Source organism: Ovis aries, chromosome 4 (assembly GCF_016772045.2).
Source record: "Ovis aries strain OAR_USU_Benz2616 breed Rambouillet chromosome 4, ARS-UI_Ramb_v3.0, whole genome shotgun sequence".
Classification (NCBI taxonomy): Eukaryota; Metazoa; Chordata; class Mammalia; order Artiodactyla; family Bovidae; genus Ovis; species Ovis aries.
In genome coordinates, this window is record NC_056057.1 from 119,510,525 (window position 1) to 119,654,703 (window position 144,179).

Sequence of the window (144,179 nt, forward strand, 5' to 3'; positions counted from 1 at the left end):
TGTTCTTCAGAATTGGTCATTTCTATTGATCTATTTTCTTTTTTTTTTTTCCTGTTCTTTTTTTTTTTTTTTTTTTTTTGCTACACTGGTCTTTGTTGTGGCAAACGGGCTTCCCTCTGATTTCACAGTACAGGCTTAGCTCCCCTGCAGTATGTGGGATCTGTTTCCCCACCAAGGATGGAACCCACATCCCCCACACGAGAAGGCAGATTCTTAGCCACGGGACCATCAGGGAAGCCCTCTATTGATCTGTTTCAAGTTCACTGATTCTTCCATCATCCGTCTTCATTCTTCTGTGAAGTCAGTTCTGTGACTGCTTCAGTTCTATTTTTGAATATTCAAAGCCAGTAATTCCTACTTACCAGTTCTCTTCCAGAGCGCTCCAGCTATTCATTTACTAGGCATTACTTTCTTCATCTCCCGGCATGCCCGCTATTAAGCTCTTTAAAGCACACCCACGCGCACTGCAGCATCTGGCTCACTTGTGTCGGTTGTTGTTTGCTGTTTCTTTAAGAGCGAGTACATTTTCTTGCTTCTTCACACATCTGTGGGGTGCTTAGTCACTCAGTCGCGTCCGACTCTGACACCACAGACGGTAGCCCTCGAGGAGCCTCTGTCTATGGGGTTTTTCGGGCAAGAATACTGGAATGGGTTGCCATTTACTCTTCCAGGGGATCTTCCCGACCCAGGGATCAACCCTGCGTTCTTGCTTCTGCGTTGGCAGGTAGATTATTCACCACTGCACCAATTACTATGAAACACAAGTCATCATGGATGAAACACTGTAGTTTCTGGATTATTTTATGCTTCTCTGGAGAATAATTTTTATTTCAGCAAGCAGTTATTTTCAGGTCAGTTCAGTTCAGTCGCTCAGTCATGTCCAATTCTTTGTGACCCCACGGACTGCAGCACACCAGGCCTCCCTGTTCTTCACTGTCTCCTGGAGTTTGCTCAAACTCATGTCCATCAAGTCAGTGATGCCATCCAACCCTCTCATCCTCTGTCGTCCCCTTCTCCTCCTGTCTTCAATCTTTCCCGGCTCAGGGTCTTTTCCAATGAGTCGGCTCTTTGCATCAGATGGTCAAAGTATTGGAGTTTCAGCTTCAGCATCAGTCCTCCCAATGAATACTCAGGGTTGCTTTCCTTTAGGATTGACTGGTTGGATCGCCTTGCTGTCCAGGGGACTCTCAAGAGTCTTCTCCAACACCACAGTTCAAAAGCATCAATTCTTCGGCACTCAGCTTTCTTTATAGTACAACTCTCACATCCATACATGACCACTGGAAAAACCATAGCTTTGACTAGATGGACTTTTGTTGGCAAAGTGATGTCTCTGCTTTTTACTATGCAGTTAGTTTGGCAGGGCTCAAACACCATACTCTGCAGTAGACAACAGCTAAATTCTCTGTTTAATTGTACTGGTTTCCAGATGCCACTTTCTCAGCCTTCAACACACAGCACAGCTCAGCAGTCAGCTGGCAGTTGGGTGGGCTGTATATGACAGTCTGGGGCACCTCTCTTTCATCATTTTCTAACTTTCTAGATGGTCAGCCAGCCCCAGGGTCCCTCAGTCTAGAAACTCTGCAGGTGTCTGCCATCCCAGCCACAAACTGGGGATCAGGGAGGGCCTTCAAGCAAAGAGGCATGAACTCAAAAATATTGCCACCTCTGTGGCTTGCATTTTAAGAGTGGGCTCCTCTCCAGCTTCTGCCTATTATCACTTACTCTCCATCGACACTGAAAGGGTTTTTATTATTATTATATTCTGTTCAGCTTTTACAATGATTATCCTTGGGAGAGTTAACCTGATAAGCTACTCTGTCATTACCACAGTCTTGAACGTCCAGATATTGTATTTTGAGTACTGCCTATGATAAACCTAGGCTTCCCAGGTGGCTCAGTGGTAAAGCATCTGTCTGCCAGTGCAGAAGATACAGGTTCAATCCTTGGGTTGGGAAGATCCCCTGGAGTAGGAGATGGTACCCTACTCCAGTGTTCCTGCCTAGAAAATCCCATGGACAGAGGAAGCTGGTGGGCTACAGTCCATGGCGTCACAGCGTCAAACACGACTGAGTGACTAAGCGCGCAGGATAAGCTTGGTAGGTTTTTGGTGCCCAGATCTGACCTGAACTAGCATTAGATGTTTCTCTCCCTTTAATTTTTGCAGTAGGCACTCCTACAGCACTTTGAGGAAGTCCAGTGGATGGGACTGTGTCAGGATCGCCTATGGAGGTTTCCTCTCAGGCTCTAGAAGCCAGCAGAACAGTAAGGTGAAAAGTGCCACCCAAGAATCCATATACATGTGCCATCCCCTCCTCAGACAGTCACCACAGTCACTTCCCACCAACAACGAGCTCTGTAACAAGCTGGCACTCAGATCATTTCCCCTCTCAAAATCCTTTGGGGAAAAAACAACCGATGAACTTCAGAAAATCTGTTTCTATGATGAAATGTTCCTTCCTTGCTGCCTTTTTTCACCTGGATTGGAACCAGCCACTCTCTTACCGTGCTATTGTAGTAAAATCATGGTAACCTGGCATCTTTACGAGAAACCTGGACTTGGGAGACAGCCCCAGAAATAGGGTTTGCTTGAGACCAATTTGGACCCAACCATCTCTCCAAAGGGCTTCCCCAGTAAAGAATCCACCTCCAATGCAGGAAATGTGAGTTGGACCCCTGTGTCAGGAAGATCCTCTGGAGGAGGCCATGGCAACCCACTCCAGCATTCTCGCCTGGAGAATCCCATGGACAGAAGAGCCTGGCAGGCTACAGTCCATGGGGTCGCAAAGAGTTGGGCATGACTGAGAGGCCAAAGTCTGGAATCCAGGCTCCAGGTTGCAAGAACCTCTCCTTTCTGCTGAAGTCCTGGTGGGCACACACTATCTAGGAATAGCCACCCATCACTTTGTAGGAGTCAATCTGGAACCTCCAACTAGACCACAGCTCCCTACTGACAGGACCCCTTCTCCTCCTGTGGTCTCCACAACACCAAGGACCATGAGTGAGGTCCTAAGTCCTAAGCTGTTGCTGGTTTTACCATATCCAGTACAGGGGTCCCAAAGATGACCCAAGCCAGCCACCCAGATGACACGTAAGGATGACTTGTTGGCATCATTTTGGAGGCAGGACAAGCAGTTTCAACCTTAGATCTTCACATGACTTTAATTTCAACTTTGCCTTAAAGTTAAGTGCCTGCTACTGCTGTTGCTAAGTCGCTTCAGTCGTGTCTGACTCTATGCGACCCCATAGACAGCAGCCCACCAGGCTCCACTGTCCCTGGGATTCTCCAGGCAAGAACACTGGAGTGGGTTGCCATTTCCTTCTCCAATGCATGAAAGTGAAAAGCGAAAGTGAGGTCACTGAGTCATGTCCAACTCTCAGCGACCCCATGGGCTGCAGCCCACCAGGCTCCTCCGTCCCTGGGATTCTCCAGGCAAGAGTAGTGGAGTGGGGTGCCACTGCCTTCTCTTAAGTTAAGTGCCTGCTATGTGTCTGATCCCCTGCCGAGGGCCAAGGCATATGAGACAAAGCAAGATCCGTGGTATCAAGAAGTCCAGAGTCCAGTGGGGAAGCAAGACAAAAAACAGCTAATGAGAACACAGGATTGTCAATATCAGAGATGTTAGTGAAGGAAACGGTGAAGAAAGGGTAACAGGTTTGGAGGAAGCAACTTTGCAACAGTGATATTTATCACATTGTGAAGGACAGGGAAGCCTGGCACGCTGTAGCCCGTGGGGTGATAGAGTTAGACATGACTCAGCAGCTGAACAACAACAAAGGCCATCTCTGAGCTCTGAGTTCATCTCCATGGACAGTGACACTGCTTCTGGCAAACATGTGCCTGTAATTCGCAACCAAAGCTGGAGGAAAACACAGGAGCCTCGGTCCCTCTGTCACATGTGAGATTTGCCCCACCCAGGGCCTCTCCAGGCTGGGGGCCCTCTCCAGGCCCCCCAGCCCCCGCCAACCCTCACATGCAGTCTTGGTAACCAGTTCAAGAAACCCGTGTCATTCAGGGTTGCATAAACACACAGGTCAGCCCAGGTAAGAACACCATGAATCTGTGCTTCTGTTGGGCTGAGCGCGCTCCATTAGCACACCCACGAGCCCGCCTCCTCTTCTGAGCTGCGTCCACGCCCAGGAACACAGACCCCACAGTGTGGGGGGCACCTCAGGGCTCTGACAGGGCCCCGTCAGACCCTGAAATTATTCTAAATTCCCTACTAATGTCTCTGGGTATATTCCCAAATCTAGCCCTGAGGCTGGAAAAACGCATCACTCCGGTCTCTTCACACTGCACAAAGGTCTTCATTTCCCAGCTCAATTATAACTAGAAAGTATCTGAACTTGGCCTCGGTGGTCTGGTTTCCCCATTAACATCTGGATCCTTGGAATTAATCTCTCATAAGGACACTCCCCTTTAGACACCTAACTCTGGTTTCTCAATATGCCACATTTGAGGATTTCTGATTTCTACAAATCTCAGACTGTGTGAAAAAGGACGGGTTGGGAGGGGCACGAAAGTCACCACTTCTGTGGGCGTTAACTGATCGCAGCCTTCCTCGTCCTCCTTGAACAAAGCAGGATATTTATTGGGATAAGGCCGAAATATTATCACACTAAACTAACCAGGAAAGCGACCTGCACAGACAGGTGGCTTTCAAAGTGCAGTGAACCACCAGGGATCGATCCCTACTTTCACCCGAGCTCCTGGAAGAAAGACCACACAGGACATGAATGGTGACTCAACTGTGTAGAAGACCCACGTGTGACTATGTCCTCCTGGAGGGACGTGTCCAGTGGGCTGACATGGGGCTCTGGAGGGGGCCCTGACCCGATGAATTTCTGCAGCAACAATTAGAGGAAACCAGCAACAAATGTGTCCATGAAGTGTATACGTATACAATCCCGAGGGGACATGGTACAAGTATTTGTAACCTGACAGGCTTTAAAAAAAAATAGCTGAATGACCAAAACTAACTTCATGTAACAGGTCCTGTACTTCAAAAGCTCAACTGCAGAATTAGGGAAAACTGAGGATACTAATTTGTGTTTTAAAAAAAATAACAGTAATAACTAAGAAGCTTCTTGAATGATAGCACTTCAACACGGTCCATTAGATGACAGACCTTCCTCCACCTTGAAGCTGAGCTTTTTCTGTTTACCATCAGCTCCTCAGCAACTAACACATGTTCAGCACTTAACAAGCATGTGCTGGGATGGGTGATGGACAAAGCAGGGTACAAAGCAGCCACAAGAAGCGGCCGGATGATCTGTGCCGATGCTCTGCTCTGTGCAGCCCAGGACAGGCATGGCCCTGGGGCTGGCGCAGGCCTCCGGAGCCCTGGTTTGGTCCAGCACAGGTCAGAGGAGGTGCTGAGTCAGTGCTGAAAGCTCAAAGCATTCCACTGACTATCCAGAGGGTCTTGAAACAGCGCTGTAAGATCAACACAGGTTTCTAGAGCAGTGAAAATACTCTGAATGATACCACAGTGGTGGACCCACGGAGTTACCTCTTTGTCCAAACCCATAGACTGGTATGTGGGAGACCTGGGTTGGATCCCTGGGTTGGGAAGATCCCCTGGAGAAGGGAACGGCTACCTACTCCAGTATTCTGGCCTGGAGAATTCCATGGACCGTATAGACCATGGGGGTCGCCAGGAGTCGGACATGAATGAGCGACTTTCACTTTCACTTAGACTGGACACACCAAGAGTGCACCCTGATGGAAGCTGCGGGCTCTGAGCGATGACCACACGTCCCCGTGGCTCCACTGAGTGTGACAAGTGGACCATCTGGCGGGGATGTTGAAAGCGGGGAGGCTGGGCTGGGGCGAGAGGTGGGTGGGAACTGCCTGGACGTTCCTTTCAGTTTTGCCAGGAACCTAAAACTGCTCTAAAAATATGATGTCTTTTTAAAAAGATTAAACTGGGAGGAAGCTGTAAATGGCAATAGTGTGAAAAAGCAAAAGCAAGCGCAAACCACGGCGGGCATGATGGCCAAGTTCTCGACCTTGGAGGGCCGCGCCCACCAAGGAGGCCAAGGGGGAAGCCCGTCTGCTGATCTTCAGTCGCCCAGGGGACCCCCGGGGAGCCGCAGCCAGCACCCCTGGACGGCGGGGGCAGGCCCGCCCAGCGAGGCCCCCAGCCTCCACACACATTCCACCCACTGGCATACCGGGGTTCCTCCCGAACACCCACCATCTCGTGGACAAGCCCACCCCCGGAACATTCAGGACCGTTCAGTCGTGTGATCCCCATGCTGAAGAGCCTGACGGGAGCAAAAGGGGCAAACCGCGTGCCTCGCAAAGCGGGAGGCCTGCCACTGGGCCCGCACGGGCCACCAGGGGCCGGCACACGCTGTACACAAGGTCTTCCCCAACGCGCCCGGTGGGGAAGAAAGCCACACAGGGCGGCTGGCCGGGCACAGCTCACAGGCGAACATCCAAGCCAAGGGGCTGCCTCAGACAAAAGGGCTTGCAGGCGTCAGCACCGCAGGCACCAGGGAGCTAAGCGTGCCCAGCAGATGCGCTAGGGATGAGAACTCGTCCTCCTGAGTCAGGACGAGTGTTACGAGGTTGCCTTTTCTGGGAGGGCTGCAAGGTAGGCGCTTCACCATGTGCTTCCCAAATGCATGTGACCTCAGATCCTTTGCCCCCCGCAGAGCTAACCCCTCCCCCGGGAAGGCCCTCAGCATGCACACAGCAAGTGGGATGCCCCTTCCTGCCAGGCTGTGGTCCAGGAAACCGCAGTCTGGACATGAATGAACAGGTCAGATGGCATTTGGTGGGGACAAGTAGCCACCTTGACTCAGAACCGACAGGACACACACAGGTCCCCACCCCAGGAGTTCCTGTAGGCACAGCTCAAACAGCACCCTGCTCCCTACAGAGGTCTCAGACGCAACCCCAAGGAAGACTTGAGGCTGAGTCTGAAGCGGGGCAGGGACTCCTGTTACGCGGCAGCCACTGTCCTTGCCAGATGCGGTGCTCGGGCAGCTCGGGCAGTGGGCACACCTCTGTCCACTGACATCGAGCTAGACTGATACAAAAAGTCAGGCAGACGGCCATACCTGCCACCCAGAGCTTCACTTGAGGGACTGAAATGGTTTTTACGAGCTTGAATTTAAATTGCCAGACTCACAAGATAGTCTTCCTCAGACGTTTACCAAAACATTACAATTTTCAGTATTCATGCAAAATTAGGAGGTACTGTTAGTCCCAGCTAGTAAGGTTATGCTTCAAGTCTTCCAAGCTAAGCTTCAGCATTCCACGAACTGAGAACTTCCAGACATTCAAGCTGAGTTTAGAAAAGACAGAGGAACCAGAGATCAAATTGCCACCATCTGTGGGATCATAGCGAAAGCAAGGGAAGTCCAGGAAATATCTACCTCTGCTTCATTGAATACGCTAAAGCCTTTGACTGTGTGGATCATAATAAATTGTGGGAAACTCTTAAAGAGATGAGAATACCAGACCATTTTACCTGTCTCTTAAGAAACCTGTATGCAGGTCAAGAAGCAACACTTAGAACCCTGTATGGAACAACTGAATGGTTTAGGATTGAGAAAGGAGTATGACAAGGCTGTTCACTGTCACCTCGTTTATTTAACTTTTGCGAAGAGCACACTGTTCGAAATGCCAGGCTGGATGAGTTACAAGCTGGAATCAAGACTGCCAGGAGAAATATCAGCAACCTCAGATACGCAGATGTTTCCACTCTAACGGCAGAGAGCAAGGAGGAACTAAGCCCTTTGATGAGAGCGAAGGAGAGTGAAAATCAACATTCAAAAACCAAGATCGTGGCATCTGGTCCCGTCGCTTCACGGCAAATACATGGGAAGAAGGTGGAAACAATGGCAGACTCTCCTCTTCCTTGGCTCTCAGATCACTGCGGATGGCGACTGCAGCCATGAAGTTATAAGACGACTGCCTCCTGGCAGGAAAGCTAAGACAGACCCAGGCAGGGCGTTAAAAAGCAAACATGCCACTTGGCCGACACATGTCCGTCTAGTCAGAGCTACGGTCTCTCCATCAGTCATGAACGGGTGTGAGAGCTGGTCAATAATGAAGGCTGAGCAATGAAGCATAGGTGCTTTCCAACTATGGTTTTGGAGAAAACTCTTAAGAGTCCCTTGGACTGCAAGGTAATCAACCAGTCAATCTTAAAGGAAATCAACCCTGAGTATTCACTGGGAGGACCGATGCTGAAGCTGAAACTCCAATACTTTGACCACTGGATGCAAAGAACCGACTCATTGGAAAAGACCCTGAGCTGGGAAAGGTTGAAAGCAGGAGGAGAAGGGGACGACAGAGAATGAGATGGTTGGATGGCATCACCGACTCGATGGACGTGGGTTTGGGTAAGCTCTGGGAGTTGGTGATGGACAGGGAGGCCTGGCGTGCTGCAGTCCTTGGCGTCGTGAAGAATCAGACGCAGCTTGGTGACTAAATAACAACAAGTTTATCCCAGGCGTCAGCAGCCATGTGGCACCAGTTTCCAGGGACCACAGGCAGGGCTTGAGTGAGCTACCTCTTGACCGGTCCCTTTGGTTCCACCCTGACACTTCTGGCTTCGCACTGATGATAGGCACAGGCCCTTGACAACTCTCCTCTCAAACATCCCGCTGCCATTTCCTCTCTGTCACAGATCTCGCCACGAATTTTTCAGCAGGCGTTGATCGAGCTCGGCTCTGCGTGCCGAGGAGAAGGCTGAACAGTTGACCCTGCCCTCCTGAGGCGTGCTTCCTAGAGGGGTTATACCCTGACCACAGACCTCGGACATTACTTTTAGCAGAATTTTCTCTCTCCTTCAAAAGTAGAAAAAGACAGTAAGCGAATACCAGGGAAATACACTCCCAATCTCATGCCAGTGAAGACATTCCCTGGAATTCCAGATTCTAGAATCTTGCAAGGAATTCCTGGGATCAGTAGGCCACGGCGGGAAGGGAAGGCCATGGTTTCGGGTTCTCTCCACAGCTTTAGGAAGTGGGACAAGATCTGCCATATTTTTATCTCGTTTCATAAAACCCAAGAAGTACATAGTTTTAGGAAAAGCTGTAAGACAGTTTTCGTATCTTGGTGTGTGTGTCACAGCGTGGTGGATACACAAGCGACCGCGGACAATCTTGAGCACTTTATCGTCTCTTTCGCCTGTGAGTCCCAGGTCACCCCGCGGGGTCAGGGTGGGTGGTCGGGGTTTTCCATCCCAGCCCTCGGCCCGGAGGATGGGGCGTCTGGGCCTCGTCCCTGGGAGTTCCGCAGCTCAGCCCCCGAGCAGCGTGTTCTTCTGAGGGTCACTACGAGAAGCTGCTTTATGAACCCTGTCACTCTGAATCCTTCACCGAGACGCAGGGGCATAAATAATTAAGAAACGCCTGCGGCATTCGTGGTTGAGGACGCTGCGCACCAACCCTCGGGGCCTGATGTGAAAAGTCCAAGGTGAATATTTTTTGCATTCAGTTCTTGGAAAAGGCTTGCTCTTTCCCAAGAATGAAAATGTCTCTTTCTTTCGGAGGAAGAGAATTCTGATTCTCGCCCTGTCTTCATACTCACTGACCTCACCAGAGCGAAGGAAGGTGGAGAAGAAAGGAAAGCAAGGCCAGAGAAGGGGGAACAGGATACGCTGAGCTGGCAGAGGGCAGGGGACAGCTCGCCGAGCGCAGACAATTCTCGGGCCCTGGACTGTGTTGTAAACACCATGGAAAGGCCTAAAGTCTTTTATGAAGAAGAAACGTGAGCTCCTAGCACAGGAAACTCCACTCCATACTCTCTGCTAAAAGAATCTAAAACAGATTGAACAGACGTGTGCGTGTAACTGAGTCGCTCTGCTGTGCAGCAGAGACTAACGCACTGCGAATCGACTAAACTCCAACAAAAATGTTTAAATGAATTACAGAAAGAAACTCAGGGTCTTCAGCAGCCTCTCGGGAACGCCTCGCACCCCGGGGCCGCCTGTCCCACCCACCGGGGGCCCGTCCCACTGCAACCACCACCCTCCAAGGAGCCCGGGTCACAGAGCGGTGACGAGGAAGCCCCGTCGGGAGGGGGACCCGGGCACCACCTGGAGCAAATGCGTTTCTGGCCCGGGCCACCTGCACAGCCGGGAGTCGGACACAGCGTGCCACGCCGCATTTCAGACACACCCACGAGAAATTAACCTGAAATGCAACCATGGCGACTGCTGGGATCCTCCCACCCACCCGTGATGGAGTTCACAGACCTTCTGTCAGGCCGGACCAAATCTGCCCCAAGCTGCATCTCCCAGGAAAGGGAGGCCAGCACCTGCGAGGACAGCTCATTAGTGGGGCAGACGCAGGATGCAGGACGGCCTCCACAGCGTGTCCTCAAGAGCACTGGGCCCAGGGGACCAGAGACGAGAGGTGGGTCCTCAGGCTCTGGGCGTCCAGGCCTCACCCCAACTCTCCCAGGTGGGGTGGTCTTATCTGTTTTCTCATGGAGGCCCTAAGTGAGACTTAATGTTAAAAGGGGATTCTGCTGTCCCCAAATACTGAGATGGCAGAATGAGGTGACCCAGGGGACACGTGATCCAATGATCTGTTGCCTGTCACTCAGCCTACCTGCCTTCCTCACGGCTCGGGTCATGACCCCCAGTGACCCCGTCTGCAGACTCCTCATGACTCGGGTCATGACCCCCAGTGACCCCGTCTGCAGACTCCTCACGGCTCAGGTCATGACCCCCAGTGACCCCGTCTGTGGGCTCAGTGACACTGTCCCATCTTTATCCTGACACAGCGACCCGCTCCCTCCATACGGGACTCTCTCTCCTCACCTACACTGAGCCCTCTGAGCTTCCCCACCCTGAGCTGCTCTGATGCAAGCCCTGCCCTCCTTGGCACCCCAGGCAGCAGCCGATGGCAACCCCACTGGGCGTCCACTGCCAAAGACACTCGGCGTGAGCACAGCTGGACTCCGGACATGCCCCAGAGCCTGGTTTCCTCCTGTTCCCCTGTCTCCTGCCGTCACGGGTAAGACCCCTGGTGCTGAAAGTCTTCCGTGTTGTGGGTTCAGAAGCATTCTGTGTGCACACGTGTGCAGGCAGGCACATGCCTGCTTTTGTGTATGTGTGTGGGGGTGTGCTCAGACATGTTCAACTCTTTGCTACCCAATGGACTGTACCCGCCAGGCTCCTCTGTCCATGGGCTTCCCAGGCAAGAATGCTGGAGTGAGTTGCCATTTCCTCCTCCAGGGGATCTTCCCGATCCAGGGATTGAACCCGCATCTCCTACACTAGCAGGCAGATTCTTTACCTCTGAGCCACCTGGAAAGCCCTGTGTTGAAACACTAACCCTCAGAGTGACAGTATTGGGAGGTGGGGCCTTGAGCAGGTGATCAGGCCACAAGGGTGGGGCCCTCGTGGTGGAATCAGTGCCCTTGGGAGAAGAGTCTCTTGACCCTGTAGATCAACCATACTTCAATAAAATAAATTACAAAAAGAGGAGAGTCTCTCTGCCATGTGAGGACACAGTGAGAATACAGCTGGCTACAAATAGGCCATGGGCTCCCACCAGACTCCAAACCGGCTGGTGCCGTGATCGTGGACTGCCAACCCACAGAACTGTGACGGACGTGTTTTTTGCTTAAGCTGGCCAGTCCCTGACATTTTAGTTACAGCTGCTAGTCTCGAGACAAGAGAAGGTGAGTGTCTAACCCAGCGGACTGTCCATGTCTCCAGATGTCACAGACGGACAACTGTCTGCACCGCGTCTCTCTGATGAAACATATATAAATATCCACGTATAAATATCCACATCCTTAAGAACTACTTCAGCAACTTCCCAGCACCCTGCCGATTTGGAAGCGTCTGTCCAGTGGGTGTCATGGGTGAAAAGCACTGATGAGGTAGAATCCACCATGAAAGGGTCATCAGAAAGGGTGCAATGCTAGAAACTGGCCAGGAACCTCTGAGCCAAAACCGGAGGAGGGCGGCTTGGAGCGGCAACACCAGCTGTCCTGAACCCCTGCAGGGCTACACGGGGGAGGGAAACACCTCCAGGTCCCCTGGGGCCACGGATGCAGCTGCTGGACTCTGGGTGTGAGCCCTGACTCTGGACATCAGTGGCCATGTGACCTCGAGCTTCCTGGTCTGAGATTTGGGGAAGCCTCACCTTGTGTGGAGCAGCTTCATGGCACAGTTCATGAAAATAGTGCTCACAGTTATTGGCATCTAGGAAGAGCCTCAGAACAGAATAGTTACTGGTATCATTTTGATGCCTAGACTCACCAGCTCTAACAGAGCAGGAGTATGAAGCTATGACCCGCAATGAGATTATGGGCTGAAATCAGAGGTAACCCTGGTTTGTAGATCATGGAGAAATCTGAGGTCTGCTATGAGGTCATCTTGACAAATAATATAGTTCACAGCTGTCTGCCACGGCACATCTTCCATACGACCTGAACTTTCCAAAATTAAAGCGCTCTTGGGTTAGCTGGGATTCCCAGGTGGTTCCGCTGGTAAAGAATCCACCTGGCAATGTAGGAGACACAGGTTCGACCTCTGGGTCAGGAAGATTCCTTGGATAAGGAAATGGCAACCCACTCCAGTATTCCTGCCTGGGAACACCCATGGCGAGAGGAGCCTGGCGGGTTCCATGGCGTTGCAAGAGTCGCACACAGCTGTGTCTGAGCACAGCACACTGGGTTAGAAAACGAAAACTTCCCAAAGGCCCCTAATGACGAGGCCTTTCCACCACCCACACACCATTCAGATCTGAGAATGCCCGCCTTGCCCTGGGCTGGGGTCAGCAGGTGGTTGCAAATACTCGACACCCCCGATGGGGAGGTGGGCTCAGGGTGGCTTCCACCAACAGAGGACAGCAGAAAAGACTGCCGCAGGCAAGGTCTGAGCAGGAGAGAAGAGCTCCAGTCACTTCAACAGGGAAAGCGCAGCGCAGAGAAACGGGGACTGGGGTGACGGGGGACCCCAGTGAGGAGCAGGGAGAACCCTGAGTGCAGGAAAGCAGGAGACACAGAGCGCCCCACCCTGGGGCCGGGGTCCAGACGTGCGGGCAGGGTCAGCCCGTGGCTCTCACGACCCACCTGCCTCAAGCCAGCCTTGAAACGGGGTTCTCTTCTCCCTCCCCCACTTCTCAAGGCCTTGCCCGGCTCCTTCCCATGAGACCTTCACATCCTGCGTGCACAGCAAGCCCAGCGTCACCCTGGGCAGGACCAGCCATCACCCATGGAGACGGGCTCACGACTGATGGCCTCTCCTGGGTCCAGGCCAGCAGCCCATCCTCCCGATGACCAGAGCAAGTCTTGTACCCATCCCTGTGGCTCCCACGAGCTGAGCACCCAGAGCCACACAGAGATTCTCCTGCAGGCTCAGCCACTGCTCAGAAGGCATCTGGGCCAGGACCCATCGCTTGTCGGGAACAGGGCACGTTCATTCAGCGTACAGCGGTAAACACAATGCTCTGAGCCACCGCAGAGGTGGGTGGCAGCCCGGGCAGCTGGGATGCCCGGATCCCTCAGACGCCCCCTCCCAGAGTCCGCAGGGTCCCATCTCTCCAGAGACCCTCCCTGGTCATCACCCCGATGCTGTCCCTGGGCCGTGAATTGATCCCAAGTTGCCCTTTGCTGCAAACTGGTCCCTCTCTCCTCTCTTTGAGAAAAGGCTCAAATCACTGAGGTATGGCTAGTGAACTAATCATACCCCAGGTTAACTGCCAAGAAGGGGCGGGAGGTTGCCTGCTTCAGCTTTGCGGAATACCTGTCTGCTAACGGGGTGCGGCCAGGAGACTCCGAGCAGCAGAAATGACTGCCACAGGCAAGGTCTGAGCAGGAGAGAAAAGCTCCAGTCACTTCAACAGGGAAAGCGCAGCACAGAGAGCTCCTGGGGACTGGGGTGACGGCACTAGTGTGCCAGCAGCAGGCGGGACGCACCAGGGCGGAGGAGGTCATCCTCCAGCCCCGCAAGGCCACCCCACGGCCTCCTGCTCACGGTGGGAGGTGAGCGCGGATGGAAACCGAGGAGGAGCCAAGCAAATGGTCCACACGTGACATAAAAGATGATCTAACAAAGGAGAGGGTAAGACGGCTCGAAAACAGCTCAGTGAGAAAAGTAACAGGAACACGCGCCAGATTTAAAATTCCGTTATGGGCAATGCTCACCACGCAGAGATGAGCAAGACCATCACTTCCCTCTGGCCGGTCGCCCTCCTAGAGGAGCAGCAAGGAGTGGGCGGCTGCCTCTGGGAGCGGAAAGGCCACGCGGGACGTGGTCAGAAAGTGGACGGCCTGGCCACGGGGCTGCAGGCGCAGCCCTGGGTGGCCCCCCAAGATGGGGACACCCAGAAGAGCAGACACAGCCAGCTGGGGTGGGCCGGGGGGACGGTCACTCCCGGCAGAGGAAACAGTCTGCAAAGCCGAAGGGCAATCAGGGCGATGACCAAGCATCCGGCAGAGACCGGGACCCAACAGCAGAGGCCACACGGCAGCGTGTTGGCGAGGGCTGGGCACCGCACCGCTGCTTGGAGCCAAGAGGAAGCTAAAGCAACCCTAGGCTGGAGTCTGTTGCCTGGCGAGAACGGTGGCGCGCAGATACAAGGGTGGAGCCGTGTGGGTTCTGAAGAGGACAGCGTTTGGCTGGTTGACAACCTCACATCATCTGTTGGAATTACAGTCTGGGATCCGGAACGTGTCTCTGAGGAAGTGATGTCCGAATGAGACCCAAAATATGGAGAGTTAATGATGTGAAGTTCAGGGTGGGGGAGCAAGGTCGACAGAGACACAAGGCATTTGAGGGCCGAATCAGGGAAGCGGGGATGGATGATGGATAGATGGAATGGTGGGTGATGGATGGATGGAAACAGGGTGGTTTCAGCTTTTACAATCATTTAGAATCAGCCAAATGGACACACTTAAACACATGTATCAACACACACACACACATCATATGGATACCATGTGCCTACGATTCTTTCCTGGCTTAATATTAGACAAGTGACAGCAGCAGTAGCCTCCCATACCTCGGCCCAACCTTAAGATGACATTCAGGAGGAAAAATAATATCTCAGAGAAAAACCCAGCTGAAGATGAACAACCAAGTATTTCACTAGAGAGAAGAGTTACGTTAGATGCTACTCAGCACTTTACTCCTAACTCCAAGTGGGAGCAAAATGTGACGCGTATCTGCCAACAGGAGACTGCCTTCAAAATTCCTTCATCTTCATTAAAATATTTAAGATAGAAGTTAATTAAGAGACTGCTCCCCTTTTAGGTTATTGTTACAACAATAAAAACTAAAAATGACCACGTCTCCCAAGTCAAAAGAAATAAAAGCAAAAATAAATAAATGGGACCTAATCAAACTTAAAAGCATTTGCACAGTAAAGAAACTCCATCAACAAAATGAAAAGACAACTTATGGGACTGGGAGAAAATATTAGCAAATGATGCAACCAAGGGCTTAATTCCCAAAATATACAAACAGCTCATGCAGCTCAATATCCCCCCAAAAGCAAACAATCCAGTCAAAAAATGAGCAGAAGACCTGAACAGACATTCCTCCCAAGAAGACACACAGATGGCCAGCAGGCACAGGAAAAGATACTCAGCATCATTAATTATTAGGGAAATGTAAATCAAAACTCCAGTGAGTCAGAATCACCAATCACACAACAGTCAGAATTACCATTGTTCAAAAATCTACAAACAGTGAATGCTGAAGAAGGTGTGGAGAAAAGGGAACCCTCCTAGACCGGTGGGAAGGTAAATGGTGCAGTTACTGTGGAGAACACAACGGAGGGTCCTTAAAAACTAAAGATAGAGCTGCCATCCGATCCCGCAATCCCACTCCTGGGCATCTTTCTGGAAAAGGCAAAAACTCGAATTTGAAAAGATCCATGCACCCCAGTGCTCACAGCAGCCGGGCACGGAGGCAGCCTCAGCGTCCACCGGGAGGCGAGTGGGCAAACAAGCTGCGCCACATACGCGACGGCCACCGCTCAGCCACGAAAGAGAGTGGGACGGCGCCATCCGCAGCTGCAGGCAGGGACCCAGAGACGGCCACGCTAGCCGAAGCAAGCCAGACAAAGACGGGGATCACGCGAGACCACTTACACGTGGGCTCTTAAAAAACGGCACGAAAGGACTTAATTACAGCGCAGAAATCGACTCAAAGACACAGAGAACAACCTTGCAGTCACGGGGGGGGGGGGGGGGGGAGGGGGCGGGGCATCAATCAGGAGTCTGGGACCAACAGACACACACCAGGATACACACCACAGACAACCACCCAAGACCTGCTGCATAGCACAGTTTTGAAAACACTCAAGATTTTTTAATAACTTCTAGTCAAAAAGACTCTTGGAAAGCATTAACGTGTGCGTGTGTGTGTGTGTGTGTGTGTGTGTGTGTAACTGAATCACTTCGCTGGACGCCTGAAACTAACACAGCGGTGTAAATACTTCAGTTTAAAAACAAGCTAAGGGGCTACATTCAAGGCTTCGGATAGTCGCTCCCCTGCTCAGCCTCCCAGCCGCCTGGAAGCGAGTGATAACGTCAAGGAAGCAGCCTCGGAAGGGTGTCTGGTGTGCTCAGGCTTACAAGGCTGTGAGTAACTGAAAGATTCGCGCCAACACCTATTAAAATGTCATTTTTGAAACAAGGGGAAAAAAATACCCACATTCAATCCTCCAGGTCCCTCCTCGGCCCTCTCTGTGTTGCTGTGTCTTGTTTTTCTTGAGTGAGCAGAAGAACCCTTTCACGGGTCACAGGCTGTCACCCAGGCTGGGCCCTCTCAGCACCCCAGAGAAGCTCGCCGTCCCAGGATGCCCGCTCCTTCTGCTCAAGGTCCCTGCAGACCGGGCGCGCGGGACCCGGCCCTTCTCCCGTGAGCCTGGAGGGGACGCGGGCTGCCTGCCCGGACCCCGCGATGGGAGAGCGTGCAGCTCGAAGGCTGGCGGGAGAAAGGGCCCCTTGGGGCTCACGCGGGGGCTGCAGAGGGCCTGGGGCGGACGCAGCCCAGACGGGCTCACCTGCCACCATGTCAGCTCCAACAGTCCCGCTCACCCAGAAAGGGAGACAGGGGGACGACGGGGAGGGGGTCTCGGCAGAGTCTGCTCCCCCTGGAGCCCCGAGTCAGTCGAGAGAGGCCACAGCGCTGCGTCCCCCAGGAGCAGGACACTCGGAGCCCTCTCCTGATTTGGCATCGAGGCCTCCGAGCCTACCGTCGCCCCAGCTCCCTCCTGCCTCCGTTCGGTGAGAGCCCAGTTAAGCTCGACACTGATATCAGTGCTCCTGCCTTGGAGATAAAAATAACTGGCGGAGCTGAACGGAGTTCTGTCCCAGTTTATTTAAGGCATAATCTCAAGCATCCCTTTGTCCTAATTACGGCGCCGCTCCCCAAAGGCGGGAGCGCAGAGAAAGCCTGAGAGCGGGCCACGTTGTCTTTCCGATCTTCATTGTGACTCTCTCAAATATTTACAAACATCCCCAGAGCTGGTGGCGCTGCGGTAAAAAGCCCGCCCGCCAGTGCAGGAGACGTAAGAGATGCGGGTTCCATCCCCGGCTCAGGAAGATCCCCTGGTGGAGGGCATGGCAACCCACTGCAGTGTTCTTGCCCGGAGAGGCCTATGGACAGAGGAGCCTGGCGGGTACAGTCCACAGGGTCGCAGAGCCTGACACGCCTGAGTGACCACACACACACAGTGGAGGGGTAAGGAGGCTCACATACTCACACACACAGTGAAGGGGTAAGAAGGCTCACACACACACACACACAGTGGAGGGGTAAGAAGGCTCACACACACACACAGCGGAGGGGTAAGAAGGCTCACACACACACACACACAGTTCAGGGCTAAGAAGGCTCACACACTCACACAGTGGAGGGCAAAGTGGGGAGAAGATGAAGCCAGGCCTTCCTGAGGAACTCAGGCTCAGTTCTTCCAAGTTCAGGAGACGGTTACACTCTTTAACCGCGGTGACAGCCCCTCAGTATGTGTCGCCATGGTGCCACCTTCATCCTTCGTGAGGACCGTTCACACACCGGGGGGCTCAGAGCGCTATGGGCAACGCCCAGCGCCAGCCACGGCCGTTGGAACCTGCCGCCCGGACATTGGTTAACTTCTGAACGTCTCATCTCACAGCAAATTTCATGGAAATCCATTTTTTAATTTATAAGTATGTATATATGTATGTATACATTAGAGGTCTACTCTAGCTCTAATCTGCCTGCAATGCAGGAGACGTGGGTTCAGTTCCTGGGTGGGGAAGATCCTTTGGAGAAGGAAATGGCAACCCATTCCCGTACTCTTGCCTAGAAAATCCTATGGACAGAGGAGCCTGGCCAGCTACAGTCCCTGGGGTCATAAAAAGTCGGACAGGGCTTAGCAACTAAACAATAATATATAATTTATGGAAAAGTGCTTAGGCAGATGCTCTGTTTCTGGATGCTCTGCAAATCCATCTGAAGGTATAGCTTGAGGCCCTGAGTAAGGTAACTTATTCCATTAAAAGTAGAAAAACCCTTCAAACAGGACTGGGAAGAAGCGAGTGCGGCATTCCAGCAGCCTGAGTCACTTCCTGCCAGCCAGCCCCGCCCTCCCGCGCTTCAGGCCCCGCCCGCCACTTCAGAGGCCTCCCGGGTCCAGGTCAGAGGCTGAAAGGAGCGATACCATCTAGGAGTCCTCCCCTCAAGCCTCCCCACTGAAAACTCTCCTGAAGAAGCTGAACCTTCATAAAATAGCTGCTCTATCCTGATGCAGGTGGCGGGTGAGCGTGAGTTCACTGATTCTCTGAGAGTGTTTCTCAAGCCTTCACTATGTGAAAGGCAGCCCACGCAGGGTCCTGGGGTCTGGGCTTGCTGCTGCACTATTGAATGTGATAACAATTAAACTCCTCTGTATCCAGAATGGTTTATAACTTGATCAAAGTGCTCCACGCAGAGGGTCCCTTCAGTGTGCAGTGTGCCAGCTGCAAAGAATTTCATCACTTACTGTAAATCACACTCATAAACAAATAAGAACATTATTTAAATGAGAGGCCCTTCACTTCGAGAAACCATATCACAGTTACTTCAAGATCCAGTTAGATGTAAAGCTTCGTTTGGGAAACAGAACATGAAGATGAACTCTTCTCCTCAGGCCGTCTGGGTCAGGGTCAACAGTGTGTCTCATCTGACTTCATCGAGCAGCAAGTCTGCCCAGGTAACAGCTGAGCCGAAGGGCTCTGCCCAGGACCGCGGCACCAGGGAAGGAAGGAGGGTGAGCCATGCTCACCATGCTCACGGTGACTTCTCTTTAACCGCTGTTTAGGAAAAGAACAGTCTACTTGGGGCTTCCCTAGTGGCTCAGATGGTAAAGAATCTGCCTGCAATGCAGGAGACCCAGGTTCAATCCCTGGGTTGGGAAGTTCCCCTGGAGAAGGAAATGGCCACCCACTCCAGTATTCTCACCTGGAGAATCCCATGGACGGAGGAGACCAGCGGGCCACAGTCCCTGGGGTCACAGAGTCAGCCATGACTGGTGATTCCCAGTACATTTGAGATGAAGAAATCAAGGGGTTAGACTACAGTTCCTGAAACAGAACACCCTGACATGTAAACACACAGATGTCACACTGAGGAGTCAGCGCTGAGTTTTCGGAAAGTTAAAATAAGCCTTAAAGTCACACAGTGAGCCCCCTGACCTTGGCAGGATCTGTGAGCCCCTGAGCGTGTGACGAGCAACTCAGGTATCTGCAGACGACCTCCTAAGGCTTGCCTGCTTCAAAAGCACACGGCTTTGCCGTAAGCCCGTTGTATCAGCTCTCATTACTGCTTGAAAATAATGACAATGTTAACTGTCCTCTGCTTTGATTTAAAATATATATAATATCAAGGTGTATTCGCTCAGTCATGTCCAACTTTGCGACCCCATGGACCATACAGTCCGTGGAATTCTCCAGGCCAGAGTACTGGAGTAGGTAGCCTTTCCCTTCTCCAGCGGATCTTCCCAACCCAGGGATCGAACCCAGGTCTCCCGCATTGCAGGTGGATTCTTCCCCAGCTGAGCCACCAGAGAAGCTGATATATAATATTACGTGTAACAGTACATAAGTATATGATATCAACATAACATATTCATAAAACAGGTCATATGAAGAAGGGAAAGGCCAAACAGCAAGGATCATCCATCCAAGAAAAGATTCTTTACATTAAAGGAGTTGCTGGAAAGTGTTTTTGAACTTGAAGCTTCCAGAAGCATTGAAGCGTTGGTCTATAAAGCAGGTGCTTCTTGCAAACCCCAGAGAAGACGGCTAAGGCCGAGGGCAACAGGACCCCAAGCAGGGCCCCTAGAGAGGACCCTGGGGCAGGAGGGAGCATCTGCAGGCTCTGGGGAGACGGAGTTCCTGGGGCCTGGCCCGGTGCGGAGAGCGGGAGTGGGTCACAGGGCTCCTGGCAGGTCCCAGCCACACCTGCCCGCCACTGCAGCCAGACGGCCCTGGCCCGCAGGTGTGGGTGCCTGAGACGGCGCAGGCACCCTGCATGGACCTGAGGGCCGGGAGCGGCAGCGTGGTGTGGAGCCGCTGAGGCTCCCCGCTTCCCTGGCCCTCCCAGCGGGCGCATTCCCGCCTCCCCACCTCTGGGCTCAGCCCTGCAGCCAGGTCAGGGCTGTCCTGCTCTGCTTGTGTGAAAGCCTGCGCCAGGCTCCAAGCTGAGGCCCCAACAGCAGGCCACGGGAATCCCCCCGCCAGAGCATCCTTCCCCCAGGCTCTCTGCCCGAGCCCGGCCCCCTGGTACAGACAGGCCGTGGGCACTGGACCCAGCACACCTTCCGCGGGGCTGGAGCCGGACAGGCCTGCTGACCGGCTCAACACAAAGGCAGGGCTGCGAAGGCTGGCCCTGGGCGGCTGGCTGTGGTGACCGCGGGGGCCAAGGCGCGGTGCCGTCAGCCACCAGCCCTGCGCAGGTCCTCACAAAGCAGGCACGGAGACGGCAACGGGGGTGCCGGCACACGGAGACCCTGGAGGAAGGTGTGCCCCTCAGCGAGCGGTGCATCCCTCCAGCCGAGGGAAAATGTGCTCCTTCCCCAGGTACGCCCGGCGTCGTTTGGGGGAAAAAAACAACAAAAACGTGCTGGTTAAGATGTCCAGCTCTCTGAACACAGTCTGCAGTTACCAGACCACCGTCGTCCAGTTACACTAGCTCTGAATGTTAAATAACCGGGGACGTCGAGCTGGCCCGTGAGCCTCTCCCCAGGACGGGGAGGAGGAACTGGACCCCCAGCGGCACGGTGCCCACAGCAGGGAGCTGCCTGCCCGGGGCAAGGCGGCCTTCCCAGACCCGGGGACACACGCTTTCTCCTTTCCTGACCTCCCTGACAGTCCGTGCCGGCCAGGTGATGTCTTATGGGGTTGCATTTCTGCCTGATGGTTTCATGTTCGAAAATCGCCATGAACCAAAACACGGTAAGACCCCCAGACCACAGCTGCCGTGCGCATAGCGCCCAGCTCAGCAAAACTGCACACGACTTCAGGGTCGGAGTCGACGGCGGGGGCACTGGAAGACTCTGGAAATAAGTGACAATTTCCTCTCCCGTTGGCCTCCCCCGAGAACCCCTGCCTCACCCGGCGGCAGGGGCCATGCCCCAGGGCTCCTTCTGGGCGCCCCCCTCTAGAGCTCCTCAAATTCACTTTCAGGCTGCTCCCAAAGGCCTGCCGGGTTTCCAATAAAGGGGCCGCTGTCATGTACTTCCTGACAGCCCGTCTCGCCAGCTGAACCCGAGACCCCGCACACACGCCCACGCCCACCCCCACCCAGCGGCCTCAGTGATCTTACGACCACAATCTGAGCTGGTCACCGTGTGCCCCAAACCTCCAAGGTCTTTCCAAGACCCCCTAGATCAACCCCACACCTGCCCCTGCCCCCGCATGAGCCTCCGCCAAGCCCACACCCCGTGTCTCTGACCCTCCTCCCACCCCAGGGCCTTTACACAGGCTGCTCCTCCCACAGACTCGTCCGCTCTGGGCTCTGCTCCATTGAACCCTGCACACCCACAAAGCTCTGCCAGCCCCTCTGTACGCCCTCACACGCTCTGCTTCTCCAGGCAGGTGACACTCACGTTCTAGTGGAATTAACCAACGTCCACGCTCTGGCAAGAGTGCCTTCTGATACTTGCATGTCCTCTCTGCCCAGCACAGCTCCACTTCCTGCTGAAGTTTCCAGTGGGTGAATAAACAAACCAGTGAAAACAATCCCAAGTGAGCTCCAGCGGGGAAGTACATTTCCCTCCAGGGTCGTGTGCTTACTAAGACGACCACCGCACGTCAGGGCTTAGTCCTAGGACGATGCACAACCGCCTGGGTGAGGCGGTCTGTGGTGTCAGCACAGACGCAGTGGGGAGAAGAGCCCACTGTGGACAGAGCAGCTGAGCACGCGTGCGATCAGGCCCTGCGGGCTCGCGGCCCCAGGGGCCCTGACCGTGGAGGTGAAGCGCCCCCGGAGTCACCCCACACGGGCCGCCTGGCTGCCAGCATCGGGGGCCAGGGAGACCCACTTCCGAAGACCACTGGTCCTGGGAGGAGGACGGACCCCAGCAGTCCCAACCGGGCAGGGAGGGGGCCGGTCTGCCGCGGGCCCCTTGCTGCTCCAGGGGAAGTCAGGGCCCACAGAGGGTGGCCCCCACGTCCAGCACAGAGAGCCCGGGAGTGGCCCGGAAGGCTCGAGAGAGCCGCCAGCGCCCCTGTCATCCCTGCGGTCCTGCTTCCAAGGGCCGAGGGTCACCCTTCTGACCCCTGCGGCTTCCTCGTCCCGTGGGTCCTCGCGGGCACTCGGCGTGAGCCTTGCGCGTGCGGGCCTCATGCCCAGTGCTGGTGGTGGGCACCCCAGGGCGTCCCCTGGCTGGCACACTCCCCCACTCCACGGTCAGCACGACCCCTGATGACGGGCTGACATCCTAACCGCTCAGGGGCTCGTGTCTCTTCCCCTTTTCCCTCTTAGGAGGTCAGCAAGGAAACTGCAGGCATTTGAGAGCAACTCACGCGCCTCCACACTCCCAGGACACGCTGCCAAGCCGGAGTTCTGAGCGAATCAGGTGAACCGACATGACGGCATGCTGGGTGAGTTGAGGGCTCGCCTCCAGTGCATTAAGACGTTTTAGAGCTCACTGGCAAGCCCCAACCTCAAAACCCTGATTATTTATTTATGCCCTTTTTTGTCTAAGAAGTTAAATCCCCAAAGCATCTCAATTTAGATCAAAAGCAATTTACCAAACTTCACCTGGCACACCTGTGCCTTGTGACTTGTTAATTACCCGCTTAGCATTTCCAGGGCTGCATGGAGAAGCAGCCTTACCGGCTACAGGGGGAGCCTCTGATACCCGCTCCTGGGACGGAGCCTTCCAGAACGCCCGAGGTGTTCACCTGAGGAGGCGCCCCACAGCCACGTGCATTTCTGCAAATTGCTTTTATTTTCCAGGGCGAGGAACTCAGAGCACCCAGCAAACAGACACATAAATGCAAGTGAGCTTGCTGACATGCTTCTTAGCTACCTGATCAAATTATATAATGGCACTAATATATCTTATCATCCGTGATCTATCGCACACAGGATCATTAAGTCCTAGCACCCCATTTATTTCTCCAGAGCCCTTGGTTTACAATTTGGCATTAGGATATTAGGAATAACAATAATTACTTGCTTTTTACATCGCTTCAAACGAAAGAAATCGTTAAATTGCACACATGAAAAGATGATCTCATTTCTAAGATGTCTCTCTCAGCTTGCCTGCCCTTTGGTTTTCCTTTCCTCCTTTCTTCTTTTTTCTTTTTCTTTCTCTTCTTTCTCTCCCTTCCGTCCCCCTCTCACACACTCTAAGCAATCATCAAAGTATCTTCTTCTGGAGCATAAGCAGTAGTTACAAATGCCAAGCAATTAAGAAGGAAAGGAGTTTATGACAGCAACCCAATGCAGAAAAATTTTGTCTTTTCGGTGTGACAAGACGGAAAGCATGACCTTTACCGAGCTCCAGAGTGCCATGCAGTACGCCGTGTCCCAGGCAAGAAGCTCCTCCATCTTAATTTGCTCCCTGCTTTTTAAGTTCAACTCTGAGAGAGCTGAATAGGCTGCCTGCTTTGAGAACATCTAGGAAAATAAGATTACAAAATGTATTGGCTTCTGGAAGTCAGTAGCAAAGCCACAGCTCAATGCCTCGCAACAGTGGCTTTGTGATCCTCCCCAAAGAAGAAATCACTCCCCCTTAAGCCCCCACAGTTATTTTTATCCCTCCCACAAAACTTGCTGCGTTTTAACTTGTATCGTAATTGTAATTATGTCCCAGCTCATTCATTATGCCGTAAGCCCCTTTAAAGCCAGATTCTATCGCTGACTCTTCTCTGTATACTTCCCCGCCCCAAACCGCCTCCGTCCCCCGCCTGGGGAGGAAGCAGTTGGTCCGGCTGCGGCGGGGCCACTAGGGTCTCATCCCGCGGTCTTTACTCCCCTCCAGAACTGGAGGCATCTTCCCTACCTGCATGTATTTCCAATGGTGCTTCCTGTTCTAAAGCTTAACTGGAGTGTCTTCACAATAATTGGGATAATAATATCCCACCCCACCCCGCGAGATCCTGATGTGTTAGACTGGGGATAAAAGGTACACAGAGAGGAAAAGAAAGTGACCCTGACCATCACAATCAAGAGAAGCTTATCGCCGTTGTTGTCGCTCAGTCGTGTCCGACTCTGAGTGACCCCATGGTCTGCAGTACACCAGGCCTCCCTGTCCATCACCAATGGACAAAGCTCCCAGAGCTTGCCCAAACTCATGTCCATCAAGTCGGTGATGCCATCCAACCATCTCATCCTCTGTCGCCCCCTTCTCCTCCTGCCTTCAATCTTTCCCAGCATCAGGGTCTTTTTCAAAGAGTCAGTTCTTCTCATCAGGTGGCCAAAGTACTGGAGCTTCAGCTTCAGCATCAGTCCTTCCAGTGAATATTCAGGGTTGATTTCCTTTAGGATGGACTAGTTTGATCTCCTTGCAGTCCAAGGGCCTCTCAAGAGTCTTCTCCAACACCACAGTTCAAATGCATCCATTCTTCAGCACTCAGAGAACAGAAAAATGAATAATCTCAAAAACCATCAGTGCAGTTCAGTTCAGTCACTCAGTGGTGTCCGTCTCTTTGCATCCCCATGGCCTGCAGCACGCCAGGCTTCCCTGTCCATCACCAGCTCCTGAAGCCTGGTCACACTGATGTCCATCGAGTTGGTGACGCCATCCAACCATCTCATTCTCTGTCATCCCCTTCTCCTGCCTTTAAACCAACTCCCTTACGATTATACAGTGGAAGTGACAAATAGATTCGAGAGGCTAGATCTGATAGACAGTGTGCCTGAAGAACTATGGACGGAGGTTCGTGACATCATACAGGAGCAGTGATCAAGACCATCCCCAAGAAAAAGAAATGCAAAACGGCAAAATGGTTGTCTGAGGAGGCCGTACAAACAGCCGAGAAAAGAAGAGAAGCAAAAGGCAAAGGAGAAAAGGAAAGATACACCCATTTGAATGCAGAGTTCCTTCCAAAGAACAGCAAGGAGAGACAAGAAAGCCTTCCTCAGTGATCAAAATCCACAATGAACAATAAAGCCAGAGGCTGAAGGAAGGACCTGCCTGGAGCGTGTCCCCGCACTCGTTCACAGATACACTTTGCCTGGATGTGGAACTAACAAAATGCGATGTCCGTGGAACGTCCTCGAACCCGTGGGTGTCTGCGCACCAGACAGTCCTCATCGTGATCTAGGCTGTTTGAGCAGAAAAGACGTGTCCATGTTCACTCTGTTCCACAGGGTAACGGATATCACAACCACGCGTGGTCGCCGTGCTGAGCCGCAGCGATTGAAACTCTGGCGTCAAAACCAGCATCAAGCCCCCTTGCACGTGGAGACCCTGGGCATTCCATGCCACGTCCACAGCCTTGGTGCCTTCCTCTTACTCCATCGATGGACGGGGCTGGAGTCAGAGCTCTTCAGATGGATTGTAACCGTCCAGGGAGAGCTTTATCCTAATAGACACCCCAGGGCCTCCAACGGGTCACGTGAACACCACGGGCACTGGCAGGTGGAGTCTGCTCCCTTCTTCCATCTCAGAGACGCTCCAGGATCCAGCCAGAGGTGGGAACAGTCATTCGAGTTAGAGCCGCTCGACACACCAAGGGCCCAATCACCCGGAACTGGTGAGGGAGGCGGTGCCAGCACCGCAGCTTCTGGGGGACACATGCCCCCTGCTCCCAGCCAGCAGACTTTACACAAAGTCGGGTTCCCCGCGCGGCCTGCCCAGAGCTCTTCCCTCTCCACTCCTGCCTAGAAGTAAACTTCTCGTGGCTGAGACACAGCTGAATAGACCAGGCAGCGGCCACTGAGCTGGGGTGAGCCAGGGCGCCTCCAGGGGCGGGGCCGTGTCCTGGGGCGGGGCCCGTGTCCTCGGCCAGCTGCGGCCACTGAGCTGGGGTGAGCGAGGGTGCCTCCAGGGGGCAGGCCCGTGTCCTTTGCCGGCCGGCCGTCAGGGAGCTGCATGGCATTAGCATACAAGGGCCGCGAGAGGAAAGCACTGCGGATGAATGCTCACAGCCACGGCGTCTGCTCCCCCAAGTCTGGGGCACTGGGCTCTGCAATCCAGGTGTTGGCAGGGTTGTTCCTTCTGGAGAACCTCCTCCAGGCCCTCCTGCTTCCTGAGGCCGCCAGCAAGTCCAGGCACTCCCAGGCTGTACCCTCTGCCCTTGGCATCACGGGCTTCCACGTGCGCCTCTGCATCTGTGCCCTCGAGTTTAAAGCCCACTGGTTAATCCAGGCTGGCTGCGTCTTGAGATCCTGACCTGAGTGACATCTGCCATGACCCTGTTTTTCAAATAAGGTCGCGTTCCCGGGTCCCGGGTGACGGGAGCCCCACAGAGCCCACGCGCACTCTTTCTCCCGATCCCTGCTCCCTCCTGGCTGTGCCTGTGCTGGGCTTTCCTTGCTGGGCTGGCTCTCCCCAGCTGCAGTGAGCGGGCTGCTCCCGGCAGCGGCTTCTGCTGCAGCACCAGAGCACGGGCTCAGCGGCTGTGGCGCGCGGGCTCGGCGGCTGCGGCGCGCGGGCTCGGGCGTTCCCGGGCCGTGTCTCCTGCATTGACGGCCGATTCTTCCCCGCTGAGCCCCCAGGGAAGCCGTCAGGACCCTCAAAAGCCCTGGAGCCTTTACCCTATGTCTCTGGTTCTTCTCGGGAGCCTAACAACGTGGCGACCTCCTTGAGGACGTCCGATCTCAGCCACTGCCAGGTGACACCACTGCTGACCGGCTGTTCCCGCAAAGCAGGCTGGACTTGCTCATCCAAACTCCTGGAGAGCAAGAACAAGGGGTGTTTCCCTACAGAATGGGCATACATTAGGACCTGAGTGTTGAAAAGTTTTCTTGTGATAGTTTGAAGCGGTTGTTGTTCAGTCGTGTCCAACTCTTTGCAACCGCATGCACTGCAGCACACCAGGCCTCCCTGTCCATCACCAACTCCCGGAGCTTGCTCAAACTCGTGTCCATCGGGTCAGTGATGCCATCCAACCATCTCGTCCTCTGTCGTCCCCTTCTCCTCCTGCCCTCAGTCTTTCCCAGCATCTGGGTCTTTTCCAGCGTGTCTGTTAGCAGCATTGTTTCCCCAAGATGGGATGTTGTGAATGTGTGGAGAAGAGAGGAGACAGGAGACGAGGAATCATCTCTCCAAACAGTCACTCCACCCGGAGCTGGGCACTCACCCTGCACACACCCTGCACAGAAGAGAGGAGGGCGGAAGCCAGTCGGGTCCTCGAGCTTGTGACCTGACTGGGGGCTCACCCCGGCCCAGCAGAATCGGGGCATCTCTCACGGCCACCACGGGACCCCACGTGTGGCTGTGACCGGCACAGAAGGGCAGAGTCCCTCCACAGATAGGACAGGGGGAGACGTCCGGGAGGAAGCGGGCTGCTGAGGGAGAGGACACTTACTGCCAACGACCAGTCTCTGAAAAGGTTCAGGTAGATAAAGCTTGGGAGATCCTGCAGGTTTGTGTTGGGACAGAAAGTGGGAGAAGACGAAGCTTAAAGGGCAAACCGCAGCTGGTCTGGAAGCCGCCTTGAGCCTTTATCCTGCAGGCAAAGGAGCCTGTAAAGCTCCTCCACCTCCTGGGCCTGGGGAGGAGCTCTGCCGGCCCCCCAGCGTCTCTGCTCACAAAGGGCAGGCTGTGCGCTGGCAGCTCCGGGGCCTGCCGTGCCCGTGGCAGTCTTGGGGACCAGCACCCCAGGCCTGTGCACTCTTCACCCACGCAGTCACCCCACCTTTACTTTCACTTTCCAATCAGCAGCCTTTTGTACGCAAGGCCAATTTTGGCAGTAGCAAGCCCCAGTCACACATTAGAAGTAATTAGAATAAAGCAGGTCGTAAAACCTCGCTTGGTAACTCACGCTGTATTTATAACATGTAAATAAGTCATGGGTACTCCAGCTGTGCAGAAAGGCTGCAATGACAGGGTGAATAATAAGACGATGAAAGGTTGTCAAACTGCAGTGTGTCTACCGCAGGGAAGGTTTTAAGGTTTCATTTAGGAAGAGAGCATGACACCAGATTTACCAAAGGGGAGGAGGCCCCAGCCGGCCGCTAGAGCAGACAACGCTGTGAGATGCACAGTAGGACAGGACAGCGGGTGACCGGAAGCAGCCCACTGACCCTCCTTCTAGAAGGGCCTCAGGTTACCACGCCTCTCGCAGGAGACACTCAGACCTTCGTGCAGAGGAACTGGAGGCATCTTGCATGAAAACTCTCGGAAAATACAAAGGGCTAGATTCATGTCAAACAGTTCTTGTCGGGGAAGGAGAAAGGAGCCTCCAGGCGCTGGAAAGACTGTGAAGGAAGAACCCTTTGGGTTCCTGCACTTCTTTCTCCTCCTGATTTGAATGTCAGTCTCTGGGTGTCAGGAAGGTGTTTGGAAAGCAACAATCCCCCATTAAAAAAACAGGGCTGACAGAGAGCAGAGGTCACGGGGCAGCGGAGGAGGCTTGGGCCAGAGCCTGGCGGGCTGGGGGGCACGTCGGAGAGTCTGCACTTAGAGCAACACTGCTTCCGGCTCCCCCGGCCCAGCAGCTCGATGCAAAAAAGACGACTTGGACGAGGTTCAGAGCGGAGCAGAGCAACAACAATATTAAGAGGCTGGCTTCAAGGATTGATTTAGGAGGAAAAGATTAAGGCCGCCAAGTGTGTACAGCGCTCCTAATCGTGGACTAAGCGAAGACAAGATAAACATCATCAGATATTTAAAGGGTAGAAGCAGTGAGGATAGAAGGGGATTATTTAGATGAGATTCTCCATTTATGCAACAGGTTGTAAACTGTCATAAAGAGCTATCAGATGAAGACTTGGCTCCCTCAGAGGACTCGGGAGGGAACTTCAGCTGAAACTCCAGAGCCTGCGCCCGCCGCCCTCCCGAGAAGTAAGCAGGCCCCGGAGGGCGGCCCGCTCCGCCGCAGCGTGAGCGATGCGCTCACACTAGGACACGCGGGAGTGACCTGGAGTCGCGGCTCCGCTCACCGTGGTCTCCGGTTCTTTCCCGGGGCCTGGGTGGGAAAGGGGGGCTGCCGAGCTGCCCCGCCCACTGGGGAGGCCACGCCCCTGCCCCCGGCACACAGACGGCAACCTCGCGAGCCTCGGTCTCCCCCACCCACCCAGGGACCGCCGTTTCTCACCATCAGTGGGACCTCCCGGCCCTTGCCAGCTCTGGTCGCCTTCACGGTTCCTCTTGGGCTGGGCTTGGTTCTGCCCTGCGTCTGCTCCGGCCCTTTAGTGGCCCTCGATACGTGGCAGGGGCTCTCTCTTCTGGATGGTCATGTTCATCAGCCCGCACATGGAACCAAGATATCCTCCGACTAATTAAAATCCCCTTTTGTGCTCCATAAAAGCCTATTTAAATTTTCTTCTGAAGGTCTTTACGCATTCTCTGTCAGGCTAAGTTCTGGATGCTGAAGAGCTGGGTGGCTATTCCAAATGGTGCCTTATTTATACCAGATAATCCAGCTGTTTGCCATTGATGAGGAGAAACACTACTGAGAACTGTAGGTTAATTTTATTAATAATCCAGGTCCTTTGCTAGGCCCTGTTTGGTTTCAGTAATTCATTCATTAACTCTGCTGGGTTTTCTCTATAGATAATCATATGAAAATGACAGGTTCGCCTACCTTGTCACATTTTTATACCATACATCCTTGTATTTATTTGACACGTACTATTTCTCTGTTCAGGAGAGATGTTGAAAATTAACACAGATAACAGTCATCTATGTCTTAATCCTGGGCTTCCCAGTGACTCAGAGGTAAAGAAACCACCTGTAAAGCAGGAAACAGGAAACATGGGTTTGATCCCTGGCTAGGGAAGATCCCCCGGAGGAGGGCGTGGCAACCCACTCCAGGATTCTTGCCTGGAGAACCCCATGGACAGAGGAGCCTGGTGGGCTGCAGTCCCTGGGGTCGCAGAGAGTCAGGCACAACTGAGTGACTGAGCATGAAAGCACATGTCTTGATCCTAATCCCAAAGAAATAATCTAAGATTTTTCCACAAGCCACACTGCTCACTGTTTATTTCCGTTTATGCAGTTGAGGGGGCTTTTCCACGTCCCTTCTTTGTTTCTGAGAAGTGTCTTCACAAGGAAAGGTCAAGTCTCTTCAAATGTGGTGTTCCTGAACCAACTGCAGTATCAAACGCGTCTTCTCCTTTAGTCAACCGTGCAGAGAGCAATGAGGAGGAATCCTGCTTTCCGGGGAGAAGGCGTGCTTAGCCAGGACGCATTCTGGCTTCACTGCTGGAGGAAGCAAGCCACGAGGCACACACAGGCGTGTGTGCGTGGTCTCGGGCCTCGGGCCTCCGAGACTCCCGCAGAGGCTCCTGCACTTGGTCCCTCTTGTGGAAGGTCCCACCCTGGTCTCACTGGCGTGGCTCCCAGAGGACCCTGGCTACAACTCACAGGCTCCCGGCCCCCCAGACCTCCCCCAGGCACCCCCCACCATGGCCCACGCCGCCAAGCGCTCACGGATCTCCTTCCCACCGATGCTGGGTTCTCCCGACAGAAGAAGGCACCCTGGGAGCAGCCCTTCTCTGCCCCGCTGACCGCAACACCCTGGAACCCGACAATCGACAGATATTGGCATTGACAAGTGGCAGGTGGCCGCGGGAACTCCACGTGCAGGCCTTTTAAGTGGGTTAAAGCACGAAAGACGGCAGAGGACAAGGAGTTTCTGATGACCTAAAGCTCTCTTAAAAGGCTAAATGACACTCGGGGGTGCATGAGGAAGACAGGCAGACAGACCCCAGGCCCACGCACAGCTCCCTGGAGACGTGTGTTTACAGCGGACATCACTGCAGAGGTCTGAGGGGACCCCTCTGGAAGCCACCTCTGGCACAAGTGCTAGAGCCCTCGCTGCCCACCCAGTGAACGCCGCAGGAGACGCACGGCCCGGGTCCCCCGACCTCCCGGAGCTGGAGCTACAGCAGGGGGAGCGCGGCCAGCTGACAGCCCCGTGGCAGAGCGAGGATCCCACGGGGAGGAGGCGTGAGGCGCAGGGTGTCCCAGACGCACCCAGAGCGGCTCCCGGTGGGGGAGCAGGCAACGTGGCTCACAGAGAGGCCTGGAAGGCCCCAGGGCCAACCGAGACGGCTCCCTGGAGGCCGCGGGCAGCCCCGACTCTGCAGCGGGGCATCCCGGAGCCTGGCAGGGACTGTCCGGACACCCCCGAGTGGAAGAGGGGCCGGGGGGGCGCAGGGCACCCTGAGCTGGCTCTCCTGAGGCCCCGACCTCCCTCCGGGCTGGCCTCCGTTGCCGCAGCAGCACATTGTCAGGGTCTGAGATGTCTGTGTTTGGAACACTTGCCCTGCACTGTCCGGGCACCTCCCTGGGGACACTGCAGCCCTGCCAATGAGGGGAGTGCAGGGACCCTCCTCCTGGCGGGAGAGCCTCACCAGGACACCAAGCGGAGAGGACGAGGTCTTCACTCGACATGGGCCTGTGTGCTCAGGTGAGCTCCAATGTGGCTGAAAAAGCCTTGCGCTCCATCATTCCTGACGTGGGCCTTCTTCCAGAGACACAAAAGGGCGTACTAAGTCACTCAACCACGTCTGACTCGTTGCGACCCCATGGACCCTGGCCCACTGGGCTCCTCTGTCCATGGCATTTCCCAGGCAAGAATACTGGAGTGGGTTGCCACTGCCTCTTCCAGGGGATCTTCCCAGCCAGGAATTGAACCCAAGTCTCTCGTGTCTCCTTCGTAGACAGGCAGATTATTTCCCACTGGGCAAAAGGGACCGGCTACCAAGGAGCCACTGTGACTGACGCGGTCCTCACTCAGAGCAGGGAGCAGAAGCCACGGACAAGACCGGCGGGGAGGCGGCTTCGGCTTGCAGTCGCCAAAATGAACAAGCGGTTGTTAGCTGTTCATTATCGACTTGGCCAACTAAAAACTGAATCCCTCGCACCACTGGGAAAACCTCTCACTTCTCCATATTTTGTATGCTTCCCACAGACTTTGCTAAAATGCTGACGGCCTTCACACCATCTGATCAAGGACGGCTTCTCCCCCATTACCCAACATGCTGTGTCCGTCCTTAACGGCTTGGATCATGTTATCTATTTATTTAGCAACAGATGGTGTGGTTTTTTTGAAGGCAAGGATGAACTCAGACGCAGGCTAGTATGTTTTTTTAGTTCTACGACTTCTTGTGATTCTAGAAACCGTATCCTCAATCTGCACTGAGTGAAATCGCCACCATCCCTGTTCTCAGCGCGTGTCCTCGGTTCACCTCGTCAGGTGTGTGTGATGTCTCCTCCCTGGCACTGAAGGCCGAGAGGCTGGTCCCCCGAGAGCAGAGGGGGCCAGCCCGTGGGGTTCCCTCCTGCACTGCGCCCTCTGTCCTCTGCTTATGCATCTGGGACACGTGTTAACACCCTTCTGCACTCTGCCCCCTTCCGCCGTCCTCAGGGTGAGAAGGCCCAACAGTCACGTCCACTATCACGTCCATACCCTCCTTTCCTCTGTGCTGCACACGTGGAGACGGCGCCACTTGAGTAGATTTCTGAGGACGCTGTGAAGTCAAGACCACACGAAGACCTGCAGGGGCCAAGAGTTTCCCAAAGGATTGTTGTTCCCCTGTATTTAATTCAATCAAAACACTCATTCTGCAGAATAAAGAAGCTCAGCAAGATCTTGGGGTCTCCTGACAGTCCAAAGCTTTAAAAGAATCAGTTCTCCCCGAGACTGCCTTTTCTCTCTGGACTGTGGAGCCTCGGTTTGGGGGGACCTAGAAAAGACCCTGATGCTGGTAAAGACTGAGGGCAGGAGGAGAAGGAGGCAACAGAGGGCGAGATGGTTGGATGGCATCACTGATTCAATGGGCAAGAGTTTGAGCAAGCTTCGGGAGATGGTGAAAGACAGGGAGGCCTGGTGTGCTGCAGTCCCTGGGGTTGCAGAGAGTCGGACACGACTGAGCAACGCCCAAATGGCCTTGGGCTGGAGGGAGGGCTCCTCCTCCGTGTGAGCTGAGGCCCTCCGCGGCCCCTTCTCCAGCAGAGGAAGACTCAGGCTGGGCCTGGGTGTCAGGGTCTCTTCACTGGGACTCGGCTCTCACTGGACCCAAGATCGTTCCAGAAACCCTCACATGAGTCCACAGTGCCTGGAACCCGGGCATCTGGGAACACACCTTCAGAGGCACCGAGCTCAAACATCGATGAACAAAGAAGGTGAAAGAGTGACGGCTGCAGTCACGGGCAAGCCCCCCGTGTCTGCAACGGGGAGGCAGGTGAGCAGCCTGGCTGCAGTGTCTGCGGGGAGCCTGTTGTGCAGGGGAAGGACAGCCTGGGCCAGGCTCAGCAGGGCACCCACCCTACCACAGGCGCATGGACGCAGAGACCCCCACCCACTGGCCCACCCTCACGGGGAGCACCCTTCCCAAAGCCATCACGCACTCTAGCTTCCTGAGCTCTGAGTCCTTGGGCGGGTCCCACTGCCCCATCTCACAGGCAAGGAGACTGAGGCTCAGCACAGCAAAGAGCCCTCCCATTCCAAGGGCCAGTGCCAGCTGACAACCAGGCTGGGAATCCGTGTCCCTGGCCTCTTCCAGAGGTCAGTCCTCAGCGTAGGGCCTCCTTCCCGCCCGCACAGCGTTCACACCACGCCCAGCAGCAGGCTGCCCACCGCCAACAGCACGTGAGGCTAAGACTGGGCCCCTGCATGCAGGCTCAGGGGCCGAAAACAAACCTGCCTCCTAATGGGCATAGCGATCAAATAAACATGAGGGAGAAAGCCTCGTGCGCTGATGTCCTGACTTCGGGTCACGTTAAAGTGCTGTGTCACTGACCACGCTGCTGCAAGGCCCCCGCTTGACCTGAGGATGCAGCTGAGGACTGCTGATCTGTTTGGACCCACCAGGGAGGAGGGGGCCACCGCCACTGATCTGCACCCAGGACATGAAAGGACCCAGGTACCTACTGCTCGTAAAACTGGGCCACCCCTTCATGCATGTGAAAGGGTAGCTGACGTGAGGAGACGGAGACCAGGGCAGAGCTTTCTGGACGTGACTGCGAGCGTTGGGGGGTCTCTGCATGTGTGTGTTGGGAGGGTGACATTTAAATACGTGTGAAGCACTTCAGATGTGATGAGAACATTGGGAATAGTGCAGGAGGGAATAGTGAGCCTCCAGAATTCTTGCTGGGAGAATCCATGAATGGTGTGAAAGGGCGAAAAGGTATGACACTGGAGGATGAGCCCTCCAGGTCAGCAGGCGTCCAAGATTAAATTACTGGGGAAGAGCAGGGAAACAGCTCCAGAAAGAAGGAAGAGGCTGGGCCAAAGCTGAAACGACGCACAGTTGTAGACGTGTCTGGTGGTGAAAGTAAAGACCGATGCTGTGAAGAACAATATTGCACAGGAACCTGGATGTTAGGTCCATGAATCAAGGTAAATTGGACATTGTCAAGCAGGAAGTGGCAAGAGTGAACAGTGAAACTTTAGGAACCAGTGAATTAAAACGGATGGGAATGGGCCAATTTAATTCACATGACCATTATATCTACTACTGTAGGCAAGAATCCCTTAGAAGAAATGGAATAGCCTTCAGAGTGAGCAAAAGAGTCCGAAATGCAGTACTTGGGTGCAATCTCAAAATTGACAGAATAATCTCTGTTCATTCCCAAGGCAAACCATTCATTACCACAGTAATTCAAGTCTATGCCCCAAGCACTAATGCCAAAGACGCTGAAGTTGAATGGTTCTATGACAACCTGTAAGAGCTTCTGGAACTAACACCTTAAAAAAAAAAAGATGTCCTTTTCATCATAGGGGACTAGAATACAAAAGTAGAAAGTCATTTGGCATTGGAGTACAAAATGAAGCAGGGCAAAGGCTAACAGAGTTTTGTCAAGAGAACACATTGGTCATAGGAAACACCCTCTTCCATCAACACAAGAGATGACTCTACACAAGGACATCACCAGGTCAATACCTGGTCAATACCTAAATCAGACTGATTATATTCTATGCTGTTGAAGATGGAAAAGCTCTATACATTCAGCAAAAACAAGACTGGGAGCTGACTGTGGCTCAGATCATGAACTCCTTACTGCAAAATTCAGGCTTAAATTGAAGAAAGTAGGGAAAACCACTAGACCATTTAGGTATCACCTAAATCAAATCCCTTATGATTATACAGTTCAGTTCAGTTCAGTTCAGTCATTCAGTCGTATCCGACTCTGTGACCCCATGGACCGCAGCACTCCAGGCTTCCCTGTCCATCACCAACTCCTGGAGCCTACTCAAACTCATGTCCATTGAATCAGTGATGCCATCCAACCCTCTCATCCTCTGTCGTCTCCTCCTCCTGCCTTCAATCTTTCCCAACAACAGGGTCTTTTCCAATGAGTCAGTTCTTTGCATCAGGTGCCCAGGAGTTTCAGCTTCAGCATCAGTCCTTCCAATGAATATTCAGGACTGATTTCCTTTAGGATGGACTGGTTGAATCCTTGCTGTCCAAGGGACTCTCAAGAGTCTTCTCCAACACCACAGTTCAAAAGCATCAATTCTTCGGCACTCAGCTTTCTTTATAGTCCAACTCTCATATCCGTACATGACCACTGGAAAAACCATAGCTTTGACTAGACGGACCTTTGTTGGTAAAGTAATGTCTCTGCTTTTTAACAGTGGAGGTGACAGATAGATTCAAGGGATTAGATCTGATAGACAGACTGCCTGAAGAACTATGGACAGGCGTTCTTAACATCGTACAGAAGGTGTTGATTAAGACCATCCCCAAGAAAAAGAAATGCAAAAAGGCAAAGTGGTTGTCTGAGGAGGCCTTACAAACAGCTGAAGGAAAACGAAGTGGAAGACAAGGGAGAAAGGGAAGGACACACCCATCTGAGCGCAGGGTTCAGAATTCTAGGCTTATAACCATGAACGTCTTCCCCAATCTTCATCTAGCAGAAGGGAAAAGTGCAAATCAAAAGACATCTCTTCTCAGAACACACACAATTTTATAGCAAATATTTCAGGCTAAAGGCATCATTGGCTCAAAGGACATGAGTTTGAGCAAACTCCGGGAGACAGTGAAGGACAGGGAAGCCTGGGGTGCTGCGGTCCATGGGGTCGCAAAGAGTCGGACACGACAACAACAGCACCAGTGCGATCCAGAGGCTAAACTGGAAACCCCGTGAGACCATGGAAAGGGGCTGTCCACCCCTGTGCGTGTCATCTGCAGCTGAGAGAAGGCACTCCCCAAACCGGAGAGGTGGGGTTAACCTGCAGTCCCCGCAGACGAGCATGACCGCAGGCTCATGACTGCCCCACAGCACTGCGTGCGGACGGCAGGGAGAGTCGAGTCACCCCACTGACCGCATCCGAGGCTGGTGCTGGGGATCCACTCGTCCTCCAGGCTCTGGGAGGAGAAGCAGCTCAGAGAGCCAGGATGTAGGCTCCACCTCCCGCCCCGCTGGAGTCAGCACAGTCACAGCACCCTGCCCTGGGCCGCACGTGCCAGTCAGGACGACACCGTAACACACAGCACACAGCAGGCAAGACACTAGCACAGGGGTGCGCGCCGGTCAAGAACGCTCCCTTCAATGCACCAACAGCCAACGTGGAGGCTTGCAGTCTGGGCTCCTACACGCTCCCGCTTTACACCCCAGTTCATGACAAGACACCTTCACCAGCTCCTGGGTGGGCTGTGGACACACACGTGGGATGTACAACCGATGGCGTTATGCTCTTGGTTCTGTTTTCAAAGGATATGTGTTTCCATGTCACAAAACCACACCACTAAAGGCAGTGAGGGCTGAGCCAGCAGGAGTAGACACTTAGTCAGGAGGCTGAGGAGTGACGAGGAGACAGAGGGGCACAGAACTGCCCCAGAGCCCAGCGGCGTGGGAGGACAAGGCTGAAGGAGACTGGACTGGGCGTGAAGGGCTGTAAGAACAAGGCCACGAGATTCAGGACTCAGGAAGAGATGTGCAAGCGTGCTTAGCTGCTCAGTCATGCCCGACTCTGTGACCCCATGAACTGCATCCCGCCAGGCTCCTCTGTCCATGAGATTCTCCAGGCAAGAATACTGGAGGGGGTAGCCGCTCCCTCCTCCAGGGGATCTTTCCAACCCAGGAGGCAAACCCAGGGAAGCCCACCAGGGCTTCTCCCACCAGGGGAGCCCAAGAATACTGGAATGGGTAGCCTATTCCTCCTCCAGGGGATCTTCCCGACCCCGGGTTTCCCTGGGGGCTCAGCTGGTAAAGAATCCATGTGCAGTGCAGGAGACCCGGGTTCAGTTCCTGGGTTGGAATGAAACCCATCACCAAATAAGCATGAGTGGAGATCTCGGACAAGACGCTGGTCCTCCCGAGGCCCCAGTCTACTCAGCAGAAGCGAGAGGAGCCCTGGGACGTGAGACCAGGAGCAGTGCGAGGCGGCGCCCCCTCCCAGGCAGTGGGCCCGCAGAGCCACTAGCCTCCCAGAGGATCTGGAGTGCTGATCTGGAAACACAGAGGACACGCCTCAGGTAACGTGGTGCTGCTGGAAGAGTCTGATCTGAGGACCTGTGTCTTTTAAGAAAGAGAGTTGCTAAAAGCGTGAGGACTGAATTACAAGACTGGGAGACAGAAGGCTCAGAAAACTATCCCAGGGTGACCTGGCTGGCCCACCACCCCGGGTCCCAGGGGCTCATGGCCCAGACCACTGAACTCCCTCCGGGTCCCCAGCCTGGCCACGGTGAAATGCGTGTCCTGCTCCCACAGGCCCCGAGACACCCATCCTGGCCCTTCCTCGTGATGCTGCCCTTTGTCTGCACTGTCCAACCATTCACCAAAGCCCGCCGGCGCTGAGATGTCTGCCAGTCCCCAGCATCGTAATCAGTGCCTTCTGGGAACGGAGTGAGTCCCCTGCCCGAATCCTGGCCTCGGCTGCCATGACCCTTTCCTCGGGCCAAGCGCCTGCCCCCCGGGGGGAGTGTCTGCTTTGTGGGCCAATGACTCACAGCACCCTCCTTGAAGCCAGACCCAACGGCCTGCAACACAAAGCTTGTTGAAATCTCCATTTACAGGACCGATCACTGAGCTGGCATAAAAGACACTCTTCTGGATGCTCCTAATACGGTTAGAAAACTATGTTTCAACACCACCACACAGAGACTGTACAGGGATTCAGTGGAAAGGGAGGAGCATTTCAGGAAGATTTCATGCAAGGAAATGTCAGGGACTTCCCTGGTGGTCCAGGGGTTAAGAATCCACCTTCCAACGCAGGGGATGAGGGTCCAACCCCTGGTGGGGGAAACTGAGATCCCACGCAGCACAGCTGGAGAAGCCCGACCGTCACACGGACCAGCCTCTGTGTCTCAACAAGGACGCAGTGCCACCAAAACAAAACAAATCAAATCAAGAGGAAGTCTGAGCGGGAACCTCAAGAAGGGGATCGGTTTTAGAGAGCTGGGTAAAAAGTAAGGATTTTTAGCAAAAAAAAATCCTGTTGAAAGCTGTGGAGTCAGAAAGCTCGAGGTGTGGTCGAGAAGCCAGGCGGTCACCCGACACAGACCGGGGAGCCAAGGGGAGCAGGCGTGCCCGGGGGCCCAGTACCTCAGTGGACAGGACAAGGCCCCTGCCCTGGGGCAGATCACGTCCTCGTGACCAGGCACCTGGAGGAAAAGGTTCACAGAGGCGGCAATGGGATGGGGGCAGTGAGAGGAGGGTAGCACAAAGAGGAGCGCCCACCCTCGGGGGCCCCAGGCCTGCGTGCCCACGAGAGCAGGGGTCACAGCCAGAATCCCCCGGGGCCTGGCGCTGGGCCTGGGCATTTACCATCTTCATCTGTACCATGAATACATCTCACGCAAGAACTCTGTGACCACAGCTACATCCCAGTGTCCAGGTAAAATCTGTGGGATTCACAGGAGAATATAGACAGCTGTTCATCATGGTTTCTGCACAAGTGGCAACCACGTGTATTTTTCAGGTGGGGTGAACGGAACCTCTGGACACATATGCCTCTCCCAGAGGGAGCACAGGTGAGCCCTGCACGCCCACAGTCTGAAAAGGACTGCAGGTCCCCAAAACCACTTCCCGTCTCCTGGAATCTGTGACTAGAGCAGGGTGAAGTTCCAGCCCTGAGGGCACACCTGAGATTTAGGAAGCATTTTGGTTAGGAAACCTGGAGGTTGGTCAGGAAAAGGGGCCAAAAGGCGCGGACAAGCACGGCGGCTCCAGGGACAGGGGTTGCTCGTCCCCTAGGGGTGGGTGCAGGGGGGACCAGGATCCCGGGACAGCCCCAGGAACGCCACCGCTCCCCGGCTCCATCTTTTCCTGCTTCCGCCCTGGCAGGACAGCTCCAACCTCAAGACTCTAAGAGGCAGTGAAGACGCACAGGGTGTTAGGAAGTGACCTCAGCACATCAGAGACCCCAGGTCTCGGTGCAGGTGATGAGGAGAGGTGAGGCTCAAGCTGGGGGTGGCGGCTGGGCCCCGGCAGGTGAGGGCCTGGAATGTGTGAGGCCCTCCAACAGGTACCGAGGAGCAGTTGTAAAGAGATAATTCAGGCAGCGAGGAATTGCAGTTCAAAGCCAGTGACACAGAGAGAAACCTGAGATCCCAAGTTCAAAGTCGCAGCAGCAAGAACAAATTGCCGCGCGTCTCAGCGCAAGTATGGCTGGGTGCGAGCTCCGCCGGCTCCCGGGGTTTGGGTGGGGCCAGGCTGGAGGTGCGGCTCGGCTTTGAAGTCCCCAGAAGGCTGGGGGCCTACATCCCGGCGGGGTGGGGCCCAGGAGGACCGAGCATCAAAGACGCCTCCCTCCACGTTTGCTCAGGGCCGGGCTCTCTCCAGTTACAGCTGCCGTAACCCATTGTGTAACCCACTGTTTGCTTAGGTTTAACGCAGAGTTAGAATTCTGGTTTTGTTTCTCACTTAGGAAAGAAAATCACTTTGTAGAGGGAGGTTACTAAATAAAACTTGGAGAACTGTATTCAGCCTCAGAAGATGACTTTTGGCTTGAATTTGATCCCTGGTGGGTGACTGAGGATGTATAGAATTTCCAGGAGACTAGAAGACATTTGAAAAAAATTCCTCTTGAGTAGTAACCTGCCGTGGTAACTAGAGAAGACATTTCTGCCTGCCCAGCTCCAGGCGGAGAGTTCTTGGGGGCCCCACACCATGGCATTCCTTCACTGGTTCAGGAAACACGAAGGTGCCTGTTGTCAACTCAGCTCTGGGCTGGGTCCTATGGATCCAAGGGTACAGAAAACACACTGCCACCTTCAAGGACTTAAAAGGTAATAAAACAAGCATTTTGAGTGTTTCCAGCAGTTAGTTCAGTTCAGTCGCTCAGTCATGTCTGATTCTTTGCGACACCATGGACTGCAGCACTCCAGGCCTCCCTGTCTATCACCAACTCCTGGAGTTTACTCAGACTCATGTCCATTGAGTCAGTGATGCCATCCAGCCATCTCATCCTCTGTCGTCCGCTTCTCCTGCCTTCAATCTTTCCCAGCATCAGTCTTTTCAAATGAGTCAGTTCTTTGCATCAGGTGGCCAAAGTTTTGGAGTTCTAGTAGACTGAAGCCCAAGATAGTGAAGTGAATGTCGCTGAGTCGTATCCAACTCTTTGCAGCCCCATGGACTATACAGCCCACGGGATTCTCCAGGCCAGAATACTGGAGTGGGTAGCCATTACCTTCTCCAGGGGATCTTCCCAACCCAGGGATTGAACCCAGGTCTCCTGAATTGCAGGTGGATTCTTTACCAGCTGAGCCATAAGGGAAGCCCAAGGATGCTGGAGTGGGTAGCCTACCCCTTCTCCAGCGGATCTTCCCCACCCAGGAATCAAACCTGGGTGCAGGGCTCTCCTGCATTGCAGGTGGATAGCAGCTGAGCTCTCAGGGAAGCCCTCAGAACAATTAAGAAAAGTCAACCCCCGAAAACTAGACTTTTGAGAATAAATATAGTAGAACAGGGGTGAGCTCCAGGAGGGGACACCATGACACCCACAGGGGATCTCGAGAGCACTTCCCACAAAGAGACGGTTGGACGGTGCTGTCTGCAGTGGGAGAGACTTCCACATAGAAACATCTGAAACATCTGGTGTCATCGTGGACACAGAGGACTCACAGTGCACACGTGTTCAAGCTGCCTGGGACGATGCCTTCATATGTATATTCTGTCTACTGAGAGTTTAGGCCTCGCTGAGGTCTAGTCCACAGCTAGACTTCCGCTGGAGCACGTGACCAAGTCAGAGCCTCCTGGCGTGAGTTCTGTCTCCAGATCAAGACGCTCGAGCTGACGTCAGCCTGGCTGTCGCCCAACATCACCTGCAGAGACAGGGCCACCATCGCCCAGCATAAAGGGCCTGCCTATTCCTTGTATCACTTGTCTTACGATGACCCATATGTTTACAGGAAAGAAAGTCTGAGGCCCCAGGAGTGCGACATGTGGGAAGGATTCCCTTTCCCCTCAAGTGTTCACTGAGCACATCCTAATCTGCCTTCCACTGAGCTGCAAGATGACAGGGAGACAAGACAATCCAAGAGACCGCTCCTGTCCCCAGACGCCCTGACCTTGCAGCTGAGATGCAAAATGTGCCTTCACAGAAGTGCCAAATGGCTTGCAACTGGCAAAAATAAAACTGCAGTGAGATTTCGAAAAATGAGGAAATTAATACAGGCTGCGGTGGCCAGATAAGACCTTCCAGAAGGGTAGGAACTGGAAAGGCCCTGAGAACTGCAGAGCTCCACAGATGCAGGGGGGAGAGTGTTCAGAACTGGGTGTCGTCACGGTGTCATCTAAACCAGAAGAGACTGGAGCGTGGATGGGGAGTGGGAGGGTGGGGGCGGGAAATGGCTCAACAACCGGAGGACACCTGCCTCTGGACAGGTTCCTGCATCCTTCACTGGACCCCACGGTTCCCAGGACATTGATGGCTTACACTCTGGAACCAGAGATAAACTTCGGGTCGGAAAGAGCAACAGCATAACATGCATTGCATCCTTGGCCTAAGAGCTGGAACAGTTAAGCATCAGTGGCCACTGCGGAAAGCTGAAATCATACACAGAAATCACCACGCAGATGGGTGGGAAACCACGATGACCAGAGGGAAAGCAGAGGTGCCCCCAAGGGAGATCCTGGCCCCAGGGAGGGATGGACCGTCCTCAGGGACAGGGACTAGGGGGGCAGACGGGAGAAGGGACAGGCTCGAGGGGACCAGGGTGGTGAAAAGCTGAGCCTCTTCTGAACCACCGCCAGGCGACAGGTCCAGCACTCCCACGTTGTGCTGGGCGCCTGCTCTCGGGACACCAGTGTTTCACGTGATGGCTCAGGATTGGATCAGAAACACACCAGTTACACCACAGCTTTTCCTAGTCTTGTAGGCACACGAAGATGACTTACAATACACCCAAATTCTGTCTCCATCTCAGCAAAGGGAAATGCCCTTCCTGTCGGCCGCTCTGCCAAATCACCAGGCTCCTCCAGGACATTTCTTCTCCCACACCCAACATCCATCAGCAACACACAAGATGGTGCCTGCAGCGCACACCTGGGTACAACAGCCGGTGCGGCCCCACCTGAGCCGCCACGGTCACTGCTCCCCTGGGTTCGGGCGTACTTCCGCCCTGGCCCTCCGACCTGTCCTCAGAGGCGCCCCATCACCAAAACGGAACGTAACAAGTGGTGAGCACATGGAGGAGCTAGAGCCCTGGGGTCTTCTGGTGGGAACAGCCGGTCAGAGACTAAATACAGAATTACTGTGTGACCCAGCCACGCCCCTCTGAATGAACTACCGCCGTGACGCCACTCACCCCCTCTGAAACCCACCTACCACTGAGACCCACTCACCCCCGCAAGAGACCCACTTACTACTGAGGCCACACCCACCACTGAGACCACACCCACAACAGCGACCACACCCACCACTGAGACCACACCCACAACAGCGACCACACCCACCTGCGACCACACCCACCACTGAGACCACACCCACCACAGTGACCCCACTCACTGCTGTGACCTCACCCACCACGGAGACCCTACCCATTGCCATGGCTCCGCCCACCACTGAGGCCCACCCACCCCTGTGACTCCATCCACCACAGACCAAACCAACTGCTGTGATTCCACCTACCCAACCGGCACACACACCGCCTTTATTTTCTCCGCTTAACCACTTTGACATATTTTATTTGCTTATTTATTATCTGTCTCCTCAAATAAGAATTTAGGTCCTATTAAGGCACAGATTTGGTCTCCTTTTTTGTCCCAAACACCCCGGACAGTGCCTGGAACACACCTGCCTCTTATAGCTGTTGGGTGAATAAATGGATGAGTGGGTTCAACTTGACTATATAAAAAAGAGAAGAAATCTTTCCTTAATAGCATTTTCTAAAACTCCGAGTCTGGTTATACTGATTGTTTCCTCCATATGAAGGTGATGCTTTTTTCCAAAATCTATATGGTCTATATGTGTATAAAGCACAGAAGAAAATAACTAGACAGAAATCGGCTCTATAAGGGCCAATCTCTATTCCCCATCTTTATTGTAAATCTCTATCACAATGACTTTATCACAAACGTATGGAGCATGGCACGTGTGCGTGTGCACGTACATATGAGGCTTTACCAAGCTTTGCAATAAGAAGCTGTGGGAAGAACACTCAGCATTTTCCCTGTGGGTTATTTTTGTGATACAATGTCCAGCTCTGGTTGCCGCGCTAGGTTTCACAGGCTTCAAAAAACTGAGCTCAAGGACTCCATATTTGAAGTCTGCACACATTCGAAAACCCCTCTTGAAAAGTCGATAATATTGGAACAATGGCTGATGTTTGGAAGAGAAGAGCATTCTTTACTCTGCAGAATTTTCTGCTAAAACCTCAGCTGTCAACACCGGCTGAGATCCTGCCTATCAGATGCCCTGGTCGCCTGACTCCCCTCGCCCACCAGCCACTTAAAATACTTTGTTTCCTTTTAATCAGAATAAGCTCTGATTATCTCCCTTCAGAGCCAGGCCGCTGTTCTATCACGTTGACAGTCTGGGGAGGGCTGCTGCGTTTTCGCACGTGATGCAGGACAGACACAGGTAGACACCCAGGAGACAGACAGAGCTTCACACAGACAATGGGGGAATATCTCGTAGCTTCCGGGAGCACAGCATGCTCCAAGAGAGCACAAAGGAGTGGTGCCTTTTTGCCCAGAAGCAACGCGTTTCTGGATGTTTGTTTTCGAGGCGGTAAGGGAGGCAGGCGAGCCAGAATTTGGCTTCCCCAGCTCCCCTCTAAGTTGGTGGGGATTTAAACGGCAGCTCGCTCGCTCTGAGGAGCAGAGGCAACTATCAATCTGGAGACAGATGGCACCAGGCAAGCTCCCTAACATGCGGCTCTTGATCACTGGAGACCCAAGGGGTGAAGAAGTGGTTTCCGTGCCGTAAACAAAAAGCAACAGGACAACACTGGCTTCCAGTCCGCTACAAAAAACACTGCTCTCACATTATTTTCAGAAGAAGCAAAGCTCTATTACCTGCACAGTCTGATTATCTGAGAACAGAAGAACAGTGGTTCTTGGCCCGGTACTGGTATCTGCGGGAGACAGTGAAGGAGGAGACGGGGACGTGGTTCCCCCCACCCCAAGTTCAGCCCCAAGGACCAAAACAGACACCTCCCAGACCAGCTCCCAGAATGGTCCACGGCTGTGATGACGAAGGCTGGCACCACTTCCTCCAAGAAGGCTTTCTCTCTGTTAAACGGAGTGGTTCCTCATCCATAAATTGCCCGAAATCTGTTTATTTGGGGGAGATAATAGCCAGAATAGGGCTTCCCAGGTGGCGCGGTAGTAGAGAATCCACCAGCAAGTGCAGGAGATGCAGGAGGCGTGGGTTCAATCCCTGGGTCTGGAAGATCCCCTAGAGGAAGGAACAGCGATCACTCCAACATCCCTGCCTGGAGAATCCCATGGACAGGGGAGCCTGGCAGGCTGCAGTCCATGGGGTCACAAAGAGCCGTGCGTGACGGCGCGACCGAGCGCAAGCACGGGGAGCCAGCCCACCAGTGAAGAGCACCAGGGTTTCCAGGGCAAAGTGCCACCTGCCGGGGTGCAGCCTTCCTCAGCACCACCTTCCGGCCGTCCACAGCCCCACAGCCTTGCCCACTCCTTCCCTACAGGGCCCCGTGATATCCCAGTGGCAGAAGCAACAGCGAGCCCTAAAGGAAACCTCTCCTAGTTCACTAGCACAACCAAACTAGGAAAATCAAGTTCTCACCTAATTAGGGAACCCGCTAACTGTGGAATATGCTATCGCGATAACGTTCTAGCTGAAGCGACTGAGATTAACGGAGTGGTGGCTTTTTGCATTTTTTTATCGTCGCAACTAATACCTTCAGGCATAATATATTCCCCAAGGCTTTGTCTTGGCAGCTAACCTGTTAGTACAAAGCCTTGACGATAGTTTCCCATTGATATGGGTGTTTTTCAAGATTTCTGTCATAGCACTGATAACTTCTTTCAAAGACCACACGTCTCTACTTCAAACAAGCCACTCAGCCACGCAGCCAGCAGCCTATTACCCTTAATTCTGAACAATCTTCGGCAGTTCAGCAGAGGTGGGAGCGCTTACAGACGGCACTGCTGCCTTTACTGACAAAGCGCTTCACTTGCTTCTCTGTTGCGCAGTGTCTCGGGCAGATCCGACTCTTTGCAACCCCACGGACTGCAGCACGCCAGGCTTCTCTTTACGGATCACAGCCTTGTCATGGCACAGGGGCTTGCATAGCTCAAGGGAGCTCTGAGGCATGCCATGCAGGGCCACCCAGGATGGACAGGTCAAGGTGGAGAGTCCTGACAAAACATGGTCCCCTGGAGGAGGGAATGGCACCCCACTCCCGCATTCTCGCCTGGAGACTGCCATGGACAGAGGAGCCTGGTGGGCTACAGTCCATGGGGTTGCAGAGCCGGACACGACTGAGCGACTCACACACTCTATGTATGTTGCTAATTATCTCTCCATGGCTGCACAAGCAGGCATATAAGAGTCTGTGTCTTTAAACTTATTTCATAAAAATGCGTGTAGATACGTGTATGCACAGAGGCACATGCTTTCTCGTACATTATCTGCCTGCAAAACAGAGTGATTATCTCAGCCATCCTGAACAAGAGACTACCCTGCTACATCAAGACACTGATTTCACATCCAAAGGTCAAACTGGTTATTTCACCTAAATTTATAAACACTAAAGATAATTGAACAGTTAACTGATCCGTTCTGCAAGGCTGTCCCCGCACTGCATAGCTCAGGGCACCTGGAAGGCATCCACTCTTCCCACGTTCCAACCTGGAGCCATCGGATTCTCTCAGGGTGGTGAGAGGCAAGGGACCGCCAGGCATCACTGAGGGCGGACCTCAGCAGAGGCAAGTTCTGACACCCTTTCAAGTCTGCTTCGGTGTTAGACAGTGGGAACCATCCCACCGTCAGCAGTCACTGGGCACTTCTTACGTACATAGTACTTGATCAGGTCATCAGATTTTTGAACTCAGAAAAGTTGGCCCAGTCTTTACATCATGAAGCAAACCAGTCATGTCTGACTCATTGCAACCCTATGGACTGTAGCCCACCAAGTTCCTTTGTCCGTGGGATTCTCCAGGCAAGAATACTGGAGTAGGTAGCCATTCCCTTCCCTAGGGGATCTTTCTGACCCAGGGATCAAACCCAGGTCTCTTGCACTGCAGATTTTTTACCATCTGAGCCATCAGGGACGCCCCAATCAGTCGACCTACAAACATCAATTAGAAAATGATAAAAAGAAAAAAAAAAAAAATCTTGAACTCACAGTGTTCAGGAGGAACACTGGTGGCCCATCCAATAAGTGGAGCAAAAACCACGAAAAAGAGACAGAACTCAAAAACTAATAATGATAAAAGAAAGCAGAAGCTGAAATAAACAGGCTGAGGCCCATGTGCGACTTCCTCTTGCTTAATCCAGGCTATCTTATCTCAAAAGCCCATTGGGAGCCTTTGATTTTCTTAGCCTGCTTTCCGTATTCTAGTTCCTGGGTTGTTATAAATGTTACATAAAGTATTTAGTCTCAGATGAAAAAAGTGCCACTGAAGATACGCTTTTAGTTTTCTCAAATGTTGGTTTGGCTTCTATTTGGCTTGACATTTTGGGAAAGAATCTGAATGAGATCATTTTTAAAACAACATTGGTTGAAATCTAAGTTTGACTCAGTTAGATGTTTGTTCCTGAACGTGAGTGATCTTTGTGTTCATTTTCCTGGATCATCCTCGCCTGGTCCGGGGTGGTGGCGGGGGGGCAGGGGAGCGACAGTGAGGGAAAGAGCGGGTGGCCACCCTGAAAACCAAATTGTGCTTATTTCAAGGACAGTAAAGTCAGAGTTGTCCCCATTGTCTAGAAATTATTTCAGTGTTTTTTAAAAAAAAAAATTACTGGAAGTACAGAAAGCTCATCTTTATAAAAATTATTATACCTTTAGTTTGCTTCCTGCAGAAAGGTCAGAGGGCCTACATTCAATTAATGGTGAGAATCTACTTCAGTCCAGGACATAATTCAGTGGTGACTACACTTACTATTCTGACCGTCTCTGAGACAAAAGCCTCAGCCGTGTATGTCATCCAGCCCCATTCACAACGAGCCTCGTTACAGGAACTAAACGCCCATACATGAAACAAACAAGCAGAGATTCTACAGTTTCTCCTGCTGTGAAATTTTGTTATGACAAGTAAGCTGCAGCTGTCTGCTCGATAAGCCCACAGACCGAACAGAGAGGCCCCTAGGTTCCTACCGTCGATGAGTCCTTAAAATCACACACTCACACCCGGAGGAGGAAAAGAAGGATGTCACGCAAACACCTCCCTTTCTCTGCGTTCGGACGGCAGCTTTGTGTGTGTCTTTGTTGCTTGTAGCTTAGGAGTTGAAGTGGGTTTTCCTGCCTGGAATGGTTGGAATTCTTGCAGTGGTGAGAGGCGGGGCAGAGCCCGGCGTCAGCGGTGCTCGGACACAAGCACCGCGGGACTCGGCAACCACCGGCCGCTCTCCCGGCCCCTCCAGCGCACAGAGCAACCAGAGAGGAAGGCTCGCTCTCAGAGGCGAGTCCTCTGATGGGGCCGAACCAGGCCGGCCGGCCTTCATCCCAGACAGACCGCTCACTGGGAAGAGGGACACCATAATCGCAGATCCCAGGGCACCACCGCACGGGCAGACCCCGCAGGAGCGCACGGAGCCCGTCTCCATCCGCCCTGACCACGGCCCAGCACCACGGGCACCCCGCCAGCGCCAGAACATCGGCGCGCTGAGCAGGAGCGGCCGTGCTGACCAAGCGCCCGGGGTCCTCGGGCAGCCCCCCAGCTCGGGGACGCCTCTGACAGGCACTGCCTGCGTGACCCTGTGCGAAAGCCATCTCATAAACCGAGGACTCGCGGCACACGCACTGTGCGCCCTGCTGGGTCACCAGCGCACCCAGGGCCTGCCCCCGAGTCCCGGAAGTCCTGCCCACAGCCCGCAGCTCTGTCCTGCTCTCGGCTCTGCGAAGGGAGGGCAAGCGTCTGCCCAGGAGACGCATGTCCTCACAGACTCTGTCCTCTGTGGTTTGGGTCGGAACTGGAAGCAAACAACCCCCCAGCATCCCCTACTCTGGGATCAAAGTCCAGAATCTTGGGGCTTCCCTGGCGCTTCAGTGGTGAAGACCTCGTGCCACCGATGCGGAGGGCGTGGGTTCAATCCCTGGTCGGGGCACTAAGATCCCTCATGGCACAGGGCACAGCCTATGTAACTAAGGTCCAGGCTCTTTGTCATCATGGGGCCACAGGGCCACCCGCCGGGAGGCAGCCAGAGACACCCATCTCAGAGATTCGTTCAAACACCGGGATGAGGAGAGGGCACGGGGCAGGGGCACACAGGAACCACTGGCACGCGCGCCCCGGGCTCGCTCGCTCTCTCCTGCAGAGTGGAGGAAGCACCAGCCCAGGACACCATAAACACCGCACTGCCGCTTCCTCCTGCAGTGCGGGCCGCCTCTGCCTTCTTGGCCCCTTCACCTCCGCCCCTCACCGAGACAAGGCCAGCCCTCCCTGGCCATCGCTCATCACTCCCCGGGCTGGGCTGGCTCTCAGTGTCGGAAGCTTTACAAACCAACACCCGTGTCCTCAAAGCCGGGAAGCAGAAAAGATGCTGAGACCCCACATGGGATTCCCAGGGCAGGAGCCTTTCTCACCTGACAGGTAGGAGTGGAGTGCGGGCCTGGGTTGCTGGCGTTGGTCTTGCATCCCTGGACCTGGCCTGTGACCTGCTTATGAATGAAGGGAACTAGGAGGGGTCAAGCTCCTACTATGCGCCCAGAGCCACTCAAGGGCCTCACGTAGCCCAGCTCTACGGATGGAGGCAGGGTCTCCGCGCCAGCAGGCAGCACAGGCCACCAGATCCTTTAGGGTCGGGTGGTGTCACAGAGACCCAGCCCAGCGCAGACAGGGCCACCATCAATACTCGCTGGATGGCTGAGTCAGTAGACATCCCGTACTCTAGCAAAAGACTGATTTCCCTTCCCACACCGTGAAAAATGCAGGCCTTTATTCCACTGTAATCGGGAGAAGAGGCACCAGGAATCAGTGCTTTCGGGTTTTGCCATGTTACAGACACGGTGTCTATATGAACATTAGTTCACATACGAGTTCCTTTAATAATACTCCCATCAAGGAAACCCATCAGTATTTGAGTCCACCATCGGATATAACTCCAGGGGCTGCCTGCAATTTTAAAATTTATTACTAGTAACCCCACCAGTAACTAACTTTGGGGTGTGGTGTGGGTGCAAGGCATCAGCAAAACACCTGTGTCCAAGGGTGGCGAGAGGTGAGGTGGGCAGAAACAGAATCAGAAGAGCTCCGCCCAGGTACGTGTGACCCACGCTTGTCTCAGGGCTGCAGACCCCAGGGAAGAAGGGAACTGTGAGGACTCCCTGCCTTCTGTCCCCAAAGACCTTCATACTCTGGGTGTCCTCGGACCTTCCACACCCCAAGAATGGACTCCCCTCTCCTATCACTGGCCACTATACCCCAATGCCCAGGGCATCCTCGGACCTTCCACACCCCACGAATGGACTCCTCTCCTCCCGTCGCTGGCTGCTGTGCCCCATTGCTGGGCACAGAGCAGGTGTTCACTGGACGGCCTCTGCAGGAACAGACGGAGGGAGGGAGGTGCCTGCTGGCCCTCATGCCCCCCACCCCATCCTCCACACACCACAGGGTTGTCTTTCTAAAGCACGCGTCTGATTTCAGAACTGAGGGGTGAGAAGCATTCCTCTCGGAGACAGAAAAGGTACTTCTTAATCTCAAAATATATGTTCAGCAAGAGGAATATTTTTATAAAAATAAAGGATAACCTGTAAGAACATACTCTAGACTGTGTAACTTCAGCAATGGAATCTACCCCATCGTTTGAAGCATCAGCAGTACATATTATATCTGCATTAGTGACAATGATAAATAGTGTTTTAGGATTTAAACGCATCAATTATAGCGTTCCTGGATATTCAGATGTCTTTTCCTGTTTCATTTTTACACAGTTCCTCTCTGAATTCAAATCAACGCTCTGAAGACATTTTTTTCATTCATTGTAAATTCACGGGGGGCATTCTTAGTTATAGCACTCTTGTGAAAACAAGGAAAACCCAATCTGCCTTGAGCAAAGTATCTTTATCACAGCAAATGACATGGTTTTATTCTGAACCCAGATAAAGAGGACACCGGTGAGATTAGGGTGAAAGAAAGTGTCAGTCTTGAATGAAGAAAAGCTTCTGCACTAGCTGGTCACCGAGAGCTCTGTTCCATCAGCAATTCAACTCTTCCCTTCAAGTGGCATTCTTCCTTCGCACCCATTCCCCTAGTGAAATAAGCCACTAACCTTGTACTGTAAGCTACTCTTAGTAACTCACTCTCCTGCGGGCAGAAGGGAAGAACAGAACAGAAAAAGAGAGAAGCTGTGAGGCAAAGCCACGGAAATTCCACCCCGGACACCCCGTGAAAATCCAGAATTTCTTGGAAAGAGTCTTTCTTCCACAACAACAGATGAGAATGGAGATCGGAAAAAAAAAAAAAAACCAGCAACAACAACATTAAATTCGGTTTTTGACTCTTGATCCACTATTTGAAACACTGAACAAACTCTATTGAAACTAGGGTGACAGCAGCTCTGATTCCCAAATTCATTTTTCAAATGAAATCGTGTTCTAAGGACCTGCACCATGGCGCCATCTGGTGCTGACACAGAGAAAGATGCTTCCATCAGACAAGCAGGACGCAATCCCTTTGTTAGCCTAACAGTGAAAATTTTAAAGCACACGACAGCTGTCTTTCATCACATTAATCCTAAAGCACGACTAAAAACAAAGACAGTCTGAAAATAAACTCTGAAACTATTCTGCCTACAATGATCTTATTTTGAGCAGGGATACTTTAAGATCAGTTGACATCAACACTGAGTTCTTACAACCTACTAACTTTTGCTTGCTGGAGAAGACTCTTGAGAGTCCCTTGGATTGCAAGGAGATCAAACCAGTCCATCCTAAAGGAAATCAACCCCGAATATTCACTGATGCTGAAGCAGAACCTCCAATACTTCGGCCACCTGATGCCAAGAGCTGACTCATTGGAAACAACCCTGATGCTGGGAAAGATTGAAGGTGGGAGGAGAAGGGGACGACCGAGGAGGAGATGGTTGGATGGCATCATCGATTCAATGGACATCAGTTTGATCAAACTTCGAGAGAAAATGAAAGACAGGGAAGCCTGGCGTGCTACAGTCCATGGGGTTACAAAGAGTCAGACACGACTGAGTGACTGAACAGCTCTCTCCATGTTCATCTATTTTTAAGTAATAAAAGCACTTCTCTGGTGAGATGCTTTGTTGTGAAACCCAGAACACAAATTGGTACTTTCTCAATCAGACTCTGCTGTGGAGGGGGACAGGGTACTCCTCCCCCTCCTTCAGTTCAGTTCAGTTACTCAGTCGTGTCTGACTCTTTGCAACCCCATGAATCGCAGCACGCCAGGCCTCCCTGTCCATCACCATCTCCCGGAGTTCACTCAGACTCACGTCCATCGAGTCCGTGATGCCATCCAGCCATCTCATCCTCGGTCGTCCCCTTCTCCTCCTGCCCCCAATCCCTCCCAGCATCAGAGTCTTTTCCAACGAGTCAACTCTTTGCATGAGGTTGAGCTATTTCAAATCCTGAAAGATGATGCTGTGAAAGTGCTGCACTCAATATGCCAGCAAATTTGGAAAACTCAGCAGTGGCCACAGGACTGGAAAAGGTCAGTTTTCATTCCAATCCCGAAGAAAGGCAATGCCAAAGAATGCTCAAACTACTGCACAACTGCACTCATCTCACACGCTAGTAAAGTAATGCTCAAAATTCTCCAAGCAAGGCTTCACCAATACGTGAACTGTGAACTCCCAGGTGTTCAAGCTGGTTTTAGAAAAGGCAGAGGAAGCAGAGATCAAATTGCCAACATCCGCTGGATCATCAAAAAAGCAAGAGAGTTCCCCCTCCTAGGAGGTAAATTTAAAGTCAAGGCTCTACAATGGACTTGGAGGGTCAGACTGATTGGCAAAGAAAATGGCAAAGACCTCCGAGTCGAGCTGACTTCTGCTTCTCAGAGCAGACACGTCCTTCCCTAGAAACGCTCGTGACCACTGAGCGGTCCCCCAACGCAGCAGGCTCCACCATCCCGGCTCTCGGGCCCTGGGAGACAGACAGCGCTGAGACCACCCCGCGAGCCACGCCAGTCCCGCTCACAGTGATGGGTCACCACCAAGGCAGCGCTGTGGTCCAACAACGGCGTCAGAGATGGGGACGGAGCAAGCAAAGGAGGCCCCTGTGCCTCCCAGGGAGGTGCAGTATCTCCGCACCACGGTTGGCGGGAAACAAGCGGCAGCCAGGGCCCCCAGCAGGCGCGCCCCCTCCCACCCGCCGCCTTCCCAGCTCCGCCCTCTCCTGGGACCCCCTTAGGGGAGACTCAGACCTGACTCCTCAGGGCGTGGACTGGCCGGCCCTGTTGTGCACATCTATTCGGGGATGCCAGCCTCCTGATTCCACGGGGTTGTCGGCAGCCTCACCCGGGCTGAGAGGGCCCTTCCCCTGGCGGGGGGTGGGGGGGGGGTGGGGGTGGGGAGCGCAGCCCTGCCCGAAGCCCCTCCTCCACCTCCACCGCAGGGCAGCTCCGCTGCTGGGTCTCTACCTGGGCAAAGGCAGGCCTAGGGCGCTGCCAACAGTGACCAACAGGGCAAGAGAGAGACGAGGAGGCAGCGACCACTAGGAGAGATGGGGACCAGGAGCGGGACCAGGAGGGCGCAGGGCGGGCAGGGGGTGCCCACCCCGACCACAGGCGCGGCCCGCTGGCCTCCAGGGCCGTCACCACTCCCCTTGAGACGGGAGAGTCCCCACCCGTTTGCTTCCTCTCCACCGCGGCCCAGCCTGCTGCCCCCGCGCACTGCCCTGGTTTGCTGGACGAGCTGGATGAAGAGAGGGAGACAGGCTTGACCCCCAGGCTCATCTGGCCCCGGGAAGCCCAGGCCAAGTCTGCTTCCCCAGTGGGCCCTCTGCCTCCTCCGACACCCCACCTCCCACGAGGGAGCCGTGGGCTACACGGGACTCTCACTAAAGGCCATTTCCCCGTCTCCTCCCCGCTCCCGACCTGCAGAGCCGTGACCCAGCAGGAAACAGCTGCAGATGAGAAGAGGGGTCACCAGCATCACGCCAAGGATAACCGCCTGACCCAGCCGTGGGACAACCTCACCTTTAACTTTTTTGATGATGTCCCTCAGGCTTCCCTACCACTCTGAAGCTTCATCCAGTGGTGGCCAGCGGGCACGCTGCCTCTCCGAGGTTTTGAAGCACGGAGAGGGCACCAGGGGGTCCCAAGCCCCAGAAATCCCACCCTGTGGCCTGAGCAGCTTGCCCCACCATTTTTTAAAAAACTTTTAAAACTTTATTCCAAGTTATCCTCCTCAGTGTTTGTAAGGTGTACAGTTAATGCTCTGTGCCAGTATCTAGGCCTGCCCACTGCCAGCAATGGGCTCTGAGAAAACCCATTTCCTGACACCCAAAACTTAAACCACTCTTTTCAAAACATACCAAACTCCCAATACTTGGAAAAGTATTAACAAGCATCATTTCCCCCCATCAATCTTTAAATCTGAACTTATGTTATTAATCCACATTGGTGGATGTTAAAATGAAGTCATTTTAACAACTCATGACTGTACAAATCAAATCATCACTAGTTAATATTAGAGTATTTTACAAATACTACATTACATATTACCTTGCAATCTGAAACATTATATTTCATATTTGTGTAAGTTTATTTCAGATAACCGAAGCCTCAGAGAAGTCAATGGCAAAGTTTAGAGGATTGAGTTCTGTACGTTGGTTCTAACTATCTCTATTTTACACTCCGAGGCTCATGCCATTGTTCAGCAGTAGACGCCTGCTCTGTGAATGTAATACACCCTCACTTTTGAGGAACAACCAAATCCACAGACAGATGGGTGGTCACTGACTGCATTTAATCTTAATATCAGGAAACTGATCTTTTGATCTCATTTTATCCCACTCAAAACTCTGGCTAAAGTTGTTTTCTGTGAAGCAAGAGTTGAGATGACTGCAGGAACTTTCTCTGAGAACAGAAATGCAGATAAAAGAGAGGATGAGAATGCCTCATATTCGGCCACCACCCTTTCAATGACAACTTCGTAGGTTTCAGAATATGGACAAAGACATTAAGGCTTACTCAGATCTTGGTGGCTCGTCCACAGATCCCCCCAGGCCAGCTCTCAGGCCGGCAGCCCGTGGTCCTCCCGACTGGGAGCCTGACCACAGCCCAGCCTTGGATGCAGGTGACTGTAAGCGGAACGGAGAAGTGAACCCTTACGTGCTGCTGGTGGAGATGCAGAAGCAGCAACTCTGGAAAATCCGAGGGGCCCTCAAAGAGCTAGACATGGACTCACCACGCGACTCACCAATCCCACCTGTAGGTACGCACCCAAAGCAGTGAAAACAGAGGCTCAAACACATGTTCACACAGATGTGCTCACAGCAGCATTATCCACAGCAAAGAGTCTGGGAAAGAACCCCAACTGTCCATGAACAACTGACATCACACAGATCTGGTCTAGCCACACAGTGCAATACCATTTGGCCATAAAAAAGGGCTGGGGGACTCCTGCCAAAGCATTGTGGGGGGAGGATCTTCAAAACATTCTCCAGGTGAAAGAAGCCATCCACAAGGCCTCACAGAGTATGGATCAATTTACGTGAAGTGTCCAGAACAGGTCATGCCTACAGACAGAAGGCAGGGTTTTCCAGGGTCTGGAGGAGACAGGGAGGGAGTAAGTGCCTGTGGTGGGGGGTTTCCTCTGGGGATGAGAAAATTATTTTGGCACTAGACAGAGGTGATGGTTGTGCAATGATGTACTAAATGTCCCTGAATTATGCCCTTTGAAACAGTCAATGTTACATCATGTGAATACATAGAAAAGGAAAAACCAGATTAGGTTGAAATTGATTAGGGCTAAACATAACCCTTTTCCTTACAACTTCTGCTTGGGAGTTCAGTAATTTCATCAACTCAGGGTGCCAGAAACTGATGGGATCCTTAATGCCTCCTCTAGGCAGGGCCATCAGGAGGGGAGGCAGCCCTCCTGCTACAGGGAATGAGTGCCGTCAGCCCTCAATTCTCAACAGGCGTGTGAGAAACGAATCATCGCACACGCTATATGATACAAGTCACACAACCGGTACAGACACAGCATGGATTACAAGCACAAAACCTCCGCGGCCTGGTTATCCCCAGGCAGTGGGACGTGGGTCCAGGCCGCCCTTAGGGGGCAGTCGCTTCGGATGTGGCTCAGAGCCAGGCCTGCAGAAGCCGAGGTCTCTCTCCTCTGCGGGAGAGTCCTGGGCGGGGGTGCCCCCAGCAGCAGGGCGCAGGTCTGCGCCGCCCACTTCTGCCGCTGGCACCAATAGAGCCCGGTGCGCGCTGAGCTGCCAGGCAGGAAGCCCGCTTGGGTCTCTTGGCACCAGCGGGGCCGCGTCTCCCGGAAGGTGCCTCCGCGTGGGTCGGCCCGGCCGCGCTGGGCCGCTTCTGACCGCCGTCAGCCACACCTCCCTGCGGCTCTGGACGTGCGCACGTTCACCCCTGGGCTGCGTCCTCCCCAGCCCGGGACCGTGCGAGCGATGAGCCTGACGGCGGTCAGCGAGGGGTCAGAACACGGACACGGACACAAATCCCTGCAGCCGCCCCTCCCAGACCAGGAGCAGGGCCCAGAGAACAGGGCGCCCCTCACGACAGCCAGAAAGCAGGGTGCCCCTCACGACACCCGCACCCCAGGACAGCCAGAAAGCAGGGCGCCCCCCACGACACCCACAGACAGGGCGCCCTTCATGATACTCACCCAGACAAGAGGCGGACTTGTCTTCAGGGCTGGTACCAGTGCTCTACTCAACAGTTATGAAAAGAGGGAAAGAAATGGTCTTATAAATTAAATCAATTATCATCAATATTTAAAGGAACACTGTAGTCAATTACTTTATAATTCACCCCATAATTTATTGATCTATAATTATTTTTAAGAGAGGCAGGCCTGCACCATTAGCAGTATACCATCAGTTAACATTTTCCTTGGAGCAAAAGATTTAGCAACATTGCCCGGGATTAAGTAATACTGTGCAGGTGTCTCTGACACTGTTTTAAATGAGACTGTCCTGGGCAAGTAGAGACATAAAGGCAGGTCCACTCAAAGAGAAAAAGAGAAGGCGCGGCAGAGACAGGAGGAGAGACAGCGAAAGGAGGGGGACAGGAGGGGGCGGGGGAGGCGCACCGCTTCCCGAAGCACGTGCAGAGCCGCTGCAGGTGCGACCAGACGCTGAGCGCGGCCAGCAGCACACTACAGTGTGTGTGTGTGAGTGTGAGCGTGTGTGAGCGTGTGCAGTATGGACAGTGTACGAGCGTGTGTTTGCATGTGCAGTGGGTGTGGTGTGTGTCAGTGTGTGTTTGACAGTGTGTGTCAGTGTGTGTAGCATGTGTGTGCAGTGTGTGTAGCACGTGTGTGTGGTCTGCGTGAGTGTGCAGTGTAAGTGTATAGTGTATGTGTGCGAGTGTGTAATGTGTGTAGTGTAGATGTGACTAGTGTGTGAGTTTGTGAGTGTGTGAGTGTGTGTGAGGGTGTAAGACAGGAGTGTGTGAAAGTGTATGGGAATGTGTGAGTAGAATGTATGAGAATGTGTGGGCAGCAGTGTGTGAATGTATATAAGTATGTGGTGTGTAAGGGCATGTGGGTGTGTATAAGAGTATGTGAGAGTGCACGGTTTATAAGAGTCTGTATATGTAAGAGTCTGTGTGTGTAGTGTGTAAGACTGTGTGTGTGAAGTATGTGATTTATGAGTGTGTGTACATGAGTGTGCAGTGTTTGTGTGTGTGTGTACGTGTAACAGTGTGTGAGTGTGTGCGCATCAACAGGATGCTACTGCTGAAGTTGCCAGGCTCACGTGCAGAACGGCTCACGCGGGAACCCCAGCCCAGGGCAGTGGCGACACCCTACCCCGGGACGCCTGAGCTCCCAAGAAGGCAAGGAGGAGTCCCGCTCCTGTCGCCTAGCCTGCTCGCTGGGAAAGCGTCCTCCCAGTGGTCACATGAAGCAGAGGAGACCCTCTGGGGAAAGGGACCACAAGGTGCCAGGAACCGGCACAACCCCTGGGAGCTGCTCCTAGAGGACAGAGGACGCCAGGCGCGTCCCCCGGGAATTCCAAATTCTTCTGACTTAGGGAATGACACGGTGATAGGAGGCCTTTTGCCTGCCACACCACAGTCCTTCCTGGGAACACCCTGGGAGCTGCGCACCTGAAAGCCAGGGAGGCGCTTGGTCAGCCAGCTCTGCTGCTCGAATTCAGCTCTCATGGGTGGTCACAGCCCATGCAGCTGAGAGTTACAGTGCATCACAGCCACCAGAATTGGTGAGGAAGAAGCAAAGCCATTGCCAACCGCAGAAGACACACCAAGAAAATCCAGTAAACACATGGAAAGACGTTTGCTCTCACTAGTCATCAGCTTAGGGCAAACTAAGAACAGTGAGCACCAGTCTCTGCCCACTGAATTAATTAAAGCTAAGACAACGTGAGAACTCAGGGAGCATACGGACCAACAGACTGCAGAGACCAACTGACACACCTCTTTGAAAAGAAATCTGCTATCATTTTGTGAAGTCAAGCATCTGGACGCACTGTGACCCCACAGTTCCCCTCCCAGGTAGATACAACCCAGAGAAACCCCTGGGCACGTGCCTGAAATAAAATACACAAGCCTGGTAATAGCAGAACAGTTCACGGCAGCAAGACCAGAAACAATCAAGCATCCTCACTTGGGGAATGAATAAACCGGGACAAACTCACACAAAGGAACGCCACGCAGCCGTGAAAAGGAGCAGGCAGCCGTGTGCCACAGCAACTGTGTCTCCTTCCCGCTCCAAAAGCCACCGGAAGGGTGGCCGTGGGCCCAGCAGCTGGGAAACAAGAGATGCCAAAACCTGAGACGAAGGCAATGCCCAGCGGCCGACAGACTTGTGGGTCTTTGGGAGAGAAATGCAAAGGACCTGGTAACACCTCAGCTACGGGGAGAGTCAGGGAGGAGTCCTGAGCTCAGGCTCGTGCAGGGGGCCAGGTGACGCCATCCTCAGAGATGCGGACACAGAGGGTGGAAGACATGGGCACGAAGTGAGTCTAGATACAGGGGCGAGAGGGGCGCTCTGTAAAGAGGAGGCGCAGTTTTGAGGACACAAGCGAGGGGCCGCACGCGTGACAGGGTGACGACGCACACATGGAAAGGAGATGGTAAGTGCAAAGGCCCTCAGGCAGGCCTACCCTTGGCCCCAAAACCTCTGGGAGCCTGTGTGAGGCTGGGCAGACATGAGATGACGGAGGCGGCTGAGATGGGACAGAGCCTGCAAACAGCAAGCACTCAGCACATCCTAGCTACCGTCCTCCTCAGGATTCACCAAGTGACCCGGCATACGAGGTGCCTGGTCTAGGAGCCACAGGGAGACCACCCTTCCAGCCAACAGTTACTTCACAACATGGATAATCGCATCCCTAAAGGAAGCCAGTCCTGAATATCCATCGGAAGGATTGACGCTGAAGCTGAAACTCCAATACTCTGGCCACCTGACGTGAAGAGTGACTCATTGGAAAAGACCCTGATGCTGGGAAAGATTGAAGGCAAGAGGAGAAGGGGATGACAGAGGATGAGATGGTTGGAAGGCATCACCAACTCAATGGACATGACTTTGAGCAAGCTCTGGGAGATGGTGAAGGACAGGGGAACCTGGCGTGTTGCATTCCACGGGGTCACAAAGAGTCAGACACGACTGAGCAACTGAATGACTTAGCGACTGAACAACAACCACCACCACCTCCAAACTTGTTCTGCATTACTGATTTTTCCCCTCGGGTGATTCAAGTTGCTATTTGTCAATCGCTATTCTGTCTCATTCAAGTTCCTCCTTTCGAGCCTAAAAGTTCCAATTTATCAAATTTCTTCTCCAAATAGAGGTTTAAAATTAGAGCAAAAATGCAATAATAATAAGCTGGAAATAGCACGTTGCTATAGTGATACCAAAGTCTAAAATTAGATTTTGATCTATAAAAAACACAAAATTCATTACTCTGCTACCCATTTTTGCCATTTTTCTCTGGGCCAAACCCATTTCAAAAAGAACCTTTATTATATGGAATCACAGAATACCTGTCCCACAGTGAGAAAGAGATGGATCCGGTAATTGAAGTCCACAGGTAATCCAGAAACCTCATTCCAGTTCAATTTCAAAACGTTCTGCCATCAATACTTTGTTACATCCACTCCCAAGTCACAAAACTGGCTGATTTATGAAGTTGGACAAGTCTCTTGGCCTCTCCAGACCTCGGTGTCCTCAGTGATTGTGCGCAGAGGCCACACAAATGACCCCAGCGACTGCTCCAGGGCCACGGACCCCAGCAATTCCCATCACCCTTCCTCCACCCACAGGCAGGAGGGCTGGGGAAGGGACACCAAAGATCAACTGCCAATTGATTGATAACCAAGGCACTGATCCACAATTCCAAATGATCCCATGGAATCTTAGGGCCAGGATTTATGTTTCCAGGCTACAGCAAATCATGCCTCAGAGTAAGACAGTCCTAACCAGTGAGGCAGGATATTGTGACCTTATTCCATGGAAGAAGAGAGTAAAAAGGAGGGAGGCCACATATTTCAGTGCCTGTCAGGAAATATTTAACTAACAGATGACTCTGTGGTTGAGAAATTCAAGAAGTGGATGAGAATAGACAGACCCAGTTCTGGGAGATGCATCTAAGGTCTCAAAGTGCAGCAAACATATTGAGAACATCACCAAGCTAATTCCTTCATTTACCAAAGACTGTCACCTCAGTTTAGTGAGTAATCCACTCCAGTACTCTTGCCTGGAGAATCCCATGGACGGAGGAGCCTGGTGGGCTACAGTCCATGGGGTCGCAAAGAGTCAGACACGACTGAGCGACTTCACTTCACTTCACTTAGAAAAGGCAGAGGAACCAGAGATCAAATTGTCAACATTCATTGGATCATAGAGAAAGCAAGGGAATTCCAGAAAAACATCTACTTCTGCTTCATTGACTGCAAGAAAGCCTCTGACTATGTAGATCACAACAAACTGTGAAAAATTCTTAGAGATGGGAATACCAGACCACCTCATCTGCCTCCTGAGAAACCTGTATGAAGGTAAAGAAGCAACAGTTAGAACCGGACATGGGACAACTGACTGGTTCAAAATTAGGAAAGGAGTACATCAAGGCTGTATATTGTCACCCTGCTTCTTTAACATATACGCAGAGTACATCATGTGAAATGCCAGGCTGGATGAAGCACACGCTGGAATCAAGACTGCTGGGAAAAATAACAACTTCAGATATGCAGATGATGCCACTCTAATGGCAGAAAGCGAAGAGGAACTAAAGAGCCTCTTGATGAGGGTGAAAGAGGAGAATGAAAAAACTGGCTTAAAACGCAACATTCAAAAAACTCAGGAAACTCAAGCAGGGGTTCTGTATCAATGTAGAGGAGTGGGATGGGGCGGGAGATGGGAGGGGGGTTCAAAAGGGAGGGGACATATGTATGACTATGGCTGATTCTGGAGAAGGAAATGGCAGCCCACTCCAGTATTCTTGTCTGGAGAATCCCAGGGACAGAGGAGCCTGGTGGGCTGCCCAGAGTCAGACACGACTGAAGTGACTTAGCAGCAGCAGCAGCAGGGCTGATTCATGTTGAGGTTTGACAGAAAACAATAAAATTCTGTAAAGCAATTATCCTTCAATAAAAAAAATAAGTTAAAAAAAAGATCAGGGCATCTGGTCCCATCATTTCATGACAAAGAGAAGGCAGAAAAGTGGAAGCCAATGGGTTTTATTTTCTTGGGCTCCAAAATCACTGGGGATGGTGACCACAGCCAGACAATTAGAAGACACTTGTTCCTTGAAAGAAAAGCTATGACAAACCTAGACAGCATATTAAAAAGCAAAGACATCATTTTACCAACAAAGGTCTGTGTAGTCAAAGCTGTGATTTTTTTCAGTGCTCATGTACAGACATGAGAGTTGGACCACAAAGAAGACTAACCACAAAAGAATTAACGCTTTCAAGTTGTGCTGCTTGAGAAGACTTTTGAGAGTCTCTTGGACTGCAAGGAGATCGATCCAGTTAATCCTAAAGGAAACCAACCCTGAATATTCATGGGAAGGACTGAAACTGAAGCTGAAGCTCCAATCCTTTGGCTACCTGATGGAAAGGGTCAACTCACTGGAAAAGACCCTGATGCTGAGAAAGACTGAAGGCAACAGGAGAAGGAGGTGACAGAGGAAGAGACGGTGAGATAGCATTGCCAAGTCAATGGACAGAAATCTGAGCAAGCTGCAGGAGATGGTGAAGAACAGGGGAACCTGGCGTGCTACAGCCCACAGGGTCGTGAAGAGTCAGCCCTGACTTAGCAACTGACAACACCAATAGGTGAGAAACCGCAGCCTAGAAGGTTATTTAGATTTTTATTACACCTACATGTTAGAGTGTTCATCTCTTGGACATCCTGGAAGCTCAGCGGATGAGGATCCGCCTGCCAAAGCAGGGGACACGGGATCGATCCCTGATCCGGGAAGATTCCACACACCGCAGCAGAGCTACTTAGCCCTCGAGCCAAAGCTACTGAGTGCACTCGCTGCAGCAACTGAATCCATGGAGCGAGAGCCCATGCTCCGCAGCCAGAGAGTAGCTCCCACTCTCCCCAGCGAGAGAACCCCCGCACAGCAACAAAGACTCGGAGCAGCTAAAAAGAAATAAATCATTGTTTTGAAAAAGCATTCATCTCTTGATAATGGAGTTGTGGGTAGATTTTATTTTCTCCTATTTGTTTGCATTTTCTGCGAAGAACATGTGCTACATTAGTACCATTGGGTTTTTTGTTTGTTTTTTCAAATGATGAGAGTTTTTCTTAAGTATTTAAGGAGTATTTTAGGGCTCTGTTTCTAGATCTTTACTCCAATTTAAAAAATAAATAACTGTCTGCTTGAAGAGAAATGCTAACAGGTAACACAAGCAGGGAAAGCCTGCAGGGCTGGTCAGGCGACCGGGATGCTACAGCAGGGCTCTCGGGAGACGGGACAGTCTCCCAAGGAGGGGTCATGTGGATAGGGCTGGGAGGAGGGCCTTCCCAGCCAGAGGACAGCCACACCCACCAAGAAAGGAAGCCCAGCCAGGAACACCGCCCCTCCCGGCACAGACCCCGCACGAACGCCACCCAGGCCTGGGCCTCCTACAGCACCAGCGCTTCTGTCTCCACAGTCAAGTGGATGGATGAAGCCTTCTCTTAACGACATGGCTTCAGGAGCAGGAGGCAAGAGCTGCCTATGCTGTGTTTGCAGCTGTGTCCCCACGGACTATGTGTTAGGCACACAGTACAGGCTCAGCAAACATCGGCTGATAAAGACAAAGGATGTACCTGTCAATTCTTTACTAGTCAGAGTGGTAAGGCTGCAGCGAGAGTCAAGTTTCACACAGTAACAGGCTCACAAAGGTTAACAGCAGGGACTCTGGGATTTCATTTAGAAACTCTCTCATCAGGCAGCTCAGTTTTGACTAGTCATATTTCAGTTCAGTTCAGTTCAGTCGCTCAGTCGTGTCTGACTCTTTGCAGCCCCATGAATCGCAGCACGCCAGGTTTCCCCGTCTATCACCAACTCCCAGAGTTCACTCAGATTCGCGTCCATTGAGTCAGTGATGCCATCCAGCCATCTCATCCCCTGTCGTCCCCTCTCCTCCTGCCCCCAATCCCTCCCAGCATCAGAGTCTTTTCCAGTGAGTCAACTCTTCGCATGAGGTGGCCAAAGTACTGAAGCTTCAGCTTTAGCGTCATTCCTTCCAAAGAAATCCCAGGGCTGATCTCCTTCAGAATGGACTGGTTGGATCTCCTTGCAGTCCAAGGGACTCTCAAGAGTCTTCTCCAACACCACAGTTCAAAAGCATCAATTCTTCAGCGCTCAGCCTTCTTCACAGTCCAACTCTCACATCCATAAATGACTACTGAAATAATCATAGCCTTGACTAGTCGGACCTTAGTCGGCAAAGTAATGTCTCTGCTTCATATTTAGTAAGCTAAAATCATGCATGGCACATGAATACACACGACTGGCCTTACTTATAGTAGGTTGTCTACACAAAGCAAGGCAGGATTCCTGCCCCTACACCCCACCACTTACCATCAGGGCTTGAAATTCCCAACACTGCTAATTCATTTGAATTTAACACATAAATTTTGGCTTATAGCAAAATTCAAATACACTTTCATGGAGCGTATTAGCATATTACACCATTATCAACCTTAAACACTCAGCACCAATAGGTTCTCTTTCATTTTTTACTATCTTCAAATAGGATTTCAGATGGTTTACAACAGTACAGATATAATAGACCAAAGTTAACCATGAATGAGAAAAAGATGTGAGTCGAGTAGTAAGAACTGGCAGCAGGCACAAGCGGGCACTATCTCTCTATCTGCCCACATGGATGGAGGGGGGAGGGGTGGGTGGATGGGTGGATAGGTGGATGGGTGGATAGGTGGGTGGATGGATGGACAGAGAGACTTCCTGTCCATCAAGCCAGAGCTGAGTTAACATCATCCTTCTTTAAAGTCAACACTGGTGGAAATAGAGCTCTTCCTGGACCTGAGCAACGTGATTCTAAACCATGTCGTCAATGAAAGTGTTCCTTGAAAAGCAAACTTAGGCTCCATGTGGCTGTGTCCTTACTGGCCCTGTGGGCACAGTGCGGATGCACAATTACGCGCATTTCCTTCTCCAAGGAATCCAAACTGGAAAAGAAGAAGTAAAACTCTCACTGTTTGCAGATGACATGATCCTCTACCTAGAAAACCCTAAAGACTCCACCAGAAAATTACTAGAGCTAATCAATGAATGTAGTAAAGTTGCAGGATATAAAATCAACACACAGAAATCACTTGCATTCCTATACACTAATAATGAGAAAGCAGAAAAAGAAATTAAGGAAACAATTCCATTCACCATTGCAACGAAAAGAATAAAATACTTAGGAATATGTCTACCTAAAGAAACTAAAGACCTATATATAGAAAACTATAAAACACTGATGAAAGAAATCAAAACGGACACTAATAGATGGAGAGATATACCATGTTCATGGATTGGAAGAATCAATATAGTGAAAACGAGTATACTACCCAAAGCAATCTATAGATTCAATGCAATCCCTATCAAGCTATCAGCGGTATTTTTCACAGAGCTAGAACAAATAACTTCACAATTTGTATGGAAATACAAAAAACCTCGAATAGCCAAAGCAATCTTGAGAAAGAAGAATGGAACTGGAGGAATCAACTTGCCTGACTTCAGGCTCTACTACAAAGCCACAGTCATCAAGACAGCATGGTACTGGCACAAAGGCAGAAATATAGATCAATGGAACAAAACAGAAAGCCCAGAGATAAATCCACACACCTATGGACACCTTATATTTGACAAAGGAGGCAAGAATATACAATGGAGTAAAGACAATCTCTTTAACAAGTGGTGCTGGGAAAACTGGTCAACCACTTGTAAAAAAATGAAACTAGAACACTTCCTAACACCATTCACAAAAATAAACTCAAAATGGATTAAAGATCTAAATGTAAGACCAGAAACTATAAAACTCCTAGAGGAGAACATAGGCAAAACACTCTCCGACAAAAATCACAGCAGAATCCTCTATGATCCACCTCCCAGAATTCTGGAAATAAAAGCAAAAATAAACAAATGGGATCTAATTAAAATTAAAAACTTCTGCACAACAAAGGAAACTATAAGCAAGGTAAAAAGACAGCCTTTGGAATGGGAGAAAATAATAGCAAATGAAGCAACTGACAAACAACTAATCTCAAAAATATACAAGCAACTTACACAGCTCAGTTCCAGAAAAATAAATGACCCAATCAAAAAATGGGCCAAAGAACTAAATAGACATTTCCCCAAAGAAGACATACAGATGGCTAACAAACAGATGAAAAGATGCTCAACATCACTCATTATCAGAGAAATGCAAATCAAAACCACAATGAGGTACCATTTCACACCAGTCAGAATGGCTGCAATCCAAAAGTCTACAACCAATAAATGCTGGAGAGGGTGTGGAGAAAAGGGAACCCTCTTACACTATTGGTGGGAATGCAAACTAGTACAGCCACTATGGAGAACAGTGTGGAGATTCCTTAAAAAACTGGAAATAGAACTACCTTATGACCCAGCAATCCCACTGCTGGGCATACACACCGAGGAAACCAGAATTGAAAGAGACACGTGTACCCCAATGTTCATCGCAGCACTGTTTATAATAGCCAGGACATGGAAGCAACCTAGATGTCCATCAGCAGACAAATGGATAAGAAAGCTGTGGTACATATACACAATGGAGTATTACTCAGCCATTAAAAAGAATACATTTGCATCAGTTCTAATGAGGTGGATGAAACTGGAGCTGATTATACAGAGTGAAGTAAGCCAGAAAGAAAAACACCAATACAGTATACTAACACATATGTATGGCATTTAGAAAGATGGTAATGATAACCCTGTATGCGAGACAGCAAAAGAGACACAGATGTAAAGAACAGACTTTTGGACTCTGTGGGAGAGGGAGAGGGTGGGATGATTTGGGAGAATGGCATTGAAACATGTATACTATCATGTAAGAAATGAATTGCTAGTCTAGGTTCGATATAGGATACAGGATGCTTGGGGCTGGTGCACTGGGATGACCCAGAGAGATGATATGGGGAGAGAGGTGGGAGGGGGGTTCAGGGTTGGGAACTCATGTACACCTGTGGTGGATTCATGTCAATGTATGGCAAAACCAATATAGTATTGTAAAGTAAAAAAATAAAAATTAAAAATTAAAAAAAAAGAACGCTCAAACTACAAAAATAAATAAATAAATAAACATCATCAATGAAAGTGTTCCTTAAAAAGCAAACGCAGGCTCCATGTGGCTGTGTCCTTACTGGCCCTGTGGGCACAATGTGGATGAGCAATTACGTGCATTTCCTTCTCTAAGTGTCCAGATACCGGGGTTCGGGCCACACTGCCTTATCTGTTTTTAAAGATGGAGATAACAGTGGGGGCAGATAACAAGTACCACCTTGACACACACTGTACACACCTAGTCTCAGCAGAGCCTTCCCTGAGGTTAGGGGGACGGCTATGACACAGAGCTTTCGGCCAGGCAGATAGCAAAGATGTTTCTTGAAACAGCGAAGGATCTATCTGCCCATCCGACATACTGCAGGGAGATGAGAGGCACAAGGAACCCCAGCAGACTCAGCCTTTGTCTCTGTGTGAGTGTCTTCCTGAAACCATGGAGCTCCACCCCCAAGCAAGCCAAGATCTGGGTTGTCTCACATGGTATTACCAAATTCTCACATATTCCACTTTATATAGGTATCAATATATTACATTAAAAATGAACCACTGAGTAAGTCACATTTGTTTCTGGAGCTAGTGGTAAGGAATCTGCCTGCCAATGCAGGAGACACAAGAGACACGGGTTTGATCCCTGCATTGGGAAGATCTCTTGGAGGAGGAAATGGCAACTCACTGCAGTATTCTTGCCTGGGAAATTCCAGGGACAGAGGAGCCTGGAAGGCTACAGTCCATGGGGTTGCAAAGAGCTGGGCACAACTGAACATCCATGCACACACACACAGTTCTTAACGGAAGTATTTTATATCATCCATGTAAATGCCAGAAAGACATCTCAGTCCAGTTCAGTCGCTTAGTTGTGTCCTGCTCTTTGTGACCCCATGGACTGCAACACGCCAGGCTTCCCCGTCCATCACCAACTCCAGGAGCTCAAACTCAAGTCCATTGCGTCAGTGATGCCATCCAATCATCTCATCCTCTGTCATCTTCTTATCCTCCTGCCTTCAATCTTTTCCAGCATCAGGGTCTTTTCAAATGAGTCAGTTCTTTGTATCAAGTGGCCAAAGTATTGGAGCTTCAGCATCAATCCTTCCAATGAATATTCAGGACTGATCTCCTTTAAGATTGACTGGTTGGATCTCCTTGCAGTCCAAGGGACTCTCAAGAGTCTTCTCCAACACCACAGTTCAAAAGCATCAACACTTCAGCGTTCAGCTTTCTTTATGGTCCAGCTCTCACATCCATACATGACTACTGGAAAAACCAAAGCTTTGACTAGAAGGAGCTTGGTAGGTAAAATAATGTCTCTACTTTTTAATATGTTGTCTAGGTTTGTCATAGCTTTTTTTCCAAGGAGCAAGTGTCTTTTAATTTCATGGCTAAAAAAATCATCTGCTTCACTGACTATAAGAAAGCCTTTGACTATGTGGATCACAACAAACTGGAAAATTCTGAAAGTGATGGGAACACCAGACCACCTGACCTGCCTCTTGAGAAATCTGTGTGCAGGTCAAGAAGCAACAGTTAGAACCGGACATGGAACAACAGACTGGTTCCAAATAGGAAAAGGATTACGTCAAGGCTGTATATTGTCACCCTGCTTATTTAACTTATATGCAGAGTACATCATGTGAAATGCTGGGCTGGATGAAGCACAAGCTGGAATCAAGATTGCTGGGAGAAACATCAATAACCTCAGATATACAGATGACACCACCCTTAGGGGAGAAAGCAAAGAGGAACTAAAGGGCTTCTTGAAGGTGAAAGAGGAGAATGAAAAAGTTGGCTTAAAACTCAACATTCAAAAAATGAAGATCATGGCATCCAATTCCATCATTTCATGGCAAATAGATGGGGAAGCAATGGAAACAGTTTCAGACTTTATTTTCTTTATTTTCTTATCTGCTTCAAAATCACTGCAGATGGCAGCTGCAGGCATGAAATTAAAAGATGTTTTACTCCTTGGAAGGAAAGTTATGACCAGCCTAGACAGTGTGTTAAAAGGCAGAGACATTACTTTGCTGACAAAGGTCCGTATAGTCAAAGCTATGGCTTTCCAGTAGTCACGTATGGATGTGAGAGTAAGACCATAAAGAAGGCTGAGTACTAAAGAATGGATGGTTTTGAACCATGGTGCTGGAGAAGACTCTTGAGAGTGACTTGCTGCTACTGCTGCCAAGTCACTTCCATCGTGTCTGACTCTGTGTGACCCCATAGATGGCAGCCCACCAGGCTCCCCCATCCCTGGGATTCTCCAGGCAAGAACACTGGAGTAGGGTGCCATTTCCTTCTCCAATGCATGAAAGGGAAAGTGAAAGTGAAGTTGCTCAGTCGTGTCCTACTCTTAGCGACCCCATAGACTGCAGCCTACCAGCTCCTCCATCCATGGGATTTTCCAGGCAAAAGTACTGGAGTGAGGTGCCATTGCCTTCTCCAGAGAGTGCCTTGAACAGCAAGGAAATCAAACCAGTCACTCTTAAAGGAAATCAGTCCTGACTATTCATTGGAAGGATTGATGCTGAAGTTGAAGTTCCAATACTTTCACCACCTGATACAAAGAACTGACTCATTTGAAAAGACCCTGATGCTGAGAAAGATTAAGGGCAAGAGGAGAAGGGGACGACGGAGGATGAGATGGTTGGATGGCATCACCGACTCGATGCACATGGGTGTGAGCAAGCTCTGGGAGATGGTGAAGGACAGGGAAGCCTGGCGTGCTGCAGCCCAGGGGTCACAAAGAGTTGGACACGACTGAGCTGAACAAGAACAATGTAAATGCCAAAAGAAAACCACCAAAAATGACCCACTTTGGGCAAAATTACAATTCAGATGATGCTCTTGACCATAATTTGCTAAATCAAAGGTTCCTAGACATCACTCCAGAAACATGAATCCAGGTCTCTGATCATCCACTCAGAGCAAAGTCTACAGTGTCTAAAAGCAAAAATGCTGAAGTGCAAGTTAACTATCAAAGGTCTCAACATCGGTTTACACCATTTAATACAGAGGTTTGATAAATTAGAAAATCATTTTGCCCTCCTGCTTCTCATGATGGCATTAGGATAAAACATCTTTAAAAAAACAGATATAAAAGCTTAAATCAATATTAAAATCATTCAACTTGCCCAATTAACAATTTCTGTCTATCGAGTCAAAGGTTGATGGTGAATACATAAATTCTACAAAAGGTTTTAAAAGATTTTTGACAGCTTTTTTTCCTATCAGTTGAAGCAATTGGTGTTAGAACTACGAATAAGAAGGGAACAGTGATCTGAGAGAGAGAAATGACCTAAGACAGGCTTTAAGGGACAGATGAGCCTCGTGGCCAACACGATTTGGGACTCTGGGCCATGATGGTGCCACCTGCAGGAGGCACAAGTCAAGATGTCCGGGCGAGTCTTGGCTGCTCTGTGTGAGCTCGGAAGACACCCCACCCCACATCTCCCTGCTCCCCAAAGGCGGCAGCAGCAGTCTCACCAATCTCCTCCCAAGGCAGAAAGTGTGCAGAAAAGAAGGAGACGCAAACCAGCATCCATAATTTCTTCTTGTGTCCAGCCTGGTCGGCCAGCCCTTGCTTTAGGTCACGGGGCGGGGTATCATCTATTTTTCTTAGTCCTGTTTTAGCATTTTCACCAAATTTAAGCAGCTTGCTGGGGAAATCTGACTCTGGCCAAGATTAATAAGAAGAGTATCTAATTTTCAGATTGTAATGTATTTCCATGTGCAGAATTACTTCCCTCCAAAATATGCCATTTAATTATTAAGGCCACTAAATAGTTGTAAATTTACATCAAAGTAAAGCTAGTGTGCGTTCCGAGGGAAGGGATGTGGGTGATATTTTAGAACAACTTTGAGTGTGTAACTTTCCCATCAGCTGCACAAAGACAAACAGAAGAGCCTATGCTTCAGACACAGTCGCCTCCAGGGAAATAGAGAAAATTTCCCCCAGCCTTTAGAAATCAGAAACCTTTGAATGCTGCTCTAGTATAGAATTTGGACCTAAGATAGCAGAAAATATTCTTGCCCCAAAAGCAAACTTTCCATTGTTTCAGAACTGTACTTCCATCACTTATTTGGAGAATCATCAATGACGGTCCTATTCAGGCTTATTAAGCCCACAGATTCATCAGTCCTGGTGGAAATTCCATCAAGAGCAGCAGCATCAGCCATGTCTCCCCCACTTCTTCCCACCCAACCCCCCGCTTCAGGCCCCCCTCAGTACTCCCATAGGAGTTGCACCACCATCCTCCAGGAGCTTGAAGTCAAAACACCAAGCACATCCTCAGCCCCTCTCTCTCCTTCCACACTGCAGGACACGCCGCCCGCATCCTGAACTCCGGACGTGCCCGTGCTGTCTCCCCCTGCTCCAGGGCTGCCCCAGCCCGGAGCTCTGCGTGGCCTGCTCCTTCCCACCACTCGGGCCCAGCTCAGGCGCTGTCCCTTCTGTGGGGCCTCTCGCACTCTCCCATCCGCACCAGCCCTGACCCTGTCTCCCTGGCCCGCACCGCGCTCCTCCGCAGCGTGCTCACTGCCCTCAGCGGCCGATCGGTTGCTCACTGGCTCGTCGTCTGTCCCCCGGACTGGGACACACGCTCTCTGACTGCAGGGGCTGTCCTGTCCTGTCCATCCCAGAATCCCCGCCGCCCACCTAGAGCTGTTCCAGTCAGCACCACCCGGCGCCCGGGGGATCAGGAGCAGGAACCAAGAGACCAGGAAAAGCATGTGCTCAGAAGCGAGCACACAGAGGCCTCGGGGGCCTGGCTTACAAACTCTGTGGCCCTGCCCCCTTGCTGTTACCCGGAAGCTGAGCCTTTCTGAGACGGAGGGGGTGGGCATGGTGTAATCTTCCCGACGGGATGATGGTGAGGATGAGGACTTGACCCGCTGCCCCGTGGTCACGGTCCAGGCCTGTTGCGCTCGCTCAGACTTCCCTCCACGGCTTTTCTCACTAACCTGCAGTCATCCACACGCCTCCATCGCCACCACGGTCTCCCCCATGGCATCCGGCTAAAGGCAGGGCCCCTCAGGCGCACTCTCCAGCGGCACCCACGGGGTGCCCCCAGCGCTGCACTGGCCACACGAGCGTGCAGCCTGAAGCCTGGTCCCGGGGAAAGGGACTGCGGGCACGTCCCCAGTGAGAGGGCCTCTCTACGCACCAACAGAGACCAGCACACACAACAGGGGCCCTGGCGCCCAGCCACCATCTGCCCACAATGCTGAACACCACAGAGCGTCTTCCTGCATTCACTGATCAGTCCAAGAACCCCTCCACCTCAGGGCCCTTCTGGAATGTTCTCTACATATGATAGCTGCTCAACACACAGAAACATACCCACACACGCAGACGACACCTGCTTCACCAGGCTGGGCGGTCCACACGCACGTCCTTTGCTTTACTGAAGATTTACCCCAGGTCTCCTCTAAACCTGAACACGTGAGGCGCTCTGAGCTCATTCCAATCGCCAGATACATTCTCTTCAGAGCACATTACTCGTATTATGCAAGTGCGACTTTAATAAAAGCGACAGCCAGCTCAGAACTCACTTCCAAACCCTGCACCGTGTCGCCGTGCATCATGAGGGAGCCGTGACGGCCCATCTGATTCCACGCACCCACACAGACTCAGAGGACACAGCCTTTATCGTGCGGGCATTCCCCAGGAAGAGAGCGCTCTAGCCAACATCCAGGAGTGGGCCATTTCCTGGGACCATGTTCAATTATTAATCTGAGCTTGATGAGGCTGCAAAACATCTTACTGGAAAGGCAGCTGACAAAGGAGGGCTGAGATCGCTGGATCTGTTTCTCGCCCTTGGAAAATGTTCCGTATCAACTAAACTTCCATCACTTTTCAGCTAATATTAATATTTTAATGACTGAGTCCATTAACTCTAACACGCATCTGTCGAGGACTTGTTATGAGCTAAACACGATGAAGGTACAAGGTACGTCTGAGACGTGGTTTCGGCTCTCAGATAGTTATAAACCTGGCTGGGAAAGCAATCTGTTTATACCTGAAAACTTCGAGTAAATTTAAAATGTGTTTTTATACGTTTTTTACACACAGTGGGCTTCCCTGGTGGCCCAGTGGTAAACAATCTGCCTGCCAACGCAGGAGATGTGGGTTCGAGCCCTGGGTCAGGAAGATCCCCTGGAGAAGCAAATGGCAACCCAGTCTAGTATTCTTGCCTGGAGAATTCTGTAGCGAGAGGAGCCTGGTGAGCCACAGTCCCCGAGGTCGCAAAGAGCTGGACACGGCTGAGCAACTGGGCATGCACACACAGTCAACGCAGCTGAGAGAACAAGAGACGCTGCCTGAAAACATCAAGCACATTCTGACTCCAAGGTCTTTGCACCCGCTGCTCCTTCCAGATTCCAGAATGTTCTTTGCCTTCGGGGCTGGCTCCCTCGCTGCACTCAGGTTTCTGCCGAGTGCCCTGCATCAGTGGGCCTTCTCTGACCCTCCACCCACCTGCTCCGTTTCCTTGCTGGACAAGCATCTCTTCCCGTCGGCTGTCCATCCTGACCAACAGGGCTTCTTCCTGTGTAACCCTCTTCTGCCTTCCCCTCCCAGGAAAGAAGGTAGGAACTCGGTCTGTCCCCTCTCTGCTCTGTCCCCGACATCCTAACCAGCATTCAACCAGCATCTCCTTAACTACTGTTGAAGGAACAAGTCACATAACACAGCTTACTTCACAGCATGACGTCATGTGGATCGCGACGTTTTTCAGGAAAGTCACGACTACCACGTGAAACTACAGACTTCCTAAGAAACGCGCCTTCCCTCCCAGTGTCAGTCCTGCAAAGTGAGCGGACAGGCTGCATTTCGCCTTGCTGATCGCACTGGTGTCCCTCACTATGCTGGACTTGAATACACAGTACAGACACATGGAGATGGATTTATATGTGACCACTTAGATAAAGCCAACCCCAATTCACCATATTCTAAACTCTGAACATTCAAACCAAGGGTGGTGTTAATTTTGGACATTCACACAGTTTGAAACCAACAAACTCCATATAGATCTGAGCCATAGTTTCTAAACACAGACCCCTTGTCAGCGTAGGTTATAAAAGAGAGAGACAAAAGACACTGTCCCGCTGTCTCATTTGCCTCAAGTGAATCAACTGCTACCCGAGTAGAAACTGCCTCCTACTACACTGGGTTTTCCATTTGTTGTATATGTTTGTTTGCTCACTTGTTTTGTTTTAGTCCAGACAGTTTATTCTGTTCTCAGATTGAAGCTGAAACAGCTCACATGTGTAGTTTTACCCCAAAGAAATAAAAAGTGTTCACGCAGGCTTCCAAAAAGTCCTCCGATTGAAGACGATGCATGAGAGGCGTGGAGGGTCAGAGACGGGGAGGGTCAGACAGGTGGAGGGTCAGACACGGGGAGGAGCCCACCCCGTGTCAGGAAGGCCACCCCTCCCCCAGGAGACCCGACGCTCAGGTGAACTAAGGCCACCAGGGGCCCATCTCTCTAAGGACATGGAAGACTCATCAGCAAAATACCCACAAAGGAGAACTCTTGTCACTGAGCAAACTCTAAAATAACTGCTATAACATGAAGACTTTCCTGCCAAAACAAACAAAAATGGTTTAAATAGCGTTCTTTTCGTGATGGAGGAAAGACCATGAACTAAAGGGACTCCGAGAACTGACCTCCAGAGTGAAATACTTTGGGGCGTTAGAGGGCTCCTTGGAGATGGCTTCAACTTGACGCTGGCCTTGGAAGTAATGTCTAGGGAAGACCTGAGACTCGGGCAGCACAGAGACCTGGATTAAAAAAAACAAATGGGGCGGGGGAGGGGGGGAAACTCCAGCCAAACCAACCTGAGGAACAGAGCAAACGCACGGGGAACGAAGAAAGTCCTCTTCATTTTCACGTATCTGCCTCCCTGCAGCCCTGCCCACACTCACAGCAAGCCATCTGGTCGGCAAACATCACACCCACCCACTGGACAGCAGGCAGATCCCCGTGTCCACTTCACTGTCAGCTTAAGTGGAAACGCTGAGGGTAGGGAGGCCATCTGGTGGTAAAGACCACGCTGCTCTCCATCTTGCTGATGGAGACCACACTCTGCACACAGCTAAGGTACAACTCCTGTCTCCTTATTCTGCACTACGTATGTGTGTGTATATATATATTATACGTATATACGGGCTTCCCTGGAAGTTCAGATGATAAAGAATCTGCCTGCAACGCAGGAGACCCAGTTCAGCCCCTAGGTTGGGAAGATTCCCCCAGAAAAGGAAAGGACAACCCGCTCCAGTATTCTTATTCTCGTCTGGAGAATCCCATGGACAGAGGAGCCTGGTGGGCGACAGTCCATGGTGTCACAAAGAGTCAGACACGACTGAGTGACTAACACTTTCTCTTTCTCACACACACACACACACACACACGCACATACGCATATATATAATCATTCCTGCAAAGCTTTAAGATAGGGAAGGGAAATTCAGCCATGAAATGCTTTACATGACATAAAAATCCCCACCCCCAGTCCTTATCCCAGCCCCTCAGTACAAAGCAAGTTTTATTAACACAAGGCAAGTGCTCAATTTAAAGAAAACTGTGGGCATTAAAGCAGGTTGTTTTATGTCTCTGACATGAATACTCCGGGTGCATGAACTATTGAGGCCTGGGTTTAAGTGTGATTAATGCCTCATACTTGGAAAGCATCCAAACTTATTAAATCTGATGGAGTAAAACAGCGTAACTTTCTCATATTATTTCCAAGAGATACGATTAGGCCGAATCGCACCAGTGAATGAAACCAGAAGTAAGCCATGGGGCGGGGGCGAGGAACTCAGTTGTGTTTACAAAGAATTAAGAGGAGCCGAGCATTTCAGCAAGCACAGGCAAAGTTCAATCACCTCACCCCAAGGAGAACAGTGAGGCCTGAAACCCACGCCAACGGCCCCTCCCCGTGTCGCCTGTGACCTCCCCACACACCGCCGAGCGTGGCGCCCTGCTGGAATCAAAGGCAAGGCCGTTCGGGCCCTGTTCTCTCCTCCCACCCCACAGTGGACGTGTCATTCATACACACATCACTTCACACACACACATCACACACGCCGCATCACACACATACGTGACATGTCACACAGACACACACGTGTTATCTTGTATTCAGCCACGCCAGGGCTGAGTGATGTCTAACAGCATCCTGTAAGTGACCCCCTCTCCACACAGAACGCAGGGCCTACGCACCCTCTGCTTACGACAGTACGCTTACCACCCAGACAAGCTGGTCCAAAAGCTCCCAGATTTACCAGTTCAGGTGTTACGCATACCTGGCCTTTCTGGCCTGGGGTGCTTTGCAAAGGCAAGCGGCCCTAAGGGCACACCAGACATTCAGCCAATTCTTTCACTTGTTCTCTGAACGGAAATGAAACTCCGAAGAAACAAACAGAAGGAGACCACGGTCTGCAGCGCGTGACCCCGTGTCCAGCAGAGAGTGGCTCCGGCACATCCCAGGCGCCCCAAGGGTCACTCGAGGAGGTCAGCACAGGTTTAAGCATGGTCTGCAATGCATGACCCCCGTGTCCAGCAGAGAGTGGCTCTGGCACATCCCAGGCACCCCAAGGGTCACTCAAGGAGGTCAGCACAGGTGTGACTATGGTCTGCAACGCATGACACCCCATGTCCAGCAGAAAGTGGCCCCAGCACATCCCAGGCACCCAAGGGTCAGTCGAGGAGGTCAGCACAGGTGTGCCTGGCCCCTCACTTCAGAGCAGAGAGACGCAGGAAAGGACAGTGGGCCACTGGGCCTGGCTCAGACTCTGCAGTGATTCTAAACACTACATAGCCAGCCTCTCGGATACCTGAATTCAGGGTGATTATTTGAGAAGGAGAAACATATGAAAATATTTGTAATATCAAAGCCCATCCGAGTCAATTACAAATCTCAGGGCAGATCTGAGACATGGAGAGAAATGCTACACCCCCCAGCAGCCTCTGAACTGATAAAAGAATAACAAATTTTTTAAAATCTGCCAAACAACAAAGCTTCAATTTATTATACATGCTCGTCAATTTAACCTAGTAGGGAAAAAAAAAAAAACCCTTAAAAGCCTGAGGGTGGCACAGTGCCTTTAATACACAGACCCTGAGCACGCCACAGATCAAGGCCCCAGCCCCAGCCTGCTTTGTCTGCCAAAGATGAAAGCCGGGTGCAAACAGGTGAAGGCTCTGCTTGCATCGTCACCTGCAGTTAAGCAAAGGGAAACCAAGAGAAGAGGCTCGCTGAACTCGCTCGGGAAAATGCGCCCCGGACGGAGCAGGTGGATGCTCGCTGCCCCATCGGCTGGCTCTCTCCCCCCGGATGGCAGGCACTCAGTGAGTTCCTGCCTGGAAGGACACACACACACACACACACACACACCCCAGCGCTTGCCCCTCTCTCATATTTCTCTGCATGTATCTTTCAGTGCTTGCCACTCTTTTGGAAACAGCAACCCAACAGCACAGGTCTGCGTGAGATCTCACGACATCTGAACCAAAGGCCTCCGGACACTACGATGAACAACACTGAGTTGTACGTTTGAGAGTTGCAGGACCTCCCTGGCAGTCCAGGGGTTAAGACTCCATGCTGCCAATGCAGGAGGTACAGGCTCCATCCCTGGTTGGGGAGCTAGATCCCACATGCTGTGCAGCAGGCCAAGAAACTCTTAGAAATTAAGTAAAATAGATAAGCAACGAGGATTTATTGTGTGGTACAGGGAACCGTATACATAATATTTAAAAAAGAAAAGAAAAAAAGTTGCTAAGAGAGTAAATCTTAAAAGTTCTCATCAGAAGAAAGAAAAACTCTGTAGCTGAAGGGTGATGAGTGTTAACTCACTGAAAGGTGGCGAGTGCTAACTTACCGGGCTGATCATTCCCATATACACACACGTATCAAATCCCCAAATCTGCTAATCAAGCATAAAGGCCTCCACTTGACTTCCTTCTCCACCAAAATTCCAATCACGATGATTTCTCTGTGCGTGCTCAGTCGTGGGCAATTCTTTGCAACCCCCTAGATTGTACTTGCGAGGCTCCTCTGTCCATGAGATTCACCAGGCAAGAATCCTAGAGTGGGTTTTCATGCCCTCTCCCAGGGGATTTTCCCAACGTGGGATCCAACCTGGGTCTCCTGCTTGGCAGGCGGATTCTTTACCATCTGAACCACCAGAGAAGTAAACCAGAGCATGTTTACCCAAAACTTCCAGACCGAGCCCTCTTCCCATTAACAGTATTTCCACAGTGAAGCTCTCTTCACTCCAAAAGAGCACAGTGGTTTTAATGAAAAGGGGCCACAGCACCAGCTCACAGCACTGTTGGTCAAGTTCAACTTCTTTTAGAAAAGCCACACGGTCTGAAAGCGCCCGGTGTCGCCCCCGTGGGTGAGCATCGTCTGCCGTGACTCACGGGCCACGCGGGAGACGGAGGAGCTCAGAGCAGGCAGGCGCCCTCTCCCCGCCGTCACACGTGGTCAGTGCATGCTGGACCGACCTGCCCCCTGCTCCAGACACCCAACTCCGAAAAGGAGCTTGACCCTCAGTAACGCAGGCTCCCCACCCGTGTGCTGCCCACAGAACATCCCAATGACAGTCTCAGATCCACTTGGACTTCAGAAAGAAACCCCAACTGTATCAAAATGAATAAATATGAACCTCATAAGGCTGACTCCTCTTACGACAGAAAGCATCATCTTTCCCTAAAGATCCTTTAGGAAGAAGACAGAAAGGACATAACCCCTCCGTGCATCAGAACTGTCTGGAAGCCTCGAGAGCCACTGCTGCCTTCTGCCTGCCTTCGTTTCTGTGAATCACTCACAACCCACGTGCGCTCGCTTTCTGTCTCTTGGAGGCTAACGGTGATGACAACGCATGAGGCCAAACAAGAGAGCGACTGCCCCTTGGCCCCGAGACAGCACCTTCTCCAAGGAGACGATTTGCTCTTAATCTCAGAATTAAGGAAGAGTGGGGAATCGTGTCTTCTGGATAAACCTGGGCCTCGAGCTGGTCCGCAGGCCAGAGTCAAGCCCTCTGTAAACAGTGACGTCTCAGCATCTCCCTGGAGCCCTCCGCCTGCTTCCTCTCTGTTACTGCTGGCCCCTGGTTTATGCTCCGTGCCAGGCACCCAACTGTGAGGTCCCTGAGCAACAGGGACCCTTCCCAAGTCAAAGCCAATGGGTCCAGTAAACAGAACCGGATCTTCCTGCCAGACCTGCATCTGCGGTTCAGATCCTGCTCACAGGCTCCCAACCTTCTGGGCTAAATGAGCAAGCGATCCAGAGAAACGGCACTTCCAGAACCTTGGTCTTTTGTGAAGGAAATGAACGTGCAGACAGCAGCGTGTTGGACAAAACATGCTTCCTTTCTTCAAACAGGCAACAACATACCTAAAATAACACAGCCTCAGGGGTGGGGACGGGCTGGGATGAGCGGATGCAAACTACGACATATAGAATGGAGAGACACCAAGGCCCGACTGCACAGCACAGAGGCCTGCACTCAGCGTGCTGGGATGAACCGTACTGGAAGGAATACGGAAAAAAAGAACGTGGATGTATGTGTATGACTGAGTCACTTTGCTGTACAGCAGAAACTAACACACTGTAGATCAAGTATACGTCCACTTTCAGGATAAACGTGCACTCTGAATTTTATAGCTTTCCCCTCAGTTCGCCCTAGCCCTTTCCCCAGACACCGCCCCATGAGCCGCGGTCCCCCACGCCAGCAGAGACGAGCAGAGGGCACCCCCATATTCTCAGCTACAGCGTTAAAAGAGGAAAAGACAAGAATGAAGCAAAGTCCAAGTGGACGGGTTTTCTGGGTGAGACCTTAGGGCTCTCAGCGCAGACGTGCCGGTTTGGGGTCGTGCAGATAAGAAAGAGATGCTCCTCTGCCAACGGGAACCTGCAGACCTGGTCAGCTCGTCTGCTCCAAAGGCGGGAGCAGAGGACGAGGCTGCCTCCCTGAGGACACGGTCACCCGGCCTGCCCACAGCGGGTGAGCCGCACAGGACGAGTCCGGCAGAGCTCCTCCCAGAGCCGGGAACACACAGCTGCTCTGGAACGTGGAGGACAGATGTTGGCCTTCCCATCAGCAGACACGCCTGAGCAAACGCAGACCTGAGCTGGGACCAGGCGCCCCTCCCTCCCAGGCCTTGCCCACCTGGAGAGTCTAGGAAACCAACGGCGTTTACAGGGGCTCCATGTAGCTGTCACTTAGCCAGGATTTCAGGAAGTGGGAAGGTCAGGGCCCAGTTTCTCTCTTCACCTTTGGCTGACTTGGTGACCCCCAGGAGCTATCATTCCTGTGGCCTCTGTCGCCCGGAGCAACACTGACACTTCAAGTCACAGCACAGGCCACATCCTTTCAAAACTCCACTGCTACCCTGACTCTCTCCTCTTGCCCACGCTGCTTTGAACCTTTCTGAAACAATGGATTTTCACTACAGGTATTTTCACAAACGCAGCCGCCAACCTCCAAGAAAGCAAGGCTCTGGCTGTGCCCACAAAGCCCCCGATCTCCACTTGCACTAGAGACAGTCACGACCCCCTGCCCCGCCCAGCACCTCTGGGGACTCCCCTCCTAGTCGGAGAGGGGGCAGAGAGCAAGATCCCAGGACCCCACCCTCCCTGGCACAGCTACTGAAGCATCACTGGTGCAAAGATACTTCCCACACCAAGTCGAGCTGAGTCAGTGAGAGTTTCTCTCAGAAATCTGAGGCAAGCGATACTGAGGGATTCAGGCAGTGCGTGAAGGGCACAGGGGCTGGGGTGCCACGCAGTGGCCAGAGTCGACCCTGTTTAAGTCGAGGAAGCCAGTGCGTGACGCGAGAGGGACGAGACCAGGACGTGAGCAGCAGCACCGGCTCACTGTTGTTCGGTCGCTAAGTCTTGTCCGACTCTTTGCGACCCCATGGACGTTAGCCAGGCTGGCTCCTCTGTCCATGGGACTCTCAGGCAAGGAGCCTGGAGAAGGTGGCCATTTCCTTCTCCAGGGGATCTTCCCAACCCCAGGGATCAAACCTGCGTCTCTTGTGTCTCTGGCAGGGGGACTCCTTACCCCTGAGCCACCTTGGGAAGGATTATCTGTCTGCACTCCCAGCTGACCTGAGACCCCACTGATCGTCACATCCCATCTTCAGCTTCTCCAGCTCCTGAACATAAACACCTCTCCCAATTTAACCACAGTTTGCTTGAATGGGCTTCTGGTTGTTGCAGCGAAAAGAGCTCTGACTGCAAGGAGAAGGCTAGGCCAGTGCGTGTACTCAGGGCGGAGGGGAAGGAAGGGTCCCGGGACGCGAGGGGACCGGTCCTAAGACCTCGGCAGTTACTGCGATGGACAGTTGCCCTGCTGCGCCTGCTCCCCCAACCTGCGCCGCTGATCACAGTCGCCCCCAGGAAGGGTGAGAAGGTGTGACAGGAACAAAAACCCGGTCTGCTGCCAGGGGTGCCGCTCATGATCGTTTCCAGGAAGGATTCGGAATTCAAAAATGAATCTTGGAAGTGCCCCTCCATAACCCTGGGGAAGCAGTTCCCAAGGTGGACTTGCAGGCACCAGAGCGCCCAGGGGTGGAAGAGAACTTCAAGCAGGTGAGCCTTTCAAGCCCTCCCCGCCAGTGACGCAGACACTGCCAGGGAAGCGTGGTGCGGCTGCCCCACAGTAGGACGGCAATGCCCGTCTTTAGGGGCAGGAAGTGAGCCTAAGAAGACGGCATCTTGAACATCGCCAAGAGGGTTTGCTTAAATCTCCAGCTTTGATCACAAATGTAACAAAAATATGTGAGACTGAAACAGCCTCTCCTTTGCGCATACATCAAAGAAGCTATTAGTACAAGAATCTAGAAGTTTGTTCAAATAAATATTCCCAACCAGATCGCTGGGATCATTAGAGTACGAGGCCTTTAGACATTCCCAGTCCAGTCTCAGGGCGACGAGGAAACTGCTGGGCTGAGATCAGCGTGACCCCCCAGCGGTCACGTGGCTGGTGGTCACTCCCTCCCTCGTGTACTGCCTCGCAGACTCGCCCACCCGCACACGGGGTGTGTCATCACGCACACCCCCCTCATAACCGTTCACTTTCTACAGCTCGACAGTGTCGGACAGCTTCCTGCTCAGCTCCACAGTTCCAGTGTGGCCAACCACATTCTTCCCTGTCCACTGTCTACACAGCTACATCCAGAGACTTAGAAAACAAGGCAGGCCCAGTCTCCCCTCCTCCCTCTCAAGAATACGTGAGCCCTCGGGGGGCAGGGGTGAGCAGTGCCCAGGGGGTCACCATACACCGCAAGGTGCCCCCTCTCCACACCAGGCAGCAAGCTGTGCGCCTGTCCGGGCAGCGCTGGACGAGCCCGGCTGTAGTCAGCGTCCACTGGAGCGGAGGCGGCTGGGCTTCCGGTGTAGTATCCAGAAAGCCTAGGCACAACTCAAGAGGGGCCCCGCGCTGACTCTCCTGTCTGCCTGCGACACTGCACGGCTCTCCAGCCCCGCCGACTCGCGAACTGCCCCCTTCCCTCCGCAGCTACCATTACTGCTCCCCTGGACACGCCTTTCCCTTCCAGCAATGCAGTTGCGAGTTTCTGTGGGTTCCGACACGTGTCCCGTGAGCCCAGCCACAGATATCTCCTCGCACCTGTCCTCTGCTCTGCGCTGCCCTCTGGCCCACGCTGCCCGCTTCCAGCACTGGGCGCTGAAAACAGCCCAGGCCGGGGGACAACTTGAGAGCCATTCACTGGGAGAAAACCCCCCTGCAGCAGGTAAGGGGGGTGAGTCTGGGGCCTGCCCACCTGGGGGCATTCCCACCCTCCCCCCGCCCAGAGCAGGTGGGGAGGGCCTGCAGCTTTGCGGTCAGAGGGATGGACTTGGTCTAGGTGCTGGCAGAGCAGCTAGACCAGCAAGGGGCACGGGTGGGGTCAGGGTGGCACTAGACCAGCAAGGGGCACGGGTGGGGTCGGGGTGGCACTAGACAAGCAAGGGTCACGGGTGGGGTCGGGGTGGCACTAGACAAGCAAGGGTCACGGGTGGGGTCGGGGTGGCACTAGACAAGCAAGGGTCACGGGTGGGGTCGGGGTGGCACTAGACCAGCAAGGGTCACGGGTGGGGTCGGGGTGGCACTAGACAAGCAAGGGTCACGGGTGGGGTCGGGGTGGCACTAGACCAGCAAGGGTCATGGGTGGGGTCGGGGTGGCACTAGACCAGCAAGGGTCACGGGTGGGGTCGGGGTGGCACTAGACCAGCAAGGGGCATGGGTGGGGTCAGGGTGGCACCGTGGAAGCCAGCAAGCCAGGGGAACCCTGAGATGCACAAACTGATCACTGAGCTACACGTGTAGGGGAGACCCTGGGGGAGGGATGCAGCAGGATTTGGGGTTAGCAGACGTAAGCTTTTATAGAGAGAATGGGTAAACAAGGTCCTACTGTAGCACAGACAACCACATTCAATATCTTATTACAAACCATCAGTTCAGTTCAGATCAGTCACTCAGTAGGGTCCAACTCTTAGGGACTCCATGGACTGCAGCACACCAGGCCTCCCTGTCTATCACCAACTCCTGGAGTTTACTCAAATTCATGTCCATCGAGTCGGTGATGCCATCCAATCATCTCATCCTCTGTCATCTCCTTCTCCTCCTGCCTTCAATCTTTGCCACCATCCGGGTCTTTTCAAATGAGTGAGTTCTTCACATCAGGTGGCCCAAGTATTGGAGTTTCAGCTTCAGCATCAGCTTAAATCATTATAAACCATAGTGGAAAAGAATATTGAAAAAGAATATATAAACATAGGTGTAACTGAATCACTTTGCTGCATAACAAAAATCAACAACATAAATTAACTATACTTCAATGAAAATGAAAAAAATAAAGTCTGTCCTCCTTTCACAGAGCCTTGGGGAAAAAATAAAAATAATAAATTAAATCAAACAAGCTCCCTGTGCAGGTAGCAGGTCCCAGGGAGGTCTGTAACAGTCACAAGCATGGGACCTCTGTGAGTTGCTGTGCCTTTGAATGCAGTCTGCACACAGCCTGAGTGGCAGAAAGGAACCCTCAGTGCCCTAAATGCGAGAAAGTAACCTCCACTCAGATCGTCAGCTGACTGCTAAGCTACACAGGCATGGGGAGCCCTCTAGGGCCAGGCAAAAGAGAACAAAAAAATGACTTGAGATGTTCACGGCTGTGCGTTACAAGGAGACATTTTACACCACGAGTCCAGGCAGGTTACTTGCCGACACTCTCAGAGGAACAAACCAGGATTACAGGATATGCAGAAAAATAGAAAGTGCATACATAACCCATACTCAGGAGAGAAAAAGAGCAATCAACAGAAAGTGATGTCACGTGGGCCAGAAGTTGAATTAAAGATCTTCTAAAAAGCTATAAATATATTTCAAAGAATTAAAGGAAAATGGGTTCAAAAAACTGAAAGAAAATGTGCTAAGCATGAGTGAGTAGAGATGGAATTGGGGGAAGGTTGGAAACTATAAACCAGAGCCAAACAGAAATGCTAGAGCTGAAAATTACAGTAACTAAAGTTAAAACTTCACCAAATGGACTCAACCGCAGATATGAGGGGGCAGAAGAAAATATTCAATAAACGTGAAGACAGATCAATAGAAAGCACTCCATCCAAAGAACAGATAGAAAAAAAAAGATCTGAGAAAAAGGAATGAATAACACGTGTCTGCGGAACAATATGCTGGAGAAGGAAACGGCACCGCACTCGTGTTCTTGCCTGGAGAATCCCAGGGACGGGGGAGCCTGGTGGGCTGCCGTCTATGGGGTCACACAGAGTCGGACACGACTGAAGCAACTCAGCAGCAGCAGCGGAACAATGCTATGTGGACCAACATGTATGCAACTGGGGTCCCAGAAGTAGAGACAGGAAATGGAGCGAGACATTGTCCAAAAACTTCCCAAACTGAGTGCAAACATTACCTTAGAGAGCCAAGAAGCTCACCAAACCCAAGCAGAATAAACAATAAGAAAACCAATTTGAGGTTTTTTGTATTTCCATACAAATCTTGAAATTATTTGTTCTAGTTCTGTGAAAAATATGGCTGGTAGCTTGATAGGGATTGCATTGAATTTGTAAATTGCTTTGGGTAGTATACTCATTTTCACTATATTGATTCTTCCAATCCATGAACATGGTATATTTCTCCATCTATTAGTGTCCTCTTTGATTTCTTTCATCAGTGTTTTATAGTTTTCTATATATAGGTCTTTAGTTTCTTTAGGTATATATATTCCTAAGTATTTTATTCTTTTCTTTGCAATGGTGAATGGAATTGTTTCCTTAATTTCTTTTTCTACTTTCTCATTATTAGTGTATAGGAATGCAAGGGATTTCTGTGTGTTGATTTTATATCCTGCAACTTTACTATATTCATTGATTAGCTCTAGTAATTTTCTGGTGGAGTCTTTAAAACCTCGAATTGCCAAAGCAATCTTGAGAAATAAGAATGGAACTGGAGGAATCAACTTGCCTGACTTCAGGCTCTACTACAAAGCCACAGTCATCAAGACAGTATGGTACTGGCACAAAGGCAGAAATATAGATCAATGGAACAAAACAGAAAGCCCAGAGATAAATCCACACACCTATGGACACCTTATTTTTGACAAAGGAGGCAAGAATATACAATGGAGTAAAGACAATCTCTTTAACAAGTGGTGCTGGGAAAACTGGTTAACCACTTGTAAAAGAATGAAACTAGATCACTTTCTAACACTGCACACAAAAATAAACTCAAAATGGATTAAAGATCTAAATGTAAGACCAGAAACTATAAAACTCCTAGAGGAGAACATAGGCAAAACACTCTCTGACATAAATCACAGCAGGATCCTCTATGATCCACCTCCCAGAATTCTGGAAATAAAAGCAAAAATAAACAAATGGGATCTATTTAAAATTAAAAGCTTCTGCACAACAAAGGAAAATATAAGCAAGGTGAAAAGACAGCCTTCTGAATGGGAGAAAATAATAGCAAATGAAGCAACTGACACACAACTAATCTCAAAAATATACAAGCAACTTATGCAGCTCAATTCCAGTAAAATCAACAACCCAATCAAAAAATGGGCCAAAGAACTAAATAGACATTTCTCCAAAGAAGACACACGGATGGCTAACAAACACATGAAAAGATGTTCAACATCACTCATTATTAGAGAAATGCAAATCAAAACCACAATGAGGTACCACTTCACACCAGTCAGAATGGCTGCGATCCAAAAATCTGCAAGCAATAAATGCTGGAGAGGATGTGGAGAAAAGGGAACCCTCCTACACTGTTGGTGGGAATGCAAACTAGTACAGCCACTATGGAGAACAGTGTGGAGATTCCTTAAAAAATTGCAAATAGAACTACCTTATGACCCAGCAATCCCACTGCTGGGCATACACACTGAGGAAACCAGAATTGAAAGAGACACATGTACCCCAATGTTCATCACAGCACTGTGTATAATAGCCAGGACATGGAAACAACCTAGATGTCCATCAGCAGATGAATGGATAAGAAAGCTGTGGTACATATACACAATGGAGTATTACTCAGCCGTTAAAAAGAATTCATTTGAATCAGTTCTGATGAGATGGATGAAACTGGAGCCAATTATACGGAGTGAAGTAAGCCAGAAAGAAAAACACCAATACAGTATACTAACACATATATATGGAATTTAGGAAGATGGCAATGACGACCCTGTATGCAAGACAGGAAAAAAGACACTGATGTGTATAATGGACTTTTGGACTCAGAGGGAGAGGGAGAGGGTGGGATGATTTGGGAGAATGGCATTCTAACATGTATACTATCATGTAAGAATCGAATTGCCAGTCTATGTCTGACGCAGGATACAGCATGCTTGGGGCTGGTGCATGGGGATGACCCAGAGAGATGTTATGGGGAGGGAGGTGGGAGGGGGGTTCATGTTTGGGAACGCATATAAGAATTAAAGATTTTAAAATTTAAAAAAATAAATTAATTTAAAAAAAAAAAAAGAAAATCATACCTAGGCACACAATAGTCAAGCTGCTGAAAGTCAAAGATAAAAGTAAAATCTTGACAGCAACAAAAGAAGAACAGCACGTCACATGCAGGGAAGTGAAGATACAATTTAAAGCCAACTTCGCATCACAAACAATGGAGGCAAAAAGACACAGGGATGGCATGAAAATAGGGTAAAACTCCCAACTGAGAATTCTATTCCCAGTTAAACTACCTTCCATAAAGGGCAGTGGAATAAAGATGTTTCCAGATATACAAAACCAGTAACATGTATTATCAAAACTGCACTACAAGCAATGATAAAGCAGTTCTTTAGGAGAAAAGAAAATGACGCCAGATAGTAACTCAGATTCCTGGGAAAGAATGAGGCACACCAGAAATAGTATGTGGATAAATATTCAAAAAATCTTTCTTCCATCTATTGACTTTTAAAGAATGTTTAAAGCAAATCATGCTGATGGACTTTAACAAAGAGAATGCGCATGTAGGTTTATCTGTATGTATATAATTCTACATGTTACACTGGGCTTCCCTGGTGGCTCAGCAGTAAAGAACCCACCTGCAGTGAAGGAGATGCGGGTTCCATCCCTGGGTTGGGAAGATCCCCTAGAGGAGGCAATGGCAGCCCACTCCAGTATTCTTGCCTGGAAACCCCATGAACAGAGGACCTTTGTGGGCTATGGACCACAGGGTGGTGAAGAGCTGGACACAACTCAGCAACTGAGCAGGCACACACATATCTTACGCCCGTGCAAAGCACCCATACTTTTCCAGAAGAAATAACTATGCAACCTCTTGAGCAACCACAAGATAATAAAACAGAAAGAAAAGCACACAAAGAAATATAGGTAAGAAATCAATAAGGATATTAAAGTGCTCTATTTAAATATTTAACACAAAAGAAGAACAGGAGAGTGAATGGCAGACATGAATCCAATCATAACAATAATTACATTAAATATAAATATACTGATAGGTCCAATAAAAAAGCAAGGATGTTCAGGCTGGATCCAAAAGCAAAATCTAACTATATGCTGTCTACATGAGTCACACTTTAAATTCAAAACTACAAACATGGGCTTCCCTAAAGGCTCAGATGGTAAGCATGTGCCTGCAATGTGGGAAACCAGGTTTGACCGCTGGGTCAGGAAGATTGCCTACAGAAGGGCATGGCTCCCCACTCCAGTATTCTAGCCTGGAGAGCTCCATGGACAGAGGAGACTGGCAGAGGACAGTCTATGAGATCGCAGAGTTAACACGACTGAGTGACTAACACTTTCACTTTCACAAAGATGGCAACAGTGAAACAACACGCAAACTTTACACCTGAGAGAGCTGGAGTGACTGTGTTCATCAGATAGTTATCAACCAAAGGACGTTACTCAAGACAAAGAGGGGCATTTCATGATGATCAGGTAGATGTTCAATTCAGCAGAAATACACGATGATTTAGGTGTACACGCATCTGGTAAGAGAGCCCCCAGGCACACGAAGCCCAAACGGAGAGTGCTGAAAGGAGAGACGGGTCACAGCTGAAGATCTGACTATTCTCTCTCCATACTTCATAGATCAAGCAGACAGAAGACCAGTAAGGACACAGAAGACTTAAACAACACTGTCAGACAACTGAGGTCTATAAAGCACTCCTACCCAACAACAGCAAAAGACGCACTTGTTTCAAACGCTCATGGAACATTCACCAGGATAGACCATATGCTGAACCGTAGAGCAGGTCTCAATAAATTTTAAAGGACTGAAATCAGAAAGAGTGCTTTCTGACTACAATGAAATGACATTTTAAATTGATGACAGAAGAATACTCTGGTAAATCCCCAAACATGTGGAAAGTATATAAGATACTCATAAATAACCAACAGGTTAAAGAAGAAATTGTGAGCAAATATATAGCTTTAAAAGGATGAAAATGAAAACACATCAGAGTTTGTAAAATGCAGGTAAGGTGGTGCTTAGAGGGAAATTCATCACTGAAAGTTTATGTTAGAAAAGAAGAAAGTCTATAATTAGGGACATAAAATTCCACATTGAAAAGCTAGGAAGATAATAAAATAAGAAGGAAAGAGATACTGAAATCATGCAGAAATCAACATAACGGAAAATGATCAAGTGACGAATAAAAACGAAACCAAGACATGATTCTTTAAAACTGTCAATAAAATTTATAAACCTTTAGCTAACATGGCGGTAGGTGAACAAATACCATGTTCATCTCGTCACCTGCTCCGTCTTCGAAAGCTCTCACGAGCTGGTTGTGAAAGAAGAGAGTGAAGTCTCTCAGTCGTGTCTGGCTCTTTGCAACCCCGTGGACTGTAGCCCGCCAGGCTCCTCCATCCATGGGATTCTCCAGGCCAGGACGCTGGAGTGGGGTGCCATTTCCTCCTCCAGGGGATCTTCCCCACCCAGGGATCAAACCCAGGTCTCCCACACTGCAGACAAACTGTTTTACCGAATGAGCCACATCTGCAGTTGGTAGTGGACGACCTCCTAATGCTAAAGTTCAGGATCTCCGCTCAGTACCATTACCCTTGACCAGCACGACTCTGAAGGCCACCTTCATTCCTGAGCCACGTCCAGCCTGTTCAAAATTCCTTACTTCCACTCCTGGCCCACTTTCTCCTCCTAGCCCAGAGCTGGGACCGTCCAACATGCAGCCCCTCAGCCTGCCCTCCTGTGCATTTTCCATCAAAGAACTCACCCGTTCACGGCTTCACAGCACCTGCCCTCCAGCCGTCCACCTCCTTCCACTTCCTCGTGCCCATCACAGCGGGAATCAGAACGATTGAGCCTCGACAGGGCATCCCCCTACCCCGGGACAAGGCAGCTGCGTTAACTGCCTCCTTCCCCACTTCTACCAGTGGACCCCCTCAGCTAAAACACACCCTTCTTGTGTATTTATCTTACCCCAGTGACGCGGCTCCAAAGGCACAGGAGGTCGCGCTTATTCATTTTTTCCTGGGTCAACATTAGGAAGATAGCTCTCCACCCATCGAACACAAGCAGCCGCTGTTTCTGGGTGAAAATGCTTCAGCCGCGTATCTGCGGCTTGTGGCCGTGCTGGGTCTCTTCTGCCTGCCGCCTCCTCTCCCCGACCCCCGCCGCGGCCCTCCGGTGTGTCTCACACGTAAATTACAGCTGCAGGCTAGCACGCACGTGCTGGTCTCTGTGCTTAGCAGCTTGTCTCTCACGCAAACCATTAACGCTAGAGCCAGCCTTCCTATCTGTCTTCTGAGCCTGGAAACGCAGGCCGTGTCCCCGCTCGGGGCTTTCTTCTGGTATCCTCAGCGCCCCGCCCCTCACTCGTCTCCTTTCCCGGACCATCCGTCTGCCAGCTCGCTTACCCTCCAAACCATTCCCAGCCCGCAAGGTGCAGATCAATACTGGCCTCCATTAGAAAGCTCTCCCACCCTCCCACAGCCCAGACAGTCATTGTCTCTACTATTCTCACACACAGTGTTTCAGACGCAAGATTTTTCTACTTGTGTGTGCGCACGTGTGCTCCATTGTGTCCGACTCTCTGCAACCCCGTGGACTGAACCCCGCCAGGCTCCTCTGCCCATGGGATTTCCCAGGCAAGAATAGAGGAATGGGTTGCCGCTTCCTTCTCCAAGGGATCTTCCCGACCCAGAGACGGAACCTGCATCTCCTGCGTGCCAGGTGGACGCTTTCCCGCTGAGCCACCAGGGAAGCCCCTGGCACATGGCACCTGCTCAGCAAACGCCTGCTCATAATGCGGCTATTATCACCTGTGCTCCCGTTAACAGCAGCTGCTGAGGCCCCCTTGGCAGGCTCCCTTGCTCCCACCCAGGCCTTTGCTGCCTCCGCCGAGCTCTGTGTCGCCCCCCTCCGGCCTTGTCACTGACCTGGCACTGTCACAAGCAGCTGTCTGAAACAGATGCGTCCTGAGGACAATTCCCCAGATAAACATTTTAACAAATCTTTTTTCTCAGCATCGATGTACTAAGCATAACACTAGCCCATTCTGATCAGAACCACCAAACTCTGAATCCTCGTTTTTGTCTGTCATTTAATTTTTCATCACTAACACCTTTGGTACGTAACTCTGTTCAACACTGCCTTAGGGTAGACCACCACTAACACTGACCTTTCCAAGAGGTCTCAGTTACATGATCCTTTTTTAAAAACCATCGCTACTTGCTAAATTGCTTTTTCTCACAAATCTGCACCCACTGATAGGATTTTAAAATTTTAAAAGACCCGTAAGTATCCTCTCCATCTGACCAAGTGTGAATCTTTGTGAAAGGAAGGCGGTCATTTAAGTGAAAGGGAACTGATCTGAGTCCATTTCATAAATCAAGACTGTTACTTCTCTCCAAGGGGAGATGTCAAAAGCTCAGATGGTCTAATCCTTGCTGAAGTGTGGCATATTGCAAGAAAACTGTAAAATCCATGCAGCGAACAGTCATTTTCCCTGTCCAGCATCCTGCCCTGCTCTGTTCACCCTGCTCCTCTGACACCTGGGGGAGCATTTAGACAGGAGGGCTGGCCCCCTTCCCCACCCAGTTCCGGCAGAGCTCCCTGCTGGCCGGCCAGAGCGAGGTCTTTCGGGGGGGTGGGGTCTGCATATGGAGAAGGCGCCAGCCATGGCCCGGCCCTGCATCTTGCCGCTGGGGCGGGCCTGCGCGGGGACCACTCTGCGGCTCCTCTGCTCAGACCCTCTGCGCCCCGGGCCTCTGTCCGTTCCAACTCTGCTCTTCACCCTTCAGTCTAACTTAGGAGCCCACGTCTTTCCTGGAAATCCTCCTTTCTCGTCTCGACTGGTCATAATTTCTACCATCGTCAACTACGAACCCTGGCTAATACAATGGATGCAGGGACCATGGGACCCCATGTCTGCTCACCCCCTGGGCCACACTGACCCTCCCCAGGAGGGAGGTGCGATTGCCACACGCATGGTGTGTGTGTTACCAACACCCCCCCAGGTGGCTAAAAGGTGGAAACGACCCAAATGTTCCCTGACTGATGAACGTACAGACAAAGCGTGGCACGTCCATACAGTGGAATATCCCTCAGCCAGCACCAACACGCGCCACCACAGGGACGGATCTGGAGAAGCCGTACGCTGCCTGAGAGCGGCCAGCCACAAAAGCCCAAATGTTGCCTGATTCCCTTTATGTGCAATACACGGAATGGGTGCACCCATCCACACAGAAAGCAGGTTGGCAAGTGCCAGGGGCTGGGAGACAGGGGGCAGGGAGTGACTCCTGAATGGATACGGAGTTTTCTTCTGCAGTGATGAAAATATTCTGGAACTAGAGGTGGTAGTCGTGCAACCACGTGCATGTACTCAACGTCACTGAATTGTATGCTTCGTTTTTTTTAACTGTGCACTTTAAAATGGGCACTTCTATGCCATGTGAATTTCACCTCAAAAAAGAAAATACAAGAAGCAGTCTAAGTGTTCATCAACAGACAGACGGATAAAGCAGATGTGATACACCCGCAAACGCACACACAGAGGAATATTCCTCAGCCATAAAAGAAGAATAAACTTTTGTCACATGCAACAACACGGATGGCCTTGGAAGGCATCTTGCTGCGTAAAACAAGTCAAAGAGGGGAAGATCAGTGCTGTGCATCATCACTTATATGTGGAGTTTTTTAAATAAAATGAGTGACTATGACAAAGCAGAGACTGAGTCTCAGATACAGTGAACAAACTAGGGAAGACGCAGGAGGGGGAGCGGGGAGGGAGTGGGGAGGGGCAGGGGATTAAGAAGGGCAGACTACTGCACACAGGGTGAACACACTGCAAGGGCCTGCGGCACAGCGCGGGATGTAGAGGCGGCATCCTGTAACGACTTCATTTTCCCTTTATTTACTGCTGGTCACACTGGGCTTTCTCTAGCTGCGGCACGAGGGGGCTGCTCTCCGTTTTGATGCTCGGGCTTCTCACTGTGGCGGCTTCTCTCGTTTACCGAGCACAAGCTTCAGGGCTGCAGGCTTCAGGAGTTGCGGCTCAGGGGCCCTCAAGCACGGCTCAGGTGCTTGGGCTTAGTTGCTCCGCAGCACCTGGGATCTTCCTGGACCGGGGACTGAACCTGTGTCCCCTGCATTGGCAGGCAGATTGTTATGTGCTGCTCCACCAGGGAAGTCCCATAATAACTTTAAATGTAATATAATCTCTAAACTCTGATTCACTGTCGTACACCTGAAACTAAAATAGCTCTGTAAATCAACTATATCTCACTTAATCAATTAATTCAATTGAGCCAAGGCTTGGAGCAGAAGGAAGGAAGGAGAGAATTAGGAAGGGGGGAAGGACAGGGAGAGAGAGCAGCAGCAGCAGAGGAAGTACAGCCCAGGGAAGCAATATTCCCGTCTTACAGACGAGGAAGGGAGACCGAGAGCAGGCCCATGCCCAGGTCCAGACCCAGGGACTCCTCCTAGACACTCACTCACAGCCTCCCAAGCCCTCAGACTGAAGAGGTCAGGGTGAGCGGAGGGACAGGCGGGCTTTCCCACAACAAAGAGTGTGTGCGTGCGTGTGTGTGAGAGAGAGACAGACAGAATCCATCTGGATCCAGAAAACATTAGCAGACAGCAGTTGGCCTCTACCGATGAGCTCTGATGAAAATCACCCTCGGTCTGGGGCTGAGGTCCCTGGTGGCTCAGACGGTCAAGAGCCCGCCTGCAGTGCAGGAGACGCAGGTCCAGCCCCTCCATCGGGAAGATCGCCTGGCGAGGGGGTGGCTGCCCACTCCAGTGTTCCTGCCTGGAGGTTCCATGGACAGAGGAGCCTGATGGGCTACAGTCCATGGGGTCACAAAGGACGGGACACAACCGAGGGACTAACAGTAATACTTGTTAAGTACCTAACTATTAACGAATGGTAAAGAAACACGTTTCCATGTCTCCTGTTTACATTAACTTCCACTGACACACAGCCCAGCGTCACCACAAAGACAAGTTAGGGTCCTCCCACGTTTCTTATTCAACTTCTATCATGATTTGCCTCCTTTCTGCTTCCTCCCCTTCTCACCTGTGCCTTCAATTACTAGAAGTTACTCCATCATGTTAATGCTTTTTTAATCTTATGCCTTCATAGCCCTATTAGTTTTCCAGTACTGAATAGTATTTTTACCCTCCTAATGCTATTAATTTAGTTATTTTCAATTTGATGATCTGTACCTGACAGTTTTTGACCTTCTATTCAAAATCAAAGTCCTCATTACGTTCACCTTAAAAAAAAATCATAGCAGAGTTTTCTTGGATTATTGGCCAGATGGCATCACTTAAAAAAAAAAAAAATCCAGAAGTCTGACACAAAGCTACAAGTACCAAATAGCTTATATTGGAGGAAAATGCAAAGATATGACAGCTAATACAATAAAACTCATTCTTTTCCATCCTATTTAAAAACAAAATGTCAATCTAAGAGCAGAAATATATCAGCAGTGTTTATAATCTGCCAAGTAATAGGGTTATAAATAAAGTAATTCTGAGCGCTTGTAAAGAGTCTTGACACCAGTAAACCATTCCACTAGGAAGCAGCATTCCATCCCCTGTGCTGTTAACTGTCCACCCCTTCAACACAGCTTGTCAGGAAGAGGGGCCAAGACTATTCAAACAAAGCCTGCTGGATCCTTGCAGGAGGATCTCCTTACCTCCCCAGCCCAACACCCAACAACATGCCTTAACCTCTGAACAACACCAACTTTCCAAGAGCTCAACAACCGTGAAGCCCTTCTGAGTATTTTTTTTTTTAACCTCAAGAAATAAAGGTGGAAAGAAGTTCACTGACAAACCCATTACTTTAGGAGAAATTCTCAAATAAAAATTATTTCCAAGAGAAATAAATACTGCAAAGGGCAAGAAACTGTGAGTTGGGAGAAATTAATAAATATGCAAAGCATGTATTTTAGTGAAGAAAACTACATCAGATCTCTCAAGAATGTATTAAACACTGACGTGGTTTGAATAATGATGACTACTTACTACAATTGTATTTGTGAACACAGGCAGTGGGCAGCGATGCCAGCAAAAAGAGGGAAGAGAAGGCTGAGCCTGAGCTCTGTGGGGCTGCGGCCAGGTGGGAGCAGAGTGAACCAGAGGATGGATGGATGGGCGGATGGATGGGTGAATGGATGGATGGATGGATGGACAGATGGATGGATGGATAGATGGATGGATGGGCTGATGGATGGATGGATGGATGGATGGGAGGATGGACAGACAGACAGATGGATGAATGGGTGGATGGATGGATAGGCGGATGGGTGGATGGATGGATGAATGGACAGATGGACGGGTGAATGGACGGATGGATGGCAGATGGATGGATGGATGGATGGACGGGTGAATGGACGGATGGATGGATGGATGGATGGATGGGCGGATGGATGGGTGGACGGATGGGCAGATGGATGGATGACAGATGGATGGATGGATGGATGGACAGACAGATGGATGGATGGATGGTTGGACAGACAGATGGATAGGCAGATAGATGGTTGAATGGACAGATGGATGGATGCATGGATAGATGAATGGATGGATGGACGGATGGACAGATGGATGGATGGACAGATGGATGGATGGACAGATGGATGGATGGGTGGCTGGATGGATGGATGGTGGGTGGATGGATGGATGGATGGATGGACAGATGGATGGGCAGATGGATGGATGGATGGATGGATGGATGGATGGATGGGCAGATGGATAGATGGATGGACAGATGGATGGATGAATGGACAGATGGATGGATGGATGGGCAGATGGATGGATGGATGGGCAGATGGATGGATGGATAGATGAATGGACAGATGGATAGACAGATGGATGGATGGATGGGGCAGCACTCTGAAGAGAAGCTTCACAGAGAAAAGTGGCCCTTGCATGGAGACCCAGGTTGAACATCTCTTGGGTTTGTGAAGAAGCAGAGGGAGGGCAGCTCTGCAGAAGAAACACCAAGACAAAACCCCAAGGGTGAAAAATGACTCAGCAAGCACCCAGGAAAACAAGGAAAGAAAGTCCCACCATGAGCTTCAGAAACCAAAATTCCAGGTGAAAATCCAGCAGACTTTAGCTAAGTGTATCAGTTTGCAAGGGCTTCATCACAAACTGCCACAAACTTTGTAAGTCAAACAACAGACTGATTGTCGGCAGGTCCTGGAGGCCAGGTGCCAGGGGCTTGGCTCCCCACTGAGGCTGAGGGGACCATCTTCTTCAGGGCCTCTCCCTGCTGGAAGGGGAGCATCCTTTTCATTATGTGGCATCCTCCCTGCAGAGCTGCCTCTGTCTGTCCAATTGTTTCCTTTTTGTAAGGACACCAGTCACGTTGGATTGGGGTCACCCTGATGACACCCAGGCTCTGGTTACATCTGCAATGACTCTATTTTCAACTAAGGTCATGGTGCAGGGACTTCAACATTTCAATTTGGGGAGCACAAAATCCTACCAATGACAGTGAGCCATTTTCCAACTTGCACAGACCCACATGCCCTAGAAGATGGTTAACAGGGAAGACTCCTGCAGGATCTTCACAGAAAGTTCATCAAATGCTCCTTGGGTCATAATCCTTGTTTAAATTTTGGTGTTCTTTTTTGTTCATTTTTATTAAGGCTGAGATGTCACTCATTTTTTCTAAAGGAGAAGAGCAGAATTGAGTTACACAAACACCTCAATTAAATGCTATTTGGATGGCTTCTATTTTTATTAAAAAGAGGCAATATTCTGCTCAGCAAAGTTGTTATACACTGCATTTTTTTATTTTTTGCCTATCTGTAACATATCAAGTTTCTACAGTGAACACGTACTACCATTTTCTTTTTTCTTTTTACCTTTTGACCCCCTTTACCCATTTCTCCTGCTCACTACCCCTGCCTCTGGCAACCACCAATATGTTCCCTGTGTCTATGAGCTTGTTTTTTTGTTTGTTGTTTTTTTTTAGATTCCACATGTAAGAGAGATCATACAGTATTTGTCTTCTCTTGTCTGACTTATTTCATTTAGCATAACACCCTCGAGGTCCACCCATGTTGTCAAAAGTGGCAAAATTTCCTTATTTTTATGGCTGAATAACATTCCATTGTATGTATAAATGTTTACACATTTACTTTATGCATTTATCTATCAATGGACACTTCAGTTGCTTCCATATCTTGGCTTTTATAAATAATGCTACAGTGAATACAGAGGTGCATGTATTTGGGGGGGAGGGGGTTAGTGTTTCTGTTTTCTTCAGATAAATACCTAGAAGTGAAATCACTGAAAATATGGTAGTTCTATTTTTAATTTTTCAAGGAACCTCCAGGCTGTTCTCCATAGTGACTGCATCAATTTACATTTCCACCAACGGTGTAGAAGCGTTCCCTTTTCTCCACATCCTCACCAACATTTGTTACTCATGGTCTTTTTAATGACTCCCATTTGGACAGGTGTGAGGTGGTATCTCAGTGTGGCTCTGATTTGTATTTCCCTGATGATCAATGATTTGGAGCATCTTTTCATGCTGGCCATCTGTATATCATCTTCGGAAAAAATGTCTCTTTGGATCTTCTGCCCATTTCTTAATCAGACTGTGTGCTTTCTGCTGTTGAGTTGTATGAGTTCTTCATACATTTTGGGTGTGAACCCCTTGTCAGATATATGCTTTGCAAACATTTTTCCATTCAATAGACTGCCTCTATATCGTGTTGCTTGTTTTCTCTGTGTTCAGTTCTTCAGTTTGATGTCACCTCATTTGTTTATTTTTGCTTGTGTTGCCTTTGCTTTTGGTGACATATTCAAAAAGGCATCACAAGACCAGTGTCAAGGAGCTGACCACCTATGCTTTCTCCTAGGACTTTCACAGTTTCAGGTCTTAAAGTCAAGACTTTAAAGCATCTTGAGCTAACCGTTATATATAGTGTGAGACAGTGGTCCAGTCTCATTGTCTTGGCTGCCAAGTTTTTCCAACACTGTTTAATGGAGAGACTCTCCCTTCCCCCACCCCCACCATACACTGCTGACTTCTTTGTCCTAAATTAACTGACCGTATGAGTTCATCTCTGGGCTCTTTATTCTGTTCCATTGATCTATCATCTGTCTTTATGCCAGTACCATACTGTTTTAATTACTATGGCTTTGTAATATTGTTTTATTTTTTTTTTAATTTATTTTTTATTTTTTTAATTTTAGTTTTTTATTTTTTAAATTTTAAAATCTTTAATTCTTACATGCATTCCCAAACATGAACCCCCCTCCCACCTCCCTCCCCATAACAACTTTCTGGGTCATCCCCATGCACCAGCCCCAAGCATGCTGCATCCTGCGTCAGACATAGACTGGCGATTCAGTTCACATGATAGTATACATGTTAGAATGTCATTCTCCCAAATCATCCCACCCTCTCTCTCTCCCTCTGAGTCCAAAAGTCCGCTATACACATCTGTGTCTCTTTCCCTGTCTTGCATACAGGGTCGTCATTGCCATCTTCCTAAATTCCATATATATGTGTTAGTATACTGTATTGGTGTTTTTCTTTCTGGCTTACTTCACTCTGTATAATCGGCTCCAGTTTCATCCATCTCATCAGAACTGATTCAAATGAATTCTTTTTAACGGCTGAGTAATACTCCATTGTGTATATGTACCACAGCTTTCTTAGCCATTCATCTGCTGATGGACATCTAGGTTGTTTCCATGTCCTGGCTATTATAAACAGTGCTGCGATGAACATTGGGGTACATGTGTCTCTTTCAGTTCTGGTTTCCTCGGTGTGTATGCCCAGAAGTGGGATTGCTGGGTCATAAGGTAGTTCTATTTGCAATTTTTTAAGGAATCTCCACACCGTTCTCCATAGTGGCTGTACTAGTTTGCATTCCCACCAACAGTGTAGGAGGGTTCCCTTTTCTCCACACCCTCTCCAGCATTTATTGCTTGCAGATTTTTGGATCGCAGCCATTCTGACTGGTGTGAAGTGGTACCTCATTGTGGTTTTGATTTGCATTTCTCTAATAATGAGTGATGTTGAGCATCTTTTCATGTGTTTGTTAGCCATCCGTATGTCTTCTTTGGAGAAATGTCTATTTAGTTCTTTGGCCCATTTTTTGATTGGGTCGTTTATTTTTCTGGAATTGAGCTGCAGAAGTTGCTTGCATATTTTTGAGATGAGTTGTTTGTCAGTTGCTTCATTTGCTATTATTTTCTCCCATTCAGAAGGCTGTCTTTTCACCTTGCTTATAGTTTCCTTTGTTGTGCAGAAGCTTTTAATTTTAATTAGATCCCATTTGTTTATTTTTGCTTTTATTTCCAGAATTCTGGGAGGTGGATCATAGAGGATCCTGCTGTGATTTATGTCTGAGAGGGTTTTGCCTATGTTCTCCTCTAGGAGTTTTATAGTTTCTGATCTTACATTTAGATCTTTAATCCATTTTGAGTTTATTTTTGTGTGCGGTGTTAGAAAGTGATCTAGTTTTATTCTTTTACAAGTGGTTGACCAGTTTTCCCAGCACCACTTGTTAAAGAGACTGTCTTTACTCCATTGTATATTCTTGCCTCCTTTGTCAAAGATAAGGTGTCCATATGTGTGTGGATTTATCTCTGGGCTTTCTATTTTGTTCCATTGATCTATATGTCTGTCTTTGTGCCAGTACCATACTGTCTTGATGACTGTGGCTTTGTAGTAGAGCCTGAAGTCAGGCAAGTTGATTCCTCCAGTTCCATTCTTCTTTCTCAAGATTGCTTTGGCTATTCGAGGTTTTTTGTATTTCCATACAAATCTTGAAATGATTTGTTCTAGTTCTGTGAAAAATGTGGCTGGTAGCTTGATAGGGATTGCATTGAATTTGTAAATTGCTTTGGGTAGTATACTCATTTTCACTATATTGATTCTTCCAATCCATGAACATGGTATATTTCTCCATCTATTAGTGTCCTCTTTGATTTCTTTCATCAGTGTTTTATAGTTTTCTATATATAGGTCTTTAGTTTCTTTAGGTAGATATATTCCTAAGTATTTTATTCTTTTCGTTGCAATGGTGAATGGAATTGTTTCCTTAATTTCTTTTTCTACTTTCTCATTATTCGTGTATAGGAATGCAAGGGATTTCTGTGTGTTGATTTTATATCCTGCAACTTTACTATATTCATTGATGATCTCTAGTAATTTTCTGGTGGAGTCTTTAGGGTTTTCCATGTAGAGGATCATGTCATCTGCAAACAGTGAGAGTTTTACTTCTTCTTTTCCAATTTGGATTCCTTTTATTGAGTTAGTAGAAGGAAAGAAATCTTAAAAATTAGGGCAGAAATAAATGCAAAAGAAACAAAAGAGACCATAGCAAAAATCAACAAAGCCAAAAGCTGGTTCTTTGAAAGGATAAATAAAATTGACAAACCATTAGCCAGACTCATCAAGAAGCAAAGAGAGAAAAATCAAATCAATAAAATTAGAAATGAAAATGGAGAGATCACAACAGACAACACAGAAATACAAAGGATCATAAGAGACTACTATCAGCAGTTGTATGCCAATAAAATGGACAACGTGGAAGAAATGGACAAATTCTTAGAAAAGTACAATTTTCCAAAACTGAACCAGGAAGAAATAGAAAATCTTAACAGACCCATCACAAGCACGGAAATTGATACTGTAATCAGAAATCTTCCAGCAAACAAAAGCCCAGGTCCAGATGGCTTCACAGCTGAATTCTACCAAAAATTTCGAGAAGAGCTAACACCTATCCTCCTCAAACTCTTCCAGAAAATTGCAGAGGAAGGTAAACTTCCAAACTCATTCTATGAGGCCACCATCACCCTAATACCAAAACCTGACAAAGATGTCACAAAAAAAGAAAACTACAGGCCAATATCTCTGATGAACATAGATTCAAAAATCCTCAACAAAATACTAGCAATCAGAATCCAACAACACATTAAAAAGATCATACACCATGACCAAGTGGGCTTTATCCCAGGGATGCAAGGATTCTTCAATATCCGCAAATCAATCAATGTAATTCACCACATTAACAAATTGAAAAATAAAAACCATATGATTATCTCAATAGATGCAGAGAAGGCCTTTGACAAAATTCAACATCCATTTATGATAAAAACTCTCCAGAAAGCAGGAATAGAAGGAACATACCTCAACATAATAAAAGCTATATATGACAAACCCACAGCAAACATTATCCTCAATGGTGAAAAATTGAAAGCATTTCCCCTAAAGTCAGGAACAAGACAAGGGTGTCCACTTTCACCGCTACTATTCAACATAGTTCTGGAAGTTTTGGCCACAGCAATCAGAGCAGAAAAAGAAATAAAAGGAATCCAAATTGGAAAAGAAGATGTAATATTGTTTTAAATCAGGCAATGTGATGCCTCCAGCTTTGTTCTTCTTTCTTACGACTGCTTTGGCTATTCAGAATTCTTTGTGGTTTCATACAAATACTAGGGTCATCTATTCTATTTCTGTGAAGAATGCCACTGGAATTCTGATAGAGATTGCACTGAATCTATAGATACCCTTGAGAGGAGTGGATATCATAATATCTGAGTCCACAATAAGCAGAACTAACATTTACAAAGTTCCATGTGCCAAACACGAGGTAAGACCTCTACCTGCCTGCCCCAGGGAGCCTCCCAGGAACGCTATTGAGGGGCCCTTTTATTCTCTCCATCTTCTATTCAGGCAAACAGTGCTTGGCTCACTCATCCACTTAGTGGCCGAATGAGGACTCTGTCCCCACGGCCAGGGTGTCCAGCCTCTATGGCAACCTCACGTACAAAATGAAATTTGCTTTCAGAATCATGACCCAGACAAACTACAAGACTCTTAGTCACACAGAAAGATTAAATCTTCCCCACTGGCTATTGATTCCTTTAACAAAAATAACAGCAGAGTTCATACGTCTAACAAGGACTTTCATGACTGAGGAAGAAAAAAAAGGGCCCAGTCAATGCTTGAGTTCCCAGCAAATGGGGAGAGGGGACACTCTGTGTTCTAGATAAATAAGGTTTTATGGCAATACTGGGACTCCATGGTTAATCTTGCTTATTCCAGCTCCTCTCTCTTTACATTTTGTGAATACGTGAATACTTTTCATCTCAAATAGTCTCTGGAGGCCCATGAATTTTTCAAGATGATTAATTGAGTTTGCTAGCTAAATCTTAAGATTAAAAACTGTCTCTCCAAACAAAGGAAGTTATTACTAACTAGATTTGTTGCTCTCTCCCCCTTGAAATTCAGCCTTAAAACCAAAACAAGCGTTGCTGTCACTATCACCCACTGTCGCTCTAAATGGCCATGTATCAGGCTTTACAAGTGGATTTTCAATTTACAGGCTGCTTACTGGGGCTTTTGGTGTCCCAATATCATCTCCTTCACAGAACATTAATAATTCCACTGATCTATCATGAGATCTTCAAAATTCTATTATACGAAGTTTTACTCAGAGGGCCTGACAGTGCACACGCTTTTGTAAAACCCAAACAGTAGACTGAAGGGTGGTATAACTCCTCTTTCGAGAAACAGCCTAACCTGAGGTTACAGAGAAGGAGTAACACTGAGAAGGATATTTAAGGATGAGAAAGTCAGAAAGAGAACTATCCTAGGTATGGAGTAAACATCAACCTTGTGTTGTACCTAAAAATGAACTTTTCAGAGGCACTTGGAGGATCATCTCGTACAACATTTTCTAAGAATTTGTCTGAAACATTAGGTTTACACAATGTTAAAGGACATCATAAAAAGTAAAAATGAGGGGGTGGTTGCCACACAAATCAGTACAGGAAATTTTGAACTTAACTGAATTAAACAGTAATTTAGAGCATTTAAAGACACTGTGATTCTCCAAGCAGGAGATTAAATGTTCTTTGTTTCCCAAACTTATTTGACACGGGATTCCTCTTTGCTGGAGCATCTCACAGGCTTGATGCTTTGAAGGACAGAGCTGGGAGCCGCTGAACAAATGGATCCATCTACACAGAGATGGGATGGGGTCCAGGTGGCGGCCCCAGGCCTGGAAGGCAGGCCCCCTGCCCCCCTCCGTCTGGTCCTCCCAAACGGCGAGCCTTGCAGCCTCCACTGGGCCACGTGCATGTTATCGTCTTTTCTGTACAGAGACTGAACATGTATACATAGTCTCTGTACACAGCCTCTTTCCGGTCAATCCACTGCCATGCTTACTGAATCCTGGAGGCACCATAGCAACCACACACTGATCCACAACAAAACCTGCTACGGCTCACTGAATGCTCACTGTGTCAGGCGGCACACGAGACATCTCTATGACAGAGGCGAGATGCCTATCCACGGCTTCAAACGAGGAAACTGAGCCTGAAGGCTGCCCACGGTCAGTAAGAAAGCAGAAGATGGAGATTCAAACCCAACCAAGCCCTTCATCACCACACACACACACACACACACACACACACACACACACACACATATACACATACACACACAAATACATACATACATATACACCCCACATACACAAACACACACACAGACACACAGACACAGATACAAACACATACATACATATATACACACACAAACACACAGACACACATACCCACACAGATACACACACATACATGCACACAGATACACATGCACACACACATATACACATACACACACAGATACACACAGATACACACACATACACACAAATACATACATAAATATACACCCCACACACACAGACACACATACATGCACACAGATACACACATATACATATACATGCACACAAACACATACACACACAGATGCACACATACATATACACACACAAACACATACATACATATACATCCCACACAGATACACATACAAATACATACATACACACACATACACACACGCACACAGATACACACATATACACATACACGTACAAATACATACATACATACACACACACACATACACACATACACACATACAAATACATACATGCATATACACCCACACAAACACACCCACACAAATATATACATGTATATACAACCACACACACATACAAATACATACATGCATATACACACACGCACACATGCACACATGTACACACAAATGTACATGTACACATGTGTACACATGTACACATACACAAACACACATATACACATACACACACTTATATACTCAGTTCAGTCGCTCAGTCGTGTCCGACTCTTTGCGACCCCATGAATCACAGCACGCCAGGCCTCCCTGTCCATCACCAACTCCTGGAGTTCACCCAAACCCACGTCCATCGAGTCGGTGATGCCACCCAGCCATCTCATCCTCTGTCGTCCCCTTCTCCTCCTACCTCCAATCCCTCCCAGCATCAGAGTCTTTTCCAATGAGTCAACTCTTCATACACACACAAATACATACACACACACACACACGCACACACACGACAGCCCACCTCTCGGGTCCAGCACTCAATAAACGTTCATGATGGCGGATGCTGAGTGGGCCGGGGCGGGGTGTTAGAAACAAGGGAAAGGTGTTACCAAGGTGCGGAGGCATTTGCCTTCAGTGCCCTGCAAGGCTGAGCTAATCATTTAAAAACACTCTGATTTTCTCCTGATTCTTGCCTTTCTTCCCAGCCAGGCTCCTCTTCCTCTGAATTTATACCAGTGGGAGGCATTCCCTCAAGACCACTGTCCCTGCCCTTGATGCCTCTGATTTTGATATAAGGTCAAATTCTTCAAGGAAATAAAGGATATAAAATATTTCCCAGAAAAATATGGCAACACAAGAAGCCAGCTGCCTTATGCCATATATTTTATCTTGAAAAAGCCTCTGTTTTTCTTTTATGTGGTAAATTAATCAAAACTATAAAATGGGCATCCTTTCTTTACTTACTATTCAGAAATGAAGGAGGGTTTCCCAGTTTGTGAGCAATAATTACAATCTATGACTATCAGATATTCCCAGCATTGTGGCAGCTTTTGCACTATGAAAGGGGCACACAACACCATCTCTAGCCTATGGGGTGCTAATGACTTAGGTGCAGACGTCAGAGACCCAGAACATGTCAAAACCTAGAGCACGTCAAAGTACAGAACGCAAGGTGTGCCAGATTTCACAAGGCAAACCTGTGCAGCTAAGGAGTCAGGCCACAGAGAGCGGGACTAAGCTGGAGAGACTCCTGAGGGCTGGGGGCTGAGAGCATGAGCTGGGAGCACTCTGTCCCAGGAGGACAGTGTGGGGCCCCAACGCCCCCAGAAGCAGGGGCCCATTCAGGGGAGCGGCTATCAGACCACACCTCCAGCCGTGATCCATAACGTGGGGTGTTTCTCCCTGGCTTTCATGTTTACGCCCTTCCCAGGTGGTGGGCCACTTCCAGCAAGATGATAGGGGCTACCTGTCAGTCCCCAGACACAAAGGCTTTTCTCAAACACATATGAAACCTCCTGGAGTGAGGATTAATTGGAAAGCCCAGCCTCCTTTACCTCTGAGAAACCTCATTTCCATATAAAAATCACCCCGGAAGTTAGTCGAGTTCCTTCCTTTTTCAAAGGGGCTCCATGCCTTTTCTCTCCTATTCTCACCACGTTTCCGTGAGACAGTAAGCACGGGCAGCCATGTCATCACTTAGCACGTGCAAGGACAAAAGCAGGCCAGATGCTGCAGACAGAACGGAAGTGCCCCAGCACCTTGAGGGGGCAGCTGGCCGCTGTGAGCACAGCCTGGGCATCTGACAGTGCTGCTTCATCTCGTGCGGCGTGGTGAGGGCACTGTGTTTACTCAGGAAGACGCCCTTGCCGTGGAAGCACAGGCACTGAGCGCTGGAGGACTAAGTGCCCCCAAGTCAAGAGCATCTGTAATTTACTCCACGGTGCTTCCGCCCCAGTGTCGTGGCAGCAAGGAGACGGTGGCTGACCCGGCGCTTACATCATTCTATCATTCTTCCATATACCTGGAGTTTCTGATAATAAATATAACAAAACAAAGCAGACCATGCCTAATGGTGACTTCACACACATCCCTCAGGAATCACTGTGTGTAAATTGCAGAAGCGGATCCCAGGATCACTGAACAGCGTTTGCTGGGGGCAAGAAGGAGATGCACGCGCCCGGTTCCGCTCCTCATGAGGGCAACGCAGGGCAAAGGAGCAAGTCTGCCGAAGTCCGCACAGAAGGCGCAGCCCGCCTGCTCCGCCAGGCTCCAGCCGCCGTCCAGCCAGACGCGGCCTGCCCTGGAGCCTGACACCGCGGCTCTCGGGAGACCTGCCCAGGCAAACAGTGCTGCCCCGGCCCGTCACATCCTCTGCCTTCCCTTCCCATCCCACACTTATGTTTAACCTCGGACCCGCCACGGCGTCGTGATCGATCACGCTCTGCTCCGATACCGCTGCCACTGCCGCTGCCTGAAGGCGGGGCTGAAACGACAGGCCCGGCCCCAGTGTCCACGTTACCGGTCCCTCACGGCTCATCTCAACCTCGCCACCCGCCCCATCGAATGGACTAAGCGGGAAATCCCACGCATACGGGCTGCAGGAGCCCGATCGGCTCCAGGAGACCAGGGTCCTGGATGGTCAATGGCGTGGGACCCAAGCCTCACCCAGAACATTCTGCTGCTCAGCTCAGGCGCACTCCCCAGATCTGTTTTGACATGGTTACCGCCTACTCACAACAGAAGGGCCACAGTGCGCGTGCATACGTGTGTGTTTACAAAGGGTGTGCCTGCATGCACGCATGTTCTACAACGGGTGTTGCGTGTAGTGTGTGCACAGGCTGTGCGTGAGCAAGTGTGCAGAAAGCCTCACACTGCTCTGTCGCAAGAAGCTGGCTGGTCACCTCCCCCCTCTTGAACCAGGCTGATGTGCCAGGGAAAACAACTGGGAACGTTAGGATCAGGCGTGTCAAGCTCACTTCTTATACTTACTGTGCTTACTACTTAACAGTGACGAAGAAAGGAGGCCAGTTACCCTTTTCTGACTAACTTAAACGGAAGAATATATGCGTAAAGCTGTATTCCCTTTTATTTTGTAATAGTACTTTTTTTGTCTCCTGTGCCATACAGTAGGTCTCTACTGGCTATTTCAAACACAGTGTGTGTACATCTCAATCCTGAACTTACTATTCCCTCCCCTTATTCTTCCCCCAAGGTAACCGTAAGCTCACTGTCTAAGCCAGTGAGCCTGTTTCTGTTTTGTGATTAAGTACCTTTAGATTCCGCTGATCACAGATACCATATGATATTTGTCTTTCTCTGACTTACTCTGCTTAGTATGATAATCTCCAGGTCCATCCATGTTACTGCAGATGGAATTATTTCATTTTCTAATGGCTGAGTAATAGTCCATTGTGTGTATGTACACCTTTTTTTATCCATTTATCTGTCCATGGACATTTATTTTGCTTCTGTGTCTTGGCTATTGTAAATAGTGCTGCAATGAACATTGGGGTACATGTATCTTTACAGATCATGTTTTTCTCCAGCATATGCCCAGCAGTGGGTTAGCTGGATCATATGGTAGCTATATTTTTTTAAAGAAGCTACATAAGATAGCAGTTTTAAATGGTTGGGCTTCCCAGGTGGTGCAGTGGTAAAGAATCCGCCTGCCAATGCAGGAGACTCAGGAGACCTGGGTTTGATCTCCAGGTTGGGAAGATCCCCTAAAGAAGGAAGTAGCAACCTGCTCCAGTACTCTTGCCTGGAGAATTCCATGGACAGAGGAGCCTGGTGGGCTACAGTCCATGGGGTGGCAAAGAGTCAGACATGACTGAGCAACTGAGCACACACACACACACACACACACACACACACGGACGACTTGAGATCGACTTATTTTTCACGAAATATGGTGACCGAGGAGTCCATATTCTATGTTCTCTGAGGTGACTGAGTCGTAAAAACACTAAGCTTAAAATTCCGCTTCCCTTCTGGAAGTGCCGTGAAGGTCTGCGTAGTCTTGGCCACCGCATGTCCTAGTGTTCACGGCGGACCTCTGTGGATTCATGAGCACATGAACCAGCTCGGGCTCCTCCCAGGGACGGCCCCTCACGCACCCCGGTGGCCAGTCTGCTTGGCCGCTACCAGCAGAGCCTCATTCCTCACTGTTCTCGGGGGGCATGTCCTTGAGACCCCACTCCGGGGCTCGCAGACAGCAATGCCCCCGCTGCCTCTTCACACGTGCAGCCCCGGGGTCATGTCCTCTTCTCAGAGGACGCCAGTCACAGCGGACTCACCTCATGTAACTTCAGCATCTCTGTGAAGGCCAGTCTCCAAGCAGAGTCACACCCTAAGTACTGAGGTCAGGACCTCAGCACATGGATTTGGGGCATGATTCGGCCATAACAGGCTGGCAAAACACCCTCCTCTTCCTTGGAGGTGAACTGGGACACAGAGAGCTCTGGGTTCTCAAGAGTAGGGTTTGAACCACAGGTCCAGGAATCGTTCACAGTTAGTGATGAAAGTGGGAAAGCAGAAAAAAGTCAGTAAATGCTGCACCGTGGTGGGTGGACTGGGCTATGTGTCCAAGCACCGGACAGGAAGGGGCTTCGCGGTGAGACGTGGAGCTGGGCTTCTGCTCCGGTGATTCTAAAATAGGAGCAGATGCGGGGAGTGAGCGCTTGAGGAGACCCTGACACTTAGAAGGGTGGTCACGCTGGGAAAACAGAATGTTTCTACACAAAGCTTTCAAACTGTGGTGCTGGGGAAGACTCCGGAGAGTCCCTTGGACTGCAAGGAGATCAAACCAGTCCATCCTAAAGGAAATCAATCCTGAGCGTTCACTAAAAGGACTGATGCTGAAGCTGAAGCTCCAATCCTTTGGCCACCTGATGAGAAGTGCTGACCCATTAGAAAAGGCCCTGATGCTGGCAAAGATTAAAGGCAGGAGAAGAAGGGGATGGCAGAGGGTGAGATGGTTGGATGACATCACTGACTGAATGAACATGAGTTTGAGCAAGCTCCAGGAGATGGTGAAGGAAGGGAAGCCTGGTGTGCTGCAGTCCATGGGGTCTCAAAGAGTCGGACACGACTGAGCAGCTGAACAACACAAAGCTGAAGTCAGGAGCATACGGGCTGTGTCTCCACTAAGGACTCAGCGTGCTTCTCGCTTCCTGGAAGAGCCGAGGCCCATGTCCGCTCACAGACAGGGATCCTAGAGACGGAAGAAGGGGGCTGGAAAGAGGGGGCTGTCCCGAACCACAGATCCCAGGGGGCAGACTTACCCAGCACTGACCCTGTGAGTCAGGGCCTGGGCGGTCCACCCAGTTCTGCTGACCAAGGGTCCCCGTTCCTGCCCTCACTCAGGAGATTCTCTCCACAGACTTTCTAAATTTTATATGATCAGGTTGAATTTACTCTCTCCTCTCATTAGAAGTACTTATAAGAGAGTCTCTTCTAGTTAATACTTATAAGTTCATGAGAAAACTAAAAATCTCTCAATCCTTCCAAAATATAATATAATTTTAATCATTTCTCAATAATTCAGCCCTTAAGGAAAAAAGAAAACCCTTTAATTTTCTAAATGGGAGCAATTTCCTCTTTCACGATCTTCGCTGCCATCCTGGTCTCAGGCAGGGTTGAGCATTGCCACAGGCCACATAAACACTGTTCTCCCCTGCCTGCTGTGCAAACAGCCAACATCGCCCTGCAACCCAGCGGCCCCCACCCGTCTCTGCATGGCTCTGTGCCACCTGCCGACCTCATAGGAGCGCACCCCCCAACCCCGTGACTCCGAGTTTCTGGCTGAGCCACTGAGGGTCGGGAGACAGGCCTAAGAAGCTGCATAAAGGGACCTCCCCTAGAGCCCCCCCCCCCCCCCCCGCCCCCGCCCTTGCCCCCTGGCCCTGGCAAACAGCTTCCTGCTGGAGCAGCCTCCGGGGGCTGGCCCCTAAACTCCCTCAGTGCCCCCACCTAGGAACCCCTTCACTATGGTCTCTGCACTTGCATTCTCTGCTTCTGCCAGAACCTCAGCCATGAGACACTACTGCAGCAAACCAGGAAGAGGCTTCATCCACCACCGCGTTCTTATTGCTTCATGACAACTCAGATGCTTTCCATGCAGAAAGTGTGGCAAAGGCCCCGGGGGCCTTGCTGACATGAACTCAAGAGAAGAGCCGTCGCTGCTGCGGTTTAGCATCTTCAGATGGAGCATCTCAGGTGCCCATGGACCCCCGCACAGGTCCCCTCCCATCGGGACTTCCTTAACAAGACGGGCCTGTCGGTCAGAACTCAGAGACCCACACAGCGTGGAGGCCACACAGGCTCCCTGCCCTGTGTCTGCACCCCTGGGAGAGGGGTGGTCCGCAAGGGCAAACGGCCCCTGGAGCCCGCTCCTTCCCCTCCGGTACCTTCACGTGGTTCCACTCCATGGAAAGATACTGCGTCCTCTCAGGAATGGCAGATAAAAACAACGGTGTGGCCTCCAACTGAACCTCCCCGCCTTCACCTCGTTCGAGGAGCCCCTGACAGCCCAGCATTTTGCTCACAGTGACTCACAAAACCAGCGCCCACCCGAAAAGCCTTCCTACATGAGGGCAGAGGCAAGAAGTCAGTTGTTGATTTTAAAAAATGGGAAAATGCGCTTTTTAAAAATCAAACAAGTCTGATAACAGGGTGAAATAAAGAAGTCACTATTTCTGGGAACTGAAAATAGTCTCTTGGAGAAAAAAACTCTCTGGCTGTTGATCTAGTAGGAAAAGAGATACCTGTTTAAAGCAGTGAGTCTCAAATTCCTGATTTCCCTGTGACTGCATCATGAATCACGGAAGACCTGCCAAGGTCTTTCTGCTCCAACCACTCATAAGCCATTCAGGGGATGGTATGCTATTGACCTTCATCGTGTGTGCTGAGGGTTCTCTACATTTCTTTCTGTGTTCCCCTTGGAAAGACTCATCCACCATCAGAGTTTTCAGATCAGGAGCTAACTTCATTAGAGTTGGCGTGGCATTATAAAACGCTCTGACACCAAAAGAGAGCTTCACCTGAGACCAAACATAAACGTAGGCTATGAAAGGTGCTTCCCCGGCAGAACTGGAATTTCCCTCGTTAGCAGGGAGTTCTCCCAGTCGGCCCCCAAAGCATACGCTATACTCCAGAACGCCTCAGTATTTTCCCTTCGCCTGGGTCCTTTAGTCTTTTTTCCCAAGGTGTTAGATTTTGCGTGTGTGACAAGACAGCATCACCCGGGGGAGAGAATGCTGGAGCAGGACTCCAGCGAGGTCAGTGTCACTTCACCTCTCTCTATCTCGATTTTCTCAGCTACGGGACGCGGAGAGGAGCGTCCCTGGAGGCTCAGTGGTTAAGACTTTGTGCTTCCAATGCGCGAGGCACAGGCTCAGCCCCTACTGTTGCCGCTATTGTTGTCTTTGTGACCATGGACGGCAGCACGCCAGGCCTCCCCGTCCTTCACCACCTCCCGGAGCTCAAACTCATGTCCACTGAGTCGGTGATGCCACCCAACCATCTCATCCTCTGTCGTCCCCTTCTCCTCCTGCCCTCAATCTTTCCCAGCATCAGGGTCTTTTCCAATGAGCAAGCTCTTTGCATCAGGTGGCCCAAGTATTGGAGTTTAAGCATCAGTCCTACCAATGAATATTCAGGACTGATCTCCTTTAGGATTGACTGGTTGGATCTCCCTGCTGTCCAAGAGACTCTAAGAGTCTTCTCTAACACCACAGTTTGAAAGAATCAATTCTTTGGCACTTAGCCTTCTTTATGGTCCAACCCTCTCATCCATACATGACTACTGGAAAAACCATAGCTTTGACTAGATGAAACTTTGTCTGCAAAGTGATGTCCTTGCTTTTTAACATGCTGTCTAGGTTTGTCATAGTTTTTCTTCCAAGGAGCAAGTGTCTTTTAATTTCCTGGCTGTGGTCACCATCCACAGTGATTTGGGAGCTCAAGAAGATAAAATCTGTCACTGCTTCCACTTTTTCCCCTTCTATTTGTCAGGAAGTGACAGGACCAGATCATAAGACCTTAGTTGTTTGAATGCTGAGTTTTAAGCCAGCTTTTTTTTTTTTTTGACCCCTAGACTGATAACTAATATTCCAAAGGCTGAGGGGCCAGGCCAAAAAATAGAAGGAATGGGACAAACCCACCATCACCTCACAAATGCATTACACAGATGACTGCAGCTAATCCAGGAGCACTTCTAATTTCTCAAAAAAGCAAGACAGAGTTAGTCAAGTCTCTACTTTTAAAGCTCTCATAGGCAATGTTCTCATGGTTAGAAGTGGCTTAAGGCTCTCTACACTTCAGATGGAGGGTGTGAAACAGGTCCTTTGGTCTCTTGGTCCTTCCCCATCCAGGAGCCAACACTCCCACCCCTCTGCCCACTCGAGTCCCTCTTGAGGTGCTAGCAGATGTCACTGCTATTTCTACGAGGTTGTGTTGTTTGTTTGTCTGTTGCATTTCAATAGCAAATTATGGGAAACTTCCAGTGTGTCTTATGCTGGGATCTCAAAGTCTCTCACAGGAAGTTCAGCAGGGCTTCGGGAGCATTTGGAGCACACTTCAGTCTACCCCAAATGCAGACACCTCTCTGCTCTGCTGAAAGGAGTCAAGCCCTTTCTAAAGAGAATGTTGTGATCCTACCCACAAAATTAAAACCTGAAAATTAGACAAAATCTAAGACAGCAGTTGCTGTAACAAAATCTCATAGGCTGGGCAGTTTAGAAAGAACAGAAATTTATTTTTCATGGTTTTAGAGGCTGGGAATCTAATAATAAGGTGTCAGTATATTCAGGGCCTGCTAAGGACCCCTTTCCTGGTTCATAGAGGGTTCTTCTCCCCATGTGCTTATGTGGGGAGGAAGGAGCAAGGAGCTTTGCGGGGTTTGTTTTTTTTTTTTAAATAAGGGCACTACTCTCATTCTTGAAGCTCCCTCCTCATGACTGAATCACTTCTCAGAGGTTCTACCTCCAAACACCATCACCTTGGGGGTTAGGTTTCAATGGATAAACCTGTGGGGGACACAAACATTCAGATCATAACAAAAGGCAACATTTGGATGGAAATATTTTCCACTGAAAGATGCCCATAATTCTTCCTGGCTATAAAATCCATTTGGTCTCTGGAGAAAATTTACGGCTTCCTCACTTAAACCAGCTTCCATCGGTGTGCTGCAGTAAACCCAGAGTGGAGCCTGTCTGCACCACTCCTGTCTCTTTAAGACACTCTTCAGCCCTGGAACATCCTCCAGGATAGATCACATGCTACTCTACAAAACAAGTCTCAGCGAATTTAAGAAAGTTTATCAAGCATCTTTTCCAACCACAATGCGATGAGACTAAAAATCAACTAAAAGAAAAATACTGCAAAAAACACAAACACGTGGAGGCTAAAAACCAAACACATCACTGAAGAAATCAAAGAAGAAATTGGCTTTTAAATACCTGGAGACAAATGAAAATACAACAATCCAAAATCTGTTGGATGCAGCGAAGCAGTCCTAAGAGGGAAGTTTACAGCGATGCAAGCCCGTGTCGGGAGATAAGAAAAGTCTAGAATAAATGAGCTAAGCTTACACCTCGAGGAACTAGGAGAAGATGAACGAAGAAAACCCGAAGTTAGCAGAAGGAAAGCCATCATAGAAACTGAAACAGAGGCCGAAAAATAAAAAAATAGAGAAGAGCAATGAAAACAAGAGTCGGTTCTTTGAAAAGATAAACAGAATTGATGAACCTGTAGCCAGACCTAGCGAGAACAAGACAGGAAGTCCAAATAGATAAAATCAGAAATGAAAGAGAAGTTACAACCATCACTACAGAAACACAAAGGATCATAAGAGACTATTACAAACAATACGCACCAATAACATGAACAGTCCAGAAGAGATTAATGAATTCTCAGAAATGCAGTTTCCATCTAAACTAAACTCAAACAGATTCAAAGATACAGAGAGCAAATGTGTGCGGGCTAAGTCACTTCAGGCACGTCCAACTCTTTGCGACCCCATGGACTGATCCCCACCAGGCTCCTCTGTCCATGGGATTCTCCAGGCAAGAATCCTGGAGTGGGTTGCCGTGCCCGCCTCCAGGGGACCTTCCCAAGCCAAGGATCAAACCGGCGTCCCTTACGTCTCCTGCACTGGCAGGCGGGGCCTTTACCACTGCTGCCACCTGGGAAGCCCTAGAGGGCAAATGGGTGGTTGCCAAATGGGAAGGGAGAGGTGGGCTGGGAGGGAAGGGGAGATAAGTGAGGGGGGGTGAAAAGACACGAATCTCCAGTTAGCTGATAGGTGAGTCAAGGGATACAACAGACGGCATAAAGACTATGGTAGGTAATGCTGCAACAGTTTTGTAGAGGGATGGCAGTCATGTGACTTACCATGGTGATCATTTCATAATGTAGGCAAATGTCAAATTACTAGGCAGCATGCCTGAAATTAAAACAATATTGTATGCGAACTGTATTTGACCAAAAATGAAAAAGCAAAGGCAACAAAAGCAGACACGCATCAATTTTTAGCCTGTTCTCTGCTTCAGTGATATTCTCTTCCAAATTCATGGAAAGCAGTTCAAAAAAATCTGACAAATAGGGTCACTAAATAAATATTCATTGTTTTTATTAGTATTAATGCTTATTAGGCCATGGTTTTTCCAGTGGTCATGTATGGATGTGAGAGCTGGACTATAAAGAAAGCTGAGCACTGAAGAATTGATGCTTTTGAACTGTGGTGTTGGAGAAGACTCTTGAGAGTCCCTTGGACAGCAAGGAGATCCAACCAGTCAGTCCATCCTAAAGATCAGTCCTGGGTGTTCACTGGAAGGACTGATGTTGAAGGGGAAACTCCAATACTTTGGCCACCTGATGTGAAGAGCTGACTCATCTGAAAACACCCTGATGCTGGGAGGGATTGAAGGCGGGAGGAGAAGGGGACGACAGAGGATGAGATGGTTGGATGGCATCACCGACTCGATGGACATGCGTTTGCGTGAACTCCAGCAGTTGGTGATGGACAGGGAGGCCTGGCGTGCTGCGGTTCATGGGGCTGCAAAGTTGGACGCGACTGAGCGACTGAACTGGACTGAATGCTTATTAGTTTTATTCTGTCAGATGAACTTTAAAATAATTTTGTCAACTCAAAAAAGTAAACAAGAGGGATTTCTATCCAATTTTAATTGAATTTTTACCCCCACAAGTAACTGGAAAAACTGACATCTGCATAGTATTCAGGCTTCCTGTGCATCGATATGGAATGCTTCTCTATTTCTTCCTATTTTCCAAAAAAATAAATGATAGCTTCCTTCTAATAGTTTCTACACTTTTCATCTGAATGTCATTATTTCAGGCAGGAATCACTGGCTTCAATAAAAAGAATTACCACTCAAGCTAAGAAGGAGAAAGAGAGATTTTACTGTTAGACTGCCTCTCATGAGGTCAAAGACAGAAGATAACACAGACCCCATCACAGTGACTGAAACGGGGCCTTCGGGAGCCCAGGCTCTTCCTCCCGCCTCCATCTCTGGAGCCAGTGGTCCCTCCTCTCTGCTTGTCCAGAATCTGCTTCATTCTTGTGCTTCTCTCTCCAGGCCAATTTCTCTGCTTCCTCACAGCTTCTGTTTCTCTATGATTTTAGTCGGCACATGGCTTGGGTTTTTCATGGCCCAATTCCACCCCTAACTCCTCATGAATTTCTACCTCTGCTTCCTTCCACCAAAGAAGTCTCTGTGTCTCTTAGTTCAAATTCATAAGAGATAAAATCTGGTGAGTTATCGGCTAAGTGAAAGTGAAAGTTGCTCAGTTGTGTCCGACTCTTTGTGACGCCATGGACCCCACTAGAGAGTCCATGGAATTCTCCTGGACAGAATACTGGAGCGGGTATCCTTTCCCTTCTCCAGGGGAACTTCCCAACCCAGGGATCGAACTCAGCTCTCCCACATTGCAGGTAGATTCTTTACCAGCTGAGCCAGCAGGGAAGCTCAAGGATACTGGAGTGGGCAGCCTATCGCTTCTCCAGGGGATCTTCCCAACCCAGGAATCGACCTGGGGTCTCCTGCATCACAAGAGGATTCTTTATCAACTGAGCTATGAGGGAAGCCCGTGTTATTGGCTAGCCAACAGCTAGTTCCGATTAGCAATTTCACTCCTGGACCAATGTCACATCTCGGGTCCAAGGTGGTGCGATGAGCTGAGCGAGGCATCGAGATACGACAAGCAGGATGGCTGTGTGCACCGCAGAGGACCAGGCCTCCACAGGCGCCCCAGGTAGGTCAGGAAATGGCAGGCCTGTTCAGCAGTACTGCTATACGTTATCCACAAGTCTGCCACCAGGAGCAGGATTCGCTTTTCATTGTATTATCCACACTCTATCCCTGTACATAGTAATAATCTTGACATTTGTGTCTTTATTGCGTATCCAGCAATTTTACATATCAAATCCAATTGTTTTTAACTTATTCCTTTTAGAGTTTTCAGTTCTAACATAATGATTGGTTTTTGTACTCTCTTTTTAAATTTTATTCTTATCAAGTCATTTTTGCGATTCCTAGGAGTTTCAGCTGTATGCAGGTCAGGAAGCAACAGTTAGAACTAAACTGGACAGGGAACAACAGACTGGTTCCAAATAGGAAAAGGAGGACGTCAAGGCTGAATACTGTCACCCTGCTTATTTACCTCATATGCAGAGTACATCATGAGAAACGCTGGGATGGAAGAAACACAAGCTGGAATCAAGATTGCTGGGAGAAATATCAATCACCTCAGATATGCGGATGACACCACCCTTATGGCAGAAAGTGAAGAAGAACTAAAAAGCCTCTTGATGAAAGTGAAAGAGGAAAGTGAAAAAGTTGGCTTAAAGCTCAACATTCAGAAAACGAAGATCATGGCATCTGGTCCCATCACTGCATGGGAAATAGATGGGGAAACAGTGGAAAGTGTCAGACTTTATTTTGGGGGGCTCCAAAATCACTTCAGATGGTGACTGCAGCCATGAAATTAAAAGACGCTTACTCCTTGGAAGGAAAGTTATGACCAACCTAGACAGCATATTCAAAAGCAAAGACATTACTTTGCCAACAAAGGTCCGTCTAGTCAAGGCTATGGTTTTTCCTGTGGTCATGTAAGGATGTGAGAGTTGGACTGTGAAGAAAGCTAAGTACTGAAGAATTGATGCTTTTGAACTGTGGTGTTGGAGAAGATTCTTGAGAGTCCCTTGGACTGCAAGGAGATCCAACCAGTCCATCCTAAAGGAGATCAGTCCTGGGTGTTCATTGGAAGGACTGATGCTGAAGCTGAAACTCCAGTACTTTGGCCACCTGATGCGAAGAGTTGACTCATTGGAAAAGACCCTGATGCTGGGAGGGATTGGGGCAGGAGGAGAAGGGGACGACAGAGGATGAGACGGCTGGATGGCATCACTGACTCGATGGACATGAGTTTGAGTGAACTCCAGGAGGTGGTGATGGACAGGGAGGCCTGGCGTGCTGCAATTCATGGGGCCACAAAGAGTCAGACACGACTGAGCGACTGAACTGAACTGAGGATTTTCAGAATAGCATGAAATAAGAATGAAACTATTAAACGTTCATGTTTTTCCTATTTTTTGCAGACTCCTCTAACGTTATACTGTTAAATAATATGTAAGGAATTGGAAATGATATCACAAACGGTTCAGAAATGTAGATAAGCAATGCTGATACAACACAGATGTAACAGGACAAGACAGTGAGGACCAGCCTGACGCTCCCAGACCTAAGAGAAGTCCTGAGACACGAGATGATGAAAAGAGGATCGAGCCAATCTCGAGACAACTCTGGAAACACCCCTGTTCACTGGGGATGCAAGAGCGGCCACCCTGAAACCACAGGCTTCACACGACAGCCACGTCACACAGAAAGCCTGGAGCGTGGACAGGGCTCCCTCTGAGGTGGTGGTGGCCTACCCCGCTCTCCCCGATGGTGACAGTGGCCCAGAGAGACGCATGCAGAAATCAGCCCCTGGGATGCCAGTCACCTTTAAAACACTGGGGGGGGGGGGGGGGGGGGGGGGGTAGGCGGTAGGGGGAGTTGGAGTTGAAGGAGAGTGTGGAATGGATAAAAATAATATGCTATGAAAATATTTAATTACCTGCCCCAGAAATCCTTACATTATATATTATTTTGAAATTGAGGGGGTTTTTGTTTTAAATTACAGCATGCTATTAGTCAAACTCCTTTCTTTTTAAAAAGCCTTTAATTTACTACGGCCAAATATCTTTATTTTGTGCACGGCATTGTCAGTCTGGTTGATTATGATCTGATTTAATTAGCACTATATTTCTCTATTGCCTTTCCAAATAGATTAAGATCTTGGAACAGTAGTCATGGCTTGTACTTCTTTCATATTCTACACAACAGCTATCATTTTGCTGTGACTACGATAGGTATTCAATAAATACTTACTAAATATAGACAACATTACCAGGCCACTATTGATAGCCAGGGATTCCATTTGTAACCTGGTCATTATCTCATGAACGCTTGTTATGGGTATTAAGTTCAACTGATCACAGATGAGTGTAAACAGACTGTGCAAGCCCATTACCCACCCCAGTTTGAAAACCATCAAATCTGTAACACAGCGGAAGACCAGAGCACATCAGTGTGTCAGTGCACGCGCGCGTGTGTGTGTGCGCACGTGTGTGCAAATAAACGTTGGTTCTTTTCCATAGGTTTTTTGTTTGGAAGAGAAACAGGGAAAGGGCAGCCTCTACAAGGCAGAGCATAAAGTTGCTAAGCAGTAACTTCAGGTTTTCACTCAAAGTGAACTCAGTTCTAACTTTACAGATAATTTTAATAGTTTGTCAAGTGCCTACATTTTACAAAATATATAAAAGTGTTATTTTTTAAAAATAAAATCCAAGAACATCCGTCATCTCTTGCAAGAACTGGAATATGTTTGGGGCCAGAGGTGGAATACAAACACTGTTCTCTTGGGTTAGATTTTTATTGTTTTTAAGTAAAAACCAAACAGACGAATGGGCATCAGACACACACATGTCAACATGAAGACCAGGAGCCCTGAGTCTGGAGGGAGGGGAGACGTGTGAGCGTACTGGCAGCCCGCCCCAGACCAGGAGAACCGAGCGGCCCCCAGCCCTCCTGACGGACGACGTCTGCTCAGCAGCCCCAGCTTCCCACGTGCGGGACCCAGGCCACTCGGACGCAGCGACCCGCCACGCTAACTCACCCAGCGCAACATCTCGGGGGCCTGCGCTTAGATTTATGGTATCTATTATTGGGTTGTAGATCAACCTAGATATTACATGTCAGTGTAAACACCTTTTCACACTCTTCACCATATAACTTGTCATTTTTAATCTCCTACACTGATGTTAAACATCTCCTTACCATCAAACTGTAAATACAGCACGGACTGTATTTTCTATGTGACTAAAAAGAATGATTGAAGAGCTGATTGAAGAAAATATTCCTTGATTTATTTCACCTGAGGTTCCCCAGGACTATGCTATGATTTATGCCCCCGCGCAGGCTGTCTGATTAGTTCACTCTGGGCTAAAAAGGCAGACCATTTAAAAGCATTAAAATCGCAACGAAAATGTGATCTGCTCGGTAAGCACAATAGTGACATCTTGTGTCTAGGAGCACAGGAGTTACCGGCAGCCCCACTGCTCCCAGTTAAAACCAGGGCCTGGTGAATGAGCAACAGGCCCGTGCTGCGCAAGCCAAGCACGGACTGCTCCAAAGTCCGGCAAGCCCGTGGGGCTGCGAACAAACCGCAGCGGTAACTCTTCACTTAGCATACTCAGCAGGCACACGGGGGCTCTTCATCATTGAAGAAAGTCTGGATCCAAGAGAAAGAGCATCAGACAGAAAGCTGAGAGGCTGGCGCCCCCGGCCCAGCCCTGCCTGTCACTGACTCGTCCTGCTAGTCCCTCGGCTGAAGTCAACCGCAGAAGTTTCGTGCCCAAGGCTCTTGCATTATGTTTATCACAAATGCTGTCAAAAGAACACAGAAAGCACACATCATTGTTAAATATAACACTTGGTATCCCTGGAGTTCAGACAGAGACTCCAACCCTCCTCCGCCACTGACGACTGTCACAGTCACCTATGGGCGCCACGATGCTGCGTAAGGAATACCCACGAGCTTCGGGAGCGCAGCACAAGCAGGCAGCTGTCTCGCACGTCTGAATGTCAGCAAGGGGTCAGCTGACGCAGGCTGGGTCCAGCTGAGCGGCTCAGCTCTTCCAGGGAACAGCAGGCGTCCTGCGGAATCCCCCCAAGCCAGGACACCTCAGGGGCCGAGACACTCGGGTCTACGAGTGCAGCTGCCCAATGCGCCGCTGCAGGCGCCATACGCCGAGCCCACGGCCGAGGGCAGGCAGGCGCACCTCCACCAGCGGGAGGCTGGCAGGCACGCGAAGAGCCCCAGCCCGGCCCTCTGGGCAGAGAAGTGGAGACACAGGCAGGAACACCAGGACCCCGCCCACACACACCAGGAAAAGTGAACAGAAGATGGGGATTTCAGCCCACGCTGCTGACTCTCCTCACAGCCGATGCGCCCACCCAGATGCTGGACCCACTCACTTCACTTACTAAGTACCTGTTGCGAACACCTCCGAACAAGACGGGGTGGGAGGCCAGGATCATGGACCTGGTGCAACAACCCCTCAGCACCTTGAACTCAGGTCCATGTACACTCACTGCCCAGGCAACGTGGGCATCTGTGTGGCGCGTGGACACCACTTCTCACTACACAAGTGAAGGGAAGTTGCTCAGTCGTGTCTGACTCTTTGCGACCCCACGGACTGTAGCTCACCAGGCTTCTCAGTCCATGGGATTTTCCAGGCAAGAGTACTGGAATGGGTTGCCATTTCCTTCTCCAGGGGATCTTCCCCACCCAGGGATGGAACCCGGGCCTCCCGCATTGCAGGCCGACGCTCTGCCCACTGCGCCACCAGGGAAGCCCTACAGGACCCTAGGAAATATGCAGCGCGTCAGTGTGAGCTTCGTGCGACTGCGCTTCCGAAGCACATACTCAAAACGGAAATGAACAGCAAAGCGGGTTTGTAATCTGAGTCAAAACGTGAAGACCTTCCTTTTTATAAAGAACTTATGAATAAGGACATACATATGAGAGATTTGGGAAGAGTTTAGTCAATCACTGCAGATGGTGACTGCAGCCATGAAATTAAAAGACGCTTACTCCTTGGAAGAAAAGTTATGACCAACCTAGATAGCGTATTCAAAAGCAGAGACATTACTTTGCCGACTAAGGTCTGTCTAGTCAAGGCTATGGTTTTTCCTGTGGTCATGTATGGATGTGAGAGTTGGACTGTGAAGAAGGCTGAGCGCTGAAGAATTGATGCATTTGAACTGTGGTGTTGGAGAAGACTCTTGAGAGTTCCTTGGACTACAAGGAGATCCAACCAGTCCATTCTGAAGGAGATCAACCCTGGGATTTCTTCGGAAGGAATGATGCTAAAGCTGAAGCTCCAGTACTTTGGCCACCTCATGCGAAGAATTGACTCATTGGAAAAGACTCTGATGCTGGGAGGGATTGGGGCAGGAGGAGAAGGGGACGACAGAGGATGAGATGGCTGGATGGCATCACGGACTCGATGGACATGAGTCTGAGTGAACTCCGGGAGTGGGTGATGAACAGGGAGGCCTGGCGTGCTGCGATTCATGGGGTCGCAAAGAGTGAGACACGACTGAGAGACTGAACTGAACTGAAGATGACTTTCAGTTTACTGGGACTAAAGGAGCCCTTTCTTTCCCAGTGCCGTGGCATTTTATCCAAGCATATCTTCGTGAACTAGACGCTCACTTATTCCGTATCCAACACATTTCACGAGTGGATTTGAAGGGTCTACTAGTGTCAGAGCATAGGCCTGAGAAAACGCATTACTGGGGCCTAGAAACAATTTAAAACATTTAAGTGTCAGCTGAAGAGGAACAAATAAAACACACACTGTCCCCGGGAAGGGGGCTGAGAACGGCAGCGCTGACCTGTGGTTAAGTGGGCGGACGGGGGCGGGAGGCGCGGAGCGTGGGCGCCACTGTGACCCTGGGCACGTGCCCCTGCTGTAACTGCCATCCTGCGCGCAGCGAGGAGCAGTTACAGTGACACAGGGGCGGGGCCGCTGGGGAGGGACACGGTTATCCAGCGGGGTGGGCTGACTGCGGAGACCCAGAGCCCCTCATGGAGGCACACACTCAGGTGCCAAGGACTGACATGACAGAAAGCCTGCAGTTTACACTCAGGGCCCTCAAGGCAGTACCTGAGTGTCCCTTACTCAGTCCTGAAACCTCCCTCTGTGTTCCAGTGCTTCCAAACAAAACCTGAAACCAGTAAACAAATACCCAGCGGAGGACTCGTAAGAGACTCAGCTTTTCAGGAGCCCCCTCAGTCAGGACAATCAACACCACGGATAAAGTCTCTTAGGCAGGAAAACAGACAGGATCCAGCTGAAAACTGGCTGCACGGCTTTATGAACCAGCACGACACATGGACGCAGAGCTGAGAGGAAGCCACGGGCTCCTCGGGAGTCGGGTTCAGGAACGGCCCGGCCAGCTGACTGTCGGCATCCCTGAGATAACACAGTAGCAAGGGTCACACAGGGCAAGGCAGGCACAAAGCACATGATTCACACAACAAGGTCTACAGAACACTAATGATGATGCCAGAGGCCAGCCCACCCCATCCCTCCTTTTGATCATAAATGCAAAAATCCCAAATAAAATATTAGCCAATCAGCAGCGTATAAAGATGAAGCTGTCATGGCAGAGTAGGATTTAGCTTGAAGAATTTTAAATGACTCGGCATCAAAATATCTAGTCAGGGCATCTACCAATTAACCCAACAGATTAGGGAAGAAAAGCCACGGAGTCACCTCAATGGATTCAGAAAAACCATTTTATCAAGTTAGCAATCATTCATGTGTTTAAACCATGCAGAAATAGAAAGGAACTTCCTTAACTTGACACCCCCACCCAGAAAAAGATAAACCCTAAGGCAGGTTTCCCTCACAGCTACGATGAAAGAGCTTATAGCAAACCAGTGTTCTCACCAAGAGCAAACACAAAATCTGGGGAAAACAAAAATCCTGTCCTGCTTGGAAGCACTGGAGCGCCTCTGAGGGAACCAGGACTTAGGGGATAAGATCGTGGGGCAGGGAGATCACAGCAGAGCTGAGCTGACACAGGCAGCTTCTCCCACCAAGGCGCCGGCTGGTTCTGGTACCAGCAAGGTTCTGGACCTAAACAAAGAGCCTGTGCCAGGCCACAGCTAAGAGGCAAAGACACCCACCGAGGTGGGGACTGTCTTAAGAGGACGGAGCAACAGAAGCTGGAGGCGCGAGGGGCCAGGACCCCAGGGAGGGGCAAGGACGAGACTGGCCCCACAGCATGCCAGTCTCTTCCTCGGGAAGCCTGCTGGGGTGAGACTACGAGGGCAGGCAGCACGCAGCCAGAAAGAGACCCAGGACACAACAATCAGAGTGCAGCCAGATTCCAAGGAATGGGGATTGGAGGCGGGGCCGGGCAGGGCGGGGGGACCCCGGTGACCTGCGTGGGGAGAGGGGCAGACGAGAGCCTCCCAGCCCACCTCGCAGCAGCTCAGCCCTTCAATGGATAAAGGCCATCACACACCCTTCCAGCACAAGCAGTGACCCTGCCTCAGACAAGAGGACATCAGAAATTTTACAGTCGTTCATACACAACGTTCAGGAAAACAGCGACTCACACGTTAAGAGACAGAGCCATCTGACCCCAAATCAAGGAAGAACACGCCAACAGAAAGTGACCCACGTGTGATGGAAATACTGAAGTCATCAGATGAGGAACTTACCAGGGTCACGAATATGCTCCGGGAAATGATGGAGAAGACGACGAATAAAGGATAGCCTCATCAGAGAACTGACGTCTGTTAAAAAGGACTGAATGGAAACGTCAGAACTGAAAAATACAGTGACTGAAATTAGGAACTGCAAAGATGGGTTCAATGGGAGATGGCATTTAATGGAAGGAAAGATTCATGGACCAGAAGCAGGATGAAAAGAAAATGTCCTAACCAGAGCATAACAGGAAAAGAGAGCCAGAGAGTGGAACAGATCGGGAGATCCAACATAATGTTAGTATCTACATTTCTTCTCGGAGTTGGAGTTCCAAGAAGAAATGTGAGTCACTGCAGGCGAAAGTCAGCTGGAAGAGATAAGGACTCAAAATTCCCCAAACCAACGGAAGACATCACCAAGCCACAGAGTTGAGAAGCCACGCACCTTCCAAGCAGGACAGATGGGGCGGGGGTCCCCAGGAAGCCCTGTGCTCACTGGGGAGAGTCTGAAGCACGACAGAAGAGGGCAAACAAGTCTCGGCCTGAAAGAAGACTTCTGCAACCACAAAACCAACAGAAGATTAAAAACCACCTTCCCGTTCTCAAAGGCTGACAAAGCAGTTTTTAAAAGACAAGGAGATCACTCAACTTCCAAACCCTCGCCCATCAGCCAGTCCCTTGCTGAGCGCTGGGGGCAGAGGAAGCAGCAGTTCTCACCCAGGCAGCTCTCCCGAGAGCCACAGGCCCCCGGGCCACAGTGTGCCTCCCGAGCACAGGCCATCGTGAGCAGTGACACGTCTCCCCACGACCTAGCAAGGGCACCACATTCGCAGCCTACAGAGTCTGCTCTTCATACCTGACCCCTTAGTCAATGCACAGATTTGGGGGGTTGTTTTTGCAGCAGAAACCCACCTAGAGCTTCAAACTTCTAATGAGAGTCTGGCCAAGGAGACCCGAAATGCAGTGGGATACGTAAGATGGAAGCTTATTTTTCTCTCATTTCACAACCCAGACACAGTCACTGGGTGGAAGACTATGGCATGATGTCACCCAAGGGCCCTGGCTGGCCAGCCAGCTCTGCAGGACACACTGTAGGCAGTCTCTGCCTCAGGGCTGTGGCTGTCTCGGCACGAAGGCAGGGACGGTCCGGGCAGGGGGCGCTCTCACTTCTGCAACCCTCGCCACCCAGACTTGGTCACACAGTCACACCCCTTACCCGAGGCTCTCAAAAACGCAGCTTGAGCTTTCCAACCTCTCCAAAACAAGGAGGGTGAGGACAGGCTGCCAGCCGACCCAGAGCACCTCAGGGCCGGTTCTCGACCCCGCAGAGTGCACCCCTTCCCAGGGAGGCAGGTGCCCGAGGAGAGCAGCGTTGGGCCAGCCCCGCCGGGGTATCGGCTCCTCCAGACTCGGGGCCATAGCCTGGCTCCGCTGCTGTTCTCACCTCTCCTGCCACCAAGACAAACCGGTTTCAGGAACTTTGTGGGCTCCTGATCTGGGCTTCACAGGTGCCTCAGTGAGTAAAGAATCCGCCTGCAGCACAGCAGATGCAGGAGACGTGGGTTCCATCCCTGGGTTGGGAAGATCCCCTCGAGGACGAAATGGCAACCCACTCCAGCATTCTTGCCTGGAGAATCCCATGGACAGAGGAGCCTGGCGGGCTGTAGTCCATGGGGTCAGAAAGAGTTGGACACAACTTAGCAACTGATAAACAAAAACAAGCTTTCAGTGGCCAAAAAAAATTGAAAACAAAATAAAAGTGGCTCCAGGTACAGAAACAGTGGTACACCACCAAAGAATCCATAGAAAACAATGAGACAGAACTCTACCAATGGACCTGGAGGAGTTACTGGGTTTATTATTTGATTGTTTATCATGCACTTATTATATGAAATGCATATAAGTATTTTTAAAAAATCAAGATACAGGGAAATGTCGTATAAATTTATATAAAACAATGAACAGAGAAGCACATATGCCAAAATACGTGCCAATTATTATTAAGCAGCATGGAGAGCGTTATGGAATCATACACACCGTGTTTTTAATAATAGTGTCGTAGGAGGACCCAGAGAGGACTTCAGAAGGATACGGATGTGAGAAATGACAGAAGTCACTGAACTCTGCACGGAACAGCTCCCCTCGCTTGAAATCCCACGAGCCTGACCGCCGAATGCTGGTGTCTGCTGTCGCCGAGCAGAGCGCACACAGGTGAGCTTGTGTTTCCCGCATGTCTTATGGAGTCACACTATGACATAAACTCCATCTTTGGCTGCAAGGAATATAATCAATCCGATTTCGGTGTTGACCATCTGGTGATGTCCCTGTGTAGAGTCTTCCCTTGTGTTGTTGGAAGACGGTGTTTGCTATGACCAGTGCGTTCCTCTCAGCCGCCACTCCCTGACCTTAGACGTGGGGTTCCTCTTCTCAGCCACTCCTGCACCGCACAGCCGCTTCACCAATATGTGAACCGTGAACTTCCAGATGTTCAAGCTGGATTTAGAAAAGGCAGAGGAACCAGAGATCAAATTGCCAACATCCGATGGATCATGGAAAAAGCAACAGAATTCCAGAAAAACATCTAATTCTGCTTTATTGATTATGCCAAAGCCTTTGACTATGTGGATCACAATAAACTGTGGAAAATTCTGAAAGAGATGGGAATACCAGACCACCTGACCTGCCTCCTGAGAAACCTATATGCAGGTCAGGAAGCAACAGTTAGAACTGGACATGGAACAACAGACTGGTTCCAAATAGGAAAAGGAGTATGTCAAGGCTGTATATTGTCACCCTGCTTATTTAACTTCTATGCAGAGTACATCATGAGAAACGCTGGGCTGAAGGAAGCACAAGCTGGAATCAAGATTGCTGGGAGAAATATCAATAACCTCAGATATGCGGATGACACCACCCTTATGGCAGAAAGTGAAGAGGAACTAAAAAGCCTCTTGATGAAAGTGAAAGAGGAGAGTGAAAAAGTTGGCTTAAAGCTCAACATTCAGAAAACGAAGATCATGGCATCTGGTCCCATCACTTCATGGCAAACAGATGGGGAAACAGTGGAAACAATGTCAGACTTTATTTTGGGGGGCTCCAAAATCACTGCAGATGGTGACTGCAGCCATGAAATTAAAAGACGCTTACTCCTTGGAAGGAAAGTTATGGTCAACTTAGACAGCATATTAAAAAGCAGAGACATTACTTTGTCAACAAAGTTCCGTCTAGTCAAGGCTATGGTTTTTCCAGTGGTTATGTATGGATGTGAGAGTTGGACTGTAAAGAAAGCTAAGCGCTGAAGAATTGATGCTTTTGAACTGTGGTGTTGGAGAAGACTCTTGCGAGTCCCTTGGACTGCAAGGAGATCCAATCAGTCCATCCTAAAGGAGATCAGTCCTGGGTGCTCACTGGAAGGACTGATGTTGAAGCTGAAACTCCAATGGTTTGGCCACCTGATGCGAAGATCTGACTCGTTTGAAAAGACCCTGATGCTGGGAGGGATTAGGGGCAGGAGGAGAAGGGGACAACAGAGGATGTGATGGTTGGATGGCATCACCGACTCGACGGACATGGGTTTGGGTAAACTCCGGGAGCTGGTGATGGACAGGGAAGCCTAGTGTGCTGTAGTTCATGGGGTCACAAAGAGTTGAACATGACTGAGTGACTGAACAGAACTGAATGACATAATCAGAAAGTAAATTACTTTGGGTGATCAATGGGTATGAATCAAATTAAACCTAAAGGAAACAGAAGGAAGAACATAATAAAGGCAAGAGCTGAAATAAAACTAAAATCTAACTAACCGTTAGAGAAAAACCAATTTGCTTTTTGAATGACAAGTAAAAGTAATACACTATAGGAAGAAATAGAAAAAACACAAATTTCCCATATCAGGAATAGAAAAAAAAAGGCGATTCAGGAAGAAATCTGACAGATTTCAAAAAGATGAGAGGGAAATACGAGGAACTACTGTATGACAACAATTTAACAAACACATTTCAGGGCGCACACAAATCACCAACCTAGGAAACTAAAAAATGTAGAAAGATGCAAACAAAGAAACCGATTTTGTAATTTAAACCCTTCCTATAAAAGTTTTATTTCATAAAATAATACCTAAGGTGGGAAATAATTTGAAGAAATAAGCATTCTTGTATGTTGTTGGAAGAAGCAAAAATTGACACAAGCTCTCTGGGGGGAAATTCAGCAACATACGTCAATTTTTTTTAACACGTACACCTTCTCACTCAGATGAAAAGCAGGGATGTTCTGCAAAGCCTTCAGTCTACTAACCCCAGCAGTGGACAAGCAAGAGCATTTGAGATTATCCATCATCAGGCTGCTCATATTTGCAAAACCAGAAACTGGAAACAAACGGAATGACAAGCCATACAATTAAATTAACTGATATGAAACACAATGTAGTTGAATTAGTGTAAATCCATTACATTCCGACAATGAAATGAAATGTCTATGGTGATGATGATTACCTGTATTTACCGAATTCAAAATATGTTCAAAAGATACATTTGAAAGGTTATAAAGTAACATACCTGGTAAAAAATAAGTTGTGGTTTCCTTGAGCACACCTCTGTATATTTTCATGGCCAAAAATTAATCTGGAAGGGTTTTTAACTGAGATGCTAGTTATGATTATTAACAGACGGTAAGATCTGAGTGGTTTTCCTTTCTCATCTAAAGTTGTCTCTGCTGAGTATTTTGATACTGATCGTACATTAATTTTTAGTCTAGGGTTCAGTTCTAGATTTAAAGATACGCTTGAGTCCTTGCCTTTCCACCATCAACCCCTTACAAAATCAGTGTCATAAAGCAAGTTAAACTGAGCAGCAGGACCACCTCCTGTTCCTGTGCATCCTTTTGTGACCACACTGATACAACAGCTGGGGACTTGGGCACCGAAAACACCGGCTTCCCTCTCATGCTGATCTCACCCACCCAGGCTGGCCCGCTGCCCGACGCACGAGCTGTGGTATCAGAGCTGGTGAGGACGCGTCCCCCGGCAGGCAGGTGTTCAGGCAGTGACGACGCCCAAGTCCACTGATGGAAGGAGGGGGAGAGAAAGGGGGGAAGGCAAGAAGGGAGGGAGAGAGGAAGGGAGGGCAGGAGGGAATTCTACAGAGCACAGAAGGAAACAAAACCTTGGCGTGATGGCTATCTCATGTAAGCACTCAGATTCTTCAGAGCCTGTTCCCTTGATGATCAAAGTTCTGCCTGTGATCACTAAACTTGGGGATAAAGTGAAGCAGGTGCCCAGCGGGACATGCCGTTTCCTGGACCATGTGACCTTTCCTCCTTGCAGAAGAGCCAAAAGTGACAGCACCTACGCCTAGGACCTGTCCAGGATCTGCAGTGAATTGCGAACAGGCGACGGCGGGGGCAGCGTGACTGGGTTCGAGGCATGTGTTCAAGCACCGGTTTTATCATTTTTCATCCTGGGAGCTTAGATAAAATAAAGTACTCCCGAAAATAATTAAGGTTGTCATTTCTCCAACTGGGCCAAAAGGAAGCCACAGGTGGATGCGCAGGTCCAGAGAGGGCCGCCTTACTGGGTGGCGTGGAGGGTCCCAGCGGGCAGGGGGCTGCATCCTACAGGGAGGTGGAGAGCTGGCCAGGTGGGCCTTGCCCGTCTCTAGGACACAGCCAGCTTGTTGCCCATCAGGAACTATAACCCACTGAAAATGAAGACCCAGCACCAGACACGCTGCTGTTGTTTAGCCGATCAGTCTTGTCCAATTCTCTACAACCCCATGGACTTAGCCCCGCAGGCTCCTCTGCCCATGGGGTTCTCCAGGCAAGAATACTAGAATGGGTTGCCATGCCCTTCTCCAGGGGATCTTCCCAACCCGGGGATGGAACCCAGGTCTCCCGCACTAGCAGGCAGGTTCTTTACTGCTGTGCCGCCCAGGAAGCCCAGCACCGTCATGAGCTGGACCAGTCGCAGAGCCACATGTCCGGGAAGGTGGTCCTTCAGGACGAGGGTACTGAGCACCACACCCGCCCTGAAACCCTGAGCCCACCTCACAAGCTCACTCAGCTCTGAGACCTCGTGGCCTCACTTCCCCTTTGTTCCAGCCGACTCCACCCCACCCCAGGCCACTGGGAGCCGCTCTGCAGGGTCTCTACCGTGGGTGGCCCCCGCTCCTCCACACAGCGCCTTGATCGGGACAGTGCTTTCCATCTCCCCGGACGGCAGCCTCCCAGAGATGGGAGCTCCCATCATCTAACTGTCAGGTCCCTGGGGCTCATCACCAACGAAGTATACCGCCCAAAAAGCCAGGGTAACGCGCCTATGTGTGTGCTCAGTCGCGTCTCACTCTGCAAGTCCACAGACTGCAGCCCGCCAGGCTCCTCTGTCCATGGGATTCTCCAGGCGAGAATACTGGAGTGGGTTGCCATTGCCTCCTCCAGGGGGGATCTTCCTGACCCAGGGGCCGAACCCGTGTCTCCTGCATTGGCAGGCAGATACTTCACCATCTGAGCCACCCGGGAAGCCCAGCCCAGGGAACGCTTCCTGCTGTTTCACAGGGAGTTACCATGGCGTGACGCCGCAGGCCTTTACCTCCAGCACCAGGAACCTGGTGGGGTGGGGGCAGGGTTGCTCAGGAAGCTGGAGCTGCAGCAGGCGAGGGGCACCGGGCCCACACCAGCCTCTCAAGGGACAGCTTGGTGGGGGCGGCGGGAGGTGGCAGGTGTGTGGACACGAGAGCTGGAGCGGGCCTGAACCCAGGCCTGGCGGGCTCTCGGAGATGCCAGGCCAGGGGAGGGACAGGGGGGACCAGGGTGACTCGGCCAGAACAGGAAGAAGGTCCAAGGCCAGCTCTGCAGGTGGCCCTGCCCAGGATTTATTCACATGCAGAGGCACCTACATCTGAAATTGCCTGCAAACTCAGATTTTTTTCTTCTGACAATTTTCGCTAAATTGGGTAAAGAAAGATATTAAATCCCACTTATGATATCATAAATTTTCCAAATCTGAAGAACTACGTTCCACTCTACGAGGAGAGTGCCAGGCCCAGGAACCCAGCTGTCCCCCTCACCTGCTCCTCACAGGCACTTTCTGGTGGGAGCATCTCGTTTCATGATCCCATCTTTCTAAGTGATACCCTGAATGAAGGGCTGACTCAGATAACAAAGCCACTCCAATTACCGTCCATTAGAACGCGGGAAAACATTAAGCCCAACCAAAGCTGGGGGGCCGCCCTTGCAGGGGAAAACCAATTGAATGCGTCCACAGGCAACACCCCTCTCCAGCCAGCACAAGGCCTTTCATGTGGAAAGGGCAGGTTCCGGTCCAGCGGGGAGCTTTCCCACGGCACTGGCGGACAGAGAAACCGTGGCAGGAGGGAAGCGCAGCCGCTCGCCTGCTCTGGCCCCCTCTCCTGTCTTTCTTGACCTTCTCTTCTCAGCTACCCCACAGCTTGGGAGAACCTCACATGCGTCCAAACGGACGCAGACGGGTGTCTGCTTAAGGGGCGGGGGACTCCAACTTCAGATCTCCTGGAGACCCCGATGGCAGGGCCCAGGCCAGCATCCACCCTGGTCCTACCATCCCAGGCTGGGGTGGCCGGAGCACGTCAGACAAACACGTCTGCATCCAAGCGCACTGAACAGGTGAGGGCTGCAGAGAAAGGGGGCTGGCTCAAAGGTCAAGGGAATGCCCCCAGAATGTGTCTATCCCAGGGGTTGCCCCTCACACTCCCCATGCTTTGGATGAAGGCTTTATGCTGACATCTGTTATGAGGTGGGGAGATTTCCCGGTCATCTCACAGTGACCATGAGCCTGTACTACCTCAGTCATCCTATGATAGTGACGGTGTAGGGCCCGGGCAGGGACTCTGCCCGGCCCCACCTCCCGTGGAGTCCTGACCCCCTCTCCTTCCACAGGGGTGAGCAGCTACATAGCCATGCTCTTGTCATTCACATTCACAACCATCGTGGGAGATTCATCAGGAACTGAGTCACGCCAAGAGGCTCTCAGGATGATTGATCAGAACTGGGAAGAAGGAACTGGCCAGGCTGGTCCAGACATACCCGTCTGTCCCAGAAAATGGGGTGTTCGTGCCCCCAAGTTCACGGAGCATCTTCACACCCGGCGCTCTCTCCTCCCGGGATGGGGCCGCAGTCGGGGAGCCTCCCTCCGATGGGCTCCAGGAGCCTCACAGGCGACCACTGACTCGTGTCACTGCCGTGGAGAGTGGTGGGAGCAGGAAATACAGGTGGGTCTAAGAATGACTGGGGTAAAGCAACATCCAAGCCACGAACGGCTACTCATGGAAGCCAGGACACACGTAACCTTTAAAGATGCTGATTTGAGGACTCATCCTAAACCCCTGTTCCTCCAGCCAGGATTTAACTGGGAAGCACAGCGGAAGAGAAAACCCTTCAAACAGTAGGAACAGCAGGAACAGGACCCTGCGGACAGGCATGAGATGCGTGCGGGGGCCAGGAAGGTCCTGCTACTGGCGAGAGATGATGGCTGCCCTCACAGGCTGGCGCTCCCGTCCTCCGGAGCCAGCGTCCAGCCCGCCTCTTCTGAAAGGTCACGGACCAGCAGTGGACTTGAGGGCCATGTCCTTGCCAGCAGGGGTTCTGCTGAGGCAGCCTCAGCCCGTGCTGCATGGCGTGGGCAGCCCCGAATGCCATTCGCCCCTCCCCACTCAGACACTGCGGTTTGGCGCCTTTCTAATTTGGAAACTTTCTCTGATGTTAAGACACTCTTCATGTACCAAGGACATGGATCATTGTTACATCTGACAAAACTGTTTCTTTTTAATTAAAAACTTTTATTTAAAAACAGTCACCACTTCAGAAAGCCCTTCTCTGAGTGGCCAGCTTAAGGAGGCATGGTCACCCTTGGCTCCATGTTCTCCTGACTGCACTTGTCACTGCAAACAAATATAAACACATATTCGTCTGTATTCTCTTGGGGCTCGAGCTGTACGGGGGTGTGGGTACCCCCAGCACACACCATGTGCTGAGGGAAGAAAGGAAAGGATGGTTTCAAGACTCCTGACCCCAAACTTGGCACCTCGGCATCCTGACAATTGCAAGCTGGAGGAGTCAGAACGTGCCAGAAGCAGGAAGGTTAATCTGACCTCCCCCGTACCCCAGATGAACTCCCAGACTTTGCCTTCACCACCTCCATCACCTCTTCAGAAAGAGACCCAGCATTTAACTGAGAAAAGAAACCTCAGTGTCACAGTCGACCCACCATCCTGGATTCAGCCTTCAGCTCCAGAGTCTACCGTTCTGATGCGGAAGAAGGGAAATCAGTCTGGAGACCAGCACTCAGGAAAAGACTGCCTGTAGAACATGGGCTCCCAGAGTGTGGGAACTTCATCTTCACCGACCTCATCCCTGGCACACAGATAGAGCTATGTCAACATCATTACTGAAGGACTCAGCTACTTTCATTGCACCACATCAAAACCCTCACTAACACTTCAGCTCACCCAAATCAAGCTGCCACATTCCAAGGATATCCTGTACGCAGGGCACACTTCTCTCTCTGAGCATCTCCTGTGTGCCAGGGCACACTTGCTCTCTGATCCTCTCCTGCGTGGGGGACACACTTCTCTCTCTCTCTGAGCATCTCCTGCGTGGGGGACACACTTGCTCTCTGATCCTCCCTGCGTGGGGGGCACACTTCTCTCTCTCTCTCTGATCCTCTCCTGCGTGGGGGACACACTTGCTCTCTGATCCTCCCTGCGTGGGGGGCACACTTCTCTCTCTCTCTGAGCATCTCCTGTGTGCCGGGGCACACTTTCTCTCTGACCCTCTCCTGCATGGGGGACACACTTCTCTCTCTGAGCATCTCCCGTGTGCTGCAGCACACTTCCCCTTCCTAGTATCTCCTGTTTGCAGGGGCACACTTTCCCTACTGTAATCCTTGCAAGAACATTCAGAGGCACAGATTAGCAGGATGAACAAAGGAGACTAAGTGATTTGCCCGAGTTCAGAAAGCTGGTGAAGGATGGAGCCGATTTTCTGATTTCAGTTAAGGGTTAAAAATGAATGACCCTTCCTGGTTAACTCTCAGTGAACCCGCCCATTCACTGACACATGGCGCCTCGTTCCCAGAACTGATGACCTCAAGGAGGCCAACAGAACTAAAGTCACCTGGAAACATGCCTCTGGAGCTGAGCCGTGAGCACGCAGTGACTTGCATCCCCAGCCTAAGACCCATTTGCTAGGCTGGCTCGCTGTTCCTGGGATGGGGGAGCATCCACGTCCCGTCTTGCCTGGATGGGTCAAGGACAACACAGAGATGGAAGGGGGTTCAGACCCATGACACGACATGGCAGTCAGCAAACACAGTTGCCTGAAAATTTCCCTTACGACGACACTTCTGCAGTGTATGTGGTTCCACGGGCAGTAGGAATGAGCTCAGAAAGAACCGGACACGACCCTGGCACTGAGTGCTGCTCCGCGAGCCTGCTGATGTGCAACCACGCCCGCGTGACACCTCCCCCAGGCTGTGCGAGCGCCAGCCCGCAGGGGCCCTGGCAGGCTCTGCGGTTCCCTCAGCTCTGTGCTCGGCCTCCCCCACAGCGGGGTCCCTCTGATCCTTCTCCTCCATCCTTCTCCACCTCTGGCCGCAGCATCCCGGCAGACAGTGTTAGCTGACTGACCAGCCAGCTCTGAGGCTGACACAAATAACCGTGTATGTTGCGTGCGGTAGACTAGATCTCAGGCAGCTGACAGGGACTCGGGGAACAGCTTTGTTGGGAAACGTGGAGGACGCTTTGCTCTGAGGAATGACACCCTGGCCCTGGGTAGGATGGCTAACACGTCCGGGCTCCAGCTGTTCCTCAGGTGATGGTGGCCCGCAAGTGGGGGCGCATCAGCCCCCTTGCAGTCTAGGAACAGGAGCTTGGCAGGTATGGCCTCAAGCATGTCCCCAGGCTGCCCTGCCCAACCAGGGTCCTGCACCCACACCCCCGCCCACTCTGCACCAGGGACCCTGCGCCCCACGCCCGGTGGCCCCTCACCCTCGACTCAGTCCCACAAGGCGAGATCTCTCTGCTTCAGAAGCTTCCAGGGCCGACTGGCAGAGAACATCAGGACGAACGCACCACTGGCTATTCGCTTAAGAGCTCCCGATTTCCCAGCTTACACACTGAGAAGCTGCACACAGGCAGAAGGGTGCATGCGTTTTAAATTCACATAATGGAGGAAAGGAAACTTTATTTTGAAACATGAATTAAAATCCCAATTTGTTTTAAAGTGTATAAAACACATCTGGGTCCCACTTTTCATCTTATTGGCACATCTTGTAAATCAATGTATCTTTTTTTAACTTTTTATTTTGTTTCGGGGTACAGCCAATGAACGATGTGACAGTTTTCGGTGAACAGCAGAAGGGACTCAGCCGTACGTGTACATGTATCCATTCTTGCCCAAAGCACCCCCCCTCCCACCTAGGCTGACACATAACAGAAAATCTATTTAATTTTTAATTGCTCACTGTTGACAAATAGAGACCAAAAGAATTTGTGCTGGGAAAGGCATAACTAGACTAACGGCTGTAAGGAGCAAGAGCCTTGTAACTGAAGTAGAAGCATGAACGAGGCCCGCTGCAGTGGAAGCGGCCTTCTCTCTGGAATTAACCCAGCAGAGACCCATAAAAGATTGATCAAGACAAGCACTCCATAACTTCTCAGGTGCTAATAAGCACTGCCTTGTTCCGCGGTGCGTTAAGCAGTTTATCATGTTTAGCCGTACGAAGATTTATAGAAAATCCATAGTTAAAACCAAAGGATGAGGTAATGAAGCACTTAGTAAATGAAGCCAAATTAAAATTGATGCCTCATATCACGTACTCCACAGATTTGCAAAAATCAGTTTTGATCCCTTCTTTTTTTAAGAATTAAAAATAGTCAGTCATGTCACTTCAGCTGTGCTGTTAGGGAAATAATTTTTTAAGTATAGCACTACTCAAATGACTACCTGCCTGTTTGTGGTGGAGGGCAGGAAACGCCTTGGAAATTAATGAACTTTTTTTCTACTCTCTTTTTCATCCAAGGATCAACTTTTTCCTGGAAATTTTTTGAAAGTTCTGTAAAATATCTTTTAGGATCACTCAGGTCTCTACTCTCCATCAGCTGATGGATCAACAGGTCGTGTGAGCATATGAGTTAATGGCTAACTAATAGTTCATAAATTGTAGGTCTGGACCACTAGGTTACATCACTGAACTCGGCTCCATGGCAGGCTATTAATTAAAAGCATCAATTGTATGTTTTGTAAATTAATCTCTGAAGCAATATTATAATCACAAGGATATACCTAATCAAATAGATGGGCCACCGTAAGTGTTTTCTTAAATTTGGAAACATAAACTAACCATAAGTAATTACAAACGTGTGGATGCTGGGCGGAGGGGGATGTTGAGACTCCTTCAGTGTGAACAACTGGAAAGACCAGAAAATACAAACAAGGTATCCATGAAGCTGCTAGCCGAATCAAGGTTTAAAATGAAGACATACTAAAAACGTGAAAAGGGCCAAACTTTCTTAATTAAAAAAAATCAAGTTTGCCCCATACCAAACTGGGAGCTAACAAAATAGAGAATGTAATAGATCCTTGAAGACAAAGAAGGAATTTCCTGAAGAAAATTCTGATGTTTATAATGTTTTGTGGCCCACTGTGAAATTTTTAAATCAGAAATTCTGGGTGCATGGTGAAACAGGAAAGCCCACTAGGATGGCTACCATGAGTGACCAACTCCACACACACACCAGCACGCACACCCACACACTCGCTCTGCCCGCTGGGGTTTACCGGAACCGCCTCTCTGGAAGTGTCCCTCCAAGGTCACTTGATTTGACAGTTGTCAGTAGTGTGGGTCTCTTTCCGCTCACAGTTCAGGGGAAGGTGGGCCCGGCTGGAAATCACTCAGCAGGCAGTGGAGGCAACACCAGGCTGGAGAAGAGAGGGGACATTTCTACCACGGGAAGCTGCCGGAGAAACAGCCACACATCACCAACGCCAGCGACTGCACCTTCACCTCCACGGAGCAGAAAGCTCAGCCTGCCACAGTCAGCTGGGCTCCGAAGGTCCATCTGAGGGCCCAGTGACAGCATCAGGACCCCGGTGCCCGCCCTCCCACGAGGCGGCACCCCCGGGCTCGGCTTCAGGCTGAGCTGGGTCCCTGCAGTGACCTGGGCTCCGTACTTCCCCCTTCGGAAGATGCCACCACAGGAGGCAAGATTTTCCTCGAGTCTTAGGAGAGGAAGAGCTTGCCCCGCAGCCCCCAGAAAATTCTAAGTGTCACTGTTCGAAGTGGGGTCATGTCCAGTCCTGAGCAATCCATGGGGTGACATGGCGGTCCTGTCTGGATGTCAGGTCCATGACCAAGGCCCATCCCTCATGTGCTGCTGACCTTCCATGAGCTCCAGACAGATGTGGGCAGATTCAAAACACTCAGAGTACGCAGCAGAGTAGTCGCCAGTCACGGCTCGGCGGCCAGCGAGGGTCACAGGAGTAGCTCTGCTCACACGCGGCTACTAGAGCCGCGCACAGGGTTTTATCGCCATGCCCCTGTGGTTCGGTCCTTATGTGCCTGCTGTTAGTTGCCTGCAGGCCAGGCAAGATCTGGCTCATGATTTAATTACATCAGAAACTGCAAGTAATTATTAAGGCCCAGTTCAGGGTCAAAGCCTCATAATCATAAGATAATTACCTTTGCAGTGTAAGTCACATCGTTTCGATGAAATACAAAAGTTGCCTGGCAAATAAACATCAAATTACACAGCATGTTCAATGTAATTACTATTAAGGAATCTATCGGAGTATAAAACTACCACTCAGCGTGGCTGTAATGAGCAGCCATGCTGTTGCGGAAGTTTCACACAGCTGCTTAGGTCTGGAGAAAGGAAACGGTGTTAAAGCCGCAGAGGGCTAAGAAATGAGGAGGTGTTCAAGTGCTCTGGTCTGGGGGCTTTGTCTGTGTCATTTTTTAAGATGGTCAGTTCTTTCTCTCACTTTATTTACTTTCGGCCGTGCTGGGCCCTCACGGCTGCACTCAGGCGTGCTGGCTGCGGCAGGCAGGGGCCACTCTGTGTCAGCGCTTGGGCTCCTCACTGCAGTGACCTTCCTTGCTACGGAGCACAGGCTCCAGGCACGGGGGCTTCAGCAGTTGCGGCGCACGGGCTTAGTTGCTCCGAGGCATGTGGGATCCTCCCAGACTAGGGATTGAACACTGGCAGGCAGATTCTTATCTGCTACACCACTGGAGAAGTCCTGTTTATTTCATTTTTTAATCAAATAGTCTTTTCATGGGCTCAATTCTAGGCAATTTAGAACATACACAAGAAGTCACACTGTAAGGGAGAAAGAAAAAACTAAAGGAACGTGAAAAACAACGAAACCTCAGGTTAAAAAAAAAGAAGAGCAGTTATGTAACTACTAGTAAAGTAATGCTCAAAATTCTCCAAGCCAGGCTTCAGCAATACGTGAACCGTGAACTCCCTGATGTTCAAGCTGGTTTAGAAAAGGCAGAGGAACCAGAGATCAAATTGCCAACATCTGCTGGATCATGGAAAAAGCAAGAGAGTTCCAGAAAACATCTATTTCTGCTTTATTGACTATGCCAAAGCCTTTGACTGTGTGGATCACAATAAACTGTGGAAAATTCTGAAAGAGATGGGAATACCAGACCACCTGACCTGCCTCTTGAGAAATCTGTATGCAGGTCAGGAAGCAACAGTTAGAACTGGACATGGAACAACAGACTGGTTCCAAATAGGAAAAGGAGTACGTCAAGGCTGTATATTGTCACCCTGCTTATTTAACTTCTATGCAGAGTACATCATGAGAAACGCTGGGCTGGAAGAAACACAAGCTGGAATCAAGACTGCCGGGAGAAATAGCAATAACCTCAGATATGCAGATGACACCACCCTTATGGCAGAAAGTGAAGAGGAGCAAAAAAGCCTCTTGATGAAAGTGAAAGTGGAGAGTGAAAAAGTTGGCTTAAAGCTCAACATTCAGAAAATGAAGATCATGGCATCTGGTCCCATCACTTCATGGGAAATAGATGGGGAAACAGTGGAAACAGTGTCAGACTTTACCTTTTGGGCTCCAAAATCACTGCAGATGGTGACTGCAGCCATGAAATTAAAAGACGCTTACTCCTTGGAAGAAAAGTTATGACCAACCTAGACAGTATATTCAAAAGCAGAGACATTACTTTGCCGACTAAGGTCCATCTAGTCAAGGCTATGGTTTTTCCTGTGGTCATGTATGGATGTGAGAGCTGGACTGTGAAGGCTGAGCGCTGAAGAATTGATGCTTTTGAACTGTGGTGTTGGAGAAGACTCTTGAGAGTCCCTTGGACTGCAAGGAGATCCAACCAGTCCATTCTGAAGGAGATCAACCCTGGGATTTCTTTGGAAGGAATGATGCTAAAGCTGAAGCTCCAGTACTTTGGCCACCTCATGCGAAGAGTTGACTCATTGGAAAAGACTCTGATGCTGGGAGGGATTGGGGGCAGGAGGAGAAGGGGACGACCGAGGATGAGATGGCTGGATGGCATCACGGACTCGATGGACGTGAGTCTGAGTGAACTCTGGGAGATGGTGATGGACAGGGAGGCCTGGCGTGCTGTGATTCATGGGGTTGCAAAGAGTCAAACACGACTGAGTGACTAAACTGAACTGAATCAAGGAAGCAGATTCCCAGGTGGCTGCGTGATAAAGAATCCGCCTGCCAATGCAGGAGATACAGGAGATGTGGGTTTGATCCCTGGGTTGGGAAGATCCCCTGGAGAAGGAAAAGGTAACCCACTCCACTATTGTAGCCAGGATAATCCCATGGACACAGGAGCCTGGTGGGCTACAGTCCATGGGGCCAAAAAGAGTCAGAAATGACTGAACAGGCAGGCAAACAAGGAGGCAATTCAGCAGCGGCTGAAGAGGTGAGGGCTCTGACAAGCGAATGGCCACTAGGCTTTGCAGAATCTCAGGATGCAAAAAAACAACCTCCCAGGTCCATCCAAGGAGCAGAGCTGGATCTTTACAAGCCTCTCTTCATTAAAATTACTTACAAAGGAAGGCTCTGAGCTGACTATCCCTACCTTCCATAAGGAGCCAAACACACGCCACTGTCACTGTGGATCTGGTCTCCCACGAAGCAAGAGCAGAACACTTTCCACAAATGAACAACCAACCGCAGGGACTCGGGCCCTATCGGTCCAGGGAAAAGGTGTTCAGCAGTTTGTTCTGACTGATGGCTCCCATACCCCCTACTTTGTTTCTTTCTGTTCCTCATCACTTTTTCTCAATTCCTTCATACGATCATTCCCCTGTCCCTACAGATGTCATACATATCAGCTCTCATCGACATGGACCCCAGAAGTTTCATACGTTAGAACTCAAACGCTCAGGGCTGCACACACGTCGGCCAACATGGTTTCACCGCCTCACCCTCGGCTGTTTTCAGACTCCTTCTCCACGAGACAGCCCTGGACCACAAGGATGGCCATTCAGCTTCTTCTCTGAAATCCTGCTGAACTTACCGTCTGCGTGTAGTTGGGATCTCCCTAAGTACAGAGCCGTACTATTGTATCACTGTCTCACGTAGTTTATTTTGTCTCTGCCAATGAAACGGTTAAGCTAAAGTTTATTTTTCATTATTCTTATTGCAAGGAGATCAAACGAGTCAACCCTAAAGGAAATCAGTCCAGAATATTCACTGATGTGAAGAGCGACTCATTGGAAAAGACCGTGATGGTGGGAAAGATTGAAGGTGGGAGGAGAAGGGGACAAAGGATGAGATGGTTGGATGGCATCACCTACTCAACGGACATGAGTTTGAACAAGCTCCAGGAGTTGGTGATAGACAGGAAGGCCTGGTGTGCTGCAGTCCATGGGGTCGCAAAGAGTCGGACACAACTGAGCAACTGAACTGAGCTGATTCTTACTGCTGAATATACAGTGGGTATATAATAGCTGTTAAACACTATTTGATTCATGCAACAAATATTCCTAGAGACCTGCCAGGTCACTGGTGTTGTGCTGAGATACAAGGGTGCATGAGGAAGATGTGACTCTACCACTAAGAGGTTTCAATCCAATGAGTGAGTTATAGGGTAAGCAGTCACAGCTGATCCATGTATGGACGCCATGACAGGGAAGCCCCTGCACAGTGGGGGCTGCGACGGGGGACACCTGGCCTGGAGAGACTCTGCAACCCAGACAAAGGCAACACCCCAGAGCCAAGAGGTCTTCCCTTCACCATCTCAGCATCAAGAAACCACCTGCCCCCCTCCAGCAACTGCTCCCCAGCTTTTATAAACTGCTCTTTCAGCAAGTCTGGTCACTGGTGTAAGAAACATCTAAGGTTAACAGTCAAAATGCACAACGGTCATGTCAATTTTTATGCACAATTTTGAAAATCAGAAATACAATCAAGTAAAATGTCGTGATTTTTTTCTTTTGACTTTTCGAAATCTCCAGATCTGTTTCTCTTCAGTCTGGAATATTTGCAGTGAAAGACAAATAACAGCAGCCACGGCACAAACCACGGGATCGCAACCACACTCAGTCATGCTTGGGCTGAGCGCTCACTGCCGCTTCCGGGGGTGACTCACCAGGACTCTGGATTTTAGGAAGCATAAATGGAATCCAACCACTAGTCCCTAAAACACTAAGAGAAACCACACCAAGCCAGCAGCGAGATCCTGATGGAGCTTACCAAGCGAAGGTCAAGTTCTGCAGTAGCGCCTTGGTGACATCAAGGTCTGCTGACACAGCGTCTGATGGGAAGGGGTGGGGGCTTTGTTTCTGAAAAATGTCACCAGCATTGTGGATGAGCTTGAAAGTTGTGCCTCCTCCACAAGCAAAAATGTCCTCAGACACAGCTTACTCAGCATAAACCAACCGATCCTGTGCACCTACGACAGTGAAGTCACCCTGCGTTGCACAACTCTGCAAATGGTATTCTCCTTCACAGTGCCTATCTCAACTCAGCTAAAACCATCTGCACAGTCTTCCCAGCATCGCTGTCTTCTAGACTGGAACCCAGACCCCACAGGTTGGGACCACTTCTTCCTGCTCCTCGTGTCACTGCCCAGTGCCCAGCATGCTAGTCCGTGCTGACTGAAAACCACAAGTGTGCCACACTTCAGCTGGGGGGTGGGCATTTAGAGAAATAAAACACAGCATCCTGGTACTCAAGGAGCTACAGATCTGGCTGGTCAGACAGAACGTCACCACGTCACAAGGTAATTCACAGAGTAGACAGAGTAAGATAAGTGGCGAATGGTTCAGATACTAACCTCAACAGACACTGCACACATAGTACTATAATACACATCTTTGTGCTCAAAGCCGGATCGGGCAGAATTACATTCTTAAGTGATGTTTCCAGAATTGGGCTCAGATGGTAAAGCATCTGCCTGCAATGCAGGAGACCTGGGTTCGATCCCTGGGTCAGGAAGATCCCCTGGAGAAGGAAAAGGCTACCCACTCTAGTATTCTTGCCTGGAAAATTCCATGGATGGAGGAGCCTGGTAGGCTACAGTCCATGGGACAGCAAAGAGTCAGACGCAACTGAGCAACTTCACTGATTCAATTTCACTGGCTAGTATTCTGTAGAAAAATAAAATTAATCCCCTTTTGCAAAATAATAATAATATTAAAATGGTAATATTCAGAATATCCTAAACAAACTTCCTAGTTTCAAATACTTGTAAGATATTTTAATAGGAAAATTATCTAAATGTATTAAGCAACAGACAAAGATAAAGGACTTAAAACAATCCCTTTCTTATATGTCCAACTGTTACAAAGAACGGTAATAAAAATTCAGTCATTGCTATTATCTCAACGTGTAAAGAGCTCAGAAGTTGCTCCTCCTGTCCTGACGACAAAGGAAAAGTTTACTGAATGGAAAATCAGTCACCTTTCTTGGATCCATCAGAAACTGAGGTCACAGGGCAAACTGCCGCCCAGGGAACTGGGGACAGAAGAGGCGGAGAGTCACGGCGAGCCCTCACCTGAGACAGAAGCAACACGGCCGCAACCGGTGGGGACTTGGGAACAGTGGCGTTGGTGTTGGGGTCACGGGTGGACACGCTGGAGAGGTTCCTGGGGCCACCGTCTCGGGGGGACCCCACACAGTCATGCTAAACCTCTAAGAACACCCCGAGATTCTCAGGTGAACAGCCAAGAAAAATCCTCCTCTGTTTCTGGCAAAGAGAAAGGGAAAAGAATCATTTTGTAAAGACACCCGGGTCATTTGCTATCACAAAGGTCTACTTGGTGGGGAAAGACCCATCCGACCTGGATCACTGTCCAGCCCGCCCCGCCTTCCTCTCTCACCTGAGGAACATGGCAGAGGTCAGGAGCAACTCACAGATCTACCTACAGAGAGGCAAAGCATCAGAGAAGGAATAAGTGAGAAAAGCACAATAACTTTACCCTGATTCTTCACTCACGTCACAGACAGGTGTCTGTGGGAGGCCACTGCAGTGCGGATGCAGCAGGCGCTTACAGTCCTGGGTGCAGGCAGCGAGGGCATCAGTGTTAGAAGCGGGCGGGCGGGGGCATCAGGGGGCTGGGCTGCCTAGCTAAAAGGTAGCTGGATGTGAACCTAGATTAGCTGCAAACATATGTTGTGTACTGTCCAGCAGTCACTAACGAAGAATTCAGGAGTCGGTGTAACTGACGTGCTGAGAGAGGACAGAAAGTGGGGCCGCACAATTCTTTCATCACAGACCATCAATTAAAACCAAAGAACCACTATCTAACCCCAACAGGGAAATGTATGCCCTCTTAAGCAAAGCCTTCAGAGGAATCCCATCTGAGGGATCCTATCTCCCCTTCCAGAAGTAACGACACTCAACCTGCATGCTCTTTGGCACCCAGCCCGAAGGTGCGGCTGGATGTCTGGAGCAGACAGTCCCAGCAGCCCAGCCTGGAATGGTCCCAGGGCAAAGACACGGATGCCAGACTGAGCATCAGGAAATCCAGGCTCTGGGTCTCACCTCCTACTGATTTGCTAACAAGTCATCTACATCAGTTTCTTCACTCCTCCAGCCTCATTTCAATCATCTTTAAAGTGAGCTAACATAGTCTAAACACAGTAGTCCCCTACATACGAAACTTCAAGTTTCGAACTTTCAGAGATGCAAACGCGTGCTCCATCAACAACAGGCATGGGAGGAACTGCAGCTTGCCCTCTGTCTCCTATTGCTGACGGCCCTTCAGCTCTTCCATCTCCGCCTCCCTGCCCTCCTCCAGTCAGAGCCTCTTCCTGCCTGTTCATGTGATGCCAGGCCCTGTGTGCCAGCTGCCGTATGGTGGTTGTGCTGTAGCTGTTTAGTCGCTCAGTCGTGTCCGACACTTCGCGACCCCATGGACTGCAGCACGCCAGGCTTCCC